This window comes from Pseudorasbora parva, chromosome 2 (genome assembly GCF_024679245.1).
Source record: "Pseudorasbora parva isolate DD20220531a chromosome 2, ASM2467924v1, whole genome shotgun sequence".
In the NCBI taxonomy this organism is placed as follows: domain Eukaryota; kingdom Metazoa; phylum Chordata; class Actinopteri; order Cypriniformes; family Gobionidae; genus Pseudorasbora; species Pseudorasbora parva.
Genome location: NC_090173.1, coordinates 3,607,877 through 3,752,055, shown reverse-complemented (window position 1 = coordinate 3,752,055; position 144,179 = coordinate 3,607,877). Strand labels below are relative to the sequence as shown.

General features: G+C 40.1%; 6 protein-coding genes across 6 annotated transcripts; 5 read left to right on the top strand and 1 right to left on the bottom strand.

The window, feature by feature from the left end:
* Positions 1–34,291: 34,291 nt before the first annotated feature.
* LOC137090265 (uncharacterized) lies at positions 34,292–45,069 on the top strand. The gene is made up of 3 exons (XM_067454160.1): positions 34,292–34,460; positions 39,471–40,124; positions 42,977–45,069. The coding sequence occupies exons 2-3, from the start codon at positions 39,473–39,475 to the stop codon at positions 43,930–43,932; spliced, it is 1,608 nt and encodes a 535-aa protein (XP_067310261.1). The 5' UTR covers positions 34,292–34,460; positions 39,471–39,472; the 3' UTR covers positions 43,933–45,069.
* Positions 45,070–58,740: 13,671 nt separating this feature from the next.
* LOC137089957 (uncharacterized) lies at positions 58,741–75,584 on the top strand. Its single transcript, XM_067453567.1, has 6 exons — positions 58,741–58,933; positions 65,399–65,545; positions 69,038–71,706; positions 71,816–71,843; positions 72,531–74,102; positions 75,550–75,584. The coding sequence occupies exons 2-6, from the start codon at positions 65,446–65,448 to the stop codon at positions 75,582–75,584; spliced, it is 4,404 nt and encodes a 1,467-aa protein (XP_067309668.1). The 5' UTR covers positions 58,741–58,933; positions 65,399–65,445.
* An 11,572-nt stretch (positions 75,585–87,156) lies between these two features.
* Positions 87,157–99,617, bottom strand: LOC137089951 (uncharacterized). The gene is made up of 9 exons (XM_067453554.1): positions 99,376–99,617; positions 96,213–96,545; positions 95,824–96,129; positions 93,093–93,221; positions 92,525–92,836; positions 91,634–91,945; positions 91,209–91,523; positions 88,977–89,288; positions 87,157–87,248 (listed from the first exon to the last, which is right to left on the bottom strand). The coding sequence occupies exons 1-9, from the start codon at positions 99,569–99,571 to the stop codon at positions 87,157–87,159; spliced, it is 2,307 nt and encodes a 768-aa protein (XP_067309655.1). The 5' UTR covers positions 99,572–99,617.
* Positions 99,618–103,692: 4,075 nt separating this feature from the next.
* Positions 103,693–110,247, top strand: LOC137090432 (SLAM family member 5-like). The gene is made up of 4 exons (XM_067454410.1): positions 103,693–104,601; positions 104,709–105,035; positions 105,357–105,665; positions 109,665–110,247. Exons 1-4 carry the CDS (start codon positions 104,553–104,555, stop codon positions 109,772–109,774), a joined length of 795 nt encoding a protein of 264 aa, XP_067310511.1. The 5' UTR covers positions 103,693–104,552; the 3' UTR covers positions 109,775–110,247.
* A 9,393-nt stretch (positions 110,248–119,640) lies between these two features.
* On the top strand, positions 119,641–123,129 carry LOC137090448 (erythroblast NAD(P)(+)--arginine ADP-ribosyltransferase-like). Its single transcript, XM_067454414.1, has 3 exons — positions 119,641–119,765; positions 122,116–122,214; positions 122,290–123,129. The coding sequence occupies exons 2-3, from the start codon at positions 122,158–122,160 to the stop codon at positions 123,004–123,006; spliced, it is 774 nt and encodes a 257-aa protein (XP_067310515.1). The 5' UTR covers positions 119,641–119,765; positions 122,116–122,157; the 3' UTR covers positions 123,007–123,129.
* A 12,200-nt stretch (positions 123,130–135,329) lies between these two features.
* Positions 135,330–142,111, top strand: LOC137089943 (zinc finger protein 271-like). Its single transcript, XM_067453543.1, has 3 exons — positions 135,330–135,619; positions 137,415–138,155; positions 140,771–142,111. The coding sequence occupies exons 1-3, from the start codon at positions 135,586–135,588 to the stop codon at positions 141,907–141,909; spliced, it is 1,914 nt and encodes a 637-aa protein (XP_067309644.1). The 5' UTR covers positions 135,330–135,585; the 3' UTR covers positions 141,910–142,111.
* Positions 142,112–144,179: the final 2,068 nt, after the last annotated feature.

The window sequence follows — 144,179 nt, the reverse complement described above, 5'->3', positions numbered from 1 at the left end:
TGAGACATTTAGAGAACATATTGATGTTGTTCCCTTCAATTTATTCTTTAATTGCTCTTAAAAATGTTTAACTTAAAATCAACAGAACCCTGGATTTAATAACTGTATTGCAATTAATGTAGTTATTAGAAAGTCAAACTATAATTAGACTCATATGGACATATTATAGTGTTGTATTATTGATGTTTAATCCATGTCATAATGTGAGATATTACAGTATTGTCTTTCAGTAGAGCAGTTGAATAGTCTTTTGTCATATATCCTGAGTGTAATAATGTGTTTGTAAGAGCAAACAGTCAGAATAAAGTGAGATGATCTGCTGATGATCCTGAATGTCTTGTTGAATGAGTGTCGATAGTCTGAGGCTCATCAATATTAACAGAGCTGCTGAAAAGACTCTTTATTTCATCTCAATAGTTCCTGTTTTCACCTCATTTATTATGATGATGTCCTCACATCTCCTGTAAATTCACACTTAAAGCTCATTTCATTGGGGTCAACTAGGGTTGCAAAGAGGCGGAGAATGTTCAGGGGAAATTTGGAGGCTTAAGGGGAATTTGGAAATGTTAGGAATTTTGAGTATTTTTTTGCATATTGATATTTTCCTAGTAAATACGTAAAACAATTTTGTTTTGCAACAATTCTGCACGTTATTTATTTCATTGTCTCATGATCCTTCAGAAATCATTCTAATACGCTGATTTATGATCAATATGGGAAAGAGCTGTGCTGCTTTATATCTGTTTGGGACCTGTGATACTTTAAGCGTTCCTTGATGAATAAAAAAGCATTTATTCACATCACTTTTTTTTAAATCATTTTAACCCATCCTTGCTGAATAAAAGTATTCATTTCTTCCTCATATTACTGAACTCTCAACTCAGCTTTCTTTATATAGCACCATATAAAACATAAATTAGGACAAAAAACAGACCAGACACAAATCAACTACAATTAAAACTTGTGCAATGTAGAGGCAGTTCTAATAGAGACAGGCAAGCTGTTCCAAAGTCTAGATCGGGGAACATTTAAAAGTTTCTGGTTAGTTGACCTAAGAGACTTTCCAGAATTTTGAATGGATAGTAAATCTGACATATATACCAGAGCTGATCCATTCAATGATTTAAAAACCAGCATTAAAACTTTAAAATCAATTCTATAACGAATGGGGAGCCAATGCAGGGATTTCAGAAATGATTTTACTTTAGAAAGTGTCCGGAGATGAAAAGCTGGTTTTGACATCTTGGGGTTCCAAGATGGCGCTGGCGTGAGTGTTTGGTGCTGACTGGTCTGCTAATTATGGAATGATTTGCCTTCAGCTAACTTTGTGATAAGTACTATTATATCAAATCTAAAGCCTACAATAATAGTTTCTGCTGATTACTGATTTGAGAAATTTATTTCCGCGCAATCAGCTTTGATCTGTAAGTGCGCCTATAATGGAGCCGACCGCGTCAAACAAATTCCTTTTGGACGCACTACAACAATTAAAATCCGAAATGGTCTCCCATTTTGATGTAAAGATGGATCATTTACAGATGAACTTAGAGACAATAAAGCTTTCATTATCAAACCTTGGAGAACACATATCAGAGCTGGAGCAAAGAGTTAGTGGCAATGAGGATAATATATCTGATTTTGGAAAGCGTATCAAAACACTTGAGAGTGAAAACGCTCACTTGCGGGATAAAGTGGATGATGCCGAGAACCGCAATAGGATTTATAATCTGCGCTTTGTTCATGTTCCCGAATCGTCGGAGGGCAAGGACATGTGTGGTTTTATTTCCAGTTTGATTCAGCAGCTTTTCGGGAAAGAAAGCTTTACTACTCCCCCAGTCATTGAGAGGGCTCACCGTTCTCCAATGCACCGGACCAAGGACAGTGGCAAGCCGAGGGTGATTATGGTGAAGTGTCTTAGTCTCCTTGATAGGCACAAAATCCTCCGACTTGCCCGGGAGAAAAAACATCTAGAGTTCAACGGGGATCATATTCATATATTTCCTGACTTTAGCGCTGCTTTACTTAGTAAGCGACGTCAATTCGATGACATAAAGAAACAACTCCAACAACGCAAACTGGAATACACACTGATTTACCCGGCTACTCTCAGGATTGTCTTTAATGGGAAACCTCAATTGTTCAAAACTCCAGCAGAAGCGAACTGTTTTTTACAGAGCGCTGTAAATCATTAACTGTCTTACCAACTGATTTACCATCTTTACTTGATTTGATGGAACTGCAAAATTTGCTGGAAAATGGTGTAGACTTTTTCTGAAGGCTTTGATTTTGTAATTGTTTGAACTGAACTTGTGAAACAATATCACTATTTCTCCTTTTGTTTTAAGCAATTTGTGTTCTTATTTGTGTACTAAGCCCTGGTTGATAAATAGTTGAAGCATATGCTCCTTATTTGTATGGTGTGATTTACTTAATTTTTTTATTTAATATTATAAGAAGGGGCTTTCCTTTGTTTTGTTTATATTGGGAGCTGAAGATGTAAATCATGTCACTACAATATTTAGTATACATTAGCAGATAGTCTGCTTCTCTTTACGTTTATTTATTTTTTTAATTTCAAATGTTCTGGACTTGGCAGTTTGTGTGTGTGTGTATGTGTGTGTGTGTGTGTGTGTGTGTGTTGCTCTTCCATCCAATCTTATGTCCCTCTCTCTTATTTTTTTTTCTGAATGACTATGGTTAAAGGTTTATTAGTTATTCACTTAAATATTAGGAGTCTACCTCATAAAATTGATCTTCTTAGAGCATGGCTCTCATATAATAAGCCTGCTGTCATTACTCTATCTGAAACTTGGTTAAATAGTAATGTACATGATGATGAAATAGGTCTTGATGGCTATAATGTATATAGAGCAGATAGAGGTAGTCGTGGTGGAGGAGTTGCTACTTATGTTTCCGCAAACTTATCTTCTGAACTTATTATAGCAAATGAAAGCCCCATACATTTTGAATGTCTTTTTGTCAGAATATGCTTTCATCAAAGTAAACGTTTGATTATAGGAAACATATATAGACCCCCAAATTCTTTATCCGAATCAACTAATAATATCCTTAGTACCATCAATTCTTTAAATTGTTCTGATGAAATTATAGTACTGGGAGATTTTAATCGAAATTGGCTTGATAGATCCTCCTTGAAAGAGAGGAATCAGTTTGAGAGCTTAAATCTGACTCAATTAATACGTGAACCCACTAGAGTGGAAGGGAACTCCAGGTCTCTCTTAGACTGGATTTTGGTCACACATCCAGATAGAATTGTTAATTCAGGTGTTCTGTCTGATTGTTTTAGTGACCACTCAGTTATTTTTTGTACCTGGAAAATAAGGTTACCTCGTTTACCACCTAAAATAATCAAGGTAAGACAATTAAAAAATATGAATAATGATGCATTTATTCAAGATTTATTATGTATTAACTGGAACAGGATGGACTTAATTCCCTATGTTGATGATGCTTGGAATTTCTTTTATACGGAAGTTTTAAAAGTTATAGATAATCATGCTCCATGGGCTTCAGTTAAAGTAAAGGGCAGACATCTACCATGGATAACTGGTGACTTAATATTTCTTTTCAAGCAAAGGGACAAGGCTTGGGTGAGATATCATTTAACAAAAGATCTGGGGGATTGGACTGAGTACAAGCGATTAAGAAATGTCTGTACTGTTAAAACAAGAAATGCCAAATCTGATTACTATAAAAATTCATTATTAAATGACCTTACAAATCCGAAGCATTTTTGGAAAAAACTTAATTATCTATTGAATAAATCTAATATGAGCTCCCCTGCAAAATTAAGAATAAATAATAATATTATTAGTAATCCAACCTCTGTAGCGGATGCTTTTAATCAACATTTCTCTTCTGTTTGTAATCTACGTCCACCTTGTTACTCCAACTTTGTGAATAGTAATGTTGTAAATAGCTCTTTCTCATTTACTACAATTCTTCCTATTGAGGTGCAGCAGGCAATTTCTGAAATTAAATCTGGAAGTGCAGTTGGTATAGATGATCTCGAGATAAAGTTTATTAAGGTTGCCTCTCATGTTCTAGCATATCCTTTATGTGATTTATTTAATTTATCTATATCTACTTGTAAAGTCCCAGTCATGTGGAAGTGTGCAAGAGTAACACCTTTATATAAAAGTGGTGATCCTCTTGATCCTAATAATTACAGACCAATCTCAATTATTAGCAATGTAGTGAAAATATTGGAAAAAATTATATTCAAGAGATTGTTTAAATACATTAATGAGTTTTCTATTCTTTCTCCAAATCAATCAGGTTTTAGGCCCAATTTTTCAACCACTACTGCTCTTTCAAAATTTGTTAATGATGTTACGTCGTCTTTGGACAATAATTTGTCCACTGGAGCAATATTTATAGATCTTACCAAAGCGTTTGATCTGGTTGATCATTATATTCTCTTAGACAAATTATATAATATTGGTCTCTCCGAACAGTCCATTTTATGGTTTAGTTCATATCTTCATTACAGACGTCAGTGTGTAATTGTTAATGATTCTTTCTCTCAGTTCGTGATAATGGATAAGGGTGTTCCTCAAGGTTCTTGTTTAGGCCCTCTTTTATTTTCAATTTTTATCAATGACCTCCCTCAAATTTGTGTTGATAGTCAAATTCTCTTGTATGCTGATGACACAGTTATTTATTCTTCAAAACGTGATATTAATTTAATTCAATCCTCACTGCAATTTGATTTTAATATTATTCAAAGGTGGCTTTCGGATAACGGACTTATATTGAACAAAAGTAAATCATATAGTATGTTATTTTCCACTCGTTCTGTCCGGTATAACCAATGTAATAGTCTATCAATTAAATTCTCAGATAGGTCACTTATGGAGCATGTTGAGAAATTTAAATATTTGGGCCTCTGGCTTGATTCCAGTCTCTCCTTCAGGCCTCATATTGACTCTATTGTAAGAAAAGTAAACTATAATTTAAGATTATTATATCGTTCAATTAATTGTTTTCCACCACTAATTAGATTAAGACTGGTAACTCAGTTATTATTTCCTATTATTGATTATGCTGACTTTAGTTTATGAGTACAACAGAATCATGTTTGAAACCCTTAAATGTTGTCTATAACAGTCTCTGTCGATTTGTGTTGAGATGTCCGTTCCTAACCCATCATTGCTCTATGTATCAACAATTGAATTTTTTATCTCCTAAGGCCAGACGACAGCTACACTGGTTTCAGTTTATTTATAAATGTATCTTTTTTAATTATCCTCTTTACTTGAAGCAATATCTAATCCCATATAGGTCAACTTATGGCCTGAGACACCATGATCATCTTTTTTTTTCTGTCCCAAATATATCAAAAGAAATTGGAAGACGCGCTTTCAAATTCAAAGCTCCGTTTGATTGGAATAGCTTACCCTGTTCCTTAAGGTCCATCTCTTCCTTTCCACTCTTTAAGACAGCTCTGTTAGCTTATTTACAATCACGTGATCATTGTAAATGTTTCTGAGATGAATTATATATGGTCTATTTATTTATTTATTATTATTATTAATTTTACTAATTTAATTTATTACTTTTTTATTTTTTATTTTATTTTATTTTATTTATTTATTTTATTATTATTTTTTATGTATACTTGGGTTATATGTATCTTTCTGTTTGTTCTTGGTGACTTAATCAAATACGGTGCTCTGAAATATGGTTCTCTCCTGTAATATCTTGTTTTTGAAATTGTAATTACTTTATGCTGTTTATATGAATATTTTGTGGTCAGAGGGGGGACGGATTGGGGTGGTTGTTTGTGTGGAAGAGTTTTTGTATGTGTGAGAATGTAATTGTCTGATGTTATTTTGAGGTCCCCCTCGAAAACGAGATGTTTCATCTCAAGGGGTTATCCTCTAATAAACTGAAACTGAAACTGACAATGGTATTAACCTGTTTGTCAAATTTAAGAGCACTATCAAAAAACACGGCCACATTTTTAACTTGAGGATTCACACATGTAGACAAATAACCAACATTTGCACTAGGGGAGCTAGCAGCTTCTGGGGATTTAAAAATTATAATCTCGGTTTTTGCCTTCATTAAGGTGAAGAAAATTCTTTGACATCCAGGACTTTACATCCACTAGACAAACCAACAGGGTATTCACAACATCGTTAATCGTTCCCAGAGGTAGATAGATTTGGGTATCGTCTGCGTAGCAAAGAAAGGAGATGCCATGTTTCCTAAAAATCGCCCAAGGGGGAGCATATACAAGGAGAATAAAACCGGAGCCGCATTGGAAGTAGATTCACCAATCCTAACAGAGAATCCTCTACCAATCAAATAGGAAATCAATTAAATGAAACGCAGTGTGACCGGCCCATAGCATTGACAGTTTTAGTCAAATGAATTAAATATAAATCAAAAATTTGAATGAATGAATGAATGAATGAGGCATTTATATAGCGCTTTCAAATGTACTACTGTACAACCAAAGTGCTTCACACTCATGTCAGGGGCCTCTCCTCAACCACCACCAGTGTGCAGCATCCACTTGGATGATGCGACGGCAGCCACAGTACAACGGCGCCAGTGCGCTCTCCACACACCAGCCATAGGTGGAGAGGAGAGAGGGTGATAGAGCCAATTCAGTGGATGAGGATTATTAGGAGGCCATGATTGGTAAGGGCCAATCGAGGGAATTTGGCCAGGACACCGGGGTTACACCCCTTCTCTTTTACGAGAAGTGCCATGGGATTTTTAATGACCACAGAGAGTCAGGACCTCTGTTTAACGTCTCATCCGAAGGACGGTGCTCTTTGTCAGTATAGTGTCCCCATCACTACACTGGGGTGTTAGGACCCACACAGACCACAGGGTGAGCACCCCCTGCTGGCCTCACTAACACCTCTACCAGCAGCTACCTGGTTTTCTCAGTTGGTCTCCCATCCAGGTACTGACCAGGCTCAGCCCTGCTTAGCTTCAGTGGGAAACCAGTCTTGGGCTACAGGGTGATATGACTGCTGGCAATAAATACATTTTGGTGCCCAAATCATGGCAATGCTGCAAGCGGAAATGTTAAAGATTCCATTAGATTCCACATGAGAAGATCCACAGCAGAGAGAAGCCACACTTGTGATCAGTGCGGGAAGAGTTTCTCTTTTAAAAGTCATCTGAAGAAACACATGAAGATCCATGCAGTGTAGAAACCACATCACTACAGTCTCAAATAAGAATCTTCATGTGCTGAGCAACAAGTCAGTTTGTGACAAAACAATTTTTTGACTGCTTGGAAAGTTTCTCATCATAGCAATAAAGTGTCTCATTATTACGGGACATGGAGCCGTTATTACAAGAGTCTCATTATGAGATGTTAAGTCATCAGTTACTTTCACACCACAGACTGTACACAAATCTTCCTCACACGGAGGGATTGACTACTTTGACTACTGAACCCCTTAGGTATCGAAATTTGGTACCGTTTTGGTACAGTTTTTGATACTTGATGTTATCGAGGTAATTCGGTCATTGCCTAAAAAGTATTGTGCTCTATCCCCAGCCCTACACATCAGAAGGGTCACACTCTGGATTTAGTGTTTTCACTTGGTTGTGTGTTGTCACTCTGTGTTGTCATGTACTCGGACTAAATCCTATCATTCACAATGTTCAGGATGTGTTAATTCTTCTTCTGTCAGATCTCCTTGTGTGAATCCTGATGAATTGGTCAACCTTTTTAACAGTACCTGGACTTTTACCTTCCATCCAAGGTGATGAAGAAAAGTCATCCTTTTACAAAGTCTTGATTCCTTCCCTTACCTTAAGGATATGCCAACAGCAATAGGAGTATTTGTGAAAGGTTCTCAGACAGAAATCCAGTGGACAAACATGGCTCTAGCTGTGGAAGAGGTGTGTGAGACACTAGCTTGAGTCTGGCCTGTAGGAAAACACATCAGGGATATCCAACCTGATCTCACAGATTTCTGTGAAATGAACACGGACCCTTAACTCTAAATCTGTTGTACTTTCATGGAATCGCCGGAAATTCTGTGATGGGTCCATGGAAGTGATGCCTATGTAAGTCAATGACAGGCAGCATCAGTGGTCCACACACAGATTCCCTGTTCCAACCTCTTATATTCGTCAGTTTCATTCAGTCAGCATCATTTTATTTACATTTATTTTCTTTTTATTTAGACATGCTTTGAACACGTAACTCAATCTCTTCCCTAAACCTACCCATTTGTGTATTATAAAAAACAGAATATAACAGGCAGATATGACTGCAGGCACAATTTATTCAGAAAGTACAAATTCTCCAAGTGCTCCGAGGCCAAACGATTGATTTGTGTGAAGAAAATGAAGAGTCATGTCTATCATTTGAATGAGAAATATGAATGAGTGTGTGTGTGGAGCGCGATCATCATTTCAACGATTAAGACATTAAGATCAACTCTGTTCTTCACATGAAGATATCGTATGACTTCAGAAGACTTCTATACTGTTTCTGGTCCGTTTTTGCAATAAATACTCGTGACTGTACATTTATTTGCCTGTTATGTGTTTTATATTGTTGAGAGAGGGTAGGTTTAGGGTAAGAGTCGAGTTAGTTGCTCCGAAATATAAAAGTAGGCTATAAATATTCATAAAATCATGTCTACTTTTACAAATGTGTGTTGGGAATCCGTGTGTGGACCACGGATGCTGCCTGTCATTGACTTACATAGGCAACACTTTAGTGGACACATCACAGAATTTTCGGCGATTCTGTGAAACTACCACGGATTTGAGTTAAGGGTCCGTGTTCATTTCATGGAAATCTGTGAGATCAGGTTGGTGATATCTGCTGTTTCTTCTACAGAAAGACATCAGTCTGAGCATCACATCAGTGTTTGCTCAAATAATATTGTCATAAACTATAATTATACATCAGAAAATGTACTTTTTCACATGTGACAATAAAAGAACATGAACACAGACCTGAACTGGCTCTTGTCGACACTCACAACCTCTGAGATCTCACAGTACAATAATGATTATCTCATTACTCATTTGATCAACAGCTCATCTTTGTTGTCCATTTTTATTTTAATCTAATACAAGTTTATCAGGAATAATTTCATAATTTTTAACTTTTGAGCTTTCCATGTTTTTAAATGCCTAATAAATGATATTTCCCCGCACACATGACTGACATTGAATGAGATTGCTGTCTGTCTGCATTATTAACAGTTTCACTCTTGATATCCAGTATGACATTTACATTTCAAAGAGTTTGTTCTAGTCAGTTTGATGTTCATTCACACCATGAGGCTTCATGAAGTCAGAACAATTACTATCAACTCTAAACAACACGCGGTTTGTGCTCCATCTCACCACAGCTTTACACACCCGGGAGAAAGAGATCCGCTGGAGTAAAGAGAAGCCGCTTGTAATCTTGTGTGATTATGGTGATGTTTATGGATGTTTTGTGGTTGTGAACAGTATTTGGCGTGTCTACCGCTTCCCTCATTCAGTCAGCATCGAGTCTTCTGAGAAAAATTCACATTTTGTATCAGTTACACAAAATGTGTCAATAAAATCATGGGAAGTGATCCTATACATGAGAAGATTTGGATGAAGGGAAAGTTGCCAAAAACTGGAAAGCGGTGTATAATTCAAATAAGGAAACAGGGAAAGTATCCATGTTGCTGTTTGAATTATAGACCAATTGACAGCTCTGCATGAAAATTAATGGTAATTATGATAGTAAACCGATTTATATATTACTTGGCGAAACTAATTTTGGGTTGGGAAATAATGTACCCTATAATACTTTTGGAAACAGAAATATGTTTTCAGTCTCCTAAGAGCACTTTTATACTTATTTACATTTAAAATGTAGTAGTTTATTTTCCTCAAGCAATAGTAATTAAAAGTTTGTAAGAAAGTTATTGAACAATCACACAGCTTTAGGAGTTTAACTGAAAGACTTTTTTTTTTAAATCGGGTAAAAGTGGCTCACGATAAACTCACGATAGTCAAGGTGCGCTAAAGACAGACGCACGCAAGAAAACTCCTCCGGAGTTTTATATCATCAATCAATGACACGTTGAGCTGCATTACACGTTGGACTGAAATGCTGGCTACAAAGAAATCTCTAGCTCTTGTTCTGGTCATAGATTGTCTTGAAAAACTGAGATATTTGACGGTCGTCATCTTCTGACACTGCCAAAATTTTGTCTGAGGTAAAATTTGATCGCAGCGCTCATTAATCGGCTGCCGGTGAACATGTCAAATTAACGACCAAAGACGTCAGATTTGAGCCTAGGATCAGAGGAATCTTGTAGGATTTGCTAAATTTGTCTCAGCCGGCCAAATCGTTGGCAAAATCGCACAGTGTGCACCGGCTTAAAGGGGTACTTCAGCACTGGGAAGATGAATCTGTATTTAAACTGGGTTATCAATGATGTAGAAATGTGAAATTATTTTTGAATTTGGTCCCTTCTAGACTGAGAAAAGACAGAAAATGTATTTTTGTCTCATGGGGGATGAAAGACTACAATTCCCAGAATCCTTTGCTGCCCTGTGAGGCCATTCCCAAAGCCACCTACTGGATTACTGTGACTGAGTTGGAGAAGACACTACAATTAAAAACTGAACGTGTGTGTTCAATATAACGAGTGAGTCGCCGCAGCAGTGTCACAGCACTGAGCACTAACTGCAGGAGTGAGATAAATGAGCTGAATGAGCTCTCGTGATGAGAGCTGAGGTAATCGAGACTACACTCGCGGCATACATTCACAACGCGAGTTCAGTCTGGTGCGTTTCAGTTCATGCCTTTGCAAGCTTAACTTTCATAGAAATTAATTTGAGAAGTTAAAAGTCTTACATTGCTCACCATAGCTCCGTTTAAATGAGTGCCTGTAGCTGAGCTGAGCTCTGAGTGTAATCTCCATCCCCCATCCGCGGGTTCAAAACATGCGGTAATGGCTCACTCTGCTGGCTGTAGTCTTTAGCCTTTGGCCAAACATTCCTCCTATGATGCAAATATCATCAATTTGCATCATAGGAGGAATTTTTCCAAAGTAGTGAAGTAACCCCCCCCCCCCCAAAAAAAAAAAAATTACAATGTTCACAGGCAACAAACAGACAGGACGGTGAGCATTGAAGTGTGACTCTCTTTAATCGTTTTGAAGCGTTTTGAGCACTTTTTATGCGCAGTCAAAGTTTTTAAAAAAGTCTTGCAAAGTCAAATCTTATTTTAGATTTTATGTTTAATTATATTTCCTTTCCTTTACAGGACAACCACGGTTTAATCAAGTGTTCTGCAAGAGATCCAAGCAGTGGATCTTGACACCACACACCAACCGTTTTATTTACACTCATTAAGAGGGTCATGAACAAAAGATGCAACACCGATATTAAGTTTAACATGACAATCTCCACACATGCGCTGCCACAGCCTGCGCAGCCATCCAACATTGCACCTGTGCCCAAACCACCAAAGGAGGCTGCCACAACTGCATTCCAACGCCACTTCTGAGACCGACACCTTCCTATAGCACCGTCAAATTGACTTTGCTACTCTACGGATCTCTGTTCCTTTGTCCAATTAGATTCTGCCACAGCTGTTTATATTTCATTTCATTTTTTTAGTTGCTTTGTAAGTTGTATATTTGTATATTGTGAAGGACATTTGTAGATGCATGTCCTTTTTTATTTTAACATGTACCCTTGACTATGGTGGCACAATAATAAATAACTACAAATTCTTCACCTTGTACTCGTGTACACTAAAGTTCTACATTACAGACACACATGAAAAAAATACTATAGTAAAACGACTTTTGAGCCATACAATAAATATACTACAGTAAATTAGCAAAGTGTAGTAAATCTTTACTATACTATGGTTCAAAAACCCTACGGTATTTACTAGAGTCATTATCCTATAGTATGTTTTAATGTGGATTGTGGAAGGCGGCTGGTAACTGTGATTTTGCTACAATAAGGACTATAACACGAACCACAACCAATGTGAGTTTAAACTTTTATTTACAAAACATAATATTCATACCCTCATAGCTCGTCCAAAGCTTCAGCAGTTTCTTTATAGCCGCAGTATTGGCCGTCAGGAGCTGGATATCTCCGTCTGATGTCCTGAACAACATAGGCAGGCAAAACAAGACGATAGCCTTTGCCCAGTCTCTCGCCTTGCAGGGTCCATTCCACAAAGTGACAGTAGGCTGTCAGGCGATATTGTCTATAAAATAGTTTGCACAATGTTAGTGATGCTAGCTATCTGCACTTACAGTGGATTTCAGCTGACTAATGTTAACGTTACGTGGGAAGAATGTTGTGATAATGCCGGGTCTCCAAACTCTGTACATGACGTGTTAGTAAAACAAAAGAAAACCAAAATAAGTTACTCCCTTTACACTCAGACGTCCGTTTGTTCCTGCGGGCTTTGGCTGGCGTTTCCAATTCACCTTTGGGATTTTGAAATAAGTTTCCAGGACCCCCCTTGTCCGTGTGTGGATCAAAGCTAGGGTGCTCTGTTACACACGATGGCTGTGCCGTTTCCTCGGCAGATTCAGCGATTTCTCCCGAAAGAAAATGGCATCGCTGAAATTCACGACAGCATAAAGAGTCTCTATCTGAGTCCATAGGCGCACAACGAGAGCACTGACACCAACAGTTCGAGTTTGCCCGGGCTCTTCCTCCTCATCACCGAGCAGGCCTTGCTCATCTGCTGCAGAAGCTGCTCCGGCCGCCTCTTGTTCCTCCATCAGCCGCAACTGCTCTTCGCCGTATTGTGGCTAGAACTGGTAGCCACGAGCATCGTAATCTCGGACCAGATCTTCAAAATCTCCTTCTGCCATATCATTGTCAACAGTAACGTTACCTTCCATCTTGGTTAGCCTTAGCTTTCTCCACAGAGCAAAAAGAAGGCGGACACTAAATGCATAATTCTCTTATCTCAGGGAGATATGAGGGGGGAAAGTACCATAATTTGATTGTACTACTGGGTTTTTACTGATACAAAGCATAATGCTAATCGCGGAAGTAACCCTTTAAGAATACAAGCTGCCAATACAGAAGAAGAGCCGCTGAGTTGAGCAGTTTGCGGTATTTCTCCTCATATTTACACACCATCACACACACTCTATACAGTTTGATGAAGCGAAAGGCTCATTTATGTATTGTTCTCATCGGGCACAGCGTTACTTTTATTAGAGTAATTACTTATGAATCTGGTGATTGATGAAGATTAGTGTTTTTGTTTTATGTTTTGTGATATTATAAAAGTCTTTTGTCATATATCCTGAGTGTAATAATGTGTTTGTAAGAGCAAACAGTCAGAATAAAGTGAGATGATCTGCTGATGATCCTGAATGTCTTGTTGAATGAGTGTTGATAGTCTGAGGCTCATCAATATTAACAGAGCTTGCAATCAATATGCAACAATTCTGCACGTTATTTATTTCATTGTCTCATGATCCTTCAGAAATCATTCTAATATGCTGATTTATGATCAATATTGGAAAGAGCTGTGCTGCTTTATATCTGTTTGGGACCTGTGATACTTTATTAAGAGTTCATTGATGAATAAAAAAGCATTTATTCACATCACTTTTTTTAAATCAATTTAACCCATCCTTGCTGAATAAAAGTATTCATATCTTCCTCATATTAGAATGATTTCTGAAGAATCATGTGACACTGAAGATGAATACCATCACTGTGATGATGATAAATTCAGCTTTCCATTACAGAAATAAATTATACTTTAAAGTCTATTAAAATAAAAAAACAACTATTTTAAATTGTAATATTTCACAATATACATTTTTTTCTGTATTTTTTATCAAAAGTGAATGCAGGGGTGTGTGTGTGTAGGTGTGTGTGTGTGTGTGTGATAAAGGTAGATATTGAGATAGCTATAACTAAAAGTCCAGTAAATAATGTTTTAACCAAGATTATGCTGCAATTTTTTTTTATGTTTTTGCATGTAAGTTCCCTGTTATATCCCTTCACTCATATCAGACACACCACTCCAGCCCTGTAAAATCAGAAATATAACAAAAGTTCAGTTTATAACGTGATAAATGAAAACCATAGAAGACAGTTTCAACATGGTTTATTGGAACACTGGTTTGCAGAAAAGTTTTCCTTTGACATGCCAAGCTCAGTATAGCCTGGTCTTACCAGACTCTCGTACGTTTCATTTGTACAGAGAGTCTGGCAACTCTCCATTGACAAGCATTTACTTCCTTGAAGACGGGAAGTCCTTTCAAAGCAACTCTGGATCGCTAACGTAAATAAATTTGAACGGCATCTCGGTGTTAAAACCTTGTGCATAGAGTGCCGAAGTCATGACGTCACTTTGTAGGCCAACCCGGAAGTTAGCGGCGCATGGGTTCCCTCGATCAAAAGCCTATGCATTTTCCCCATAGACTTTTGGAAAATCGAAAAAAATAAGATCTGTGTTCAACAAACCCTTACATGTTTTGTCTATCAAGATAATCTTTACAAGTTAATCCAAAATGTATACATTTTGAAGCCTAAATAAAGCCGTCAGATATAAAATGCTAACGGACAATCGAATATAAACAGATCTACCCTATAGACAGATCTACGTCATCATCAAGCTTCCTCAAACTTTATTTAAAACACGTTCGCTCATTATGATCAGTGCCGTGTATGAGCACTTATCTACTTTTTCATGAGAAATATTGCCCATTCGTTTTTTTCAAAAATGTCAGAAACTAATTGTGTTTATGTGTGCCTCTCTGAATTTTTTTAATCTTTTGTTAATGTTATATTTATTTGTTTATTATTTTGTTAGTTTATATAAACCTTACTATTATTTTCTTTGTGATTAAGATTAGGCTATTATGCCAGATCATTGTCCCAAATAGACTTTAAAGATTATCTTTCACTGTATTAGGTTTGATTGTATGTTTGCATACCATTTGGTAATGGTTCCCACGGGACTTCAGCGCGAGACAGCTAGCCGGCTAAAACAGGTGAATTTAAACAATGGCTAAGTGGCTAAACGCATCTCGTTGTCGTGTGTGGGACCTGTTCATGTTGGACAGACATTTTAATTGCATTTTGTGTCTGTTAAGAGGCACAAAGACACCCGTTACGTTTATGTCCCCAAAGCTACCGTTTTAGCTGAGGGGGGGCTCTGGGCATTAACTGTAATAACTCGCTTGTTGAAAGCACCAATCTGGTTTGTTTTTTTCTATAGACTGTACTCACAAAGATACAACGATCAAGATAAACTTAAAAATTAACCGGAGTTGTCCTTTAAGCTTCAAACTTCACTGAACGAGCGGCCCTGGGAACATAAGTTGTTTGACACAGTCATCGTCTTGTCCGTGTCTGGTAGCATTAATCAACTGTTTGCAGTGTCATGTCTTCTCATTAACTATCAGAATGACCACTTGTCAAGGCATGGGCCCAGTGAGTCTACACACAGTCATTCTTGTCCTAAGTCTTTTGAAGTCTTAATTTTGAAAATGTTGTAAATATGGTCTGGAAATTTTCATTCTATGATCTTTCAAATTTTCTAACTATGATTGCCTTATAGATTTTTTTGCTCGTTGCTTTTGTCTCATCGGGGACAATGGAGGGACTTACTGCAAACCAGGGGCGATTCTATGATGTTCATTTTAAAAGGGCTCAGCCCCAGTGAGGGTATAAAACAAATGGTAACACTTTAGTTTACGGTCCAATTCTCACTATTCATTTGTAGTATTTTTTAAAGTTTTTTAGCATGCATATTATTAGGATATTGGCTGTTTATTATTAGGCTAATTATAAAGGAAAATATTAATGCCTTATTCTCCATGATCATATGATACATCCGTTAATCATACCTAGGAATTTAGGTATGGTTTTTATAATCACTGAGATCCCAAATGTGAGGTATTTAGAGTGGTTCGGGGGCATGCTCTCCCGAGAAAATGTTGATTTCTATGATCTTACATATGTGCATTTTAAGATGTTCTGAAGGTTAAAAAAAATTGTCTCTTCCCCTAAAGCTGAGCTTTTTATTTTTTTATCAGTGAAGAAAGTAAACATGATTTGAACTGATATTTATATGTTTTATGAATCATTTTGTAGATGCGTTAATTTATGGAAGGCTACCAGGAAAGCTAGTAAGTAGGGGTGTAACGATTCGTTTTAACAATGATTCGATTCGTATCACGATTTGCAGTTGTCGATACGATTTAAAGACAATATTGGTTCATTTAGAACGATATGATCCGAAAAGATTTAGTGACTTGAAATCGATTCAGTAACTTTTTAGCCAAAAATTTCAAGTTTTATTTCAATCGAATCATTGTTAAAATGAATCGTTACACCCCTACTAGTAAGGTAACTAAATTTATTTAATTAATTAACAATATGCACACATTCATTACTAATCTTCTGAAGGGCCTAGAACCGCCCCTGCTGCAAACACTTCCGTATGTACTGGTTAAAGAAAACAATTATCTCTGTCTCTAAAGGTGTGCATTACATCAAGATCTTTATAAATTTGCTCGATTAACATGTCTTCCTGAGCACAAACAACAATCACACCACTCTAGCCCTGTCAAGAGCATCTGACCTTGAACTTGCCAGTACTACTTGTACTCCATTCTGAGTTTCAAAGCACCACTGGACATTTTTAGATTGGGGCAGTCCACATAGCTCTGGATATTGGGGCATTGACCTCCAGGAGACCAAAGAGTGGGTTCCCAGAGGGATCAAAGGTGACTCCATCAGGAGAGCTACCTAGCCATGAAGCATCAGGATGTACCATGAACCTGCAGGTTGAGCGCTTCACGTTTTTAAGTGCAATACTCTTTAACCGAGAGTGGCTCTATATCAATACCCTTCTTCATGTTGTTAGTCTGACGAGTTCCCCTGAGAATTCTCTCAGCCAGATTCTCTGCAGATGTATGTCCACGAACATGGCATACTTCGTGGAAGTGAGTAGATGTCACTCATCTTTCTTAAACAAGAGCTCTGCCCTTGTGTTGCAGCTTCCATCCTGTGGGTGTGACGGAGTGAAAATGAACATGTGCATTTAAAAAATGCATAAGTCTGTTATACTGTACTATATATGCATATTTCTATATATAATTGCTATTTTGAATATGTGGGAAAGTTTATAAAATGTTAATATGTATTTGATGGTCATTCTTAGTTATCTGTTATCAGTTCGTTTGTTATGATAAGTTGGACGATCGATTGCTCTGGTCTGCGCGAACACTAGGGGGAGAACTCGCGGGATTTCTCCATTCGACATAAAGCTTGCAGTGGAGAAACAGCGAGTGCGAGTTTTCTGTTTAATCATCTTCTCCCCTTTTCAGGTATAAATAATAATAATTAGTCAAAATACCTTGAAGTGATGTTTATATTATGTTTAAGAGTATCCAGATGCGAGTATTATATTGATTGTGTGTTTGGAAATGTTAAAAAGGTTAATTTAGAGATGTACGAGCTCAGGGATCCATTTTGAGCGCGCTGATAATGGCGTTAGGCCTATGTAATGGCGCGAGTCTCGAATATGTTCAGTATTTGGGTTATATTTGTGAATTTAATGTGTAATTTGTTCATGTGCTGAACAAAGGTGAATATATTGAGTGTGAAAAACGAATTGAGAATTTCAGATGCATTTTCAGATAAAATAACTAATTGAAATGGTACATTTACATGCTTATGGCTGATTTTCCATATAGTTAATATGCATCTATGTCTAAAAAGTGAAAGATTTAAAATCTTAAGGTAATTGTAAAATGCCTTAAAAATGTTTTATTGTATTTTTGTATACATGATTAGTTTTATGGTATTCGAAAAGCCTATTTACAGACATGTATTCACTTAATTAAATGTGTATGGTACAAAGTGTTGAATGTATGTCAAGAAACATGACAATGAGGTTTGAAGAAAAAACTTTAATGTTAATTGATACTAAATTGATTCGACATAAAGCTTGCAGTGGAGAAACAGCGAGTGCGAGTTTTCTGTTTAATCATCTTCTCCCCTTTTCAGGGGTACAACATTTTGGAGGCACCGCTGGGATTTACTCTTCAGAGGGCAGTCGTCACTTACCTGGCAGACAACTCCTGATGCAGTATATCTCCTAAATCAACCCAGATCTACAGTAGAGGGGAAAGAGTTCCTGCAGTAACGGCAAGACAGAGACAAAGAACCATAAACCTGAGGCCACAGAGATCATCAGGTGAAACAGAAAAGTTCAGCTTGTCTCAAGTAAGCCACAGCTCAGTGAAAAGGCCCACTCTAGTGTCAAAATGGAGACAACAGTGCTAGAGGAAATGCAAGTAGAGGTTATCGCCATGCTAAATCCACTATCGAAAGAAAAGCTTTTAAGTGTTTGTGAGTTCCTGGAAATAGCAGGGCAAGAGAACGTTCCATCTAAATCTCGCATGTCTTTGATCTCCCATATCCTTAAACATCTCGAAGAAGGCATGACAGAGCTAGAAGATGGTGGCATGTCTGTATTATTAAGCCTGAGAGACAAAATAATAGAAGTAAATGCAGCCACTGAAAATGAGACAGTAGGACCAAGTGAAGTCACTGAGAAAGATAGACTGCAAAAAGAGCTAAATGAGCTAAAAAGCGCAATGAAACAAAAATTGAGTGAAATTCAACAGTTGGAAGAAGTGAACACAAAACCTAGCATTGCCCAGTCCCAGCTTCAAATTACTGCACACCCACAACAATTAGTGAATACCCAACACCCCAGCCCACCTTGGCGCAAAGATTTCAAAATTTCTGGACAAATTGGTGACCCAGGTCAAAAAGAGAAATTAACTTTCTCAAGCTTAGCACACCAAATTGAGAACGGTTTGAGCAGAGGCTACCCAGAATGTGAGATTGTTGATGCAGTCATTCGTGCCATCTCTCCTGGCTTACAGTTAAGAAGCTATTTAGAAGGAAAGCCAAATCTGACACTACCTACCCTCAGACGAATCTTGCGCTCTCACTTTCAAGAAAAAAGTGCCACTGAACTTTATAAGCAACTTACCTCTGAATGCCAAGGGAATAAAGAAACACCACAGAATTTCCTCATGCGCGTTCTTGACCTGCGTCAGAAAATCTTGTTTGCGTCCCAGGAAGCAGAGTCAGGCCTCAAATATGATCCAGCGTTAGTTCAAAGCATGTTCTTACATACTGTACTCACCGGTCTCCAAAGTGACAGCATTAAAGTAGACATGCAGCCCTTACTTCTAGACACCAAAACCACAGATGAGACACTGATGGAGAAGTTAAACAGTGCTTGTGCCAATGAGGCAGAAAGACAAAAGAAAAAGAGAATCAATGTGCAGCACACAACTACTGTGGTCCATGCAGTTAAGTCCAGTGGTGAAGTGACTGATAAGAAATCCAGTGTGACTCAAAGTGTGCCGAAATCATCCTCTGATGTGCTGACCGAACTTAAAGAACTCAGAACTGATGTCGCTTCACTAAAAGAACTAAATGCTGAAATAGCTCACATCAGGGAATCGTTGCAGCAACCAGCCTTTGCCTCACCACAATTTCCCATTCCTTCTGACAGAGAAAGTGTTCAGTGTCAAGTGCAGCCACATTGGGTGTCACCGGGTGCCAACCAAACAAGAGCGAACACTCAGTTTCAACCCCAGTATATGCCTCGACAACATTACTCACTGACTCCTCGTTTCCAAGCAAGAAAGTGCTTCAATTGTCAGCAGCAAAGAACAGAGGATCGTTGCATGCATTGTTTCCGATGTGGCAGTGGTGAGCACTTCCAAGCGGGATGCAGAATCCGTGGCATTAAGCCTTCAAGGGAGAATCCTTTAAATGGAGACAGGTTACTTCCGCGGGACAGGGAGTAACCAGAGCTACTGATCAGTCCCAGAGATGTGCAGCCTGTGGAAGGACAGATAGGCAGATGAAGCGGTGTTCACAATGTAAAAAGGAACTGTATTGTTCTGAGATCTGCCAAACTCACCATTGGGCTGAACACAAGCGAACTTGCATCAATTCAGTGAGATCAGACTCCTCTGCGACAATGAGTATTCACGCCCCTTGCAGAACCCAGGTTAACCAGCATTCCTCTGTGACATCTTTGGTTGGGAGACAATGTCTCGTTGAATGTTACCTGCACGGTCAATGAATTCAAGCACTGTGGGACACTGGCTCTCAGGTATGTGTCATTGATGAAGGATGGAAACAGGAATACTTACCGGAAGTGCCATTGAGGGATGTTTCTGACATTCTTGAGGCTCCAAATACCTTGAATCTGGTGGCTGCCAACGGTATTGATGTGCCCTATATCGGATATGTTGAATTGACGTTCAGATTATCATCACTGGCAGCTCACAAAACTGAACTTGTCATTCCTATGCTCGTAGCAAGGGGTAAAAATCTCTCTCACCCCATCATAGGTTTCAATGTGATAGAACAAACCGTGAACGCCATTGAACAAGCACAACCAAGTACTGTAAGCAACAACACCCTTGAGAGAACTGTGCTTTCTGCCTTTCCCAGCCTAAAAAGGAACAAAGTCCAGGCATTCATCCAACTTGTGAGTACAGAAAGCTCATGTGAATATACAGTAAAGACCACAAAAGTGCATGTTAGTGTCCCTAAACGTAGTACTGTAAAGATTTCATGCAGAGCGTATATGCAACCAGTTAAAGAGGACAGCACACTCATATTTGAACCTGATGTGAAGCGCCAGTGGCCGGATGGGCTTGAATTCACCGAAAGTCTAGTGAGGCTGACAAAAGGGGCTCCAACAAATATCAAAATCGAGGTGTACAATGACACTGATCATGATGTAACTCTTATGGGCCAAACTTCCATCGGTACTGTACAGTTTGTCAAGAATGTCTTACCTGCTAGTATGCTTGGAGTGCCAGCAAACCCTACCTCTGTTGAAGTGTGTCACATCCAGGTTGCGGATAACTGTCTTGACCACACCAGCACTGATGATTGGGACCCGCCCGTCGATGTCAGCCACCTGAGTAAACACCAGAGACAGGCAGTACAGCAAATGTTAAGAGAAGAGTGCCATTCATTCTCTAAGTCAGACAGTGACATTGGGTGTATCAGAGATTTGCAGTTGAGTATCTCCCTTAAAGATAAGGAGCCAGTCAGTCGCACTTATACGTCTGTGCCAAAACCCCTTTATCGTGAGATGAAAGAATATTTGCATGATCTCATAGCCCAAGGCTGGATTGAAAAATCCAAATCATCATACTCATCTCCAATTGTGTGTGTAAGGAAGAAAGATGGCAGCCTTCGTTTATGCATCGATTATAGAGACCTAAACAGAAAGACTCACCCTGATAGACAACCAATTCCGAGAGTACAGGACATCATGGACAGCCTTGGTGGCAATTCTTGGTTTTCATCATTAGATCAAGGGAAGGCCTACCACCAGGGGTTCATGTCAGGAGAAAGTAAGCACTTAACGGCCTTCGTGACACCTTGGGGTCTATATGAATGGGTGCGAATTCCTTTTGGCCTCATGAATGCTCCAGCAGCCTTCCAGCGGTGTATGGAGGAGTGTTTAGAAGGCCTGCGAGATGAGATATGCATTCCATACCTTGATGACACCTTGGTGTTTAGTAAGAACTTTGAGAACCACGTCCAGGATGTAAGGAAAGTACTGCAACGGCTTAAGGAACATGGCATCAAACTCAAGCCAAGTAAGTGTGAGCTTTTCAAACCTGAAGTCCGCTACCTGGGTAGAATAGTCTCTGCAGAGGGAAGTAAGGTTGATCCTGCAGACACAGAAGCTGTCAGATCTCTGAAAGACAAACAACCAAAAAATGTTGGTGAGCTGAGGAGAATTCTTGGTCTACTTAGCTACTACAGGCAGTACATTAAAGATTTCTCTCGCATCGCTAGCCCTTTGTACGACCTGTTAAAAAGCACTCCAGAAGGTAATACTTGCGTGAGAGACAATCAGAGAAAACCAAAGACAAAATGCATGAAAACCGGTGTCCCATCGAGTAGGCCTATTACCTGGACTGATCAGCATCAAAGCACTCTCGAACAGCTAATTGACTGTTTGCTTCAGCCCCCTGTATTAGCATTCCCTGACTTTTCACAGCCTTTTGTCCTGCATACGGATGCGTCAGCTCAAGGCTTGGGTGCCGTATTGTACCAGCATCAAAATGGAAAACTTCGTGTGATTGCCTACGGATCTCGTACTTTATCTGCTGCTGAGAAAAACTACCACCTACACTCAGGCAAGCTCGAATTTCTTGCTCTGAAGTGGTCAGTCACCGAAAAATTCCGGGATTACTTGTACTATGCTCCAACCTTTACCGTATATAGTGATAACAATCCCCTGACGTATGTTCTGTCAACTGCCAAACTGAATGCTACAGGTTGCAGGTGGGTGGCCGAATTGTCAGATTTCCACTTCACAATCCGATATCGCCCTGGCCGAGAAAACATCGACGCTGATACACTATCCAGATTGCCACTCGACATAGGAACAGTGATGAATGAGTGTTCTGAGGAGCTGTCTTCAGATGTAATATGCGCAACGATTCAGGCAGTAGAAGCTCAGGAAGGACCCAGCATCCCATGGTCAGTCTCGACAAACTGTTCATCTGTTGAAGCCGGTCCAGCAACTCCATCCATAACCCCACTGTCTGGAGACGAGATCAGAGAAGCTCAAATGAATGACCAGGAAATTAGTCCAGTATATCAATGGAAGCTGTCTGAAACAAAACCACCAGTGAAACAGCTCAAGACATGCAGCCTAAAAACAAAATGCCTGTTTCGAGAATGGGGAAAGCTTACCATTAATAAAGATGGTATCCTCTGCCGATCCACGTTCACCCGCACACAGTTGGTCCTGCCCGAGAAATATAAAGGAACAGTCTTGCAGGAGCTTCATGATAAAATGGGCCATCAAGGTACAGACCGCACTCTTGCACTCATCCGTGAGCGTTTCTTTTGGCCATATATGCAGGCAGACGTCGAACATTATGTCACAAAAACATGCAGATGCCTAAAACAGAAGAAGCCCTGTTATGAGACGAGAGCTCCGTTAACAAACATTGTCACAACCCAGCCTTTTGAATTGATCTCTATTGACTTTCTCCACTTAGACCGTTGTAAAGGAGGTTTTGAGTATATTCTTGTGGTAGTAGACCATTTCACCCGATTTGCCCAAGCATACGCTACTACTTCCAAATCAGGAAAGACAGCTGCAGATCGCATCTTTAATGACTTCGCTTTAAAATTTGGCTTCCCCTCTCGTATCCATCATGATCAAGGTGGAGAGTTTCAGAATCAATTGTTTGAACAGCTCCAAAAGTACTGTGGCATCACCGGTTCCAGGACAACCCCGTATCACCCTCAAGGCAATGGCCAAGCGGAGCGCTTTAACAGGACACTATTACAGATGCTCAGAACTCTCACAGAAAGCCAAAAGTCTAACTGGAAAGACTCCTTGAATAAGCTACTGTATGCTTACAATTGTACCCGCTCAGAAGTCACAGGGTTCTCTCCTTTTTACCTGTTATATGGGAGGTCTCCAAGACTGCCTATTGACATGCTGTTTGGGCTTAATTCAGAAATGCCATCCTGTAACCAGAAAGAGTACGTTGAAAAATGGAAACATGGAATGGAAGAGGCGTATAAAATTGCCAGAGAGTGTGCTCAAAAATCTGCAGACAGGAGCAAAAAGAACTTTGACAACAAGGTGAGGAGTACCACACTGCAGCCAGGTGATCGTGTCCTTGTAAAGAATTTAACACCACGAGGAGGCCCTGGAAAACTTCGCAATTTTTGGGAAGATAACATCCATACAGTTGTGCGACAGATAGGTAGTGAGCTTCCAATTTATGAAGTTAAGCCAGAAAGAGGAAAGGGACGATCCAGAGTCCTACATCGCAATTTGTTAATGCCTTGTGACCACCTACCTCTCGAAACTGCTCCACAACCAAAGCCAAGACAGAAACGAGAGTTGAAAAAGCCTCAAAGTAATGATGTAGAGTCTGATGAGGAGAGTGAAGATGAATTTCATTATGTGTCTCCACGAGTACTTCGATCAAACTTTGTTGAGCCTGAAAACCTTGAACCACTACTTGCCTCAGAGTCTGATGAGCATCCAGATGAGATCCTGGAACAAGTTTCTGAGTCCATTGCTTCTGTGGAAAGCGACCAAGAGGAACAAGAACCACCTGCGGAGATCGACAATGCAGAACAAGAGTTTGACTTACCTGCTGATGAACAAGTTCCTGCTCACATGTCGCCTTTTGAAAGTAACCAAGAGAGTCAAAGAGAACAAACTTACCTACTGCCTAAAAGGGAAAGATGCCCACCAAGAGTACTAACTTATGATGAACTTGGTACACCGTCTTATGATGTCAGGCAACTAAGTGGAATCTTGCAAACACCACAACACATCTTACCTTACGTGCCTACACAGTGTTCGTCGACATGGTTGCCACCTGTTCAGCAGTACTGTTACCAGTTGCCTTTTGTGTATGGAGTCCACTAAATAGGGACCATGAACTGTTAAAGTTGAAAGGAGACTGTGAACTCGTAACCAGAGGACTTCTTGCATTATGGACTGTTACAGTCTGGCACTTTGAGAAAACTATGGACTGTTTTGCTTAAGGAATTTTACCTTTTAACAGTTTTGAACTTTGACATTTTGCGAAAACTATGGACTGTTTGCCTTATGGACTGTAGTCTTGAGAGGCTGTTGAACTCTTGAAAACCAAAAGGAATATGGACTGTTGTTTCATGCCTCTTTAAACATTTTTTGCACTTTGATACTTATGGACTGTTCTTTCTGATAAATTCTTGAGATGCTCCAGAAAGTGAACTATTAAGTTCGGGACAAGCTATGGACTGTGAAAAGATTGAATAGAAAATTCTTGCACTACAAAAATACTTTTGTGTGAATTACAAAATACTGAGAGACTCTTGAAAGAGAATGTCGAGACGACATTTATTTTTGTAGGGGAGTGTGTGACGGAGTGAAAATGAACATGTGCATTTAAAAAATGCATAAGTCTGTTATACTGTACTATATATGCATATTTCTATATATAATTGCTATTTTGAATATGTGGGAAAGTTTATAAAATGTTAATATGTATTTGATGGTCATTCTTAGTTATCTGTTATCAGTTCGTTTGTTATGATAAGTTGGACGATCGATTGCTCTGGTCTGCGCGAACACTAGGGGGAGAACTCGCGGGATTTCTCCATTCGACATAAAGCTTGCAGTGGAGAAACAGCGAGTGCGAGTTTTCTGTTTAATCATCTTCTCCCCTTTTCAGGTATAAATAATAATAATTAGTCAAAATACCTTGAAGTGATGTTTATATTATGTTTAAGAGTATCCAGATGCGAGTATTATATTGATTGTGTGTTTGGAAATGTTAAAAAGGTTAATTTAGAGATGTACGAGCTCAGGGATCCATTTTGAGCGCGCTGATAATGGCGTTAGGCCTATGTAATGGCGCGAGTCTCGAATATGTTCAGTATTTGGGTTATATTTGTGAATTTAATGTGTAATTTGTTCATGTGCTGAACAAAGGTGAATATATTGAGTGTGAAAAACGAATTGAGAATTTCAGATGCATTTTCAGATAAAATAACTAATTGAAATGGTACATTTACATGCTTATGGCTGATTTTCCATATAGTTAATATGCATCTATGTCTAAAAAGTGAAAGATTTAAAATCTTAAGGTAATTGTAAAATGCCTTAAAAATGTTTTATTGTATTTTTGTATACATGATTAGTTTTATGGTATTCGAAAAGCCTATTTACAGACATGTATTCACTTAATTAAATGTGTATGGTACAAAGTGTTGAATGTATGTCAAGAAACATGACAATGAGGTTTGAAGAAAAAACTTTAATGTTAATTGATACTAAATTGATTCGACATAAAGCTTGCAGTGGAGAAACAGCGAGTGCGAGTTTTCTGTTTAATCATCTTCTCCCCTTTTCAGGGGTACAACATGGGCCATGTTAAATCAGAGACTTCAGGTGCAGATGTTCCTGCTCTGATAGAACATAGGCATAGGATGGTGGTTCGAGCCTGTAGCTGTGGAGCTCATTGCTGGTGGCTTATGCTGAAATGACAGCACGCTCCCTGCCTGGACAGCTCCAAAAGCAGACTGGACTAACGGGACATCAGCTGAAATGCCCATTTTTGTTACTTAAGGGGGTCGCACACCGGACGCGGAGCTCGGGGGCGTGCCACGTCTTTAAAATTCAAACACATTGTTTTCAATGAGTGTACGCACACCGGTGGCGGCATTCGGCGCCTGTCCGCGGCGACTCAGGAAGTTGTTCTAAATCCTGCCGCGCCATTTCAAGGGTTTATATTAAAAGTTTATTATCGTTAAGGTATACTGATTTCAACCTTTGCTACAAGACAAATTTGTTTTACATTCTGAGTTCAACAGCTTGAATAAAGTCTAAACATATTTTGGGGAAATGTATAATAAACGTAGCCTTTTAAAATGTGCGCGTCTGGTGTGCGATACCTGAGACGCTGCGCGGCGCGCCGCCGAGCTAGAGCCCTGCAAGGGCCTCAAATCTAGGCCCTAGCCCGGCCCTGGCCCGAGACGCTGAGGCCCTAGCCCAGCCCGTGTCCGACAGCTTATCAAAATTCTCGGCCCGAGTCCGACTGGAGCCCATTTTTTTTTTTTTTTTTTTTTCAGCCATTAAAATAGTTCTGTTTTGTTTTTAATGTCAAAGTAGTTATATTTCGTTTCTTTATTGAGTTAATTTAGAAAAACGTTTAGAGCATTTTTTTGTTTGTTAAATTATAGTTTTAATTTTTTTTAAGTGACGACCAAGCGACCAGCGGCCGACAGTGAGTTAACCGCATATTAAATCTATTTAGTCTCTCAAATCAACTCTTGACTTGTCTTGCCTATAATAAAATCCATAAATATAAAACAAATCAAGCATCACAATGTTAGTTAATTTCGCCTACTATTACCACCACAGTAGCCTAAAAGGCATTTTTGACGAGCTGAGGCAGGCTGATTCTGCTCGCGGCTCTCGCAAACGGAGCTAAACAATTGTGACGGTTCCGTCAGTTTGTTTAATCCTGAGTTACAGGTGATTGCCTGAGGGAAGGCGTGGTTTCGCACCTGAACCTAATTATGTCCCTTTAAGAGGGACTGGATCAAACCGAGCAGGAGAGAAGAGCACGTTTGGGCCTGGCATTGAATGCAGGAGTGGTTTGTCTGTCGTTTGTTCATCATGAGAGTGCCTGAGATCTGACGTTATGTTGGAGTTTGGAGGGAGACCACAGCCGTAGTGATGGCCAAATGAGGCTTCCTGAACCACTGAGGCTTTCCAGCCCATTGGTTCACCAAAAGGTTAATTTACCTGAAGCCTCATGAAACAGTGTGCTCCCTAGTGACACCTGCTGTCCAAAGCAATGCATCGCACACAAATCTATTCATCCTGAACAACCAAACTGTCATAGTGTGGGCACACCCTTTTTCTATTGCCTGTGTATTAATAAAGTATTTTACTCTGCTTGTATTAACCTATGTACACACAACTCACACAAACACACAACTTTGTGTTCAACTATTCAGTAGATCTTTAGGCTAGTGATGAGAGTGAATGCCCAGAATGATTGTAAATAAATTATTGTGAGTGTTGCGCTGATTGGGAGTGCAATAGTGCAAAGCTTATGGGACTGGAATTCTGGAACAGCAAATGGGAAAAGCTTTCCCTAATACAGTTCCCTAATACAGTCTAGTCTTATATTAATATTATTATTAATAATAATAGCAATAATATATATATAATAATAACATATAATTACGTAGTATAGGTATTACACCTAGATATAGGCTAATTTACTCTATTAATCTACTGAACTATTTATAATTTACTCTAATAATCTACTAAACTAAGTTGTAATATAATATATAATACAAGCTATGATATATAATGATATCGCTACTACATACAACCAACACCTCAACACCAATGCAAATGCCTACTGCAAACCCCACAAGAGGCGCGAGGTTTCGAACCACTTTTATCCGAAAGCGATACTCCGAATGAAGCAATGACGTATTCAAAAGAAAACGAGGCCTCGTTTGTCATCGTCACGTGATTTTCACGGAAACGATACAAGCCTCGAATCGGGGCTTCATCTGGAACGCCCCTTTTTGCTCGACACAAGCTCCGGAGCCTCGCTTCAGATGTCCCATCACTACACAGCCGCATCGGAGTTCACGTTGATTCATCTTCCCCGTGTTGATCCGCATCACCTGTTCGTTATCTGGTTGGATTGATTACATGCATTTCATACTTGCACTTGCACGCTTACATACTGACTAACATGTACACTGAATATTCAACATTTTATGTTAATATTACTTTAGTGTATTAAACATTATTCTTTATACAGCGGTTGTGTGGCGTCTCCCTTTGTTTGTTGCGGTTTACGATTGGAAATCGTAACAAATGGGGGCTCGTCCTAAAGAAAGGGTAGTTTGAATGTGGAAGCTCATTTTTTTTGGTTATTAGTGCTGCTTTGTTGGATGCAAGTGTGACTAATAATTGAATCCTTGTTTTTTCACATATTTTGGAGCTATATATGTGAACTAATGTGTGAACGTACGTTGTGAATGTCCCGCAAGATTGAAGGTAGTCGTCAGTTTGCGGTAAGTGCATTTTCTTTTTATTAAGTTGCAGATAGAGCTTATTCCTCTTTTCCCATTAGGGTTGAGCAACGGTTTGCGTTGATTTGTTATTTTGCCTTTCTTATTTTTGTGCAGGCTTTTGGGTGAAGCACACCGCCGTGGTTGCGAGTTGGGCTGCTTTGCTCAATTTCAAAACTATCGGTATTTTGGTGTTTAATGACGCTTTACTCTTGAAAGCTGCATGAAGACTAGGTAAAGGATAGTTTAGTGAATTGATAGGAAGTGTAGATGGGGAAAGAGTGAATGGGTTTTTGTCTGTAGCTTCGATTATAAATGCACTTTTCCTTAAAATTAGAGTAACTAATACATTTAATATGGCATCCGTTGAGGAGTTTGTTAAAGTGCCGTCAGAAGATGGGTTAAATTTGTTGATGAAACAACAGTTGTGGGAACTGGTTGAGCACTTTAAGATTGGTGATGTGGATAAACGAATAAAGAAAAACGAACTTCGTTCTATTGTGAGAAACTGGCTAAGTGAAAACAATTTGTTGACCATTTCCGCACCGAGCAAGCATGAGGGTGTAAAAAGTTCGCTTGATATTTTTTCCGGATTGTCGTTTGAGCAAAGAAAAGAGATTTTGCAAATGCAACAAATTCACGATAAAGAGTTGGTAAAGGAAACCAAACAGTATGAGTTTGAGATTGAAAAATTAAAAGTTGATAATTCGCTCAAGCTACGTGAGATTGACTTTGCATGTGAGAAACTAGAGGCTGAGAAATCCGAACGAGAGTTTGAGTTGCAGACGGAGCGTCTGAAATTGGCAAAGGAGGGTAGATTATCCCATGAGAGTGGTGATAAATTACATAGTGGTTTTGATTTAGCTGGTAATTTGAGATTGCTCCCTAAATTCAACGAACATGACCCTGATGTTTTTTTTTCTTTATTCGAGACTATAGCTGAGGAAGGTAAATGGCCAAATGCTGTTAGAGTTGTAATGCTTCAAACTGTAATTACAGGCAAAGCACAGGAGGCCTATGCAGCGCTTACCATGGAGGATAGGAGAGATTATAACAAGGTAAAATTGTCTATCCTAAAAGCTTATGAGCTGGTTCCTGAAGCATACCGCCAGCGTTTCAGGAACTGGAGGAGAAGTGATCGCCAAACACACTCTGAGGTGGTAAGAGAACTTGTTTCACACTTTGACCGTTGGTGTAATTCTTCTGGTGTTGAGGATTTTGAGAGCTTACGTGACCTTATTATTCTGGAACAGTTTAAGAACATTGTTCCTGAGTATATTGCTACATACATAAATGAAAAGAGACCAGATGATGCTTTTCAAGCTGCAGTTTTAGCAGATGATTACATATTGACGCATAAAACTTCGTACAGAGAGGAGCGATCAGGGCGTCACCACGGTAATTTCAGTGAAAATAGAGTTGTGTCAAAGAGATTCGAACCAATGCATATGTCAAAAGTTGATAGAACTCGTCATGAGAGAGCTGACCGAGATTTAGTGTGCAATTACTGCTTTAATATTGGGCATTGGAAAAATAAGTGTCCGGTTTTGGCCGCAAAGCTGAAGTCCAGCCAAAAGAACAAGTTGCATGTTAATGTTAATCCTGTGTTAATGACTGAGACTACTCCAATTTCAAATGAGGTTGAGAGGGGCAGATCTTTGGAAGAAGGAAAATCAGTGTCTGATTCAAAAACCGAAAACACAAAATTTGCTCCGTTTATTTCACAAGGTTTTGTTTCTCTGACTAATTCTGAGGTTAAAGTTCCAGTTTCAATTTTGCGAGATACAGGTTCCTCTGAATCCTTTATTCTTGAATCTGCCTTACGTTTTTCAGAGACATCCAGTGAAGGGAGGAATGTTCTGATCAGGGGGATTGGGTTGCAGACTCTTTCTGTTCCTTTGCACAGGGTAAATCTGACGTCGGAGTTGGTTTGTGGAGAAGTGACCCTGGGAGTGCGTCCATCATTACCAGTGGAGGGTGTCATGGTAATTCTTGGAAATAATTTAGCTGGAGGTAGGGTATGGCATGATGTAATACCACCACCTCTTGTAGTGCCTACTCCACTGGTTAAAAAGTCTGATGCGCTTAAACAAAAATTCCCTGAGGTGTTTACAGCGTCTGTAGTAACTCGTTCAAAAAGTCGTGAGATGTCTTGGGAGGAAAGGGAAGTGAAAAAATGTGTTGTGCCTGGTTTATCAGCTCTTTCTCCAATTTCTCATAGGGAGTTGGTGATAGCACAACAGAATGATCCTGGGTTACAGCAGTTATTTGATGTTGTGATCTCATCCCAGGAGGTAGGAGATGCTGTCGGTGGGTATTTCATTCAAGATGAGGTTCTCTTGAGGAAATATGTGCCTTATAAGAGAAGTTTGATGGAGGAAGCTGTGATTCAAGTTGTGGTGCCAAAACCATTTCGAGAGGTTGTAATGCGAAGTGCACATGGTGAGGTTGTAGGTCATTTAGGAGTGAATAAAACTTATGACCGAGTTTTGCGACAGTTTTATTGGCCTTGCTTAAAGAAAGATATTTCAGCTTTCATTAAAACGTGCCATACATGTCAGCTAACCGGCAAGCCAAACCAATCTTTGAAACCAGTGCCTTTGTGTCCTATAACTGTTACAAACAAACCTTTTGAACATCTGATAATTGACTGTGTTGGACCGTTACCGACGTCTAAATCAGGTAACACGTATCTACTTACGGTGATGTGTCAGGCAACTCGGTACCCAGCAGCCTATCCAATTCGAAAGATTACCACTAAAGTAGTTGTAAAAGCGTTAACCCAATTTATTTCTATTTTTGGGATACCTAAAACCATTCAGAGTGATAAAGGTACCAACTTCACATCACGTATGTTTGCTGAGATTTTGAGAGTGCTTAAGGTAAAACACAATCAATCAAGTGCTTATCATGCGCAAAGTCAGGGGGCACTCGAACGGTTTCACCAAACATTAAAGGCGCTGTTACGTGCTTACTGTGTGGAGTTGAATCGCGACTTGGAGGAAGGGTTACCGTGGTTGTTGCTTGCAGCTAGAGAAGTACAGCAGGAGAGTTTGGGTTTTAGCCCAAACGATCTGGTTTTCGGTCATAGTGTACGTGGTCCTCTTTCTGTTTTGCGGGAGGAATTAGGGGAAAAGGATCCTCCGGAAAAACTGTCAGAATATGTGAACGGTTTCCGTAGGCGCTTGTTTTTGGCGGGAATAGGTGCTCAGAGAAATCTTATTGGTGCTCAGAGTAAAATGAAGAAGCACTTTGATAAACATGCAGAATGTCGAGAGTTTACACCAGGTGATCAGGTGTTGGTTATGTTTCCTTCGCCTGGATCTCCTTTTTGTGCACGATTTACTGGTCCATACACTGTTCTTCGTAAGATGACTGATCAAAACTATCAAATTGAGACTCCAGATCGCTGATGAGATTGAATAGTATGTTGTAGTGTTTGAGTTGTTCGTTTTTTTTTTCTTTTGCTGTGCTGTCTTTGCTGCCTTAAATTTGCTTCCAGGATCCGGATTGCTGGGGGTAACGAGAGCAGAGTGGAAGAATGGAAGTGACTGAGGAAAACACTATCATACTGGAAGTATTTGTTGTTTTGTTTATACTTATTGTTTAAAGTTATGATCCTTATCTGGTGATGGCGGATTTTTTTAAACGGGGGTGTGTGACGGTTCCGTCAGTTTGTTTAATCCTGAGTTACAGGTGATTGCCTGAGGGAAGGCGTGGTTTCGCACCTGAACCTAATTATGTCCCTTTAAGAGGGACTGGATCAAACCGAGCAGGAGAGAAGAGCACGTTTGGGCCTGGCATTGAATGCAGGAGTGGTTTGTCTGTCGTTTGTTCATCATGAGAGTGCCTGAGATCTGACGTTATGTTGGAGTTTGGAGGGAGACCACAGCCGCATCGGAGTTCACGTTGATTCATCTTCCCCGTGTTGATCCGCATCACCTGTTCGTTATCTGGTTGGATTGATTACATGCATTTCATACTTGCACTTGCACGCTTACATACTGACTAACATGTACACTGAATATTCAACATTTTATGTTAATATTACTTTAGTATATTAAACATTATTCTTTATACAGCGGTTGTGTGGCGTCTCCCTTTGTTTGTTGCGGTTTACGATTGGAAATCGTAACACAATCTAAAAACAAATAATAATAAAAAGAACATGCAGGTTGTCTTATAGCCTACCTTACACCTACGCAAAATGAATATAAATCCGATCTTCAATTCCCGTGGTATATGCTCATTTAACAGAGTTTACAGCAACGGAAGCAAAAGGTTCAAGATGCATTTTATTCAGCAGCTTATTTCAAATTCAAAGACCACATAAGAAAGCGCGACGCACTGGTAAGATCATAAGTCTCATTCATTTTTATTGAAGATGATGGTGTTTTTGAGCATCTAAGACTTATTTTAAGTTTCATTTACGGCCGCCATTTGCGTTGGCTTGCATTAGTCATTTGCGGCGATGCGTGCAGCGCCATCATATCTATCTGACTACAACATATAGCCCACAACACGCTCTCACACGTTTATTTTTTAACCGTTTGCCAGGAGTAAAATGTATACATGTGGTTTAAACGACCAGATAGGCTACATTTACATTTGTCCAGTTTCTTCTGAAATGCTTTCATCCTTCTGAATCGGTTTGTTTAGTGATCAGACTACATTGATAGCCCTGTTCATTAATAGCAGCAGACGCCCCGCGGATGACACGCAACAGAAACGCCACGCTCACACCACGCTTGCAGTGTGTCTCCGGCCTTAACTCTAGCAGCTGCGCTGAAGAAACGCGCGCTGCTGCTGCTGGCACGGACTCTGAACCTATGCTCTGAACACTGTGCGAGCCATCTTGACAGTCGCGTTAGCTATTATGGTCTCGTGTTCACCAGCGCAGAACATCTCATTGTTCCTTTTAATTAATAAAATAAATATAAAAAGAAGGAGAAGCCTAAAAAAGGCCCGAAGCCCGGGCCGCGTTTTAGGTATGACGTGAAAATTGGCCCGAAGCCCGGCCCTAGGGGCGTAAAAAAGTCGGGGCCCGTCGGGCTCGGGCATAAATGCAGGGCTCTACGCCGAGCTCCGCGTCCGGTGTGCGACCCCCTTAAGGGTGCAAGTGAAGGAGGAAAAGTGAGCTGAAACTCATTAAATATGCAAATCTTCTCTAATCCTAGCCATGGGCGTTTACTTCCAGATCTCCAGTGACGCCCATCAAAACCCAGGGTTTTTGGAGAGAGCCTCAAAACTGTTTTTGAATGTAAAAAAAACACAAACATCATTAGTTGACCTCAGACAACAGTATAAAAAAAAGCCAGTTCATGACACCTTTAAATTCATATTTTGTTATATTAACAATCTGATGGTGTATGACAAGTTTTATTTCTGCTTGATTTTCTCCATGTGAGGATTAAAAAGCTGCTGAAGTGACTTTCTTAAACACCTTCAAGGCTTTCATAGAGTGTATGTGACTGAATACATCTGTAATCCAGCATCAGGTAATCATTAGCTCATGCGGGTCATTGGTCAGTGTCTGATCATGTTTATTGAGTGTTGTGCACCAATCAGCCGCCTCCTCTCACAGGTAACAGAAACAGCAGGTACGCTAACTGCAGGAGGAGCATTTTAAGTGACAGTAAATCTAAACGCTACGGCTGCTGTTCTCTCTTTTTCAGTTAAAGAGTGTGCTTTGTTAACGTTTTCTGCTGTTCTTGTTTTCTAAGAAAGCTTTATTCTTGTGTCTGTCTGGAGTCACAATCACTAAAGATTGATCTTTGGCCTTCGACTGAAGTTTGACCTTCTGCATACAGGTAAGAAATCTCTCCACACGGACTCATGTACTGTATTTATTGTTGCCAAACTAAAAAAAAAAAAACTAAAAAAAAAAACTTAGCTAAAGTATAGTTTAATTAATTATTTCTCCCTGTTAAGGCTTATAATTTAATCATTGTACTCTGAAAAACAGTGAAAAGACTGATATTAATTGTTATAATGGTTTAATTGAAAGCCATGCTTTACTGTAGGTCAATGTGAATTTTTATTTTTAAGATAGACAAAACTAAATTAGCCAGAAATGTCACTTTCAAAGGATTTTGTCAGACAGTGTTCAATTTAGTTTATATACCAAAAATAAAGAAAACCTTTTGGAAAAGGCCTTTTGTAAATTGAATAAATCATATTTTAAGTTATGTATAATAATAAATTAAACACTGTAAAAGTAAATAAAGCCAGTAAGGTTTTAACAAATTTAAGAAAAAAAATACATTTGGCTGTAACAAATCAGAGTATTTTTTAAGTTGTTTCAAAGTTTTACTTTTATCTCAGAGTGGGTCAGCTAAAAAAACAGTTAGTTAATATTTAGCTCAATTATTTTATTGCAAGACTGCACAAAGTTCAGTGTTTGTTTTTCACTGGCCGTACAGATTAATTCTGACGAACATGAAATATTTTATTATTATTATTATTTTGTACAAGTGAGACAGAGCTACTGAAGGAATTTGTGTAATTTCACAGTTCTTGTTTTTGTTTAATAAAACTGTACAAGATGTGATACGCAATGAGTAACATGTAGATGTCTCACTAACCAATTATTATTAGGCAGCGGCTATTTGCACTTAATGAAAATACTTTTCTTAGCGATAAATTATATTTACACTAAGTGCAAAAAGCTGTAGATGCTATTTACTAAGTGAAAAAGTGATAAAATCTATTTACCCCATATACAAGTAGCAGTTCTTTGCAGTGTGTAAATAGTAATTACATGTAAATTATACTTTATTTTGACTGATACATACTATTTGCATCTCAGTATTGTTGTACATTAACAGGATGCAATAATAAAGTTTAAATTATTATTTTTATTTAAATTATTAAATGGATGCTGCTGTAAAGGGACACTAAATACCCCTCTTTCACCAACCCCGACCCCTAACCTACCCAAGAAATGCTTTCATTATTATTATTCCACATTTGGAACATTTTCTTAATTTTTATTGAAAGTAAAGGCCTTTCCAATGTGATTTGTGATAAGAAAAGAGAGAAGAGCAAGCTCTGCAAAAGGCGGATTTGAACCTGTGTTGATCGCGATAAAACGATCAATTCACCATAGGGTTTACTGCTTGCACCACTGAAGATGTTAAATCACAAGTGGTTTTTATTAATGTTGTTTGGTCCAACCAGGCATTGTTAGGCGAAGCTAGTGAGGATAGCACGTGCCAACAAGGCACGCTATTTGCACTTGGTGTGAATAGACACTCTGTTGTGGTTATTTTCTTTTTTTACTTTTTTTTGCACCATGAAGACTGTATCTAGGATGATGTTTTTTTCTCCATATTTTAGAGCTACATAATTATTAGGCCGGGCTCATTATAAAAACGTACCTGTGGCAAATATTTTCCAAAATACATTGCGTTGTGCACATTTAGCGACAGTTTCAAAGTGATATGACCAGTGTGTACAACTAAAAGTTTTTCGACTTTTTCCGCAGCCAGCCACATAATATTATTGCGACAAGGAAGTATATAAGGGGCATCTAGAGACCATGTCATCCACTTATCGTTTGAAGGGACTCTGCAGGCCGCCCGGAAGCATGTCAATGAGACGCAGTGTCTCGTTCCCTGTTCTCAGGGAATCAGGGTTACAGTCGTAACCTGAGATTTTCCCTTTTTGAAAGGGAACTCACACTGCGTCCTGAGACGCTATTGGGGAATGAAATAGCCAAGAAATGGCTGTGACTAAGCACAAAAAAATGTCAGTTTCAACCAAAATGCCCCAAAAAAAACCCTCACCACACCACACTAGGCCGTCAGTGACGGTACTCCCTACGGCCACTGCCCATGCTACACGCCTCAAAGAAGGAAGTGTCATTGTATAGTAACAGAAGACCTGTCAAAGGTTGCTCAAAGGCTTAGAACCAGCATCTTCACTAGGAAGGGGTTCCATTAAACGGGGGGTGAAACACTCAGTTTCAGTCAATCTCATGTCAACCTTGAGTACCTATAGAGTAGTATTGCATCCTTCATATCTCCAAAAAGTCTTTAGTTTTATTATATTTATGAATGAAATATGGGCTGTACCGAGTCTTTCCGGAAAAAACAGAGCGACCTGGAGGCGTATCGTGTGGGCGGAGCTAAAGAATGACGAGCACGCACAAAGCGGTGACGTCCTCAAGCGTGGAGATGAAAACGCTACCCTTAATAAACCATGGCTATTAATCAGATCTAACTAATACAGATATGATCCAGAATCAGATTCGGAGGCTGAAATAAATTGAACAGGAGAAACAGCAGCATCAGGACGTCCGTCTCTGTGGTATGGACTGTATTTAGTGGCCTCTCCACATTTCTGTGTGTTTACTCGCAGTTTATGAGGACATGATTCGGTTTATGGACTATTGTATGCGACTAAACCTTAGCAGTAGCAAGCAAAACGGTTTTGCACGTCAGAATACTGTAACGTTATACAGAACAACATTTGAATGACGAAGCAAGCTTTGTGAGAACGCTAGGTTTATGTTTGGGTGGTTTTACAATAATCAAACTGACACCTATAGTGGTCAGCTAAACAAATGTATTTAAACACACACCATAGATCGCATGCTCCATTGATAAATTAACTAACGTTATACATGATCTTGTCGTTTATTGATGTTTACTTATGTGACGATAGCCAACAGCACAGACATTTGAAGCAGTTTTACTCACCGGCTGCTTCCAAAGCAGGACCGAACCTTTATCGCTGGGACCGCTCCGTCAAAAACACACTTCTTTGGTATGATTTGGTGAAGTCCTGTGACAGCAGTGACCGTGGAGATCCACTTTTGTGACGTTACTGAAGCGTCATGTGACGCTTCCCGTCATTTCTGCGTTCAAATCGGTTCAAATGCAGCACTGCCTTCCCGGGATGCTGTGCTGAAGCGTTGAAGTCGCTCGTCGTCACCCATAGGAATAAAGTGGAGCGCGGCGCGACCATAGGGCGCATCAGAAGTGTTCACAGACGACTGGATCTGCACCTAAGAGTGTTTATGGGCATGCATTTCCTCTCTCACTCTGGTTGCTTGCGCACGCACCCTACCGGGAGAAGAGCCCGTACAGCCCATACAAGGACCTTCCGCTCTATTAACGTCAAGCCGACCCATACTCGAGAAAAACTCTCCGAAACTTGTGAGAAACCGGAAGGAGTATTTTTGTCAGTGGTCAGTGGTGGAGGAAGTACTGAATCTCAGTACTTAAGTAAAAGTACAAGTAACCAGAAATATATTTACTTTGGTAAAAGTAGAAGTACTACAACGACAACCCTACTTAAGTAAAAAGTAAAAAGTACCTGATTTTAAATGTACTTTAAGTATTAAAAGTAAAAGTACTTGCATAAAAATGTATTCTCTTAATGTCTAATTCTAATAATTAAAAAGAAGAAAACAGTATGAGCGGTGGCATTTTAATTGAGTTAGTTTTGGGTTAATGTAATTGTTCTTACCATCTGTTGCCCAGTTTACATTCGGACTTACAATTCTGGTTATCTGCAAAGTTAAATGTCATTTTTCTGAAGCAACATTCTCATCAGCTTTGATGTATTTAAATCTTTGTATTTATGATATTTTTACCTTTTATAAAGGACATTTCCCCCTAACCTTACTAAATATAGGCTTTGCTTCAGCTTTCCCTTTATATTCTTTAATTTGATTAATAAATTAAATGAGAATAAGATACAATAGGGTTGTTACCAATCAAATTAAATAATTAACACTGAAAAATTACAACTGCATGAGATTGTTTTAACTAAAAAAAGTGAACTAAACCACCAGTAGATGGCGGCAGGTGAATCCTTATGAGCGAGTCATTGAGTCGATTTGTTCAAACGGCTGATTCGTTCATAAATGAGGCAGTCGTTTATGAATAGGGCATTGAATCTTTGATTCAGTAACGCACTGTTGCTGTGCTATACGTTACGGTTTGGATGTGGAAATCTGATCTTGGAAATATTTTCGATGCTGAAATAGAACAAAAGCAATAAAGCAATCAATAAAATGTAAGTGACTTGATGTTAATTGTTTATGGAACAGTCAAATGAAATCAGTGTCACATTTTCTGTCGTGATGGTATTCAGGAAAACTACACTCGTTGGTCGTGTCATGTGATGTTTTTTTAACTGTTATAAAATATAAAAACTAAACATTTTGAATTTTTAATGCAGTATGTTACTGAGTTTCTTTGTGTGAGCGGGGCTGATTTTTGTTTCCATTTCTCCTCGAGAGGCGGCGCGAGCCTCAACAGCGTAACCGTCAGTTCATTAGCCTATAACGTACATTATATATTATTATCCGGGCAAGCCTTAATCTCGAGCCCTGAAACTGATCAGAAAATGTAACGAAACGTTGTAAAAATGTAGTGGAGTAGAAAGTATAATATTTGCTGCAAAATGTAACGAAGTAAAAGTAAAAAAGTATGCACTATTGATTCTACTTAAGTAAAGTACAGATATGTGTAAAATGTACTTAAGTAAAGTAACGAAGGATTTGTACTTCATTACATTCCATCCCTGGTGGTGGTGCAGCAAGGAAGAGAAGATCCGGGACTTCCACAAAGACAGGTTTTAATATATAAACAGAGTAGGAATATTACACACACATTTAATTTTTTTTAATCAACGGACAAGGGAGTGAGATCAGTTTAAGGGAGTGCTAATGACAAAGACCAGGTGCAGAGAATCAAGGGAGAGTGGGACAGATGATGAGGAAGTGAGTTCTTGCTTTTGGCCTGCAGTGAGAAAAATGATAGCTTGCCCTGACCTGATTCTGATCTTATTCCATACTTTTATTTCAGAGATGTCAGCGATCTGCTCTAGTCCAGATGATCCCGTGATCCGGATTCTTCTGATGGGCAGATTTGGTTCTGGGTCAAGCTCTTCTGGAAACACAATACTTGGAGAAAAACAGTTTAAAGTTAAGAAGCATGAGTCTGACATTTGTGAGGGTAAAACACAGATAGGAGAGAAGCAGGTGTGTGTGATTAACTCTCCAGATCCACTGGATCCAGATCTGAATAAAGAGCAGCTAGAGGAACTGAAAGAAGAGCTGATCAAACAATGTTCAGCAGGTCTCAGTGCAGTTCTGCTTACTGTTCCTCTAGAGCAACCTGTGAAAAATGAGGAAGAGATCCTGGAGTTTATTAAAGGTTTATTTGGTCCTGAAGTTCAGAAGTACATAATGGTCCTTTTTACACGTGGAGATGAACTGGAGGATCTGGATGAACCGCAGACCATTGAGGAATATCTAAAAAGTAAAGATCATGCTGATCTCCAGAGGCTGGTGACTGAATGTGAAGGACGGTTTCACTGTTTCAATAACAAGAGTAAATCAGAGAGTCAGATACAAGAACTCCTGAAGAAGATTGAAAAAATGATGATGAAGAACAGAGGGAAATTTACACTGAAACAAATGAAGAGGCGCAGCAGCAAAAGAGGTTCTCCTGTCAATTGTAAGTTGTGTATATAGTTAAGCCCACAATTATTCATACCCTTGGTGAATTGGAGGAATGATCTCTGATCTCCAAACTCATCAGGCAGAAGACTCTTGGGAAAGGGAAGTTGAAATAAGTATTGAATGAAAGAGTATTATTAATTGTGAGCAATGTGTGTAGAGAAGAACTTTTATTTCAGGATGAGGTTTCCCTCATTTAACAAGTATTATCATCCAATGAAAGATTCGATGTTTATCATTTACAAAAAATAAAAGATCAGGATGCAGATTTATTTCCTCAGCCTTATTTGATCATATTTACCAAGGATATGAATAGTTTTGGGCTTAAATGTATGTAAAGAAACCCCTGGGAACTGGTTTTCTGCAGTAATTTGCCGTAAATGTGATCTGGGGCCGTTCAACAAAATATTTAGATAAATTAATCACTGACAGATACACCTTCTCTATCAGCCAATCACTGACAGAGATCTCTTTCCTATCTGCCAATTGCTGTGGTCATAGTTAGCAAGCGTGATGACATCATCCATAGCAACGAGGTCAACCCCGCCCTTACTCTTAGCTTAAGACTTTTATCTCTCTATTCCTTAGTAAAAGTTGCTCTAAATAGCTTTGTGAATATGTTTTAAGAGAGAACTCGTAACTAAGACCTCTTAGTGATAAGATAAAATGTTTTGTGAATACATCCCCTGATCCTCATCTAAGTCACAACAATAGACAAACACAATGTGCTTAAGCTGATGACACACAAACATTTCTAATTTCTCATATCTTTATTTGAACACATCAGTTAAACATTCATAGTGCTAGAGGAAAAAGTAAGTGAATCCATAAAATTATTCCAATGAAAGCATCCCAACGATGAAGTAAGGTGGAGGGAACATGAGCTTTGCTGCTCAGGGCCTGGACCACATGCCATCACAGAGGGGAAAATGAATTCCCAAGTTTATCAAATATCCAACAGGATAATATCAGGGTGGATGCCTGGGTGATGCACCAGGGGCCGTATTCACAAAACATATTAAGGCTAAAAGTAGAAAACTGAACAGAAAACTGTTGCGGTAACTCAATGGGGCGGCAGTGGCTCTGTGGGGCGGGAGTGGCTCAGTGGTTCATGTAGGCTGTCTACAAACCGGAAGGTTGGTGGTTCAATCCCCGGTTCCACCTGACCAAGTGTCGAGGTGTCCATGAGCAAGACACCCAACCCCAGCAGCTCCCGACGAGCTGGATGAGCCTTACATGCCTGACATCGCCGTCGGTGTGTGAATGGGTGAATGTGAGGCAAGATGTAAAGCGCTTTGGATGACCATAGGGTCTGTTAAAAGCGCTATATAAATGCAGTCCATTTACCATAACTATAGGTGAGTCGACTCTCGGCTGTGTATATAGCTCATCTCACGCTGATTAGATAGACCATTTGAACGTACTAACGTGCAAACTAATGAACTTTGTTTATAAAACATCATTTTCACTTAAATTCTCCAATCTCTCGAGATACAGACATGTAAGAGCCTGACAATTATCTTAACATATACTAGTTTAATTAGTGACACTTGGCCTACTTTTTAAAATCTTTATTTGAATATAGCAACATGAAACAGTGATTCTATTGGAGTTGCCAAGTCTGAGCCCAGGCCTCAACCCCGAAAAACTTTTGAGATATTTTCTAAATGCCGATAAAACCTATTGCGAAATGACAGCGGTTCCCTTAACCAATGTTATGCTACTAAAACTTGTTTTTTCCCTCTCATGATAAGTCATTCCAAAAAGTATGCCACGTATGTTGGTTTATGTATATCCCAGTCACCGCACTCGCCATTATTTTGAATGGAAGGAGACAGGCATGTTGTTCAAGCATTGATTCAAAATTTAAATTTGTCACAGTTAGGCTATGTTTAATTATTAGCCTATGATATTATAATTTAAATTTCATATGTTGATTATGAAAAGTAAGCAGCATGAGTAAGATAACATAATGTGCATATGTCTGGAGACATGGAGTGAGGTCAGACATGATTTTGTGTTTTGTAGAAAGTCTTTCTTTAAAGTGAATTTCGTTTTGTATAAATTGTATTTTGATTTTGATTTTGATTTTTTTCTTTTTTTTTACAAGTAATTGCCAGTATATTTAATAAATAAAAAGCAAACCAAGAATGTGGGGAATGGATTGACATGCGTAATGAGCTGTTTCTATGGCCTTTGAGTAAGGCTGAAACTATAGTGTCTTTCTGTTTTTAATAGATGTCTTGAATATATGTCTTAATTACAGTAGGGTAATTATATGTGGGAGGTTTGATACGTGGTGCAAAAAAATAATAAACGCGAACACAAATGACGGAGAAATTCATTTAGGAGAAACAAGAAATTACTACACATGACATGCATATAAATATTCATTGTGGCCACAAATTAAAAATAAATTATCTCGTTCTAATTAAAAGTTCCCTGTTGGCCCGGGCCCATTTGCACGTGCATGCCCAGACCCTACACCACTGCTACAAATATGTCTGAAATGAAGCAGTTTGGTCAAAAAATCATCCTGAACATTGTGCAGATCTAATCAAGAGCTACCTATAGTCAATAGAGACACAAGAAATTAGAAATGTTTGTGTGTCATCAGCTTAAGCACATTGTGTTTGTCTATTGTTGTGACTTAGATGAGGATCAGATCACATTTTAACACCAGTTCATTCCCAGTGGTTTGCATATTTTTTTACTACTATATATTTGCTATTGCTAACTTTAGTAATAAAGATACACTGTATAGTGATTTTTGTTTTTCATTAAGTGTACTTCACTAGTTTGCTGCACTGGTCATATGGGAAGAATAAGTGTTACTGATTTGATCTATAGTTTCAGGAAAGTCTCCAGCTAAAGATCCAGATGAGACAGATGTGATTCCTGAAAGGAAAGACCAGATTAGACTGGTTCTGCTGGGAAAAACTGGATGTGGGAAAAGTGCCACTGGAAACGCCATCATCGGTAGAAAAGTGTTCAAATCTTCAGCCAGTTCCATCTCTCAGACGAAACAGTGTCAGTCAGAAACTACAGTGAGGATGGGTAAAGTGATCTCAGTGATTGACACGCCTGGACTTTATGATACTGAACTCGGTGAATACGGGATTAAAACTGAAATAGTTAAAAGTGTAACCTTTGCTTCTCCTGGACCGCACGCTTTCATTATCATCATTAGAGTAGGTCGATTCACTGAGGAGGAGAAAAATACAGTGCAACATCTCAAAAAAGCATTTGGAGAACAGATAATAAAATACACCATGATCCTTTTCACAAACAAAGATCAATTAGATAAACAAAATAAAACCATTGAGCAGTATCTAGAGGAAGGTGATTCAGATCTCAAAAAACTTGTAGAGAGTTGTGGAAACCGATTCTTCTGTCTGGACAACGAGTCTGCCAGTTTCCCTCAGTTCAAAGATCTGCTCGGTAAAATAGAGACGATGATAGAAGAGAATGGAGGGACACACTTTACAAGTCACATGTTTGATGAAACAGAGAAATGCATTCAGGAGATTCAGAAGCAGAAACTCGATGAGAAAATTAAGCAGCACAAACAGGAGAAAAAACAGCTCCCTAACGCAGAGTGGAAGAAAATATACTGGCAGTTAGTTGACCAGTCGCGACGAGAAGCGGAGCTAACTTTCTCGGATAGAAGTGTGCATCTCCTGGGGAAGACCCTGACAATGACCAGCGAGGAGGGAGCGAGTGAGACAAGGGACGATGAGCACAAAACAACCAGTCATTTTATGTCAGTTATACTTGCATTCAAAGAGATGTGTGTGATTCAGTGAAAAACCACAATGATCAGACACTAGGGCATCAATACATCTCAAGGGGTCCGGGTTCAGTTCAATAACTAAAGTTCATCAATTATGAAACTAATTTGATTCAACTATAAAGCAGAAGACAATAGAGTCATCATTCAGCTCGAATCAGTTTAAGTTTTGTTCTCATCTGACAGTATCAGTGCCCTCAAATTGATGATTTACTGAATATTAAACCCAACTAATCAACTCTATCAGGTGGCAGAAATGGAGAAACCAGTTTGATACCCAGTTTGCGTTGGACTAATCATGGTGAACTACACACTTTGTTTATTCTTTATTTACTCAAACCACAATGATCTTTCACGCAATAAACTTTTCAAAATGTGGACTGCATGTGATGGACTGACCCTTGAGAGAAACTCTTTGATCGTGGATCTTAATACTGATTCGCTTTAGTGTGAAATGCGTTGAACATGCTTCAATCTGAGCTGAACTGGAAGTGAGACTGGACCGCAGGCTTTTCTGATGTTATTAAAGTGGTTGATTCACTGAGGAGGAGAAAAAGGCAGCTTAAAGAAGTGTTTAGAGAACATTATCCTCTTGACTTTAAAAGATCAGTTAAAGGAGCAATATAAAACTGAAGAGCAGTTTCTGCAGAATGATCGAGATATTCAATCCCTCATCCAAATTCAATTATTATAATTGTATTGAAAATAATCAAAGATATTTGATATTTGAAATTGAACAAAGACATTTGTTTTACTGTTTTCCACCCCCCTGTCTCTTAGACAAAGAGATGTTGAGGGCCTGTAGGCCAAATGTGTGCCACACCTGTAGTACAGTGGGGGAAGTTTGGTCTGATTGGTCAGTTTGAATGTCTCAGGGTTTCAGTCACATGGTCAATAAAAGAGGATTGTAACTGTTTCGCTGTCTCTTTTTTTGATTGCATCTCTCTCTCTCTCTCTCTCTCTCTCTCTCTCTCTCTCTCTCTCTCTCTCTCTCTCTCTCTCTCTCTCTCTCAGGTAACATTCTATACATGCTGGGTACGATTAATGGTATAAGTTTTTATCATCTCATATATCTATTTTGTAACTATTTTAAGTTTAACCATAACTGGATTTTGTCATTAAATTCTTTCAATAATAAAAGATTTGCTAACTAGTTTTGGTTTGGTATTGACTTTGAAGTGCTCCCTATTGCAATACAATAAAGTCACATTAAAGCAACGCTCTCCCACATATTTTGCTATTGTAACTGCGCTTATTTCCATCGTTGGTATAAGTTGCAGTGGGTGGTTATAGACGAGAAGTGTACAGTTTTCTACCATCACGCTGATAACGTTTCTTTAGTCATTTGGCAACCTTGCAGTCTGAACCACTGTAGGCGATCCACCCTTACATAATCGACAAAGATCTGCTTAGCAGAGCCGGACAGTAACTGAGTACATTTACTTGAGTACAGTACTTGAGTACAATTTTGAGGGATCTGTACTTTATTTGAGTATCATTTTTGGGGAGTACTCATGACTTTACTCAAGTATAAAATGCTTAGGTTGGTGGAGCGTGTCAAAGTAACATCCACATGGATGGAGGACCCAAGGTTTCCCAGCAGAACATTGCCCAAAGCATCACACTGCCTCCACCGCCTCGCCTTCTTCCCATAGTGCATCCTGGGGCCATGTGTTCCCCAGGTAAGCCCCGCACACACACCCGGCCATCCACGGGATGTAAAAGAACACGTGATTCCTCAGACCAGGCCACCATCTTCCATTGCTCCGTGGTCCAGTTCTGATGCTCACGTGCCACTGTTGGTGCTTTCGGCGGGGTCAGGGGTAAGAGGTCACCCTGACTGGTCAGCGGCTATGCCGCCCCATAAGCAACAAACTGAGATGCTCTGTGTATTCTGGCACCTTTCTATCAGAACCAGCATTAACTTCTGGAGCAATAAAGTGACCTGTATGATAAATAATTCAGCACTATTTCATTAGAAAGAAATAAGAAAATGTGAATTTCAGTAATCAAATCCAACTGTACTGTTTGTTAGTGTATTTTTTATTAGCAATATCCAAGTTTTCCAGCATTATTCTTGATAGTGTCCTTGCTATTTCATGTTGAATTCCTCAAGTTAAACTTTAACCAAAGGTGCAGCCTGACCTGATTCACAACATAACCAAAGGTGATCACAAAGTCTAGTGTCATACAACACTAATCAGGAAGTCAAACCCAATCTTGTGTCTTGATAAATCAAAACCATGTCATTGAGTGTGTCCCAGCACTTCCGTCTAGTCTGGGTTTGGGTATTGTGTTGGATAAATTCAGCAGGTGCAGACCAGGTCAGAACTGCAGTCAGTCAACAGGGCATTCTTCTGGGTCAGCATTCCAGCCAGTTAACAGCCACTTCACGGGATGTTGAGTGCCTGTCAGCCCAGGTAGCAGATCTAAGCCTCCAGGTACAGGAGCTTCAGCGGGAGGCCATGACCAGCAGGTCAGTTGCTGCATACGGCCATTCTCCATCTCATGCAGAGCCAGAACCCCATGCTAATAGTCCGCCGCCCTATGATGGTGATCCCAGTTTGTGTCGGGCCTTCCTGTCACAGTGTGCTCTCGTTTTTGCTCTCCAGCCCTGCCGCTATGCGACAGAGGAGTCTCAGGTAGGGTTTGTTATCACCCTCCTGAAAGGACGAGCCCGTGACTGGGCTACCGCTGTATGGGATGCTCGGGCCCCATTTTGTTCCACGTTTGAGGAGTTCAGAGCAGAGATGTTAAAGCTGTTTGACCGCTCTGCTCAGGGTGATGAGGCAGCTTCCCAGTTGCTGCGGTTGAGTCAGGGCAGGCGTTCTGTTACAGAGTACTCAATCCATTTCAGAACTCTGGCAGCAGCTTGTGATTGGAATGAGGCGGCATTACGTGCCAGGTTTTGAGAGGGGCTGGACAGTGACATTCTGGATGAGATCGTTACACAAGAGCTGCCTCCAGATTTTGACGCCCTTGTGGAGCTGGCACTTTGTGTGGAGGGACGTCTGCAACGTCGATGCCAGCGGTGGACAGCTCGATCCTTCCAGACCCTGGATGAGTATGGGTCCAGTGCTGCTCCTTCATCTTCCCCTCCTTCAACAGACCTGGAGCCCATGCAAGTGGGTCGACTTCGTCTCACCCCGAAGGAAAAACAGGATCTGTTGGCTCGGGGCCTTTGCTTGTACTGCGGGAAGCCAGGACATCGGGCTATTCTCTGTCCTTTAAAAGCCGGAGCCCACCAGTAGTCCGGGGAATCCTGGTGGGCGCTTCTCCTTGTTTCAACTCCCCCATCTCACTTACGCTGCTGAATGTCTCTGTGCAATATAAGGCAAGGCAAGGCAAGTTTATTTGTATAGCACATTTCATACCCAATGGCAATTCAAAGTGCTTTACATAGAAATTAAACAGTGGTAACAAATGCATGAGAAAAAAGAATACCATATGGACGAATAAAAAATTAAAAACAAGCATAGTTAAAACAGTTGTAAAGATAATAATAATTTAAAAAAATAATAATAATAATAAAAAATAAGATAAAATAAAATGGTCAGATCCACAATAATGGTCTGATATAAAAATAAAACATTCTTCAGTTTACAGCCTACATACATGTACCATCTTTATTAGAACACCTCTCCTTCATTTCTTTCTCAAACACGTTCATAACATCCATTTCAATCACTATTTCACGATTTTTACTCAGGAACCTTCTTGTTAAACCCATTCTCACTCATCATACCCTCCACAGATTTACACATACTCAAACCTTATTGTCAAACTTACTATTTCCATCAAACCCAGTTTTCACTCATCATATTTAACTCAAATGAACATATAAAATAACAATAACCAAAGATAAGAACAAAGGTAAACTAAAACAATTATTAAAAGAATAAAGAGATAAGATAGGGTGCAATCAGTCTGACATACAGTGCTCAGTGGTCATTCAGTAAATGAGCAGCTAAACAGATGTGTTTTGAGTCTGGATTTGAATGTGGCTACTGTTGGAGCACATCTGATCTGTTCAGGAAGCTGGTTCCAACAATGGCTGGCATAATAGCTATGCCAGCTTATCCATTTAATCCTTAAATATAAGGACGCTGTTCACTTCTGTTTGGCATTGATCGACTCAGGTGCCGAAGGCAACTTCCTGGATGTCTCCATTGCTGCTTTGTGGGCTATTCCTGCCATTCCTCTTCCTTCTCCTATCTCTGTCCATTCCCTTAATGGCCTCCTTATCTCTTCCATTACCCATTCTACAACTTTCGTAAGTGTTATAGTCTCGGGCAATCACCGTGAGGTAATTGAGCTGTATCTTTTAGATTCCCCGAGTGCCCCTATTGTCTTAGGGCACCCTCATGTGGATTGGTCAGGGAATTCTATTTTATCTTGGAGTCAGTCTTGTCTTGCGTCATGTTTGGGTGCTGCCTTGTCTCCTGGCTATGTGCTTTCTGTTTTTCAGGTTGAGGAGGCGGATCTCACTGGGGTATCTTTGTCGGGTCTTCAGTAAGTCCCCGGCCACATCCTTACCTCCTGAGTATGACTGTGCAATCGATCTCCTCCCAGGAACTTCTGCGCCCAAGGGTCGCCTGTAATCACTGTCTGGTCCGGAGATAGAGGCCATGGACAAGTATATTCAGGAGTCTTTAAATGCCGGTCTCATCCGTCCCTCTTCCTCTCCGGCTGGGGCTGGGTTCTTCTTCGTTAAGAAGAAGGATGGCTCTCTGCGACCCTGTATTGACTAAAGGGGTCTTAATGACATCACTATAAGAAATAGGTATCCTCTGCCTTTGATGTCATCAGCTTTTAAGTTGTTACAGGGAGCTAAGGTCTTTACTAAGCTAGACCTCCGAAATGCCTACCATTTGATCCGTATCCGCAAGGGGGATGAGTGGAAGACAGCCTTTAACACCCCTACGGGACATTTTGAATACCGGGTCTTACCCTTCGGGCTCACCAATGCCCCAGTTGTCTTCCAGGACCTGGTGAACGACGTGTTGAGGGACATGGTAAACAGATTTGTCTTTGTGTACCTTGATAATATTCATGATTTTAACTGATATTTATATGTTTTATGAATCATTTTGTAGATGCGTTAATTTATGGAAGGCTAATGTAGAAGATTTTTATTATTGAATTTAATGTAAAATAAGCTGTATATAAGACACTATTAGATATTGGCTGTTTGCTGAGGTTGTGTTTGCCCTGTTTTAAGTTCTTGGGGACCTTGACAACGTGCTTGAAAATGACATGTAGAAGATGCATGATGGACAGAAAAAGATCTGGGAATGTTGTGACGTATGAGCCAAGAAACCAACTGGAAAACTAGCTGAAGGTTGTTACCATTTTGGGAAAGCAGCTGGGTATATATGCTAGGTAAACCAAAGAACTGGAGTTGTCTCCTGCAGGGGAAACTAGGCTTTGTTAATTTGAATAAAGTCTTTCTGAAATCAAATGATCTTTGGGAAATGGTTTTTGCAAGAAGAAAATTTCCAACACTACCAGGAAAGCTAGTAAGTAGGGGTGTAACGATTCGTTTAAACAATGATTCGATTCGTATCACGATTTGCAGTTGTCGATACGATTTAAAGACAATATGTCACGGTTCATGGATTCCCTGTCTCACTCTTGGGTGCGTGTTGAATGTAGGTGAGGGCGGAGCCTGGGATTGGCTCATCACGCACCTGTGGCTGATCACCTGCACCAGCTGCAACTCATCACCTTCACCCTATTTAGTCTCTCTGTTTCTCTCTTGTCTTTGTCAGAGCGTTGTTGGATGTTCCCCTTGTGTCTCCGTGTTGGTTGTTGTTTCCCCCTTCCGTGAAACGCTGGATCCCTTCCCGGATTACCTCAGCCGCGCTCCCGAGTCACTGCTGCTCACAGCCTGCCCGTGTCGCCAACAGAGTCTCTCTCACTGCTCCGTCTTATCCGGACTTCTTCTGTGTTCTGAGTTTTGGCTTCTGTGACACTTCTGTCAATAAACTGAGTTACTTGCAATTGAATCCTGCCTCTGTGAATCCGTTACAGAACGCTCTGACCAACCATGGATTCAGCGAGTATCAACGCCCTACTGACCAGCAGCAACGAGAGACTGGACCAGCAGGAGGCGAACTTAACTGCCACAGGACAGGCAGTACACACCTTGGTGGCACGGGTGGCCGAGCTGACCCAACAGATGCAACAACTCGTCGGTCCCACTGTGCCCGACCCACCGCCGATTCCCCACACACCATCTGCATCACGGCAACCGGAACCACGTCTGCCTACCCCCGAGAGTTATGCCGGTGAGAGCAATTATTGCAGAGCCTTCCTTACCAAGTGTTCCTTGTTTTTCGCTCTTCAACCGCAGACTTTCAACACGGAAAGATCCAAGGTGGCATTCGTCCTCACCCTGCTCTCCGGACGAGCCGCACTTTGGGGAACGGCGGTGTGGGAGAACCAACATCCTTGCTGCTCCTCGTTCCAGACGCTGGCGGCAGAGATGAGAAGGGTGTTTGACCGAGCGGTGACCGGAAGAGAAGCGGCACGTCAACTCGCAGAGCTCCGCCAAGGTAACCGCTCGGTCTCGGATTATTCCATCGAGTTCCGCACCCTGGCCGCCGAGTGCAAGTGGAACGAGGAGGCACAGTGGGACATGTTCCTGCATGGGCTGGCTGACCGCATCCAGAAGGAGATATTCGCCATCGACCTTCCGGAGAAGATTGAGGGTCTCATTGACCTTGCTTTGAGGGTGGACGCTCGTCTGAGTCGGCTGAGGTCCAGGATGGAGCCTCAGCATGGGAGTGTCGAATGCCCTCAGGCCAGTGCTACGGATGCGGTCAGCTACACCTTCGACCCGGAGCCCATGCAGGTGGGTCGAGCTCGGCTCTCCCGGGAGGAGAAGGCAAGACGGAGATCCCGTGGTCTTTGCCTGTACTGCGGCGGGAACGGACACCTGCTAGACTCCTGCCCGGTAAAAGACCACGCCCGGCGGTAAAAGGAAGGCTACTGTCGGGCGGGATCTCCGTGGAAAAGACCTCATCCTCCACTCTCCTCCCGGTGAGATTGCTGTGGGCAGCTCAGGATTATTCCAGCCTCGCCCTCCTCGACTCGGGAGCGGAAGGTAACTTCATTGACTCTGCCCTTGCTCACAAACTTAACATACCCACCATTGCACTCAAGAACACCATTTCTGTCAACGCACTCAACGGACAAGTTCTCCCTGACATTTCATTCACCACTGAACCACTTACACTGATCACTTCCGGCAACCACACAGAACGCATTTCATTTTTCATCCTGGACTCCCCTTTGGCTCCCGTTGTCCTCGGTCACCCTTGGCTGGAGTTACACAATCCAAGGGTTGACTGGGGACAAAACTCTGTGTCTGCGTGGAGTGATAAATGTTATGAGTCTTGTTTGGTGTCTGCTTGTTCGTCTGTTTCTCGTTCTGTTTTTCAGAGTGAGATGGTGAATCTGTCTAACGTGCCTCCGGAGTACCTCGACCTGAAGGAAGTGTTCAGTAAGTCCCGAGCTGCTTCTCTCCCTCCGCATCGTCCCTATGACTGTGCTATAGATTTACTCCCAGGTAAGTCTCCGCCTAAGGGCAAACTATACTCTCTTTCTATTCCAGAGAGGGAGGCCATGGAGAAATATATTTCTGATTCTCTAGCCTCCAAATTCATCCGCCCTTCCTCTTCTCCAGCGGGGGCGGGGTTCTTCTTCGTGGGGAAGAAGGATGGTTCTCTGCGACCTTGCATTGATTACCGAGGGCTGAATAACATCACGGTAAAGAATACCTATCCTTTGCCGTTGATGTCTTCAGCTTTCGAGAGGTTACAGGGAGCATCCGTCTTCACGAAGTTGGACTTACGTAACGCTTATCATTTGGTTCGCATCAGGGAGGGGGATGAATGGAAAACCGCATTTAACACCCCCAGGGGGCATTTTGAATACTTGGTCATGCCTTTCGGCCTTTCCAACTCCCCAGCGGTTTTCCAGGCACTCGTCAATGATGTGTTGAGAGACATGGTCGACCAATTCATATATGTCTACCTGGATGACATTTTGATTTTTTCTTCATCTCTCCAGGAACATGTTCGACACGTCAGACGAGTGCTTCAGAGGTTGCTAGAGAATGGGCTTTTTGTCAAGGCGGAGAAATGCGCTTTTCATGCACAGTCTGTTCCTTTTTTAGGGTACATCGTGTCATCGGAGGGAATGCGCAAGGTTAAGGCTGTGATGGATTGGCCAAGTCCAGATTCCCGTAAGGCCCTACAGAGGTTTCTGGGGTTCGCCAATTTCTATCGGCGTTTTATTCGCAATTTCAGCCAACTAGCCGCACCTCTGACTGCCTTGACCTCTCCCCGAATGACGTTCAGGTGGTCCGATACAGCCGAGGCTGTATTCGCCAAACTGAAAAGCCGCTTTGTTTCGGCTCCCATCTTAGTCGCCCCTGATCCCACACGTCAGTTCGTGGTAGAGGTCGACGCGTCAGAGGTGGGGGTAGGAGCGGTTCTTTCACAGCGCTCTCCCTCAGATGACAAGATGCACCCGTGCGCGTTTTTCTCCCATCGTCTTTCTCCTGCCGAACGCAATTATGACATTGGTAACAGAGAGTTGTTGGCCGTCAAGTTAGCGTTGGAGGAGTGGCGTCATTGGCTTGAAGGGTCGGGGGTACCTTTTATTGTATGGACGGATCATAAGAACCTTGAATATATTAGATCTGCTAAAAGACTCAACTCCAGGCAGGCTCGGTGGGCACTTTTTTTCGGACGTTTTGACTTTGTTCTCTCGTACCGCCCCGGGTCTAAAAACATCAAACCCGACTCTTTATCTCGTATTTTTGATGCTTCCGAACGCCCAGTTACTCCCGAGTGTATTTTGCCAGAGAAGATAGTTATCTCTACACTCACATGGGAGATCGAATCGAAGGTCAAAGTGGCCTTAGAAGGGGTAACGCCCCCGCCCGGCGGCCCACCGAGTTGTTTGTTCGTTCCGGAGGGGTTAAGATCCGAGGTCCTCAAATGGGGTCACTGCTCCAACATTGCCTGTCATCCAGGGGTAAACCGCACTTGCAGTTTAATAAAGCAACGATTTTGGTGGCCACTTATGGCTCGCGACATTCGCAGTTTCGTTTTGGCTTGCTCGGTCTGTGCGGTTGGTAAGACATCTAACCAACCTCCCCAGGGGTTACTTCAGCCGCTGTCTGTTCCTTCGAGACCCTGGTCCCACATCGCTCTAGATTTTGTTACCGCCCTCCCGCCCTCCCAGGGCAAGACGGTCGTTTTGACCGTCGTGGACCGATTCTCGAAGGCAGCACATTTCATTCCCTTGCCCAAATTACCCTCAGCCAAGGAGACAGCGGTATCAGTAGTAGATCACGTCTTTCGGTTACATGGCCTCCCGATGGACGTGGTCTCTGACAGAGGTTCCCAATTTGTGTCCAAATTTTGGCAGGAGTTTTGTAAATTACTAGGAGCCACGGTTAGTCTGTCTTCGGGTTATCACCCCCAAAGCAACGGTCAGACCGAGAGAGCCAATCAGGATCTGGAGAGAGTGTTGCGATGTTTGGTATCCAAGAATCCTTCATCCTGGAGCCAGCAACTCTCTATGGTTGAGTACGCTCATAACTCGTTACCAGTGTCATCTACGGGACTTTCGCCATTTGAGTGTAGTGTAGGTTACCAGCCACCTATTTTTCCTAGTCTGGATTCCGAGGTCGCGGTCCCCTCTGTTCACGCCTTTATCCAGAGGTGTCATCGCACATGGACCAGAGCCCGTGAGACTCTGCTCCAGGTGGGAGCGCGCACCAAGGCTAAAGCCGATCGCCACCGGTCTAAGCCTCCCGTTTACGTCGTCGGTCAAAAAGTGTGGCTTTCTACCAAGAACATTCCTCTCCGCTCCGTATCTAATAAACTTGCTCCCAAATTTATCGGCCCGTTCACTGTCACCAAGATCATTAGTCCGGTGACAGTCCGCCTCAAACTCCCTCCGGCGTACAGGAGGATTCATCCCGCCTTCCATGTATCCAAAATCAAACCTGTTTTTCACTCCCACCTTAATCCGCCAGTCCCGGTTCCCCCACCGCCGCGACTCGTAGATGGGGAACCAACTTATTCGGTTAATCGCATTCTGGATTCTAGACGGAGGGGACGCGGTTTCCAGTACTTGGTGGACTGGGAAGGTTACGGTCCGGAGGAGAGAAGTTGGGTTCCTGCTAGGGACATTCTGGATCACTCCCTTATTGATGATTACAATCAACAGGTAAGGTCGGCTGGGAGCGTCAGGGGACGCTCCTAGGGGGAGGGGTACTGTCACGGTTCATGGATTCCCTGTCTCACTCTTGGGTGCGTGTTGAATGTAGGTGAGGGCGGAGCCTGGGATTGGCTCATCACGCACCTGTGGCTGATCACCTGCACCAGCTGCAACTCATCACCTTCACCCTATTTAGTCTCTCTGTTTCTCTCTTGTCTTTGTCAGAGCGTTGTTGGATGTTCCCCTTGTGTCTCCGTGTTGGTTGTCGTTTCCCCCTTCCGTGAAACGCTGGATCCCTTCCCGGATTACCTCAACCGCGCTCCCGAGTCACTGCTGCTCACAGCCTGCCCGTGTCGCCAACAGAGTCTCTCTCACTGCTCCGTCTTATCCGGACTTCTTCTGTGTTCTGAGTTTTGGCTTCTGTGACACTTCTGTCAATAAACTGAGTTACTTGCAATTGAATCCTGCCTCTGTGAATCCGTTACACAATATTGGTTCATTTAGAACGATATGATCCGAAAAGATTTAGTGACTTGAAATCGATTCAGTAACTTTTTAGCCAAAAATTTAAATCAGTGTGACTGTTTTATTTCAATCGAATCATTGTTAAAATGAATCGTTACACCCCTACTAGTAAGGTAACTAAATTTATTTAATTAATTAACAATATGCACACATTCATTACTAATCTTCTGAAGGGCCTAGAACCGCCCCTGCTGCAAACACTTCCGTATGTACTGGTTAAAGAAAACAATTATCTCTGTCTCTAAAGGTGTGCATTACATCAAGATCTTTATAAATTTGCTCGATTAACATGTCTTCCTGAGCACAAACAACAATCACACCACTCTAGCCCTGTCAAGAGCATCTGACCTTGAACTTGCCAGTACTACTTGTACTCCATTCTGAGTTTCAAAGCACCACTGGACATTTTTAGATTGGGGCAGTCCACATAGCTCTGGATATTGGGGCATTGACCTCCAGGAGACCAAATAGTGGGTTCCCAGAGGGATCAAAGGTGACTCCCTGCTGGTTCATGGTACATCCTGATGCTCCATGGCTAGGTAGCTCTCCTGATGGTGAGCGGTTCACATATTTAAGAGTGCAATACTCTTTAACCGAGAGTGGCTCTATATCAATACCCTTCTTCATGTTGTTAGTCTGACGAGTTCCCCTGAGAATTCTCTCAGCCAGATTCTCTGCAGATGTATGTCCACGAACATGGCATACTTCATGGAAGTGAGTAGATGTCACTCATCTTTCTTAAACAAGAGCTCTGCCCTTGTGTTGCAGCTTCCATCCTGTGGGCCATGTTAAATCAGAGACTTCAGGTGCAGATGTTCCTGCTCTGATAGAACATAGGCATAGGATGGTGGTTCGAGCCTGTAGCTGTGGAGCTCATTGCTGGTGGCTTATGCTGAAATGACAGCACGCTCCCTGCCTGGACAGCTCCAAAAGCAGACTGGACTAACGGGACATCTGCTGAAATGCCCTTTGTTGTTACTAAGGGTGCAAGTGAAAGAGGACAGTCTTTGTCCACCTCTGATACTCTCAAAATGGCAAAATCTGGCAACAGGTATTTTTTTTTAATATAATCTTTTGTAAAATTATAAAATGTCTTCAATCAAATCAATTTAATGCATCCTTGCTGGAAAAACAAAAACAAAAAAACTAATTATTATTAAAACATTTTACTGACCCCAAACTTTTGAACGGTAGTGTATGTTACAAAAGCTTTGTATTTCAGACAAATGCTGTTCTTTTGAACTTTCTATTCATCAAAGAATCCTGAAAAAGAAATAGTGTACACAAATATTTTGTACAATTGCACAAATGTTTCTTGAGCATCAAATCATCATTATTAGAATGATGTGATGCTGAAAATTCAGCTTTGCCAACACAAGAATAAATTACATTTTCAAATAGAACAGAATATTACTGTTTTTACTGCATTTTAATTAAATAAATTCAGCCTTGGTGAGCTGTATTTTTATATATAAAATAAAAACCTAATTAAGACCATAATTAACATTGCTTTATAATCTGAAAAGTAAAATATCTTTAGCAAAAGGAACAGCAATGTTTGAACAAAACAAATATAAAACAAATTTGTATAAATGCACCCCATTTCATATGCATAAGATACAATATGAGAACAAAGAAGCAAAGTGTTTAACCCTGCTTCAGAGTTACTTTTAACACTCTTGAGTGCGGAGACGAACAAATTCTGAGGAGAGTTAAAGGTGGAGTAAGTGTTATTTCAAATCCGTTTTAGAAAAAAGACACGGGCCGACCAAGTGGAATAACAAACTTGTAGCCAATCAGCAGGTAAGGGGCGTGTCTACTATTGATGGTGAGAAGAGCTCTCGCTCTGTGCATGTCATTATTTAAAACACACGAGTCACACATGACGGACATTAGCCGAGAACTAGCCTAATATATGCTGCTTGACTATGCTCGTGTGTCATGTTCGCTTGTTTGTCCATTTGCGATCGTATTGTGTCTCACTTCAGCGATGATAAAGACCTGTTCATTTCCACACCGTATGGAGCATCTAAATCTCATCACTGTGTGCTTCAGGATCAGCTCACACAATGTCTCCGACAAGTAAGATACTATACTCCTAATTAGGGCTGGGCGATATGACGAAATATATCGTCTGGACGATAGAAAATGTCTATCGTTTTATATAAGGCTCTATCGCTTACGCCACGATAAGGCCTTTACGGCAGAATTTTATGTCAAGATGCACCTCACGCCATGGCATGCCCATGCACGCTGCAATACATAATCAACAAACATGGAGTTGTAGACGCGGTTCAGACCAGGATAATTCTCCGAGTAATTAGCCTATGCCAGAGTGGTGGCATAAGCGCTCAAAACAAACTTCAGACACAGACGCTGCAACGGGCTTGTACGCGTGGCACACCATATAGCCATATATTGAAATATTTTAATGGCAGGTGTAGGGATGGCGAAAACTAAACATTTTCTTGACCGACCACCGAGCCTCATTAGCCTGTTGAAACCGGTTAACCGATTAGTTTAAAATATGCTGCGCTATTTGAAATAACAGCCATGAGCCGCTCTCTCTCTCTCTCTCTCTCTCTCTCTCTCTCTCACTCTCTCTCTCACACACACATACACACACGCACTGTCCTAGCATTGCCGCCTCCCTTCTACTCACGTCAGTTTTTAAAAATCCCCCAGAGCGCGAAACATGAGTCCCGCAAATGCGCCGCCGAGGAGCTTGTTTGAAATCTGAGGACAAAGGGATCCTTAGTTTCGAAATGGTTTGGGTACAAGGTGATCGCGTTGAAAATAAAGGCATTTGTCTAGCGTTAGAAGCTCATTTGTAACATTGCCGCGGCTAATTTAAGAAAATGACAGCTCTGAAGAGACGCCGCTTTAGTTCAAGTTAGAGCTAACAATAATAAAGAAAGACTATCAACATCTTATGTGTTACCACTGAAATGCAGATGTAATATACATTTCCAAATGTAAGCCCATCTTAAGTGAAATGATGCTTCATCCTGTCGTCTGCCCTGGCTCTAACCTCGAGTGTTTAGCCTGTTTACTTTTTGCAAACCTTGTGAGCGCGCAAACCCAAACGCTGTGACCTCGCGCCAAATGTTTTTATTGGTTTATTAAGTACAAACAGGCCAGTTATGAAAAATTGAGTGCGAGGGATATGTTCACGTCACACAAAAAGATTTTGGAACGAGATGGCTAACTGTAGTAGCGTTTAGTCCACTGTATAATAGCCTAATTTAGAGATCACTTTTTTTTCAACCGACAACTTTGATCGGTTAGCGTTGATACGGTCAACCATCGGTCAAAGGTCATCGGTTAACATCTCTAGGCAGGTGTTAACTTTACCAACAGTCTTGCTTGAAAAAAGGTTCTAAATAAAATAAAAATGTGGTCCATACTACCTTTATTTGTTTTGTATATCCTTTCAAACTGCATTTCCACATTGCAATTTTGTATAGACTATTCATAAACTGAATTAACAGAAAAATTGCTATATCGTCATGCATATCGTTATCGGGATATCAAATTAGCTATATCGGGCTATTAATTTTTGGCCATATCGCCCAGCCTTACTCCTAATATATGTTTGTTTCCTCTTTTCATGATCTATATAACCCTTATCCAGTCATAATTGTAATATGTCATTAGCTGGAATGTCGGCTCGTGTTCTATAGAGTAATACAAAAATAATAGTTCAAATTAATCGCGGATGGATGAGTAATTAAATCGTGTTTGTTTGATAAAGACGTTTATACCGGTTGCTGCTTTCAAAACAACCCCCCCAACAATCTGATGGTGTATGACAAGTTTTATTTCTGCTTGATTTTCTCCATGTGAGGATTAAAAAGCTGCTGAAGTGACTTTCTTAAACACCTTCAAGACGCTTTCATAGAGTGTATGTGACTGAATACATCTGTAATCCAGCATCAGGTAATCATTAGCTCATGCGGGTCATTGGTCAGTGTCTGATCATGTTTATTGAGTGTTGTGCACCAATCAGCCGCCTCCTCTCACAGGTAACAGAAACAGCTGTACGCTAACTGCAGGAGGAGCATTTTAAGTGACAGTAAATCTAAACGCTACGGCTGCTGTTCTCTCTTTTTCAGTTAAAGAGTGTGCTTTGTTAACGTTTTCTGCTGTTCTTGTTTTCTAAGAAAGCTTTATTCTTGTGTCTGTCTGGAGTCACAATCACTAAAGATTGATCTTTGGCCTTCGACTGAAGTTTGACCTTCTGCATACAGGTAAGAAATCTCTCCACACGGACTCATGTACTGTATTTATTGTTGCCAAACAAGAAAAAAAAAAAAAAACTAAAAAAAAAAACTTAGCTAAAGTAGTTTCATTAATTACTTATTCCCTGTTAGGGCCTTTAATTTAATCATTGTACTCTGATGTAACAACGACGACTGTGAGTTGAATGTCTCGGGGAATAATTAACTCAAAAGGGATTTAATATTCAATATTCATGAATTTATGAATATAATTTGCTAGTCGTTCATTACATATTAAAATTTTCCGATAGGGAAAAATGTTTAATTAAATACAAGTAACCCTTTACGGAATTGCTTGAAATTATCCTACTAAGTTTGTCCTGCAAATTAGTTATAGACCTTTCAAATCAATTCTCAATAAGGGATTACTGCTTTACGAGCGCATAAGAAACATTAACTTTACTGATCAGGACAAGTTCAATATTTCAAATGGTCATACAGTTTACTTTACTAACATAGTAGCATAAGCAGTTAGGTAACGTTAGATCGTAAGTTTCATTGACTTCGTGTATGTGGCAGAATAACAGATTCAACTCATTAAATGTCCTTTGAAGGTTTAATAAACACAGACTAAAAATAACACTACAATTCACACAGAAAGTACACACTAAATATGCATCAAGAGAGTAGAAATATAGATAGTAAACGAAAGAATATGGTACATAACGAAGATAATGAATAGACTGAAATTAGAGAGATAAAAAGAGAGAGAGAGATAGAGAGAGAGAAAAAGAGAGTGGGGGGGGGGACAGCTTCCTTCAGTTCATCAAATACAACCTTCACGGAGTTAACTTGTCCCAACGGGAAAATAACACACCCTCTTAACAGCAGTTTGAATTTGGAAATAAGAATACTTGCTTTAGTTTTGGCTTCTCGCGTGTGTGCGTGTGTTCCGAGTTCAAATGTCCTGCGTGTCCGGCGGTTCTTTCCGAGGTCGGGGTGGAGCGGCTGGTTGCTCTAGAGATGCTCTGTGTTCTCCCTGAAGAAATGCCCTCGGGCCTAGGAATTTGATGAATCAGTAGAACCAGGAGAACGAGGGAAGAGGGGAAGAGGGGAAGAGGATTGTGGAAGAGAAGAGTTGGGGCCTGCTTGGAGGGCCTGCATTGGTGGCCTGGCTTAAGGGCCAGCCACGATGGCGTGTTGGTTCAGCCAGTGAGAGAAGAGAGAGAGGGAGGGCATCCGAGCACCTCTTTTTAAGGTCTGGGAGTAGTCACGCCCTCCCGGGTTAGACTCAACCAATGAGATTGTTGGGATTTCCCAGCGGGAAATTCCTCTGGAGATTTTATGGCTCTTTGTTTCAAAGCTCGACTCAGTGGGTCTCTGACCATTCATACTCTAATTAATGCAACAAACACACACTGCATTTTCTGAATAAGTGATATACATGGAAGTGTAAGTCGTGAAGTGAGCATTAATTTGATAGGAGACATGACATATATGAGGTTATCTGAACTAGTAAGTTGTTAAGACACAGACAAAAAGATGCAAAATACCATACAGAAGAAACATTTTACAAGACAGTTATGTGTTTACATACAATGTCCTGGGGTGCATGTTCATTTATAGATGGTTTGTCTATAATTTGAGGCAAAAGCGTGTGTTTTACAAGCTTTAACTCTGGACTTTTCATATGGCCAAATTCTTTTGGGCCGTAAAACGTCTTATCAGATGGTTTCCAGGGTAACGGAGAATCTTTCTCTGTTGTGTTGGGGGAAGGTCTGTTACTAAGCACAAAGCATTCGAAACATATTTGTTAAATGTAACTGGCGATTGTGTGTTTGATTCGCCTGAGTCGCTACACTGAAAAACAGTGAAAAGACTGATATTAATTGTTATAATGGTTTAATTGAAAGCCATGCTTTACTTTATGTCAATATGATTTTTTATTTTTAAGATAAACAACTAAATTAGCCAGAAATGTCACTTTCAAAGGATTTTGTCAGACAGTGTTCAATTTGGTTTATATACCAAAAATAAAAAAAACCTTTTAGAAAAGGCCTTTTGTAAATTGAATAAATCATATTTTAAGTTATGTATAATAATAACTTAAACACTGTAAAAGTAAATAAAGCCATGCTGTAAGTTTTTAACTAATTTAAGAAAAATATATACAGTACATTTGGCTGTAACAAATCAGAGTATTTTTTTAAGTTGTTTCAAAGTTTTACTTTTATCTCAGCATACTACTTGTGTTTTTGCCACAGAAAACCGAAATCCTCAACTGTTCGCCCATTTTTCAACCTCCTTCGCTGCGTTTTGCATTTTATTTTCTAAAAATATCAAGTTACGCCCCCTTTTCCACAATGCTCCGTCATCTGCGTATAATGATCTTCCTATTCCAGTCTCAATGTTATTAAAAATGTCATTAATCATTATATTAAAAAGAATTGGGCTGCTCACATTTCCTTGGGGAGTTCCGTTCTCAACTGGGAGAATCCGAGAGTATGTGGACCCTACTCTTACTTCAATTGTTTTTCCAAATAAGAAGCTTGAAACCCAGTTATAAAGTTTTTCCTCAATTCCCAGACTTTCCAATTTTATTAATAGCCCTTCTTTCCACAACATATCGTAAGCTTTTTCAACATCGAAAAAGACTCCCACTAACATTTCTTTGTTAATTTGAGCTTTTCAAATTTCAGCCTCCAAACTCAGAATTGAGTCCATCTTATTTTGCCCTTTTCTAAATCCACTTTGACATGCTGACATAATATTTTTACTCTCTATTTCATAATTCAACCTATTCATTACCATCCGTTCCATAAGTTTGCATAGATTTGATGTCAAAGCAATAGGTCTATAATTAATTGGCTGGGAATTATCTTTTCCAGGTTAAGCAATCGGAACTATTACTCCATGTTTCCATTCCACAGGTATATTCCCTGACTTCCACATTTTGTTATACAGTTTTAAAATCATATGCAATTATACATCTGACAATTCCTTAATCATCTCATAACAAATTTCATCTTTTCCTGGGGAAGTATGTTTGACCCCTACTAGTGCTCTTTTAAACTCATACAAAGTAAACTTTGAGTCTAGCTTTCTTCCTGATGAATTCTTCTTTTCAAATATATGCACACTCTCGCACTTTCTGTTCCCTATATTGCCTCATACTATCCGTAATATTATCATTTCTATGCACCTTTACAAATGCTTCCACTAACATTTCTGCTTTATCACTATCTTTAATCGCTATTTCTTTTTCCATTTCCAACTAAAACTGGAATATTGTTATTCCTCTGGATCCCTCCCATCTTCCTAATCATATTCCAAATCTCATTATTTCAATGTTTTCCCCAATTCTATTACAGTATTCTCTCCAGAACATTTTTTTCTCTATTCTTACTTCTCTCCTTACTATGGCCTGAGCTCTTTTATAAATAACATAATCACTAAACAATACAGCTTTACTTGCTTTTTTGATTGCTTTATTTCTTTCCCTCACTGCTTTACTACATTTTTCATTCCACCATGGGACTGCTTTTCTACTTCTTGTAGTTTTCTTTTTTCCTATTACTTCCTCTGCAGTATTCCTTAACACTTCACTTATTTTCATACTCAATTCTTCTATTTCTCCCATATCAATCATATTATTAGTACACAGTTTTTTTTTTTTTTTTTAATCTCTCAGTTAGCTGCCTTAAATTTCCATCTTGGCCTTCTCTCCACCAAGGTTTGTACAATATCCACACCATACGGGATAATGAACACTTCCCAGTGTACTTTGCCTACTTACATTCCATTCACATTTCCTAGCTAAATTTTCAGATACTAGAGTGATATCTAAAGCTGAATTTCACCCATTGTTCACATCTATTCTTGTTACACATCCATTATTAATACATACTAACTGACCCCAATCTAACAATTCTTCTACTATCAATCCATTATAATTCGTTTTAACACTATCCCACCCCTTGTTTTATAAAAGTTGCTACCCCACCTCCATTACCTTTTTTCATATCTTTCCTTATTACTTGATATCCTTGTAAAACAAAATTTAACTGCGGTTTGAGCCATGTTTCTTGTAAACATATTATATCAGGTCTTTTATCCAAATCAGAGAGATATTTCTTAAACTCTTGTCCATTAGCTATTAAGCCTCTTGCATTCCACTGGAATATTAAAAACACCATTATGACCCACCACATCCTGCTTGCGTATTTGATAACTGCATCTTCAACTTCTTGTTAATCATTTCTACAGAAATATTCTCAATCTCTATATATTTTTAGAGACTTTAGAGGAGGTGGTACATAAAGCCTAACCGAGAAGCTCAGAAATCCTAGGAAGACTTTACTTGGCAGCTTATCCTCATCAAAATGAATCATCACTGAAAGGCTATCTCCCCTTTCATTGTTTCGATTGCATTTTAGTCTTTTCACGTCAATTACTGCGCCTTCCGTTAGACCTTTCTTAATCTTTTCCACTGCTGTGGGGGATCCCTGTAATTACTCCTTTAACCCATTTCTCTTCTTCATGTATTGCACACGTCACACCTTGTCCCATGAACGATTTCATTTCTATCGCCCTTTTCTGTTGCCTACTGTCCTTACAGTGTATAATCAGTCTACCATTCCTTTAACTTCTTCACACTTTCAGCCAGCCCTATATTTTCCTTAATTGCTTTAGACAGTTTCAGTGGATTAATTACACTGAAAGACCCAGCAGCAAACTTCAACATTACCTTAAACTCTTCTTTCCTTCTCCTTATCATGTGTAATCCATTTTCACTTTCAGTTTCAGAATCACTACTCCTATTTTTCTTCCTTTTCTGATTTTCTACTATACTCCATTCATTATTTCCATTCCCTCCACTGTCCGCGCCAATATTTTCATCCTCCATTTCCGGATCGCTTCCGGAATCAACGCCACTTGTGGCGTTATCACCAATATATACAAACATGTGCTCGGTATTGTCAAAATAAAAGTCCCCAAAAATGGCTCAAAATGATGAAAATAATAAGATTAACGTTCGGTATCTAGATCAATAAAATAATCATGCAAATTAGTTAAAGTAAAACAAAATAAAGTAATTTAATTATTAACTTAATTACAAAACAAGAAAATAGCTCCAACAGCTGTTTTATGCTACTTCACTGTAAATACACACCACCATTGCACCATAGTGCATCTGCGAGTTTGGCAGTTTAAAGGTGCACTATGCAACTTTTCGTCCACTGGAGGCTATTCAAAACGGCTCGCGAGTACCGGGATTTTTATTATGACGGGACGGGACACAGTCGCCGGGCGCCCGCACTTCCGCTTTTTCCGGTTAGGTAAAGCAGCTATTTTTATCATATCAGATACATTTATGGGGCCAAGGGCTTCGGCCATCCGTCCACTCTCTTCCCTGAACTGAAACAATCGTGTGGACTTTACTTTCTACACGATTGACATCAGGTTCAAGTACGCCAGGTTGGCTGGTGGTTATGTTGCCCGCATACCGCCTCCCATGGCCGAGACTGGTATTACGACACCTGTCGGGCCAGGGCTAGTAATGCTACTGCTAATTAACTCTCTCCCCGTCAGCGTTTAAAAAAAAAGTTGCCAGCCACCGCCAGGGTTTTTGACAATTTTCACCACAATTTAATAGCCCATAGAATATTTTGTTTAATGAATATCTGAGCATGCACTATATCAAAATAAAGATCTGACCCTCTTCTTTTAAACAAAAAAAATAGTTTTATTCTAGCTTCATGCATTCCTTTTTTATCAACACTTGAATATGGGTAGGTTTCATAAAAAAAGCAAGATGTTGAACAAAAAGCTGAGAAAATCAAATTTTTGTGAAAGACTGTTTCCAGATCAGATTCAGAGCGATGATCAAACACAGATAGAGTAGATCAAGTCCATGAACACTCCTAATGGTTACACAGTCCTGTAGCTCATCCTGGGTCCACATCTCATTCAGGAACATTAGATAGTTTTGATTCATATGCTGTTTAATGAGGATGATCACGTTATTTTTAATATGCATATGATTACATGCGATCGCTTGTTTCACTGCGTCTTCCTCACGTGTGTTTTGATCAGGAGATTCAGTACTCTCATTCAGAAGATGCGCAACAGCGCCCCCTATTACCCGACAGTGAAAACACGGAAACACAGAAAATTCCGTTATTGGCCTGGAAGCGTTTTCTCACAAATAATGGAAATTTCCGTGTTTGGCGGGGAAAGAGTTAAGGTTGATATCTCTGCAGCACTATAACTTGACATTTTTTTAATGACATCATCGCCCTTATTTCTTCTCATTCTTTTGATGCGTGTAGGTCATTTTTTGGATAATTTTACCTCAATTTTTACACATGGCACCTTTAATACAACCAGAAAGTGGGAAGTCAAAGCACACTTTGCTACACTGATAGACATACATTTTCTCTCTTTCGTAAGACAAAAAATATGTTATTTAAGGTTTTTTCTTTTCCTTTCAAGAACCCCGTTCAGTCCAACATCCAACGAAAGGCGTGTTTGTCTTCAGTATGGATTCAGTGGGAGTGAATGTGATTGAAACCGCAGCTCTTGGGAGACCCTTCCAGCTCGGCATGCTGTACGACTGCAGAAAGGATTCATTAATACCAGGTACCAACATAAAACCTCATCACAGATTCAAATATTAATATGATCTACTGAACACAAGTGCAGAGTGCAATAAAACTGAGAAATGATAACATCATACCCTCACAGAAAGAAAGCATATTTCCCTATATGGGTGATTCTTAGACTATGGGCACGTGTATGTTCTTTGGTCATATTTTCAAAAAATACATATTTTGGACAATTTCCTCTTTCTTTGTCAAACTAGCAATAAAATCACCTTAAATTTGTTTTAATACCTTTCTATTATGATTTTTTTCATACTTTTCAACCTCCGTATAGGTGTCAAAACCACTGTTTTCAATTCAGGTATCACTTCGTACTATATAATATCCTCCACTGAGGGTTTGGATACTTATACAAAAAACTCATGGAAACATACAATGTAAGGAAGGAAGTTTTTTTTCAGATACCTTCAACTGAGACACCACTTTGATAAACATATTAAAACTACTGGAGAGAAGGGAAAGGACCTGATTAGAGTATTGATTGACGCATATAAGGGTTATATTAACAGAAAACTGGTTTACAGGTTATATTCATGTCTACAGCTAGACAGGGGACCTTCAACAATGTAAGTATAAAGATAAGCGAGGATGGCTGGTCGAATATATGCAGGACACAATCTACCACTTGTAGCTCAGGTTTGTCGAGGGAATTCACCTGGAAAAACACTTTGAGATTCTTTATAACCCCTAATATAAAAAAGACACAGAGTAACAATCCTGAACATGTGTGAGTTTTGGAGAATGTGTGGTAATATGTCTGCTGGTCACTTCCATATCTTTTGGGAATGCCCTATTATTTATTTGTATTGGATAGAGGTGAAGGTAATTAGGACAATATTCGGATCAGAGCTCGAGTTTAATTTCAGTTATATATTTAGAAAATTGACTATATTTAGAATTTACTTTTAGCAGGTAGCAAGAAAGCAATAACTAGGAAATGGCTCAGTAAAGATTCCCCGACAAATGATGAATGAATAGAAATAGTTAAGGAAATGTATGTTATGGAATATTTTGACTTACTCACTTAGACATGCCCGAAAGAAATATGAAGCATACTGCCAAAATATGACTTGTCTGGTAACTATTAATGCACCTGAATTAAGCACTAGTAAAATCATTAAAATACATTAAAGTATTAAATGTGAGACCACTATATGTTACTTTTTATACAGAATATAGCTGTGGCACAGCATTAGTGTAATTTCCACCACAACATTGTAATGTCCATTTATATAGTTTGTGTAAAAGATTTTTTAGTTGGTTTCTATGAAAATATTAAGGGACATCAGAGCACATGTTGGACATGGAGGGAATTTCAATTTTCATATATTGCTTGAACAGTTAATACATTTATTCTATGTCATTTCCAAACATGCTGTACCTTCAAGGGTGCTAAACATTTTAAGTTAAATAAGAGTATTTTGCATACATGAAATGCTAAGTATTAATTCAACGCTAATCAGTGAAGCTATCTTCCATTTTTTCACAAAAAAACTACAGAAATGTCATTTCCACCACAGAGGGCAGGGTATGATTACGAAATACAATTGATATGGATTGTGAGAGTATATTTGTCTAATTTTTATTATTATAATATATTACAATACATAATATATTACAAAAATATATTACAATTAATTCATTGTCATTTCCACAACACCCTGTCATTTCCATCACAACACATATAAAAAAACATACATTAAAAGTTCTCATCACACTTTAAAAATGTATCCACAATTTATGATATCATGCTCTACTTAATATAAAAAATTTAAGTTATTTATTTTCTAATAAGCTCTTACACGCACCAATATAAACTTTCAGAGTGTGTGAGCTGTACAGTTCAGCATTTGGTCCTAAGGGCAGTTAATTTATCTCATTGACAAATGTATAATTATTGTAAATTGTGGACAAACTAGTAAAACTAGTTACAAAAATGATCTTAGACAATCAATTCTTGAGTGGCATAAGCTATACTGTTTTTAAATAATAGCTGTATATTGAGATGTGGTGGAAATGAGGAAAATTTGTTCATTGCAGATAGATTGCAAGAGAAATTGTTATTTTTTAAAACAAATTCTAAGTTTGTCCTCTTACAGACCTATAAACTAGACAAATTATTTAAACTTATGAGACTGTGTTACGTGACTTTAGAACACTTTTTTTTTTTTTAAATTCAACTTCACATGGCTAAAAGTGCTCCTAGTTGAAGAAACGGCCATATATGAATGATATAACAGTATATTTGAAAACTATATATTGTGTTAATATATTAATATACTGTATATTGTTAGATATATTTACTCATGCAATATTAACACACATATTTAGAGAAATATATTATGTAAAATATTTCTTATTTTTTACTTGCATGTACTAAAGTATTTAGCAAAGAGACTATCACTGTGCGGAAGTGAGCATGGTTATTACTTTTCTAAAAGTAATTACAGTTTTAATAGTGTCCCGCCAATCTACAGCCTCAACACAGACTCTCCTCTTCAGATCAATGGAAACCCCACAAACTCACACATGCCAGAAAACCTTTAAAATTACAAAATTATTTAACTTTAAACACCATCAGATCTCCTCCTACATTAATGTTAAGCAAAACACATGAAATAACACTTAATTTTAACATTTACCCAGGTCCGCCGGCATGAGAGTCGGATGCTCTTACAAGGAGGCTCAAGGCTGCCACCTCTGGCGTCAGTCGCTAGAGCAGGGGTGTCCAATCCTGCTTCTGGAGGGCCACTGTTCTGCAGAGTTTAGCTCCAACCCCAATTATACACACCTGAACCAGTTAATCCAGGTCTTATTAGGGATACTGGAAGCTTCCAGGCAGGTGTGTTGAGGCAAGTTGGAGCTAAACTCTGCTGGACACGGGCCCTCCAGGATTAGATTTGGACACCCCTGGTCTAGAGCATCTTTTGAGATCAGAATGAGGTTTACTCGCACAGCAACTACTAGCTGGCCTCCGTTACACACACCTCCCTAAACCTCACTCCCATCTGAGTCACGGCACCAATGTAACTCCTCCTGCTCGACCTGCTCTCTTCAAGCAGGACTCAAACCAGGGTCCGCCAGCATGAGAGTCAGACGCTCTAACAAGATGGCTAAAGGCTACAACTAGCTGGCCTCCATTACTCATACATAAAATATAAGCATTCGTCTCCCATATATGGAAATATGTAATATATTGCATTTACAGTTTGCAGTATATATCCATATGTTTTTGTGCTGTAAGGGTAGAGTAGACTTTGTGCTAGAAAAAAGGGAAGATATTAGACTTAGCACACAGGCATGTGAAGACAAGGGTGTAAAAGCAATTAACATGGGGTTTTTAACAGAGATTTTTACAATCATTGTCATGCACTTACAACACCATCAGAATTTGTTGCTCTATAATGTAGGAAGCATTTATAAATAAAATGATTCTATTTTTTATTTTATTTTATTTATTATTTTACAGGAATCAGACCTTGGACTAAAGAGCAGCTGCAGCAGAATATTTCCTCTTGTGCCCAAATCAATACAGATTTCCATGTCACAGCTTCAGACTCCATTCAGGACAAATCTAAATTACTGAATATCAACAGTGGACTGAAACTGAGTCTTTTAGGTGATCTCATCCATGTTAGTGGAGCAGCAAAATATCTCAAAGACACAAAGACGTCTTTCATTCAGCAGAGATTGACACTGCATTATCATTCAACCAGCAGGGTTGAAGAACTGATCGTGAATCAGCTGCCTTCTGAAAAGCTTCCTGGTGATGATAATGATATAGCCACACACGTTGTGACGGCAGTGCTGTACGGAGCAGATGCCTGCTTTGTGTTTGACAGAGAAGTTTCATCTGATGAGGACAAAAAAACTGTAAAAGGAGAAGTAAAACTGGCCCTTGAGAAACTGCAAGGCATTGTTTCAGTAGATGCAAATGTTGATCTAAGCATGAATGACAATCAGAAAACTGCAGTCAAAAAATTTACGTGCATATTTTATGGTGACTTCCAGCTACCATCTAACCCGACCTCTTTTGAAGATGCACTGACGGTTTTTGCTGATCTTCCAAAACTGCTGAAAGAAAATCAAAAGCTGGCGGTTCCTCTGAGAGTTTGGCTTTATCCTCTGGACAAACTTCATTCAAGACCTTCAAAACTTCAGAAAGACATCAGCATGGATCTAATCACAAAGGTAGAATCAGTGATTGAGAGTTTAAATACAGCTGAGATGAAATGCAGTGATCTTCTGAAAGACTCTCCTGCTCTTATGTTTGCTGTATTTCACGATAAAATATTGGAAATGAAGAAAAACTGCTACACATACAAGTTGAGACTCATGAAGAATCTCGGCTCTTTGCTGCCAAACATCCGTGGAGATGTGATGGAGGAAACCGCACTGAATGATCTTCTACAGGAACATGATGCATCTCCATTCAGAGGAAGTGACCTCACAGATTGGCTGAAAGAGAGAGAAAGAGAGTCTGAGATCATTAAATCAGTCCTCAAACAGCTGAAGGCTTATGGTGCACGGGTGGAAGTCAACATCGATGCCATCATGATGGATCTGGAGGTTGGGAATCTGGTCAGCTACACTTTCACTTCATTGAACTGCTCAGATGTGCTGCTGCTTCATCAATCTTCCAATCTGAGTCTTTCAACAAAAGGAGAAACTGATCAAAAACATCCTGGTTTCAAGCAGAAGCCTTGGCTCAGTACTAAGATTAAAAAGACAATGAGGGGAAACTTGGAGATATTTAAGAACTTGATTGATTCAAAAGATCGTAAGCCAGCCAAGTTTATTGTGTCCACAAAGGAAATGGAGAATCATCCTGGTTCCTGCATTCTCCTGTATGAACATGGATGTGATGAAGCGGTTTGCTTCACTCCTCCATCACAGCCAACCTGTCCAATCATTGAAGAGTTCAAAGGTCAGACCGTGGTTCTGAAGGTTCCTCCATCATGTCCTGCTACAGTGGAGCTCAGATTACTGTATAAACCAAAGCAGGACACAGTCTGGACATCTGAACCTGTGCTGAAGGATCAACACACAGTTACTCTGACTGATCTGAGAGCAGAGACGGAGTATGAGATCAAATGTGTGGCGATGGGGAAACTCGACTACACCAGAGACAGTGATGTGATCCATCTGAGGGTCATTGAGAAGAAGCTCACCATGGCAACAAACTCAGTCATTGAAAATCTGAGCTTTACTGAAAACAAGTGCAGTGAACTTCTGAAAGACACAAGGACAAACGCATTTACAGCATTTCGCAAGAAGATTGAAGATATGAAGAGATTCTGCCAAATCTACAGGCAAGATTTCAACAAGAGAAGCCAATCACTCATTCGGTCAGTTCAAGCTTGTGAAGAAGAGACTTGTGCTTTGACCAATCTTCTACAAGCTCACGACGAGTCTCCATTTAACACACAGGATCTTAAGGAGTGGATCACAGGGAAAGAAAAAGAAAGGAACACAGTTGGGGAGTTTCTTCAACAATTACTGGGCTTTGGAGCTGAAGTGAACATGAGTTTAGACACAGTGCTTTTGGATATTAAGGTGGAGAATGTGGTTTGCTACATGTTTAGTTCCCTTGAACAGCCAGACGAGCTGCTTTCTGAACAAGAGAAGTACATGAAAGCTCAAACAACATGGAAGAATCCAGGAACGACTCCACGAACATTCACATGGCTCTCTGGATACATCAGGGAGAAAATGAGAGAGAATTTAATCATATTTAAGGAACTTATGAAGTCACACGACAATCAGTCCACTAAATGTATTGTTTCTTCACAAGACCACCAAAAACATCCTGGTTCCTGCATTCTCCTGTATGAACATGGATGTGATGAAGCGGTTTGCTTTACTCCCCCATCCAAACCAGCCTGTCCATTCACTGAAGAGGTCAAAGGTCAGACCGTGGTTCTGAAGGTTCCTCCATCATATTCTGCTACAGTGGAGCTCAGATTACTGTATAAACCGAAGCAGGACACAGTCTGGACATCTGAACCTGTGCTGAAGGATCAACACACGGTTACTCTGACTGATCTGAGAGCAGAGACGGAGTATGAGATCAAATGTGAAGCGCTGGGAAAATTCGACTACACCAGAGACAGTGATGTGATCAGAGTCACCACAGAGGTATGAAGAAATACATTTACCAAGAGACGTAAGTGTATGTAGCTATAAGAGTGAGTTAGTAGAACTTTATATTAATCAGTTGTTAATTTGAATCAAATGTGTCTTTCAGCAAAGTACAAGGAATCAAGCAGTTATGGGTGAGTCTAGCAACTTTTGATATATTTTTAATAATGGAGTCATTTTGACACCAAATTGCTGTGAAAATAAATATAGTATTGTAAAAGTATTCTGACCCTTTGCAATGACACTTGAAATTTAGCTCCGGTGCATCCCATTCTGTTACAGTTGATGAAAAGAGACAGATGAGACATGGATCTAGTTACAAGCCGTTGTAATCAAAATAAACAAGAAGATATTCCAGAACGTCAGAGCAAATCAATACAATATTTAACAACTTAACAAGCAAAGAGTTGTCTAGCTATCACCAAGCTCAATTTAAGATTATCCATTGGTCTGGGGAGTCTGCTAGGTATTTCTGCTAGAGGCGTGATAAACACGCATAATTCAAATGACTCTGTATGCAGTTGGATAGTCCTTAAATCATTTAGACCACAAGAGGCATGATAAACGAGCATCGATCCATTGCTACTCTATCTGTCATCATGTTAAACCGCCTTTCTAAACAAAAAAAGCTTCTAGTTTTCACAAAAAAAAAAAAATCCTTGCATAGAAACCTGGCTAGTGACTGAGAATACAGTTTCTCTCTCAAGCATTATAGACATACCATTATGAAGTTTGCTTAGAGTATTGTGAAAAATTATATATAAATCAAATTTAACTTTTTTTTTTTTTGGGTGCGACTGACCTTCACTTGTTATTAGCAGGTGTAACACATGAGGTTGAGAATGTGAGGATTCTGCTGCTGGGAAAGATGGGTGCTGGGAAAAGTGCATCAGGAAACACCATATTGAGAAGAGAAGCATTTAAATCCACAATTAAATCAATTTCAGTAACCAGAGAGTGTCAGAAAGAAACGACTGAGTTCAACAGAAGACAGATCACTGTGATTGACACTCCAGGCCTGTTTGATGCTGGGGTTGATAATGTTAAGATCAAGAAGGAGTTTGTGAAGTGCGTCTCAATGACGGCACCTGGACCACATGTGTTTCTTCTGGTGATTCCACTGGGACGATTCACTCAAGAGGAGAACGATGCAGTGAAGATCATCCACGAGACTTTTGGAGACAAATCCAGAATGTACACCATAGTGCTGTTCACCAGAGGAGATGAACTTAAGGGAAGAAGAATTGAAGATTTCATTGAAGATAATGACAGCTTACAGTACCTCGTTCATGAGTGTGGATCGAGATACCATGTGTTCAGTAATAATGAGACTAGAGATCAGACGCAGGTTTCTGAGCTGCTGGAAAAGATTGACTGTATGTTAAAAGAAAACGAAGGGAGTTTCTACACCAATGAGATGTTCCAGCAGGTGGAGAAGAACATCCAAGACAAACAGGAGATAATCATGAAAGAGAAAGAAAAAGAGATCAAGAGAAAAGAAGAAGAGCTGAAAGCCAAATATGAAGCAGAAATAGAACAAATGAAGAAAGAAAAAGAGCGAGAATTACAGGAGATGGAACGGAAAAAAAGCAAAGAGAAGTTCAAAAACACAGAAGAGGAGATCAAGAAAGAAACAGATGAGAATCTAAGAGAAGAACTGCAGAGAACACTAGAGGATGAGCTAAAACTATCTGAGGAGGAAAATAAAAGACAAGAAAAGGCTTTAGAAAATCATCAACAGAACTTCATAAAATACCTGGAAGAAAAGCTTGAGAAAGACAAACACAATCTCCAGAAGAGAATTCAACATGAATCAAGAGAACGAGCGGAGCGTGAATATCTTAAACACCTTGTGAGAGAAGTGGATAAAGATTTAGAAGAAGCTGGAAAAACATACGAGGAAGAAAACGCTGCAGCTTTACAAGTTTATGAAGCAAAACGTATAGCATATAGATCAAATCCAGCTTGTGACTTGAAATCCTACACCAACGAGATTCTCCAGCGGGTGGAGAAGAACATCAGCAGCATTCAAAGATTCGAAGAGCAGCGTAAAGCCATATATGAAGCAAAAATTGAAAAATGTAAGAAAGAATACGAGAGACAAAGACAAAAGATGCAGAATGAACTGAGAAAAAGAGAAGATAAGCTTAGAAAGGAAGAGGAGGAGATCAAGAAAGAAACAGATGAAAATCTACGAAAAGAGCTGCAGAGAGAACTGGAGGAGAAGCAAAAAGAATTTGAAGATGAGAAGAGAAGCAGAACGACAATCATTGAAGAAAATTATCTTTTGAATCATTTGGCTATACATATTCACGACATTGGAGACTGTCTCGACAGGGATGACCAATTACAGGCTCTGCTCTCACAGACAGAATATAGTTCTATTCGGTCGAGTATAGCAAAAAAAATGATTAGTCAGATCAACTTGAAAAATGTATTTCATGCAGTAACATCAACAGTAGCTGGTTTTGTTCAATTGAACTAATAATTTAAGATTACTGATTATAACCAAATTCAACCAACCTGAAAAAAGTTTTTCTGAAACCTGACTGTCAGTAGATATCACCTGATTTCTCCAGTAAAATTACTTAAGTTTGATAAATCTTTTTGTGGTCCCACTTTATATAAGGTGGTCTTAACTACTGTGTACTTGCATAAACTAATAAGAACAATGAGTATTGTGTTCATATTGTATTACAAAACACTTTGTTTGTTCTGCTGGTATTGAGGTGGGATACAGGAAAGTTAAAGGGAAGTGTCAACAGTGTAATTATAAGTGTGTGTGTGTGTGTATGTGTGTGTGTGTGTGTGTGTGTGTGTGTGTGTGTGTGTGTGTGTGTGTGTGTGTGTGTGTGTGTGTGTGTCTGAGAGAGAGAGTGAGAGTGAGTGGATCGTTTATTAAGCATTATGGGGGACCAGGATGGTTTGGTACAATTTTTACATCAAATATTTTTCAAGCGAGATATATTTAGAAAGTTTGATTGTTTATATCACTGTTAAAAAATATTAAATTTTTCAATTTATACAATGAAATACCTGTTGTTTTACAGATAAACAGATATGCAATAGAAAACAATAGTAATTTTATTAAGAAAGATGTTGTTACACAACTATACTTACATGTTTACCACTTTTAACTGTGTTTTATGTAACTTTAAAGATTTCCTGTAAAATGAAACCAACATTTTGAACTTAGACCACTGTATGTGTGTATGGGAAGCTTTTCAATTTGGGTCGGCCAAATCCAGGCGGAAATCCCAAAAAATGGTCCTGGGGTTTAAGAGGTTATAACCAATGACGGAAATAAGCGCAGTTACAATAGCAGAATATGTGGGAGAGCGTTGCTTTAATGTGACTATATTGTATTGCAATAGGGAACACTTCAAAGTCAATACCAAACCAAAACTAGTTAGCAAATCATTTATAATTGAAAGAATTTAATGACAAAATCTGGTTATGGTTACACTTAAAATAGTTACAAAATAGATGAATGAGATGATAAAACTTATACCATTAATCGTACCCAGCATGTATAGAATGTTACCTGAGAGACAGAAAGAGAAAGAGATGCAAAAAGACAAAGAGAAGAGCCAAATTGATGGCCCCTAGAAGAGAGAGCCAGAGAATAAACAAACAATCCAGAAGATAATTTCTCTTTATAGGTTAGAATCCCAACACACACTTTTAAAGGATTCCTGGCTTCATCTTAGGGTATGTTGCAATAACTTTGTTCTTGTAGCATTCAAGCATTTCTTTATCAGTTTATTCAGTATATCCAATGATGACACTGGCGTGAATCAGAATAATTTTGTTAATGAGTGTGTTATTCGTGTCTTAAAGATGAGACTTTAAAGATTGAGGTTAATCCACACTGAGCTTGTGCTCAAACTTTAATGAACAAACCAACATCATCACCAAAAAACATCCTACCTCTGCTCTTCCTCATGTCCCCCATCCCACGTCCTAAAAGATAGTTCCCTCTGCTGGTCACATTCGGTATTACAGTTAATCCACTGCATATCAACACAATGAGCAGTGGAAGATGTTTCGAAACAGAACATATGAGAAAGATCAAACTTGTGGAGGGGGAGGGAATAAAAGAGCAATCCTTCTGAATGGAAACATACAGGCTAACATTAGCACCAAACATAATCACATAGAAATGTGACACATCAGCTGCGGTACCGGCAGATGGAAGCCTTGTCCCTCACTGTTTCCATAGACTCTGGCTGCGTCCGAAAACCTAGGCAGCTGACTCGTTGCCTCGCTGCCTTATCAGGCAATGGCTTGTAAAGCAACGTTTTGTGCACAAAGGCACCTCACAAAACTGATTTCGGACAGACTTCTAAGACAGTGTAACAGTTTAATGATCTACAGCAAAATAGAGTGAGCTTTGGTGAGAACTTTGGTGAGAATGACACCAGAAGTGGAAAATATTGGTTAAAAACACACATTTACACAAACTGACCAGCAAACACAACTTTCGGACGCCATCTTATTTTCCAAACTCAACTGTCACTGAATGGAAAGCAGAGGATTGTGGGATATCAGAGGCAGCGAAGGATACATTTATGCTGCCTTCAAAAATCGATCAGATGAAGGTCTCTCAGCTGACAGGATGTGAAGCTAACATTAGATTCGGACGTTGCTTGATGCCGTCTGCCTTTAAATGTGTCCTCCGAAAGCAGCATTTTCCAGGTTTCGGACACAGCCTCTGTTATTCCCAGACTTCATTTCCCAGTATCCTCTGCTCATTATTAGTTAAAGTCCCTTTAAAGATACAGAGCGTGCTTCTCAATATCCCTCCTCGTTTCCACGGTCCTCCGTCCTCCACCCCATGACCCAGAAACCAGAAGCTCAGCCATCTTTTTTAGGACATCTCAATTCTTGAGGAGGAACCGCAAGGAGGCGAGAAGTGACGAGGCTTCCTGAGGAGTCATGAGCGAGGATACACTGGAGTATCCCTTGCGGAAGTGTTTTATCGACTAAACGTTACGCAAGCATTCATACCTCCCCCTTCTCACCGTGCCACAGTTTATTCATTATTATTATATAAATAGTTATCTCTAATGTTCAAGAATCCCGACGGGGTAGAGGCATCATTTACTGACAACGCTTTGAAGTGACGCTAAAGGGAGCGAGTATATATCATTTCACTAGATTCAATTACTCCGTCCTCGCGTCTTTTCCTTGTGTCCTTCCCTTGCATCCTGAAGGGGCGGAGCTAAGGAGCGAGGAAAGGAAGCTAGGAAAGGAAACGAGGATGCACAAATAAGAATTGAGAAGCACCCAGAGAAGCATGTGCTGAGCTTAAGGTTAAACACAGTGATGGCTGCCAATAGAGGGTGCTGTCCTGTGCCACACACACAAAACAATAATACATGATACAAACTGATTTTTATATGATATGATATATAATAGAAAATCATCAGTGCACAATATATGCTTATCCTCCTCAAGTTGAGCTCTGTGGCAACAAAGATGTAGAGCACATTTTCAGTATTCAATATTACCCTTTATTAGTATTCATAATCAGTTAATATTATTTATCTGTATTATTACTTTTTATTAGTATTCATAATCATTTGTAATCTATGAGTGTAGTCTAAGTTTTAATGCATACGTGTACTTAATGTTTTTTTTTAATTCATTCCATGCTCATGTACTTATACATGTATGCATTCCATTTTATTGGACATCACATGATCGTCTGGTAATGTAGTTCCCTTTCGTTCAGTCACTCCGACGTAACGTCAGTGACTGACGAATGGGGGTTTCGCTTAGAAGCCTGTCATCTCCGAGACTAGAAAGCGCCCAATGGCAGTGCCAATGCCATGGGCATGCGAGATTTGCATGCGTAACTCCGCCTACCCACATGGGTATATAAGGAAGTAGCTGGCATCATCGCATTATGTTTTAATGCTTCGGAGCCAAGGGTTACATACCTTTCACTCCTACAAGCCTTCTGAGTTAAGTCAGTTCTTCGAGACGATCAGGATCTTCCAGTCGGTGTTGGTGTTCGGCGCGTTCCAGCGGTCACATACTTCCTGCCTGCTGGTCAGACGATTGGTTTCCAGTTGGTGTGTGGTCCCCTGGGCGCTTCGGCATCGACTGCGAGGTTAATCCTCTCACAAAAGAGCTCACACGTGGCACGTCCTTTTCAGGATGTCTCGCCCGTGTGCTTCTGGGTGTGGCCGGTCTCTACACTCTTCTGATGGGCACTCGCACTGTCTGGCATGCTTGGGCTTCCAGCATGCTCAGGCGGCGCTTGTGGATGAGTCATGTTCTCACTGCGGGAACATGGCCATCTCCGTGTTGCGGTCGAGACTCAATGATCTCCGTGCGGCCGCCGGAGTGAGAGTCCCCTCCGTCACCCCCCGATCTGACGTGTCCGCGGCCTCGGTCTCATCCGGTCCGCGGGGCGTCTCTTCGGCTGGTGGCCAGGGTGACCTGAGGGTGATGGTGTGGAATACAGCTCCGACGCTCACGCCTCGGCCCACACCCCCCTCTGTTGCACCGGTACCCGCGAGCGTTGTGATGGAGCCCGCGGCCTCGGTCTCGGCCGGTCCGCGGGTTTCGTTCGGCGCTCCAGAGGAGGATGAGATGTCGGTGACCGCATCGCAAGGTGGGCTAGAGTCCTCCGAGGATGAGGATTCGGCTGTGCTGCCGCCTCCGGGCGCGCCAGCATTGTCCGAGTCGGACCCGGAGTTGACAGCCATGCTTGCCCGGGCTGCCGCAGCGCTCGGTCTGGAGTGGAACCCTCCGCCCCGGCCGGAGCGTTCGCGGTTAGATGATTGGTTTTTGGGTGCGCCACGACAGGACAGCCGTCCTGCCGTGCCCCCAATACCTTTCTTCCCGGAAGTGCATGAGGAGGTTGCGCACTCGTGGAGGGCCCCCGTGTCTTCTCGCGAGCGTTTGGCAACCTCTTCCGCCTTCTCCGCCCTCGATGGGGCGGCGGCTAGAGGGTACACTGGGGTCCCCCCGGTGGAGCGTTCTGTGGCGATGCAACTGTGTCCCCAGAGCGCCTCCTCCTGGCGTGGCGACCCTAAGCACCCCTCCAAGGCCTGTAGATTCACATCTTCAATGGTGTCGAAGACCTACAGAGCTGCGGGGCAGGCTGCCGCTTCGCTGCATGCCATGGCAACCCTCCAGGCCTACCAGGCCAAGTTGCTGTGCGACATGCACGAGGGTGGAGCCGACCCAGGGCTCAGAGATGAGCTGCGTGCCGCGACCGACCTCGCTCTCCGGGCGACGAAGGTTACCGCACGCTCCCTGGGCCGGGTGATGTCCACTTGCGTGGTCCAGGAGAGACATCTATGGCTCAACCTGGCCGATATGCGGGACGCCGAGCGGACTCGTTTCCTCGACGCCCCCATATCCCAGGCTGGGCTATTCGGCGGTGCGGTCGAGAGCTTCGCCCAACAGTTCTCGGCCGCCCAGAAGCAGACTGAGGCTATTAAGCATATACTGCCCCGGCGGCCCGCTGCTGCACCCCAAGCGCCGCCGGCACAGTCGCCTCAGCTGCCTCGCCGCCGAGGGCGGCCTCCTGCGGTCCCCCCCGCTCCCGCGCGGCCACAGCAGCAGCCTTCACCCGGGCCGCGCCGCGGAGCGCGCCGCAAGAAGCCGCCCCAGTCCGCGCCAGCCCCGCGGCCCGCTAAACGCCAGGCCAAGCGGCGCTCCTGACGCGGACAGCTCAGAGATGGGCAGTTCTTTCCAGGAGACGGCAGCAGGGCCGCTCCTTCCCCCGGTGGAGGGCCGGGGGAGAATCTTTCGTTCCGCTGCCGCCCCCCGGGGTGGCAGCACCCTAATGTGGTTAAAGAAAGAACTGACATACCCATCTCTGAGCACACAGAGACCGGTGACGGCAGTGTGCGCCGCCCCCGGGCCACGCCGCTCTCGTCCCTCTCTGTCGCCAGCCCCCTCTCAGAGCAGACCCCAGTGGAACGCGAGTCCTTCCCTGGTCTCCTCTGTCAGGGCGCAGCTGTTACCGCCGCCCCGACACCGGGCCGCTACGCCACCCGAGTCCGGGCCGGTAACGCTGCCTCGCTGCCCCACCGAGGGTACGCCGGTGCTCCGCATGACCCCGTTGGTACACTCCCTGGGAGCGTGGCTACAGCTGCCGGGACTGTCCCGCTGGGTCGCACGGACCATCCGGCTCGGCTACGCGATTCAGTTCGCGCGAGCTCCTCCCCGCTTCCGGGGTGTCCGGTACACCGTGGTGGGGTCCAATGCCCCAGTCATGCGTGCGGAGATCGCAACCCTACTGGCGAAGGGTGCGGTCGAGCTCGTCCCTCCAGCCGAGATGAAGTCCGGCTTCTACAGCCCTTACTTCATTGTACCGAAGAAATCCGGTGGGTTACGACCGATCCTGGACCTTCGCGTCCTGAACCGATCCCTTTACAGGCTTCCGTTCAGGATGTTGACTGCGAAACGCCTTTTCGAATGCGTTCGTCCATGCGATTGGTTTGCAGCGATCGACCTGAAGGACGCGTACTTCCATGTGTCCATCCTTCCGCGACACAGACCGTTCCTACGGTTTGCGTTCGAAGGGCGGGCATATCAGTATGCTGTACTACCATTCGGGCTAGCTCTGTCCCCTCGCGTCTTCACGAAGATTGTCGAGGCAGCCCTTGCGCCTCTCCGGCAGCAAGGGGTTCGCATCCTGAACTATCTCGACGACTGGCTCATACTGGGCCACTCTCGGGACCGGGTGTGCGAACACAGAGACCTGGTTCTCCACCACTTAGCTCGTTTGGGCCTTCGGGTCAACTGGGAGAAGAGCAAACTCTGCCCCGTGCAGAGGATCTCTTTTCTCGGTATGGAGATCGACTCGGTCGCCATGTGCGCGCAGCTTACCGGCTTGCGCGCGCAGTCGCTGCTGACTTGCCTCAGGCAGATAGAGAGCAAGCGTGCGGTTCCACTGAAACTATTTCAGAGGCTCCTGGGGCATATGGCATCTGCAGCCGCGGTAACGCCGCTCGGATTGCTTCATATGAGACCGCTTCAGCACTGGCTTCGCGATCGAGTCCCGAGATGGGCATGGCGGTCTGGCACGCTCCGGGTCCCAGTGACTCAGGCCTGCAGACAGACACTCACCCAGTGGTCGAACCTCAGTTTTCTACGGGCAGGAGTGCCCTTAGAACGAGTTTCCCGGCATGTTGTTGTGTCAACAGATGCGTCCACCACGGGTTGGGGTGCCATGTGCAATGGACATGCAGCCGCCGGCTCTTGGTCAGAGAGCCAGAGCCGCCTGCATATCAATTGCCTCGAGTTGCTGGCAGTACGGTTCGCCCTGCACCGCTTCCGAGCGTTGCTGAAGGGTCAACACGTACTAGTCAGATCGGACAACACGGCCGTAGTAGCGTACATCAACCACCAGGGCGGTCTACGCTCCCGCCGCATGTCTCAACTCGCCCGCCATCTCGTTTTATGGAGTCAGAAGCGCCTGAGGTCCCTTCGTGCTGTCCATATCCCGGGGATCCTGAACCGTGCAGCCGACGAGCTCTCACGGGTTCAGCCAATCCCTGGGGAGTGGAGACTCCATCCCCAGTCGGTCCAGCTGATTTGGGATCAGTTCGGGGACGCACAGGTAGATCTGTTTGCCTCCCACGACTCGTCCCACTGCAGCCTGTACTATTCCCTGACCGAGGGCACGCTCGGCACGGATGCACTGGCGCACAGCTGGCCGCAGGGCCTACGCAAGTATGCGTTTCCCCCAGTGAGCCTTCTTGCACGTGTTCTGTGCAAGGTCAGGGAGGACAAGGAGCAGGTCATTTTGGTCGCCCCGTACTGGCACGGCCGGACCTGGTTCCCAGAACTAGTGCTCCTTGCGACAGCCCCTCCCTGGCCAATTCCTCTGAGACAAGACCTACTCTCTCAGAGACGGGGCACCCTGTGGCACCCGCGTCCCGATCTTTGGAACCTCCACGTGTGGCTCCTGGACGGGACGCGGCAGGTTTGAGTACCCTACCACCTCCGGTGGTGGCTACCATCACTTCCGCTCGGGCCGAGTCCACGAGGCAGGCCTATGCGTTGAAGTGGAACCTCTTCGTCAATTGGTGCTCTTCTCGCCAAGAAGACCCCTGGAAATGCCCGATCGGGTCTGTGCTCTCTTTCCTCCAGGAAGGGTTGGATCGAAGGCTGTCTCCATCCACCCTGAAGGTTTATGTGGCCGCTATCGCCGCCTACCATGACCTCCTGGACGGGAAAACGGTAAGTAAGCACGACCTGGTCATCAGGTTCCTGAGGGGTGCGAGGAGACTACATCCTCCTCGCGCTCCTCTCGTACCCTCTTGGGACCTCTCAGTAGTTCTAAGTGCTCTGCAGAGGGCCCCATTTGAGCCTTTGCGGTCAGTAGATGTTAAGTTCTTGTCTATGAAGACAGCGCTCCTGACCGCACTGGCCTCCATCAAGAGGGTAGGGGACCTGCAGGCATTTTCGGTTGACGAAGCGTGCCTGGAATTCGGGCCGGCCGACTCTCACGTGATCCTGAGACCCCGGCCTGGATATGTGCCCAAGGTTCCCACCACTCCGTTCAGAGACCAGGTGGTGAACCTGCAAGCGCTGCCTTTGGAGGAGGCAGACCCAGCCTTGGCACTGCTCTGTCCAGTACGCGCCCTTCGCGCTTACGTAGACAGGACGCAGTGTTTCAGGACCTCAGACCAGCTCTTTGTCTGTTATGGTGGGAAGCTGAAAGGGAAGGCTCTCTCAAAGCAAAGGCTGTCTCACTGGATAGTGGACACCATTGTTTTGGCTTACCAGCAGCAGGGACGCCCATGTCCCCTTGGGGTCAGGGCCCATTCCACCCGGAGTGTGGCCTCCTCTTGGGCTTTAGCACATGGCGCTCCGCTGACAGACATCTGCAGAGCTGCAGGCTGGGCGACACCAAACACATTCGCCAGGTTTTATAACCTCCGAGTGGAGCCTGTATCCGACTATGTACTCGCCTCTACAAGTGGCCGGTAATGGATTGGCTCAGGTGTCTTCGCTTGCTCGCCATTCCACTCCACGGACTGGATACGTGCGATATTCTTCTCAGGTGAGTTCCCCGAGAGCCCTGAGCTCCTCCAGCACTGATGACGCCGACGCCAGTAAGTCTGCCCTTAGCCCAGACACTCGTGTCCGGCCAGGTGCCCCATGTGCATGGTTCCCCTCCGGCGACCCCCACATGTGTATTTCCACCGTAAGCCTCCCTGAGCGGGTGTATTCCCTTGGCAACCTTGCCACCTCCTGGGGTTAAAAATCCACCTTCGGCTGGTACCCCAGTGATCTTCCGTATGCAGCCCCCCGGGGTCATACGTGTATCCCTAAGTCCTCCCTACGGGTAGGCATCTTGGCGCATATCTCCTCCCGGAATATGCCTCCCAGTGTACCTTGGTATTCCTGCGTTAAGTAGAGGCCTTTGACCGTCCTAACTTGCATCAGGGTTCTCACGCTTGCGCAGGGCACTGGAAGACAGCCGAGTGGCGTTATTGCATTGGGACCCCCATTCGTCAGTCACTGACGTTACGTCGGAGTGACTGAACGAAAGGGAACGTCTCGGTTACGTATGTAACCCTCGTTCCCTGAGGAGGGAACGGAGACGTAACGTCCCGTTGCCACATCCGCTGTACCGCTGGAACGGAGTTCAACTTGGCTCCTCAGCAGGTAAAACATAATGCGATGATGCCAGCTACTTCCTTATATACCCATGTGGGTAGGCGGAGTTACGCATGCAAATCTCGCATGCCCATGGCATTGGCACTGCCATTGGGCGCTTTCTAGTCTCGGAGATGACAGGCTTCTAAGCGAAACCCCCATTCGTCAGTCACTGACGTTACGTCTCCGTTCCCTCCTCAGGGAACGAGGGTTACATACGTAACCGAGACGTTTTCCAGCATATAAAACCCAACACTTTAGACCAGAGAACGCTGGAAAGAAGACCCTCTCCCAGAAAACTGACATATAACATAATTAAAAGAAAATATCTTGACAAAATAACTGGTGTCCGGTTCTGTGAATTAAACTATGAAGGAGACAAAGCCTCATTTGGTTAAGTCTACAGAGAGAATGGTCTACAGGAGATGGGTCTATCTAGCAGGTCAGTCAATTGCTGATGGAAATGTTCAAGATATGACATCAGTTTTAGCCAATCATCATCCTCAGATCAAATTTGATTATTTTACCGCCTCCAACGAGCCACTGCTAAGCCTAAATCTGTATAGGAGCGCCATCCAAACGGGCAAGCACAATCTTTCGTACATTCTTAACCGTTCTCAGTAAATCTATTTCTTGCTCAGAAGCTCAGGACTGCAAGAGATCATCCCCACTAAAGTACAACACGTTTCAGGTTGGCGTAGCACTAGATGCCACGTGTTCATGTAATGCCTTTTTTTGTTTTCCATGTTTCTGACCATGCTTTAACAGTGGAATTGTCCATTTTTGTGAGTGTGGTTATATCACCTGTCAAATGGCTATTTAACAATTACATTCATAAGAATGTAGTACTGAAAGAAAGAGTACTGAAAAAACATACTCAAGTAGAAGTACTGTTACTACAAGAAATGTAGTTCTAGTAGAGTAAAAGTAGCTCTCCTAAATACTGCTCAAAGTAGGAGTAAAAGGTAGGCCTTTTAAAAGTACTCAAGAGTAGTGAGTATTATGCTATGAATGTTAGTCCACCTTTTACCCTGCTAATTAAAAATGTAGCTTAGTCTCTAAAACATTCTGAGTAAAAACACTTTTAGCACTAAAAATACAGCCATGTAATATTTGAGAAATCAACCAATAATCTGGTAATATTTATGACATCCATTCTGTAGAGGTTTTCTTGCGGTTAATTAAAAAAGGTTGCAAAGCATTGTACATTAACACTTTTACGTAAAAAAAATGATAAAAATATCTTTCTTTTCAAAGAAAAGTTTTCTTTTCAAGACGCATTCGTTGTACTGCTTTAATTTCAAGAGAAGTTTTCTCTGTAAAAAAAAAAAATAGAACTCAGTTTTCACTGCTGATTATTTTTGCTTGCAATGAAAAAATAAACATGATTTAGATTGAAATCTGATGTTTTATAAAAGTTATTTGCTATATATATGTACGGTCTACAATTTTAAATCACCATGTGAGAACACATTACATTAAAAGATGCACTTTAAAACACAGAAAGCAGGTTAATGTGTTTACATGTAAAACGAAATCGATGTAAGGGACAAAAATCTAGCGGGGCCGACCGGTTAATGCCTAATGCACTTTGAAGCCTGGCAAAAATCAAGCTAAATGAAGAGTTTCCAGCAGATGGCACCGCAAGCTTGTGCAGCGCTAACAGAATACAGACCATTTGTATGTATTAGGAAATGTAATATTCTTCGGTCAATGTTTAGTCATTTATTAAGGTAATTCAGTCATCATACAGTAACCAGCACTAACTCCCTTTCATAAAGCGTGTGCCTCACTATAGGCTGGTCGCTGTGGTTGATTTGACGAGAGTCACACGCGTGACGCATGGACACACAGGACGGATTATTCGTCTTATCCAGTCATGTTGACAGGAAAAAATAAACATAATGTAGCGACAGCAGGTTTAGGGAAAATAGCGCAGTAAAAGTACCGATACAGCACTTAAAATGTACTCAAGCAAAAGTACTCTGTTTTTAACCTACTTGAAAAAGTACAATTCCTGAGAAAAACAACTTAATTACAGTAACGAGAGTATTTGTATTTTATTACTTTACACCACTGTTTTTAGCCAATCATCATCCTCAGATAAAATCAGATTATTGTATTGCCTCCAACGATCCACTGCTAAGCCCAGGGATGCAAACATGTATGGTCAAAAAAACTCTTACATAGTCTTACATTCTTAAAGGGGGGGTGAAATGCTGTTTCATGCATACTGAGCTTTTTACACTGTTAAAGACTTGGATTCCCATCCTAAACATAGACAAAGTTTCAAAAACTAATGTTGGACGTTTGATGGAGTATTTCTGTGTCAAAAATACTCCTTCCTGTTTCTCACAAGTTTCGGAGAGTTTTTTTCGAGTATGGGTCGGCTTGACATTAATAGAGCGGAAGGTCCTTGTATGGGCCGTACGGGCTCTTCTCCCGGTAGGGTGCGCGCGCGTGACTAGAGTGAGAGAGGAAATGCACGCCCATAAACACTCGCAGTTGCAGATTGCTGATCCAGGTGCCGCGCTCCGCTTTATTCCTATGGGTGACTTCAGCACTTCAGCACAGCATTCCGGGAAGGCAGCGCTGCATTTGACCCGATGTCAACGCAGAAATGACGGGAAGCTTCCCAACATCGCTTCAGCCGCGACGCAAAAGTGGATCTCCACCGTTTACTGCTGTCACAGGACTTCACCAAATCATACCAAAGAAGTGTGTTTTTGACGGAGCGGTCCCAGCGATAAAGGTTGGGTCCAGCTTTGGAAGCAGCCGGTGAGTAAAACTGCTTCAAATGTCTCTGCTGTTGGCTATCGTCGCGTGAGTAAACATCAGTAAACGACACGATCGCGTGCTTCGTCATTCAAATGCGCTAATGGACTCTATTGTTGTTCTCTGTATAACGTTACACTAGTCTGACGTGCAAAACCGTTTCGCTTGCTACTGCTAAGGTTTAGTCACATACAATAGTCCATAAACCGAATCATGTCCTCATAAACTGCGAGTAAACACACACCAAGGCCACTAAATACAGTACATACCACAGAGACGGATGTCCTGCTGTTGCTGTTCAATTTATTTCATCCTCCGAATGATTCTGGATCATTATCTGTGATAGCCATGAGTTTCTCCACGCTTGAGGACGTCACGGCTTTGTTCGCGCTCGTCATTCTTTAGCTCCGCCCACACAATACGCCTCCAGCCGCTCGTTGTTTTCCGGAAAGACTCGGTACAGCCCATATTTCTTTTATAAATATAATAAAACTAAAGACTTTTCGGAGATATGAAGGATGCGATACTACTCTATAGGTACTCAAGATTGACATGAGATTGAACTGAGTGTTTCACCGCCCCTTTAACCGTTCTCAGTAAATCCCTTTCTCGCTCAGGACTGCAAGAGATCATCTCCACTTAAGGAACAAGTGTCCAAGTTTCAGGTTGGCGTAGCATTCCCTCTAGTTGAAAGAAGACCCATTACAATCAGTGATGCTGTCTACACTAGATACGGCGTGTTCATGTAATTCCTTTTTTTGTTTTCCATGTTTCCGTGCATGCATTAACAGTCGAATTGTCAATTTTTTTAAGCTTGGTTAAATCGCCTGTCAAATGGCTATTTAACAATTACATTACGCATTACTGACAGTGTGATTTTCAGTTTGTTACGCCACCCCAAAAATGTTTTAGCACCAGTCATCACTAGTTAAATGTGCAAATAAAGTTGCTTTTCAAACAGTTTGCGGGGTAGATGTAAATGGTTCATAAAAAGAAAAAATAGTGTTTGTTTTAAGTGGGAATGAGATTAATGTGTCAAGCACTACTGCTGCTGCCCATTGGAAGCAATGGTATCTCCTCTGAGCTTTCTCTCTGATGGGATCCCACAGCATCTCTTCCTCTGTTCCCTGTAAGAAACAGAAAGAATCACAGATGATGAGGAGAAAAATGTATGTCATAACTACATGGAGTGGGTTAGTGTTTCTATAAATCTGCAATACACTGATTCAGAAATTCAATCTATTTTAATAATAATTGAAAGCTGCCCTAGAATGATTTGAAACAATATGTTAAATTGTTCTCTGATCTCTACATAGACGGTATGTGGCTTATTTAAGGGCAAAAATTGTTCAGATACAGTTTTACAGGTCCATTTACAACCCTATAAACTGTTCCTAGGATGTAATGCTCTGTTTCTGCCTTATTTGGAAGAGTCATGAATATTAATGCAGAGTTCTGCTCTGATTGGCTGTTTCACTGCACAGCTAACATATCTATACCATCCGTCATGGCAATGATTTTACAATGATAGCTTCTTAACTTTAGCTTCTTAGCTTCTACAGTTTGACAGTAGAGTACTGATTTAAAAGTCGATTTATTTAGCCAAACAAAGTAATGTAGAAGCCACTCAAAATAGTCAGTGTCATGTTTACTACTCACCTGCTGCAAAATAATCATACTTCAGTTCTCAAAAATGTATATTTATTTAACAAATAGACTAAGCCTTTTCAAATGACTATCGTTTCAACTTGGATGGTGGAGAAGGTGACGTTAGCTACAAGAATCGAGTGAGAGATCTGTAAGCAACTAAACAGTAGTAGTAGTAAACATAACGTTAGTTAGCTTCTGAGTTGTGTTAATGATGAAATATAGGCTAATTTAGATTTCACTCCATCAAAAGGCATCGACATACGTATGTTCTGTTGTATTTTATGACACTGGCAAGAAATAATATTAACCTTTGTCATTTGACAAACTGTTTTGTGAGCTACTTGGAGTTTCCAATACTGGCATCTTGCGTTAAATCTAGACAACACAGGGGTTATTATCGTAATATCTTACTAAGAAACTTTCAATTTAATCCAAAATGGGTTCGACAGTCAATAAGTGGATAAAATCACTACTCACTGCTTGCAGGAATACGGTTGGAATTGGCCCTTTCTTCAGTTTTAGACGCTGAGCGAATCCTGCTTTTTTACCCCATTAGAAACACTCTCCATGGTGAAATGGGCCGAGCAAACAACCAACTTTGAATAAAATCTTTGCAGTATCCGATTGTAAATAAACCATGACTGTTGACACTGCTTATCAGTGGGAAGGGTATTAAAAGTCCTCACGTCCCCTGCACAGCCTGGACATGACATTTATCTCCATGATCTGCCGTTTTCGCTATCCTCGAGTGTCGCTTGTTTATCTGCTGAACTCCCGACTGACAATGAACATGGGCTGACATGCAAATGTTGGGGGCGTACATATTAAGGATCTCAGCGATTGCGTCACATGTGGCGTTATGTTGAATATAGCCCGTTTTTGTTTTGTTTTTTTGTGGTGTTTTTCACAAACAAGATTTACATATGAAGGAGGAGGCAATGATGTTTAAGACTCACTGTCTGTGAAGTCTATGTACTCAACTCTTGTTATTTAACTATGCTGGGTTAATTAAATGTTTCATTCTAGGGCACCATTAAGTCTTTTTTATATGGGCTGTTTATATATGTTTGTTTTCTTTTTAATACTGGGGCATGGATGTAGGACTTCTAACAATCATTTTTTATCATTTTTATTACTTGCATATTGTTTTAAACTATTGAAGTTGACAGAGATCTGATCAATAATCACTAGCTTGAGCTACTCACCATGAAGAGTAACTCTGAACCGCTTATACTTGGTCTCTCTGCTGTTGATGATCTTGAGTTTATAAAGTCCACAGTCATTGATCGTGATGTTTGTGATGGTCAGAGATCCAGTCTGATGGTCCAGCTCCAGTCTGTCCCTGAATCTCCCGCTGACACCATCATATGTAGATATCTTATTGTTCTCCATATCAGCTTTCGCTATAAGATTGTCTTCGGGGCCGAACATCCACAGTATCAGAGCATCTCTCTGTAGTTCATGGACATCAGTGTTTAGTTTGGCACAATCTCCCTCCATCACTGACACTTTGTTTTCTTCATTTGTCACAGCACAGAAGGGAAGGAGAGAAAACGTGTGCAAATGAACATCTCAGGTGCACTGAAAGCTCAACATGCTAAGTCATATAACATGAAACACATTTTGATGAAATGAGTGTTCATTCCTGTCTCCTTATTTAAGCCTTGCTTTTAAGAGTTTAGTGGAATTTACATGTTTTACTTTCCCTTTACTTTCAAGAATCTCCATTCTGAAAAATGCATTGAATGTAGTGGGAAAAAGTCAGCATTCCCCATGTTTCTAACACACTACGGGAATATGCTGTATTATACTATAGCAGATTAGTTGCAGTTTGTCTTGGAGGGTGAGTTCATTTCAGAGCTAAATTGTAGTTCTGTTGCTCTAAACAAAACATTAATTTCACTGAAAGACATGACACGTGTGTGTGTGTGTGTGTGTGTGTGTGTGTGTGTGTGTGTGTGTGTGTGTGTGTGTGTGTGTGTGTGTGTGTGTGTGTCTATCTCCCACACACATGAAACAAGTTTCATTCATTCATTCATGTAAAGAGGTGGCCAGGCTGGACCCCGATACTTTTAAGAGATTTTTATTCAAGAGACACAATAGATTTTAAAACTTTGCCGTTTCTCTTTTGTCACCGCGCGGATGATGCGCGTGCAACAGCGAATTGAGCGCTAGGAAAAAAAACGTCAACTAGATAGTGCGAATGTGCACACGCCTATCCGGTCTTTACGCGCTCACTGCCAAAGGAGTACTTTGAAAGGCTCGCGCGCGCATCTGTGGGCGTCTGCGCGAGGCAGAAAGGAACGTAGAAATCCGCGTTCTTCTCAGTTGTTTTCCAATTTGAGCTTGATCCTCAGAAATGCTTGGGAAAATGTAACGTTAGCTTGTGTGGACGCTACCGCACTACTTGATACTACTACACTACTCCGTCTTTCGGATGACAGAGACGTTAAACCGAGGTCCTGACTCTCTGTGGTCATTAAAAATCCCAGGATGTTCTTCGATAAAGAGTAGGGGTGTAACCTCGGCATCCTGGTCAAATTTGCCCATTGGCCTCTGTCCATCATGGCCTCCTAATAATCCCCATATCCTGATTGGCTTCATCACTCTGTCTCCTCTCCACCAATCAGCTGGTGTGTGGTGGGCGTTCTGGCGCAATATGGCTGCCGTCGCATCATCCAGATGGATGCTGCACATTGGTGGTGGTTGAGGAGATTCCCCCCTTCAATGTAAAGCACTTTGAGTGCCTTGAAAAGCGCTATATAAATTGAACGCATTATTATTATTATTATTATTATATTGATCAACAGAAGAGCTTCGCTACTGAAAAGCTATTTGATTGAGAAAACAGCGACGCTACCACCACGCTACTGAAAAATGTAGTTAAGCTAGTAGCGTCACTACTTGTAGCGACGCTACTGCCCAACACTGAATAACTCTGATTGTATTTGTCTGACAGAAGAATGTCATAAACACCTATAATGACCTGAGGGTGAGTAAATCATAGGTTTGGTTTCATTTTTGGCTGAACTAACCCTTTCAGCATTCATTCTCAACATTTAGCAGCAATAGATAAAGGCTTAAAGCAGTTTGGAACTGTTTTTCTTCGCGGAAGCTTGAGCTAATAAAATATTAAATCTCAAGACAATATTTTGTGTCTAATAATTATTTATTTGAGACTAGTAGCCGTGTAATAAGCGGGATAATGTCCACCCAGCCGGTTGTTATCACAGAATAAACCCCTTCAGAGTGACGCTCCGCTTCGCCTCGGGGTCCTGATCACTCTGAAGGGGTTTATTCTGCGATAACAACCGGCTGGGTGGACATTATCCCTTACATAGCAGTTTAGTTGCAGTTTGTTCATTTCAGAGCTATTCATTTTAGTTCTGTAGATCTAAACAAATCATTAATTTCACTGAAAGACATGAGACGCTCACCATCGGCAATAAGCGCAAATCTCTTGCATCTGGACCCTGTGCTGCTGCCACTGATCTGCAGCTTATAAACATCCGAGTGTGTGACGCTGATGTTCCAGATGGTCAGAGATCCGGTCTGATGATCCAGCTGCAGTCGGTCTCTGAATCTCATATCATTACCACGGTACAGAGAGATCTTACTACTGGCTCTGTTGATTTCAGCAATGCACGTGTCATTATCTCCATGTGTCCACAGTATCTTACTGTCCTCCTCTAGCTCGGTAATATCAGTGTTAAGAGTGACGGAGTCTCCCGCTGTCACTTTAAGTGTGTCCACTTCATACAACAGAAAGAGAAATATGATCATAAGAGCGTGCTCAGTTCACTGACTGCTGAATATAAGGGTATTAACATCATCATTTCGTTTAAAGACTTGAGCTACTCACACCACACTGTAACTTTGAACTTCTTATATGAGACTTTATTTCTGCTCCTGATTTGTAGGTGATAATCTTCAGAGTCTGTGCTTTTGGAGTTCAAGATGCTGAGAGATCCAGTCTGACGGTCCATCTGCAGTCTGTCGTTGAATTTCCCATCAGCAACATCATTTAATGAGACCTGATTGGGGTATCCATCACTTTTATCCATGATGGTGTGTTCAGATCCGAACCTCCAGAGCACCCGATCATCCCTCTGTAGTTCACTAACACCAGTGTCTAGAGTGATGTTTTCTCCCTCTGAGAATCTCAGCGAGTCCACTGCAGGATCACCACAAAACATGAAGAAAAGTGAACATGAGAACAAACAAGTGTGAGGTGGTGAAAATCAGACGACCTCTACAAACCACTGCAAACTCTGTTGTGACCACCCTACATTTTTTCACATGAACTCTTTCCCTAACATTGAATCCGTGTTTTCACCGTTATACAGTAGGGGCGCTAGTACACATCTCTTGAACGAGTACAGAATATCCTGATCAAAACAGAAACAAGTGATAGAAGCATTGCTGACGCCCATGTAAAATAACTGCTTAACGTTACTGAATGAAATGTCAAACCCACAAAGAGGAAATGACTGTGAATACAACAAAATATTCTAGGTGCCATGAAAGTTTTAGAAAAATCATTAAAAAGGCTGGAGCTGACTAGCAACTTTTTTTTAAAAACGGCTGATTGGAAAGAGTTAAACTTCCTGTTTCACTCAGAAATGCGTCATCCATGAAATAAGTTGCAAAAGCTATTTCATGACTTTGGAAGAAAGATAACACACCTTCAGTGATTGGCCCCTAATAACATGCATGACAAACATCACTAATTATAAAAGATTGAGCCACTCACCAAAGAGAATAACCTTGAATCTTTTGGATTTGGTCTCTGTGGTGCCGATGAGCTTCAGCTGATAGTCTCCTGAGTGTGTGATTTTGACGTCTCTGATGGTGAGATCTCCAGTCTCACCGTTCATCTGCAGTCGGTCTCTGAATCTCTCGTCATCTCCAAGTGAGATCTCGCTGGTCCTTACAGAAATCTGAGCGATGACAGAGCCTCGAGGTCCAAACCTCCAGAGTATTTTATCATATCTCTGTATTTCGGTTACTCCAGTGTGTAGTGTGACAGAATCTCCCTCTTTCACTTCTCTTGTATTTAGTTCATCTGTTTATTGCACCCAGAGAATGAACAGAATGTTTCTCAGAAATAACAGTTATACAACTGCCAGTACTATCAGTAAAAACACACAACTTTAAGTTTACTTGACTAATAAACCTCAAATGGATTGCTGCTCTAAATTTCAACGTTTCATATTTGTATCGGCCCAAAGCCACATCAACTAAAATTAGAACAGAAATGTGGAAATTGACTTGTAATCTTTTAGTAGATCAAGCAGGAAACCTGACTCTGTGATACTTACCCTTTAGTTGTGAGTACTTGCGGCGATAGTAACACACACCAGCGGTTACAGCTGCGGACACAACTAACAGCACAGAGAAACAAATGAGTGTGGCTAAAGCTCCTGAAGACAGACCTGGTTCTGGAACAGCTAGAGAGAGACAGAAATACTTTAGAGCTGTGCATTCATTTCTTTTAATGTAGGACGTGAAGGCAAAGTTTCGCCTAACCCGAAGCCGAGTGGATTATCCCGCTTTTATTGCACGGCTCTGTGAAATACTTGATTCTGATTGGTCAATCGCGCATTCCAGCGGTATGTTATTTCCAGATAACACCCGCTCATCCGGGTACTGCGAGTTATCTTGACCGGTTCTACTTCTGTGCTTAACGCTGGCGCCATCTTGTGGTTTAAACAGCCGTGGGTTACAATGGAAGACTTCAAGGCAGGTCTCCTTTATAACGTTTTTAATATGGATATTTTTCTTACACAAACGCATCGATTGGAATCAGAAGGCTCTATTAACCCATCGGAGTCGTGTGGAGCACGTTATTTGACGGACAGCTGCATTTTTTATGGACTTCAAAAACAGCTCCAACTACTGCTGGGATTAACGTTAGCCTGGACTTTTTAAATATAACTCTGATTGTATTTGTCTGACAGAAGAATGTCATAAACACCTATAATGACTTGAGGGTGAGTAAATCATAGGCTTGGTTTCATTTTTGGCTGAACTAACCCTTTCAGCATTCATTCTCAACATTTAGCAGCAATAGATAAAGGCTTAAAGCAGGTTGGAACTGTTTTTCTTTGCGGAAGCTTTGCGTAAGAGCTAATAAAATATTTAATCTCAAGACAATATTTTGTGTCTAATTTATTTGAGACTAGTAGCCGTGTAATAAGCGGGATAATGTCCACCCAGCCGGTTGTTATCACAGAATAAACCCCTTCAGAGTGACGCTCCGCTTCGCGTTGGGGTCCTGATCACTCTGAAGGGGTTTATTCTGCGATAACAACCGGCTGGGTGGACATTATTCCTTACATAAACTTAAAGCTGCAGTATTTGACCAGAAGGGTAAAAATGACGATGATTTCTGCTCTCTGTGTTTAATATAGAACGGTGATTCAACTGACTTGTGCATTAAACGGTTTTATTGCACATCTTCCAGCCAATCAGAATCGAGGATTCAGACAGACCAGACCATGGTATAAATCAAATGAAAGTGACTTAATTTGTGAAGCAGTGAAGCTCTAAACTAAGCCTTTTTCTGAGAGAAGGCTACAAGAATTGGAGAAAGGTGGACTCTGGCCTTGCTCAGGAAAGCAGTTTGCGTCTGTATCAAGCCTGGGGGACTTTTCCATCCTTTCAATGGCCCAACAGTTTGCTGTGAAATAACCAAACACTGATTACTGACACTAGCTCACAGTGTTTGAGTGCACACTCTTAATTTATTTTCCCATCTGCAAGTCCTTCAAATGGTGAAGTTTAAACGCCTAAAGTTTAACATTGCTATGCAAATCCTGACAAGCTTTTTCTTTTCACTCATGTTCCAAGGCTGTAACCATCTCTTGAATATACAGTAATATTGTAAAAAATTACAATTTAAAATAATGTTTCTTTTTTACATTTACATTTATGCATTCGGCAGACGCTTTTATCCAAAGCGACTTACATTGCATTCAAGGTACACATTTTTAAAAAAAATTGTAAATTCTTGCTTTCCCTGGGAATTGAACCCATGACCTTGACGTTGCTAGCGCCATATAATATGTAATATAAATGTCTTCTATGATGGTAAAGCATCATTACAGTGTCACATGATCCTTCAGAAATCCTTCTAATATGCTGATTTGACGCTCAAGAAACATTGATTATTATTATCAGTGTTGAGAACAGTTGTGCTGTTTTTTGTGGAAATCATGATACACTACCATTCAATGGTTTGAGGTAGATAATAATAATAATACTTTTAGTCTCCAAGGAAACTTAAATTGATCAAAGGAATTATTACAAAAGATTCAACTTGAAATCTTGGTTTACACAAAAATATTAAGCATGCAAAAATTGTTTTCCACATTGATCAAAATAAGATTTTTAATAATTGAGCACCAATAATAATAATTGTTCATAATAGATGGAATGAGTTCTGAAAGATCATGTGACACTGAAGACTGGAGTAATGATGCTGAAAATACAGCTTTTTAAAAATTAATAAATTACATTTCAAATAGACAATCATTTAAAACAGAAAACAGCTCATTTAAAGAATAATACTATTTTGCAATCAAATATTGTATCAAATAAATACAGCCTTTGTGAGTTAAAGAGACTTGCCTTTGTCAGAAATGAAAGACTTTCTTGTCTCTTCACTCTGGTAGGAGTTTCATTAATCCCACAATTGCAAATGTTCAATTCAAAACGGCCATATTTGAGAAAAGAGTCTAGTAGTTTGGATCACTGGATGTTCCTGTCGATCGTATGACATTTGAATGTTTAAAATGCTTTGCTTCTTACCTCTCTCTTTTTTAGCGTTCAACTGACGCTTCACGCTTGAATGCACACTCTAATTCTGTGACCTTTAAACCCTGCCTACTTTGATTTGATTGGCCATCTCCATCATTTTGACATCCAGTGCGTTTACATGCCTAGACATGCTTATGTTAGATGTTAGACATCTTCATGTTGCATTGTTAGAATTACAAATCATAAAGAAAGGGCTCTGTAAAAAGGATCATTAAAATGTGATCTACTCACTGACAAAAACATTGAATCTCTTGTAGAAGGTCTCTTTAGTGTTGGTGATCTGTAGTTGATAAACTCCTGTGTCTGTGCTTCTGCAGTTTGTGATGGTCAGAGATCCAGTCTGATCATCCAGCCGTAGTCTGTCGTCACTGAATGAGATCTTATGGACTGCAATGTTGATTTCAGCTATGAATGTGTCTGGACTCAGCGCTCCAAACATCCACAGGATCACATCATACTTCTGGATTTCATGAACACCAGTATGGAGAGTGACGGATTCTCCCTCTTCCTTGTTTGTTATCCCGGCAAAAAACACATCTGGAGTGCAAACAGGAGCGGTTTTCAGATTTCACTGCTTGATCACTGAAAGTGCTGCGTGTGTCTCTGGATTTGGTACTCACCGTGGACGGTCACACTGAATGTCTTGAACGAGGTCTCAGTGCTGATGATCTTCAGCTGATAATCTCCAGAGTGTTTGGTCCTTATGTCACTGATGCTGAGGGATCCAGTCTGGTTGTCCAGCTGCAGTCGCTCCCCGAATCTCCCATCTTCAACATCATAAAGTGAAATCGCCAGACTCTTTCCATTGAGTTTAGCGATCATAGAGTTATGAGCTCCATACATCCACATAATCAGATCAACCTTTTGTATATCAGTAAGGTTAGTGTATAAAGTAATGGAATCTCCCTCCAAGACGGACACTTTCTTTGCTTCTGCCGTCACACCAGACACACCTGCGAACAACTCAGAGTTTCATCCTCTATAAGGCTGATGCAACCATGCAGATTATAACAGGTAAAGAATAAAGAACAGACAGATGTCAGGAAAGAGAAATTAAATATCTGTGAATATACATGTATAGGAGCTTGCAGAGAAGACAAACATAAGTCAAAGTAGAGATACATATACAGTGGGTACAGAAAGTATTCAGACCCCCTTACATTTTTTACTCTTTGTTATACTGCAGCCATTTGCTAAAATCATTTAAGTTAATTTTTTGTCTTTCATCAATGTACACTGTTATGAGCAGAGTCATTTATTTATTCATCCCATCCTGTTGTCCTGTGTTTGTCTTGTGATTTTTTTCTCTCTGTGTATGTGCACATGCATGTTTGTATTACAGGTGGGCGTTGGCTTGTGTTAACCTGTTGGAGTCTGCAATTGGTTCTCCCTCTCACCTGATCCAGATATAAGGACCGCCCCTAACACACTGAAGAGGCCATCTTTGTACCATTGTGTCTTGGATCGTTTCGCATCTCTACGTATCGTTTGCTAGAGTGTCGTGCCAGAGAGATTGATTGTGAGTGATTATTAGTTTGTATTTGTGAGTGTGACTATAGTATTTAGATCGTTGTTATTTCCTGTTTACTTGACCTACGTCTGTTTGTCTATCGATTTTGATTTTACTTTGTTTGCTACAACCTCTGTATTTATTATCTGCAAACACTTTTCTATATATCTTTGCCAAATCAAGGGACGTAGGGGGTTTGACGCCATTTTATTTTGTACACATTTTCATATTGTTTTTGGTTAGGGAGGTAGGTAATTTTAAACTGTATTTGGTTTTCTTTATTTTCAAAATTAGGAATTGTAGAGGTAAAACAAAAGGTTTCTTCTGTTTGTTATTTTTGGCCTTGTCTACCCCTGACGCTAAACCCTGTGTAAGAAATAAATATCTGTGCTGTGTTCCAGTTCGTTTTTATCATGCCCTTCATTCGCGAACTTCCCCCCCGTCTCGTTCACTCAGATGTGCGTCATTGCATGAGTGCCCACTACTGGCAGAAACTTTGCAATGGACTGAACTGGAACGCCCTAAGCCCTTGATCACTTGGAATACACTTTGGAGTTGATTTATTTTTTTCCTTTACGAAATTGTTTAATGCAGCATTCTATATGTATATGGATGTGTTTGGGTTGTTTTAAATGTTTTTAAAAATATCATAGAGTTGTTTGTGGTGGGGTAAATTAAACGCGATATGTGGTGACGTCACAATCGCGTTGCATTGTGGTATATGAAGCTGCCTGAAGTGTACATATGAAGTAGACTCGCTCACTCGGCCAAAATCAAGGGAGCAAGGGTCTGTCCATATAAACTTCCCTTGTCCACTTCACGAAGTGGAACGAACTTCAAAATGGCGGCAGGGATTCCCCCAAGGGGAAGTGCTTAGGGAAGTTTGCAAGTGCGTGTCTGAAAGTGGAGTGGAACGCAGCATTGTTTGATTTTATCTCTCTGGTAGTGAGACTCTTTACTTCCTCTTCCTGTTGCTACAGACCCCTAGACGGTCGTAACATACACACAGCACCTCAAAAAAAAAACACTGGATGGATTTTTATCATTATAGGATGGTTGTGTACAGGCACTGCCAACACACATTTCCATTCAATCAGCTTGTAAAAATGCATGTACCCCTTTAAATATGACCCCTTTAAGTTTTTCAATACTCAAAAATCACCTTTTTGTCTTCACTAGTGCCACAACGTAACAAAAGCAAAATGTCGAACTGCAAAACTGTAAGAATGGATTTCTCCTAAGAGTGAAAAAATCTAACCTGCAATTAAACAACAAACCGTACTCATCTGAAGAGGGCATCTACACGGAAAACACAGGACCCACCTGGCCTAATCTTATCTCCCTCAAAACTCATGACTATCACTTCCTTAGGAAGATGTGCTTTTGGGACTATAAAACACAACACTTTTTGTTACGAGTAGGCAGAACAGGACCTGAGCTAAAGGGAAATAGTTCACCCTGCATCCTCTGTTTAGGATTAAAACTGACAAGCCTGTGTCTGTGAACGTGCCATACTGGTCCCTATAAACAGATCATTATCTGAAAGTATGACACACCCAGAATAATCACATATCTAAATTACACCACAACTCAACGTATGATCAGCCGTTAAAACAGAAAAGAGTCTGATTCAATCATTTTTTTTAAATATTTTTTTAAAGGTCAGAATTAAGATTGAAATCTAAAGTGTACATCTAAAGTAAATTAAAGTATTTTTTACAGAAGCGCCAGAGAAGAAATACATGCAGAAATCATACATGCCTTTATATTTCAATAGGGGGAAAAAAATAAATCATTTGCATTTCTTAGGTCTACCAGTGCAGATACAGATACAAAAAGATACAGTCTCTGAAGTCTTATACCTTATGAGCATTTCAAATATTTTAGATATGTATGCAGAAAAACAAGGCAAAATCAGTCAATAAAAATATATAAATAAAGTCAATAAAACGAATTTGTTATATTTAATTTTGCCTTTTAACCAGACTGTGAAACCACTAGCACACAAACTTTCAGTCTTTGAATATATTTTCTAGAATTATTTTATAGACTTATAGCTTTTGAGTGACAGAAATGGTATGTACTCGTGATTTTGCTGTCTCATGCTCACTCGCGGTGTTTAAATGAGCGTGGGATTCGCATGACTGTGTTCATTCATAGTCTACATGTCACTAAAACGAACAGGTTTACAGCTTTAACGTGGAGAGCGCATGCGCAACGCTAGAAATGAAACCAAAAGTGTTCAAGATAAATGTACTTGTAAACTCACTCACCATTTAAAAGTGCCATGAACACCGAGGCTAAAACAATGTTCCTCGTCTCGCGATAGATGTGCGTGAAATCTGCTTTATTAAACATAATCTTGCAGTGGAGGAATCCGATTCGCCCCTCTCGTACCTGAGCCGCACTAATCATAAAAAAATGAAACGTCGTGTGTTTGGATGACGGTATTCTTTTGTTCACACCCATCCAGTGTTACCAGATTTCAGCACAATGGCTCTCCTAAACCCGCCCACTCCAAGAAAAACCGCTCCACTACACCAACCGCAAAAATAATGTGATTGAACATTCCATAAAGATAAAACCAAAATAATATTAATAAAATTATTTAAAAATGAATTTCCCAGACAGGACAAGAGAAATGACATAACGCCAAAAAAAAAAAAAAATACAATGAGAAACATTAAATAAAAATAAAAAATTACTTGAGCAATTACACAAAACATTACAGTAAAGCTTGAAATCATTTTAAAGCAAGAAAAGTTAGGTTTGGAGTCGGACCATTTCATTTTATGAATCTGAAACTATTTTTTATTATTGCCACTCAGATGCATATCTGTTCAGTTTGTTCTTAATTAAACTCTTCACATCAACCCAAAATATGTTTGAATATATGCAATGAAAAAGAAACCTTACAAGAGTAATCACTATCTAAGTTAATGTTGCAGCACATGTTTTACTGGTTATTTTCTATGCATTATTTAAAGATATTCTTCTTTTACTTTTGTATTAATATAGAGTTCATCCACCAGACGACCAGAAAAAGTGAGCTGGAGGATACACAATATTATTATTTATAATGCATTCTGCAATAAACTATGCAATGCAATTTTTTTAATTGAATGAATTATTGTATTACCAATTAATAGTAGTAAAAATGTAGATCTTCCTCCTGTAATGTATTCTGAGAATGATTAATACTTTTCAGGGGATTACATCCATTACAACTGCAAATTCCTTAGGTCTATCTGGTATTTATAATTTATTCAATTCTAATACATTTGAAATTGTTTAAAAGCTGACTAATATAATATTGTTTTCAAATCAGTAGTCAAAAAAGAGAGATTTATTTTTGAACAAGATGTCTTTGTAGTTCCAAGCCAGTCAAGTTCCTCCACACCAAACTCGCTCTAAAATGTCTTGGTATGCTGAAGCATTAAGAGTTCCTTTCACTTAAACTAAGGGCCAAGCCCAACCCCTAAAAAATAACCCCACACCATAATCCCCCCTCCACTAAACGTAACACTTGGCACAATCCAGGCAGGCAAGTTTGGTTCTCCTGGCAAAGACCAATCCCAGACTCGTCCATGTGATTGTCAGACTGAAGCGTGATTGGTCACTCAGAGAACACGTCTCACTGCTCTAGAGTCCAGTGGCGGCTGCTTTACTCCACTGCATCCCACGCTTTGCATTGCTCTTGGTGATGTAAGGCTCGGATGTGCTGCTCGGCCATGGAAACCCATTCCATGAAGCTCTCTACGCTGTTCTTGAGCTCATCTGAAGGCCACAGAAGTTTGGGATCATTGCTCCTGCTCCATAAAGAGCAGAAACAATGCTGGAAGTCCATTATTAATCCTATCTGGGTTCAGTATTTTGTATTGTGTAGCTGTAATGTTCTAAATTCCCTATATGAGGACACGGGAATTACTTTTATTATGAAACCTCTTATTGCGTATGCCACCAGGTAGCGTTAGTTTCCGCTATCGTGTTTAGTTTCACTTTCACCAGCCGTTTGCTCCGCCATTTCTACAGGTGTTAATGTGCGTGATTGAATGTAAGTTGATTTAATAATACACAGTTATAAGTGATGCATGTTTATTACATTGGTAAATTAGTTATTCAGCTTGTGCTATCTTATAATATGAGAGCTATATACGGTAATTTGCGCGCATATGTTTGCCGCTGTTAATCCCTCTCTGTGACGTATAACACGTCAGTAGTAAGTTAGTGTTTGTGTTTGTGTAAAGCAACATTATTAGACATACACTGATGTATATTCTTATTCTGTTTATTTCAGAAAGCCCATATTTTATACATTTTGTATATCATGAGACTGAGTACAACTGGATGATGACAATGCATGTGGCCAAACATTATATGAAGATTTGAACAGTTTCCTGTCTCCTGTCACGCTTCTTACCGGAGCCCCGTAGTGGATGAGCATTCGACTAACTATACACAAATACAGTCCCCAACATGTAGTAAATCGAACAATGATAAGGAATATAAACAAAACAGTCTTTACTGAAATACATCCAGCAGGGCTCAAGAGATGACCGGGAAACAGCAAAACAACCATGCCAACCAGCAATGAGACTGAACAATGAACAGAGGGATCTAAGGGCTTATAAACACATGAAGTAATCAAGGGGAAACAGAACGGGTGTGATTACAAACCATGACGAAATATGAACAAACTGGAACTAAGGGAGGAAAATAGAGACAATGATAACCAAACTAAACAAGACATACACTTGACATCAGTAATGTTTTACACTGTAAAAAAGTTTGATAAATTGATAAATAAATGATTCCCACTCACATGAAATGAGTGACTCTGGTCACGTCAGTAGCTTATAAAACATTGTTGTATTTAACACTGGGCCGGTCACCCCTCATTTAGCCATCAAGGCTTTCAATAATGTAAACAGCAATCGTGCATCATCTGGAAGAAAACAAAGAAAATACAAATCATAATGCCCTATAAAAATATTTACAAGAATTAAACGTAAAACACAAATTACAATATAAAAACCAAATCTCCCTGTTTTGTAAATTCAATTGATAAAAGTGCCTGTGCTCTTAAATATATCTGCTTAATTCTCTGTGGCACACCCTTAAGGACACTAAAACAAAGAAAATAGAAATGTTAAAACTAGAACAACTCACTATATTCATCATAAAGTCACCTTCAATATTACACCTTACATTCACAGTTCAGTTCTATACTGCTCATTAATCACGGGTCTTTTCATCTGCCATTACACAAGCATGAGAAGTTGTGTGTTTTTTCAACATGTTTTTGACACATTTCCCCCAGAAATGAACCTGTGCTAGTGTCAGTTCTAAGTTAGTTCGACTGACAAACCTTTAAGGACTGGTTTGGCTTTCCACAGGTTAGAGAGCCAGCACAGAGCCTGGTCTTACGTCACTGTATACGTCTCATCTTTCTCAGCAATGCTAGCGCAGTAGCGGGAAATACAAACACACCAGGCTTGTTCAAGATGCATCAGCGCTGCACGGACCGATCCGCGCATTAATATCAAAATACCGCATGAGCGATTCAAAATCATAAGGACTCGTTTGCGCTCGCTGTAATGTTCATTTTATGTCATACGGCGATCGGGCTGCACAGCGCGCGCCGATGCATCTCGAACGAGCCTCAATGGCTCATGGCTTTATGATCCTACATCGGCATCAAAACGCAGCGAATCCAACGCATTCGTGCAGCTCCCCATGATCTGTATAGACGGAGATTACAATCGAGCAGCTGTTAACTTGATTAGCTGCTATTTAAACAATGGCGGTCACAAGTTTTGTGTTGGTCTTGTTGGTCACGGTAACGCCGCCCCCAGCTGCTGACGCCAGCGGTTCTTACTTCTAGCCCAGCAATGTTTTGGTGCAACTTAAAGGAACACTCCACTTTTTTTGAAAATAGGCTCATTTTCCAAGACCCTTAGAGTTAAAGAGTTTAGTTTTACCGTTTTTGAATCCATTCAGCCGATCTCTGTATCTGGAGTTAGCACTTTTAGCATAGCTTAGCATACATCATTGAATCGGATTAGACCATTAGCATCGTTTTTAAAACATGACTTTAACTATTTTCCTATTTAAAACGTGACTTCTGTAGTTGCATCATGTACTAAGACCAACGGAAAATGAAAAGTTGGGATTTTTTTTAGACCGACATCACTAGGAACTATTTTCTGTGTAATATCACTGCGCCGCTTCACCCGTGGTACGGCAACAAAGTTCCCAGATTATTACGCAGGAATGAGAGAATATATAATCGGTCTAAAAATCAAAACTTTTATTTTTCCGTGGATCTTGGTATGCAATGTAACTACAGAATAGTAAACTTTTAAATTGGAAAAATATTATCTTTTATATATATAATATATAGTCTTTTGTCATTTTTGAGAGCGATGCTAACGGTCTAATCCGATTCAATGATGTATGCTAAGCTATGCTAAAAGTGCTACCGCCAGATACAGAGATCGGCTGAATGGATTCAAAAAACGGTAAAACTAAATTCTTTAACTCTATGGGACTTGGAAAATGAGCCTATTTTTTTTTTTTTAAAAGTGGAGTGTTCCTTTAATAAACACTTTTTCTGGCTCAGAGCTGGTGCTTCGGGTGTGGAAAGACAAAGAACCGATTTGAAACTAGGCTCTGGCTCCGAACTAGCGCCAGCACTGCCTTGGTGGAAAAGGAGTAATAGAGAAAGCACCAACAGGTTTGATTTCCTTTTATAGTGTATTGACTCATGGGGTTTGTAGTCCATCTAATTTGTAGTCCTACACCTACCCCATTACACATGCATACAACTCAATACACTACAGTTCGCTTTACTTGCCTTTGAACACAAAACTCTGCATGCTCACTTTATTTCAATACTGTCTAATAATCCAGGTGTAGTTGTATATGTAATTATTATACAAAGCAATGATTATGGGCAACAGAAATAATTCTTGTCTTTTCTGTGTTTGTTGCAGATATATATCTAATTATGATAATAAGCACTTAAATTCAACAACTATCTAATTATAAACACGATGTTGAATTGTTATATAGGCTATGATCTGAAGTAACTAGCTACTTGAGTAGTTTTTTCATTGGATATTTTTACTCTTACTCAAGTAACTATTGAGATCAGTACTTTTACTTTTACTTTGAGTAAATATTTGTATAAGTTCTTGTATTTTTACTTGAGTACATCTTTTGGATCCTCTGACAGTATGTGCACAGCAGAATTTAGTAACACACACTGACTAACACACCCACGCTGATGAGGTGCTCAGACTCACCGTTACTCTACACAGCTTTACTATGAAACGAGGAACTGCAACAGCGGTTGTGTAGACACTGGGTTTCGCCGAGAGCTGTGTAACTGGATTAAGGGACAGAGTTGCGTTTTTATTATCTTGGTAATAGCGAACTGTTGAAGAAAATGTCTCTCACGTTCGTTTTTTTCTTTCTGTGTGTGTGGCATCTGTTTGGTGAGTTAAATTTTTAATAATTAACAAAAAAATTAATTAAATATATAGTGATAACATTACAGTAACTAAATGACTAAGCAAACTCTCTGTTCCTGTATGTGCTCAAGGTGTTGAGACCGATGAAATGAAGTCAGCAGAAGTTATGGAGGGAGATTCTGTCACTCTACGACCTAATGTTACCGAAATAAAGAGAGATGATCTGATTCTGTGGACTTTTGGACCCAAAAACACACATATAGCTAAAATCAATAGAGCACATCATGAGATCTTTGATGATAGTGTTGATGGGCGATTCAGAGCCAGACTGCATCTGGACAATCAGACCGGATCGCTCACCATCACAAACGCCAGCACACAACACTCTGGAACTTATCGAATAGAAATCATCACTGGGAATCAGATCATACTCGAGACTTTCAGTCTTATTGTCTATGGTAAGCAACTGTAATTTGTCCTGTTATTTTCATATTCTCTAGTTCAAATGTCACCTTTTTAAAATGTAAACGCTTTGGCTTAGAAACAGTATTGATCTTAACATTATTACTTTTCCCTCTAAGAGAAAAGTGCATATATATGGTTTTCCACATCAAAAAACATTTGAATAAATATGAATGTTGGCTTGGGTTTTAGTGCGCTTTTATAAATGCGGCCCCAGGACTGTCAGTATCAGCACTGATCTCTGTGTGTGACTAAATGACATCACAAACTCTCACCCAACACGTCCAATCTCACACAGTTTCTCTCACATTTTCCAGCTTCTCTTTCCATTCCTGTCATCACCAGTTACTCTCAATCAAATCCTTCATCATCTGAAAGACCAGCAAGCTCCAAATGTGTGTTGCTGTGTTCAGTGGTTAATGTCACACAGGTGACTCTCTCCTGGTATAAAGGAAACGATTTACTCTCCTCCATCAATATCCCTGAGCTCAACACCACCATCTCTTTACATCTGGAGGTGGAATATCAGGATAACAACACCTACAGCTGTGTGGTGAACAATCCCATCAGTGACCAGTCTCAACACCTCAACATCTCTGATTTCTGTCACACAAGTTCTTGTGTTAGTAAGTATATAAGATTGTGTTTCCTTCTCATTGGTCTAAAGAGACAATTGAAGTCAGATCCAATAAAAATCAGCTTATTAGATAAATGAATCGAAAGTATTTTAATGACGCAGAGACAGTGCAGTACCATAACATTCTCAAGTTTATTAAGAAAGAAGCCACATATTTATACACAAGGTCAAGCAGAATCATCCATTATGTCCATTCCATCCAATCACAGTACTCAACGATCAGCCCCTACCATATATGCCATGTTAAGAAAAATCATAATTAGAGGGGTCCGATGTTCAAATGTATGTGTGTGTCTTGAGTTCCTATTTGTGTTTGTGTATAAGTGTGTTTAGGGCCTAGTGCTTGTTTTGTCCAGGTTGTGAACATAACCTAATGAAAAGTGGAGAAATGAGAAAATATAAACAATTCCATTAAACGTTTTCTTTTGAGAAACAAAATATCGGTAAAGCATTATTGCTACTTTTTTGCTCAAATGACATATTTGTCAGATATACCTATTGTATGACTTTCTTCTTACCATCAGTGACTCTTGGTGTAGCTATGTAAGGGATAATGTCCACCCAGCCGGTTGTTATCTCAGAATAAACCCCGCCAGAGTGATCAGGACCCCGAGGCGAAGCGGAGCGTCACTCTGAAGGGGTTTATTCTGCGATAACAACCGGCTGGGTGGACATTATCCCGCTTATTACACGGCTACTAGTCTCAGAAAAAAAAAAGTCATACAAAATGCAGCTGTCCGTCAAATAACGTGCTCCACACGGCTCTGATGGGTTAATAGAGCCTTCTGATTCCAATCGATGCGTTTGTGTAAGAAAAATATCCATATTTAAAACTTCATAAAGGAAACCCGCCTTGAAGTCTTCCATTGTAACCCACGGCTGTTTAAGACACAAGATGGCGCCAGCGTTAAGCACAGAAGTAGAACCGGTCAAGATAACTCGCAGTACCCGGATGAGCGGGTGTTATCTGGAAATAACATACCGCTGGAATGCGCGATTGACCAATCAGAATCAAGTATTTCACAGAGCTGTGTAATAAAGTTAGATTATAAACATTGGTATACCAAAAAACATCATGTTAATCTGCACAGAATAGCAGAGTCAAAGTACCAATGTAAAAAACAACCAGAAAAACAAACTTTCCTTTGCAGGTAACCTGTCGTTTTATGCTTCAACCACAGATGTCGATTGAGTCCAGAATATTGCAGTGTATCTTTACGTGCACATAACTCAGTAAGGCCAGTAACATTTTATCTATCTATCCATTAACATTTTACACAAAAGCAGAGGATTGCAATGCATTGAAAACATGTGGATAATTTACGTATTTAACATGTTGTATTAATGTGGCAGAAACAAACTTTCCCTAAATTACAGTTTAAAACTGCAAATACACACAACTTCTGTAGACTTGCATTAGTAAAGTGTCGCATGTCTGTCTGGTCTGGTCTAGCACATGTGGTGTTCTGGTTTAATTCTGTGTGTGGTCCTGTCCTCAGTCTTTGACCCCTGCCCCTCTTGTTATCTGATTATTGATTCATTTGTCTCACCTGTTGTTCCCCATTACCCGCCTTGTTTCTCCCCTATTTAATCTCCTTAGGCCTCTCCTTCTCCTCCTTTAATCTCCTTAGGCCTGCTGAACAAACTCTGAGTTTCAGAGTAGGATTTATCTGGATTTGTCAACTCTAATCCAACCTGATTTAGATCAAGTTCAACCGTTTCTCAAAGCTCAGTATAAACTTTGTCAACTCCAACTCTCGAGTTCAACAACAACTCTCGCAATCAACTCTGAAGCGCGTGCACCTGAAAGTGTGACACGTCGGGCAAACAGACAATCACAGTGTCCGTTTGATTCACTTCTTTTCTGAAGATTGAGATCGTTTTGAAAATTATTATGAAATTAAATGTGTTCATAAGCCAGGAATAAACACAACATTGCTTGACTCTTCATTTCTCCACTTACGAAATATTCTACGTATCCACCGCTCCCTCAACCTTAATGATGCTGAAACCGTTATTCACACTTTCATACCCTCGCAACTTGACTACTGCAATGCTCTATTCACCGGCTTACCATCAAAGGCTATACATCACCTCCAAATGGTACAAAACTCTGCTGCCCGAGCACTAACATTTAATAAAAAATCTGTCCACATCACACCCATCCTCACCAAACTTCACTGGCTTCCTTTGGCCAGCCGCATCCAGTTTAAACTGTTAGTTTTAGTCTAAAAAGCCATTCATGGCCCTGCACTACTATACCTTGCCGAGTTAGTTCACTGATATGTCCCTGCCCGGACCCTCAGATCCAGCAATGATAATCTGCTTGTTGTACCAAAGTTTAAACGCACTACTATGGGAGGTAGGGCTTTTAGTGTTACTGACCCTACATTATGGAACAAACTGCCCTTGACTATCCGTAACGCACCGACTCTAAAGTTGTTTAAATCCCAACTTAAAACTCACCTTTTTTCTCTGGGCAGTAAATAATTATTTCTCGCACTGCCTCTGCCTTTATAGTGATCTCACACCTGTTCATGTCATGTTACATGACTAGTTGCTGTTAATTGTTCACTTTGATTATGTAACTTCTTTGTTGTTTTTGTCTATCTGGAGTTGATTGTTGTACACCTGCTTGTTTATGTGTTATCATGAACAGGCCGATTGTTTTTGTACTACATTGTAAATCGACCATGGGTTCCTGAAAGGCGCTAAAATTTTTTTTATTATTATTATTATTATTATTATTATTATTATTATTATTGCTGCTGCTGTGGCGAGAGTTTGAGAAGCAGCTGAAAGAATATCTGACTATATCAATGCATGATGTGAATCAAAGCAATATGCCTAATAATTATAGGTTCACAAAGAGCTCAAATGAATGCACGTTGTTTAAAATAATTATAAATGCATGTATTATATTAAAATAACTATTTTTCTACTTGTCAATTAATATAATATTTATATTAACATATTATTTGAATTCAAAGTGATTATAATTCATATAATATAAATATAATAAATAATTAGCACCAAAAGATGCACAATTTTATTTCAAAAGTTTTTTTTAAATTATAAACTGCTTTAATTTGGAACGAGACATACAGGGGGTTTGGCTTTATTAAATCTTTACTTGCAGCTGATTGGTCCAGTTTGGGTTTGCGATCTCTAACCCAGAATAAAACCGGCTCCAGAGCAGGTTAGCTGTGCAGTGTAAGTTACCATGGTGATGAACACTGATGATAACCAATCCTGCTTCTTGAGTTTGCTCAAACTAATCTCGAACTTACCTGGGTAACTGAACCCAGCTTTGAGCAACAGGCCACTGGTGTCTTCTGACATGTGCTGGTTTGTTATCATGGTACGTCTCCTGTTTTTATGCTCCTTGTTCCAGACCCTGGTGGTTTGTCTTTATGTTCATTTCTTCTGTTCAGGCCGTTGAACTGAAACTGAAAATCATAAGTCACTGACAGAAAATCAAACAATTAAGGTCAGTTTTTTTTCTATAGTTTTTGCAATGGCTGGTACTGAATAAGAACTGATTCTCAGTTCCCAACACTGACACACTTTTGTCCATTTTTTGTGAACTTGTTGTTAGGGGTTAACAGCTTATGACCCAGACCAGTAGTGAAAAATGAAGACCAAGAGTCAAGAGTATAATTAATTAAAAGAAAAATTTACTGAAGTAAAGTTTGCGGTTTCAACAGCAGAAGCCAGCTTCAAGTCTCATAAGGAGTTCGTAGGCCACGCTCCCTCTCTCACCGCCTCGTTGCCTCGCCCTATTTTACATAGTTGTCCCAACAGTTATACCGTTTTCAAGGTCTTATCCACGTCATTACTGCAATGTGGATGCTTCTGATTGGCTCAGAGATAATGCACAGTCCACACATGTCAGATAGGAGCACATATCGCTAAACTAGGTCAACAAGTTGTCCCATAACTAGAATTACATTATTACAGAATAAAATTGTTTATTTTCTCTACTTAGACTATGCCCACAGTTTTACTGAAACTGTGATCCGATTGGTCGTCTCTGTCCTGGTGGGTGTGGCTACTGTTGCTGTACTGATTTATGACATCAAATCCAGATCAGTGTGACAGGACAGGAGAGCGATTACATCGTGCAGTTACATCATGATTATTTCTGTTACCCTTGTTAGAGTTTCTCTCTCCTGCTGTGTATCATGTTTTGTTTGTTCATCATCAGAGCAATTTTCTGACATTTATTATTACCCATGCCATCGCCATTGTGTCAACTCAACAAAACTGATGGCATGTCTAAGAACAGGAAAAGTATTTGTTTTCCCTTTATTTTAATATAGCTTTTATTGGTTCTGATGTTTTATTGAATTTGTACAGTATACTCTATACATAACATTGCTTTACTTTTAACATTTGGCGTTGCAGCAAAATAGCTTACTAAATATAGATTTATTACTGTATATTATTACATGCTTGTTTATGAAAATATAAACAGAATCAAAGCTATCACTGCTAAATTGTGCAGTTCAGTGGTTAGAAATTAATCTAATGATATCAATTCAATTGAATGCATTTCTAAATGTACAATGTCTAACAATAAATGTAATCATTTACAAAATATATTGTGTTGCGGTCATTATTGTGCATTAGTGATGAACACCTGCTGTTAACAAGCTAAATCACTGAAGGAAAAAGACCGACAATAACTAAAACTGACTTCAGCCACAGCTTTAGAGGAAATCAACTGAAGATAAAATACATTAAGGCCCAATCCCATTTCTACCCCTTAGCCCTTCCCTTTCCCCTCCCCCTTCGTTTGGCGCTCCGTGCTGCTAGAATGTGTGTAGTGAGTTTGCCATTCTGAATCAATAACTTGTGTCGCTTGCTAAACGTGCTATCTGAGTGTTGTGAAAACAAATTAATAATACAGTTATTAGAAATATCTGGTCATCCTTAATAACACCATCGATATTTACATCTTGTATCATATGTAAACGCTTGCATTACCAAGGCAACAACAGACTCTCATTTGTATTACACTGCAAAGAACTCCATTATCATTCACCAGTCTTGTATGTTATCCCTTCACCTATCCCTAAAAAAATGGGACACCACAACTACACCATTACACTTTTTACACATCTTTCTAACAGAAATCAGGCATGAGCACGTATAACAGATTACTCACTCCCAACGTTTTTTGCGCCGTGTTTGGATTTAAGTCCAGTTTGAAAACATAGTAGCCGATACAGAATGATAGCCTACAGAACTATATATATATGGGATTAGGCCTAAATCTCTTAAGATCTTATTAAACAAACTCCCAAAACAGCATTACCAGCTTCACTTATTACTGTGTTTTGCGAGAGTTGTTCTAATCCACATTCAGAGCTGTATACTAGAAACACTGGATCCCAGAGTATGCCTACCGCCCGAACAGATCTACCTCAGCAGCCCTTCATATAGCCCTCTCACACCTCGAAAACAAAGATGCTTACACTGGGATGAATTTCATCGACTACAGTTCTTTTAACACGGCTATTCCCCACAAATTCACTCATAAACTGTCACAACTTGAACTGAACTCTACACTTTGCAACTGGCTGTTAGGTTTCCTCACTGGTAGGCCGTAGTCTGTCACAATTGGAAATATCACATCAAACAGAATGTGTTCTTAGCCACATGATTTACACACTGTTCACATATGACATCATACTAAATCAATTGCAAATTGTGACTTATTTTGCCAGCACAGGTCACAATTTCTGATTCAAACTCCTAGAGCTTTAACTCTACATCCATACTCGGCTCAGACCTTCAGACTGTTCTGACTTTGTGTGCTATATATTTACTTACTGATCCCACTACTGTATTACAATGTCATAGAGACATGGGGGTGGGCTTATTTTACTCAGGCAACCAATCATTCTCTCAGAATTATAGTGAACCTGCTAAGCCACACCATAGCAACCATTAAGAGCACCATAGCAACTAATCCCAAAGACTGCCATTATAAAAGGCCCAGTAGGATATCTTTGCAGTACATTGTCATAGAGATATGGGGGTTGGCTTATTTTGCTCAGGCTAACAATCAGTCTCTCGGAATAGAGCAACCCAAACACAAACATAATGTCATAGAGGAATGGGGGCTGGTTTAAATCAGTCATACGGACAAGCAGCCATTGTAGTATCATCATTGAGCTGCCAAGCCACTCCCTAGCAACCAAACAGTGTACCTTAGAAACCGTTTAGCAAGATCTATCTATCTATCTATCTATCTATCTATCTATCTATCTATCTATCTATCTATCTATCTATCTATCTATCTATCTATCTATCTATCTATCTATCTATCTATCTATCTATCTATCAACCTTTCTCTGCAGTTGCTATAATGAGGTTGATTTGTTGCTGAAAGATAAATAATGTTGTGATGTCATAGTGTGATGGCATGATAACATTATGTAGAATATACAACGACATTGCTCAAGTTGACTGGCCATCTCAGTGAATGTGAAATTTGTTAGTTTACATTTGTTCATTTCCTGTAACGTTACTGAACACTGTTACTGAAAACTCCTGAATACAGAATGAGCTGTGATTGTGACAGAGAAAAACATTTGTGTCATTTAGAAGGAAATGTTTGCCTTTTAGTGCTGGAGTTAGTAACATTTCAAAAGTGTCTAAAGGATACATTTTAAAAGTCGCTAAATATTTTGCTATATGTGTTTTTTTTGCTATTTAAATCTATGGCTAAGTTGTCATCACAGAATGCTCTAAGTAAAATGAAATCTAAGTCCAAGTCAAACTCTCTTAGGTGTAAGATTTCACAAGGAAGTCATTAGAATATTTAAACAGACAGTATTGCTTTAAACACAGTTGTTTTATTTAATAAATAGTTAGGTTTAAATAGCATATATATATATATATATATATATATATATATATATATATATATATATATATATATATGCTATTTAAACCTATATATATATATATATATATATATATATATATATATATATATATATATATATATATATATATATATATATATATATAGTCATATATATAGTCATATATATTAGTCTATATGATACTTTTTTTTTTTTTTACACTTTTTTCAGTCCAAGGTCTGTGCACACAACACACATACATACGGCTGTTTTGAAAGAACCGTGTAGCTTTGACAAATGCTTCTCACAGGATGTGGTTTAACAAGGAAAGTAAGATGTAAGAAGTCTATTCAAAAGTTAAGGACTTGTTTTAGTAAAGATTGTGTGAGCCGGAAAGGTGAATGTATTGAAAGACAATGTATTGAGAAAGTGTAGCTCAGAGTATCTGAAATGTTTTTTGTTCTTTATTAATGTGACAGGGACAATCCTTTTGGGAACCGCGGCCCAGATTAGTTTTGATCTTATGGTGCTCAGCAGCTTTTCAGCAAACACTCCTCCTCTGTGAAAACCACACTGACATTCAAAAATCATGTTTCTGCTTTTATATTAGAGAAGTGGAAGCCTTGGAAAACACAAAAAAGCAAACTGAAATTGGGTTGGGCTGTTAATGTGAATGGTGAGAGACCAGAAACCATAAAACGATCCCCAAGAACCTTCCACCAAACCAATCTGGCTCTTTCTAAGAGAGATTATTGAACGACTGATGATTAATGAAAGTCAGCTCTTGATGGTCATGAACCAGCTGAGATTTCTGATGTGAATCCACAGATATGCTCATGTCATTAGACGCCCAACAATCAAATCTATTCACGTTCTTGTAAACTGCATTGGAGAAAATGTGTGTTCTGGGAATAATAAAAGTAAATATAATTCAATGTAATGTGTATATTACAAGTACTTATGAGAACTTCTTTAGAAGCAAACAGCCATCACTTTCATTATTATTACCAATAATAATAATAAGTTTAATTATATAGCGCCTTTCCCAAGCTCAAGGACGCTTCACAATAACAGCAAAAAATAATTAAAGTGACTGGTGAGGGTTACTTCCTGTATGTGGAAAGAAGCTCTTAGAAAGTCAGAATTGTATTAGTTTACACTCAGTCAACAGATCTGACAACACCAGCACACACACTTGAGCATAATTACAATAATAATATTCAACATTTTTGGACTTTCGTAGCATTATTTTAGCTCATCAGTTTTGTTTGGCATATTTTTTATAATATATTTTTTGTATTCAGTATTTAGATTGACTTTGTTACACGTGTTACATGTTACTATAGTAATAATTATAAATGATGTGATAATTGTATTATTGCACCACTGGTTTACACTTTATTTTAAGATATCTTTATTACACTATAAATATATTATTACTCAGTAATTAAATGTATAATTACAGTGTGACAAAGACACCTTAAAATAAAATGCAGTGTATTTTTAATATGTTTTTTTACAGTAGTTTTAAAGGAAGTGTGTGTAAGATTGTGGCCAAAACTGGTACTGCAATCACTTTCACATGACTGTAGAGCGGTGTCTCCCGCTCCCCCTGACTCGAGGTTGCCAGATTGGCTGCAGGATCAGCAGATCATTTGTAGATCTGCAGCTGAGGTAACTAGAGCAGATCTGGCAACCCGGATGCTGAGACACAACTGACTTTGTGACTGGTCGATAAGTGGAGGGCGGAGCTTCAGGCCAAAACACAACATGTCAACATTAACATCAGTTGAGGGCTGTAACAACAACTTTATAATGACAATATCCTGGCCGGACTACTGTTGGCAGTAATAGAAGTGTTTGAAATGAACATGATTTCTTAACATCTAGTGACATACCAGGGCCATTTTATGATTCATTGAAATACATTTCTTACATACAGTTCCTTTAGTATATTTTAGAAACGTGCGTTAATATTTGTTTTACAATATGGAAAATTGTCTGATTTCTGAGAGTCTGCCTTTTATTGCCTTCCACTAAACAGACACACAGAAGATCTGAGCGTGTTTAAAGAGTAAAACAAATGAGTTCCCAGTGACTCTTGCAACTCACCGTGTGAAAGCTGCTGTTGTGGTTTGAGTTACAAAGATCTAGCGAGAATGTGGTTTATTCTGATGGGCTTGTGCAGAAGACAGTGGATATTTTTACAAGTGTAATGCATGAAGACTTATTTTCCTCTCATTCTGAAACCAGCTTGACTATGAACCGATGAAGTGAATTGATCAACGCATCAACAAATACAGTTGAATCACAGGTCAGAGGTCAGTCAGCACACACACTGATCATCTCACTGCGCTTTATAGCACATCAGTAGATTCAACGGTAAAAAAGACACCAAATCAAGGGTCACACAACACCGCAAGTAGAGCAGAAGGGGAGTTTTTGGAGGGAACTGGTAGAATTTATAGCTTTAAGATTTAATTTTACACTAAAGGATAGTATTGTATATGTGGCGAGGTTGGCGAGCAAGAGACGTGGGAGGAGCAAGCGAGACCGGTGTGTGATTGAGAATGAGCCTCACCTGCGAGCCACACACACTCGAGTCCTCTCATGAGGGAGCTCGGAGCTCATATAAGAAGAGAAATTTAGAGCAATGGCAAATAAAGAAAGAATTCCCCTATCTGGGAATATATTTTAAGTTTATAGCTCCAATGTGTTTATGCTCTTAAAATAATAATGGGAAACTACTGTCTAAGAGGAGAAATAGCCCCAACACTGGGCTTATTCATTCATTGTTTGTGTGTGTGTGTGTGTGTGTGTGTGTGTGTGTGTGTGTGTGTGTGTGTGTGTGTGTGTGTGTAGAGAGAGAGAGAGAGAGAGATCTTTATCTTTTCTACATTAGATCTTCTTGAATCATATAAGCTCATATTATATTTTACTGGCACACTTTGTAAATATATTTTATTCCAAAGGCAAAAGCTGTTACTTGTACAGGAACTGTATTTTTACTTTTTTTTTTAATCCCTAAACAAACTGCCTTAGATAATGATTAAACAGTTAAAGTACAAATGATTAAATACAACAACAAAAAATAAATAAAAAATAAATAATAATAATAAATACAATACAACAAATAATAATAGTCATAAAAAGTAAATAAAATCAAAATAATAATAAATAGATAGTTGGATACCACAATCAAAAGGTGTAACAGTGGCTCATCTGTAAGCTACATACACCATGCACATTTACAAAGGTACCGAGCATCTAACACCACGAAACCACCACATAGAAAGGTGTATGAAAAAGAAAAGGTTACAGTTTACATTTAAATATCGTTATTCCTCAGGAAGTACATTTATGGATGAGAAATATGATAGTAATGGTTGCCAGACATGAGAGAATTTATGAGAACCTCTAATTGAATATTTAATCTTTTCCAAGTGTAGGTATAACATCAAATCCTGAAGCCACTGAGATGCTTTAGGTGGCTTTACAGATTTCCAATGCAATAGAATCCGTTTGCGAGCCAATAAGGATGGAAAGGCAAGAATGTTTAGTTGTCTTTAGTTGAGTCAGACTTGTTTCATCATCTTTCTGGAGCGCCAAAAATAGCAAATTCACCACATGGCTTCAGTTGAGTTTCACATACTTTGGAAAGTGTGTCGAAAATGGTTGACCAGTAGATAGTAAGTTTGGGGCATGTCCAGAACATATGAGTCAGATCTGCTTCTCCATTGTGACATCTTATACAGGTCTTGTCAAAAGAAGGATTGAAAGAAGCAATCCGTGTTCTGCTAAGGTGAATGCGGTGCAGAACCTTGAACTGTATTAAATTCAATCGGGCACAAGAGGTGCTACCGTTCACTCTACTTAGGGCACTTCTCCAAAATTCCTCAGAAAATACTGTCCCAAGCTCTTTCTCCCAGCCACTTTTAATGTCCGTTCCTACACTTTTCAAAGCCAAAAGAATTGTATATATTCTTGAGATAAAACCTTGTAGGTGGAAGGGAACTTCAAACAGAGAGGCTGTAGGAGATTTGGATGGCATGTATGGTAATGATGGGCTTTGGGCACTCACAAAATGATGTATTTGAAAGTAACAAAAAAGGTCAGCTTGATTAAGATTGAACTTGGAAAACAGGTCCTTAAAACTAGCAAAGACACCATCAATATAGAGATCACTAAACTGTAGGGCTGTAACGATATGCGATATGAAATCGAAATCGCAATACGCAGGTCCACAAACCTGTATCGCGATGTGAGGAGGCAGAATCGCGACACACCCCTTCCAACTCCCAGAATTATCCTTCCTGTCAGCAGTATGGCAACATTTCAGCAGCCCGGTGGAGAACAAGGATGGCAATCGTGTAGTTGACAAGACCCACACAATTTGCCGTAAGTGTTTCAAGAAGCTTCCCCAACCGGCTGGCAACGTCGTGGTGTGAGCGTGGCGTTTCTGTTGCATGTCATCCGCGGGGCGGCTGCGTGGCGTTTTCTCTTTCTTTGCACACCAGAAGCGTGTCTGACGCGGCGCTTCTGTTGGTATTGATGTACAGGAGGCCCTATACTTCATGGTAATATATATTGCCTATTGGTACCGCAAAGAAAATGTCGGCAGTAGCCTATTGATTATACAGATATATGGTATTGACGGCAAAATAGGCTACAGAATACTGTACAGAATAAAACTGTTTTGTCCCCCCCCATATCGAGGTTTGTATCGTTTCATGGGTCAAAAATCGTGATACGAACCGAATCATGGGTTTGGTGTATCGTTACAGCCCTACTAAACTGAGTAATACCCTTTTTTTGCCATTGCTTAAAGGCCGAGTCAAGCTTGGCAGGGACCAATTCATGGTTATTGCATACTGGGCTTTAAGACAGAAGTGCTTGTCTTAACTGCAAGTGTTGGCGTAACTGAGCCCATATTTTAATTCCAAACTTGGTGTGGTTAATGATTGGACTGTCCTCTATCTTTGTGCCAAAGCTCATAACTTTTTACTAAGCGGTTCTATGGGCTGCCATAGACTTTCCATTTCCATGAGTCATTTTGAGTAGAATGAACACTGAACAACATCGGGTTCAATGTATATTGTGCTATTTTAATAGGTAGGCTAGATGTTACTAGGGCTTGTAAAGAGGTTGTTGTGCGGGATTTAGATTCTGTTTCATACCAATCATTAGTTCCTGATCAGTGCATTTGAACTTGAGCCGCCTAATAATAATATAAAAAAATTAGGTAGAGCCAACCCACCATCGCTCCTATTTTCTTGTAGAAACTCTTTCCGAATCCTAGGAGTTTTCCCCTCCCATATAAAACTGGAAATAGATTTTGTCTAATCTATTGAAAAAGGCTTTGGATAAAAAGATGGGAAGGCACTGAAATAGATGTTAGAATCTCAGGAGAACTGTCATTTTAACACAGTTCACCCTGCCAGTTAGGGTTAGATGAAGGATCCTCCATTTTTTAAAATCAGATTTGAGTTTAATCAAAAGAGGAGTAAAATTATTTTCATATAGTCCTTTAAAGGTGTGTGCAATATTGATACCTAGATATTTAAACCCAGTTCTGCCAGAAAGACTCGGGAGAATAAATACTGTGACAATTATCCATTTATTAACAACCCAGCAGGCAATAAAGTACTTTGGCATAGGCCCCATCTGTAGCTCGCAATATGAGGGTCCGGACTCTGCATATCCTGCCTGAAGACGAAGGCAGAGGGGCAGCTGACCCCCCCATGAGGTATGGAAGAGACCATCCTGGTGGTGGTGGTGGGGTGGAGTAGGGAAGGATTTGACTTGGAGGTGGTGGGGAGGATGGCGGTGAATTGGGGCATCAGCATCTGCGAACTCCAACATGAGTAAGTACCGATCTTTTAAACCCAAGTATAAGAATGTAATTGGATAGATAGAAGCTGAAGTGACGTAACAATTAAGTCTTCCCGGCAGAACTTATGCTAAAGCTTTCATTTCTACCAGAAAGACTCGGGAGAATAAATACTGTGACAATTATCCATTTCTGAACAACCCAGCAAGCAATAAAGTACTTTGGCAGAGGCCCCGTCTGTAGCTCGCAATCAGAGGGTACGGACTCTGCATATCCTGCCTGAAGACGAAGGCAGAGGGGCAGCTGACCCCCCCGTGAGGTATGGAAGAGACCATCCTGGTGGTGGTGGTGGGGTGGAGTAGGGAAGCAGGGCCACGCGTAGACTAGGCCGCAGGGCAACGCGGAGACAAGGCCGCAGGGCAACGCGGAGACTAGGCCGCAGGGCCACGCGGAGACAAGGCCGCAGGGCCACGCGTAGACTAGGCCGCAGGGCCACGCGGAGACAAGGCCGCAGGGCCAGACGGAGACAAGGCCGCAGGGCCAGACGGAGACAAGGCCGCAGGTTCACACGGAGACAAGGCCGCAGGTTCACACGGAGACTCGGCCGCAGGGCCACACGGAGACTAGGCCGCAGGGCCAGACGGAGACAAGGCCGCAGGGCCAGACGGAGACAAGGCCGCAGGGCCGCGCGGAGACTAACATCACACGGAGACAAGGCCGCAGGGCCGCGCGGAGACTAACATCACACGGAGACAAGGCCGCAGGGCCGCGCGGAGACTAACATCACACGGAGACAAGGCCGCAGGGCCACACACAGGAAACCAGATTCACTCCAGGTATGTCAGAATTTACATTATTACATTTTGAGGAGGGTGGGGAGTGTTGTAATGGGGTGAATTATTACTGAGGTTATTATAGTTAATAAGATATTTTCAGCGCGGTCCCCAGGCAGAAATATTACAGTTCCTACAGCAAACCGAATACCATTATTATTTTGTACTTTGATTTTAATTGAAATGGTGGTGGAATAGATAAAGTAATAATGAGGGAATTTTAACTGTTTGTATTCCTCAACTCCAGGCATATTAAGATAAAATAAGCTCACGCTGCAGCTAAACTTTAACTCGCTCATTCAGCCTGGTTCTGGTTCCTAAAATCCCCCAAAACATGTTCTCCATCGTTGCATGCTCATGGATGACGCATGCAGATATCTATATGGTTCAAAGATTAGTCAAGATTAGTCATTAGTCACTGTAGACAGAGTTTGTCTAGACCAGTTCAATATTGTCAATGCATGGATTGCGATTGCTGCTGTTATCTTCTTGTGCTTGCTGATTTGGGATAAGTACGGATTTCTTGGAATCTCATTTTCCCTGGATCTGTGAGTACTCACTGTGGTTTAAAATTACTAAGAGCTTCAATGTAGTGCAGTTGATACACTAAAACTCCTTAGTTTGGGTTTATTGGGGTTTAATGTGATTGTCTGGTCTTGTGTAAATGTGAATTGTGATTTATTGGATTTAATTTGAAAAGAGAAAGAAACAAGGAATCACTTGAATTCCACCTTAATAAATTCAGGTTTATAGTTCAGTTCACATTCTTGAGGATTCCCGTGGAGGAAGTAAAATGTGTATGGTCACAGTTACAGAACATGTGTGTACATTGCATTGGAATTAATATTTACATATTGGAAAGTTGGAACACAGTATTTGGAACTTCAGTCTGCTGTGACTTCCCATTTCATGAACTGGAACTGCTGTACGTATTTCCAAGTGTAATGAACCGTCACTCGACATGGGATACATTTGCAAGCTTAATCAAAATTCTTAGTCGTAGAGGCAGGGGTCAGGAACAGCAAACACAGCACTGGAGACTAGGCAGAATCGTGGTCAGTAAACAAGCTGGCAGCTTAAATACACAAGTCCATATGAGCTGGAGCTGGAAGGTGATCAGAGTCCAAGGACGGGGCTTGTGGGAAATGTATTGCTAGTCCGTATAGGTGAATGAATGGAGGCATGTGAGTCAGTATTCTGGGGATGGAGCCCTCTACTGGCCAGATGAGGGAATCACAGGGTTTGTCTCCGTGACACCAAGTGAAACGGAATATTGAAGAGAGGGCAAGGTTTTACTTCAGCACTCCTCCTTTTTATCTCTCGCTCATAGCAGACGAATGGTTGGAGGAGAGTTGTTAAGGATATTCAAACCCAAGCTGTCAAACTGATGTTATCTGGAAGGAACGCCATTCAGACCGACTTCTCCTAAATCACTGACACACACACACACACACACACACACACACACACACACACACACTGCCCCTAAACCTACCTATCACAGGAAACATTCAGAGTCGCAATCCGCGAGCTCGAGGCGGCACAACCTTTTGTCTCCAAACGGTGGCCGCCAAAGCCGGATTTAGCGCGGCCTCTTTTTTTGACTTTTCGACTTTTCGGGAAGAGCCCGCGGGTCCATATCCGACTCAGGATCGTGCAGAGAAGGAAAATGGCACCCCCGGCTGATCGGCCCTTCCTAAGTTGTTTCATTTTCCTTTAAAAACAGGAAGAAAAACATTTCCTTTATTAAGCTGTACCTTTTTTTGACCTTTCGACCCCTGAAAAAGGCAGTGGATCTGTCTGACTTTTCCGTCCGACTTGAGATGCCACGCGCTTCCGTCCCCAAACGGGGGCCATCCGAAGCCGGATTTACGCCCATACCGGACCCGAGGGATCACAGCCTCTTTTTTGACCTTTCAACCCCCGAAAGAAGCCGGGGGTCCGCCGGACATTTCCGCCGACTCCGGGGCCACGGCGAGAAGGAAAACGCTGTCTCCCTCTCGAAGCGGCATCCACAAATCCGCTCTGGCAAGGCACTTGTGAAAATAGCAGAGAAGGATTTTGCCACGGAGGTCCCGCGGGCTCCAGGTTTGGCACCCTGGCTCAGAGGGGGCCCCCGAATGGCATACCTAAATATATTCAAGAACTCAAATCTCAAGGAGCCGCTAACCTTTCTTGTCCGAACGATGGCGAATCGAAATTTTAGCAGGTAATTGGACAAATAACTGGTCCGTGGGAAAGGGGCATGGCCGCACCTGCCCACATGAGGATTGGTCCAATGGAAAGGCACGAAAATTGAAGAATAGTAGGGTAATCGGACAAATAACGGGTTGGCGGGACCCTGACCGCTCCACCAAACCGATAGTCAAGCAGACGAATAACGGACCAGCGGAAGCGAGGTAATCATGAAAGGTCAGACGGCGATCTATATAACTGAGAAAAGTGATCCGTTTTTGTCCTATGGGTAATTATTCGCCCATTGGACAATTAAACACATGGGGTGTATACAGCAAACCCGCTATAAGTACTTCCTCAAAAAAACTCATCCTGTATGATTTAGAAGCGGTGATCTCAAGTTTAACTATCCTTATGGGGGCACTTAGTCCCCACAATGTAATATAAACAAGGACACACACTCACACACACTCTCTAACCCTACTTTAAACCTACCCATTACACACACACACACACACACACACACACATGCTAACCCTACCTTTAAACCTACCCATTATTTTTCGTATCTGACAGAAAATAGCAGTTTTTTTTTAAATTAAACTGTACTTTGTAAAAGTTCGAGAACACAGTTGTATTATGCTAATCTATGTATGAATACCTATTGGAGTCATTGATGTTGCATTCGTGAAACCCTGTTGTGTTTCTTGTCTTTCTTGTCAGTTCTTCACTAGATCTTCAGGATCATCTGAGGGATTCCACTGAATGAAGATGCTGCTGATCATTGAAGCTCTTCTTATCATTTCAGCTGCTCTGGGACAGGTGAGCTTGTGTTCTCGGATGAATATTACAGACATGAATACTGATGATTGATCATTATGATTCCTGTCACTGCAGGATCACAGAGTTGCTGCTGATAAAGAACCATATCCATTGGATATGGCAGTGAATTCTACTGATGATGAATATGACGGCTGTACAGAGAACATGACACGCCTGGTGGAGACAGAATACCTGAAGAGGGAGCTCGCTATGTCTAAATCTTCTTTTAAAGAAGCTTGGCAGGAAGCTGAAATAAAACATAGGAAGCCAGAAAATAACTTGACAAGGAATCATTCAATCGCTATGTATGTGTACACAGACAGAAAAGTCTATTTTGTTTTCAATAATGATACTCATCATGGGAAACACAGCTACACAAATAAGACATACGAATGGTACTCACTTTACTTTCTGTTAACAAAAGCAATACAGATTCTGAAGCAAACACAAGACAAATGTATTGTAAGTTATCGGAATACAAATGTTAAATTTAATAAGAATGTATTGAACACAATAGTTCGTTTTGGCTCATTTACATCTTCCTCCTATAATTTTAAGAATAAAACGATTTTTGGAAATGTATCTTGTTTCGAGATCAACACTTGTTATGGTGCAAATGTGTCAAAGTATTCTAAGCTTCCTCATGAGAAAGAGGTGCTGATTCCTCCATATGAGATGTTTAGGGTCACTAATATCAAGTCTAGAAGTGATTGTGAAACCGTCTACACTTTAAACAGCACTGGAAAACAAAGTGACCTGAACTGTGCTCTATTCACGAGACCGAGTCCATAAAGAAGTACTGTGTGTTGAACAAAGTGCTCTGAATGTACATCAGTTCTACACAAATGAAATGTATTTGTCAGAAAGCATACAGTACTTTCAACATAATGAAATAAAGTTATTTCAAGTGACCCATTCAGTGTCCTCGGAGTGATATATGTATATAATATTTGTAAAATGTGAAATATGATATTATTTGGTAATTTATATTTAATAGTTTATCACTGTTTAACCCTTTGTTGAAATTATACCCTGAATAATTCCAGAGCAAGTCAGCATCAATCAAAGTGTAACAATTTATTAACAGTCAGGTAAATGTATAATGCCAATCACATAATCAATTCAAATATCCATACGTAACACCAAATACTCTGAAGTAAAGAATGAAATATATACCTGACTTCTGAAAATTACATAACACTGGGTTATCTTAAGGCAAGGCAAGTTTATTTATATAGCACATTTCATACACAATGGCAATTCAAAGTGCTTTACATAAAAAATAAAAATACCATGTGTAAGAATTAAAAATAAAATCAATGATAATTCAGACAGTTGTAAAGAGAATTTAAAAAATAAAAATAAAATGGTGAGTTAGGGTTCCCTATCTGCCTGATTCTTTAATTTCGAGTACTCCTATATGAGGCAGGTTCAGAATGTCTCCTGGACCTTACAAGCTCCTGTAGGGGACGTGACCTTTGCCCCGCAGGGCCTCCCCTTTCTTGAGTCCGCTTCTTTACACCATTAACAAGCAGAATGAAGTGAAGCACACTGCTCTCCTTTTACAATCTCCTCCAAAAATAATAATCAACAGATGCTTAAGAGTTATAAGTATACAGTTGTAAAGAGGAGTAAAAAGAATAAAAAGATATTCTTCCATTCTGTGGGTCACATCTGTTCTGTGTCTAGCACTCTGTGGGACTTTTATGTTGAGGTTTATCTGTTCATTGCTTCTGTGTCCTGTTTCCTGTGGGGTTTTTGTAGTTCTTGTAGTTTTTCATGTTCGACGTCACCCAGAGGAATAAAGTGGAGCGCGGCGCGCGACATTAGTGTTCACGGACGACTGGATCTGCAGCTGAGAGTGTTTATGGGCGTGCATTTCCTCTCTCGCTCTAGTCACGCGCGCGCGCACCCTACCGGGAGAAGAGCCCGTACGGCCCATACAAGGACCTTCTGCTCTATTAACGTCAAGCCGACCCATACTCGAAAAAAACTCTCTGAAACTTGTGAGAAACCGGAAGGAATATTTTTGACACAGAAATACTCCATCAAACGTCCAACATTAGTTTTTGAAACTTTGTCTATGTTTAGGATGGGAATCCAAGTCTTTAACAGTGGAAAAAGCTCAGTATGCATGAAACAGAATGGCGTCTCAGCGATTGCGGTGTTCTGTTCTGGGGTGTAATAATGAACACAGCAGTCATTCTGATGTTCCTAAATCCGACCTGCTGAAGACAGTGGCTGAGTTTTGTTTTCGAAGGGAATATTCCCCCCGATCAACGTCAATGCTTTTATGTTTGCGCAAACCGTGAATCATTTCTCACCAGACTGCTTTATAAACAAGGGTCAGTATAAAGCAGGTTTTGCTAAGAAACTGCTTCTGATAAAATGATCGGTACCAACTATTCGTGTTCCTGCTACACCTCCAGAAAAAGTGAGTGTAACGTTTGAAAAGTGTAACGTTTGGGGTAACGTTTAAAATTCATAATACAAATTACATGTAATATCAATTTAATAATAAAAGTAGGCCTAGCCTAATAATAATAATCATTTTTATACATATATTATAAATGCTTTTCCTCTTGATGCCGATAGCTTATGCAATGATTTCCTAAAGGTTTTTTTGTTTTGTTGTCCTTTTCACAAAAGGATATTTTTCTATTAAGACCGGAGTTAATGTATAACACATTTGTGGCAGTACTCCACCACACCACTAGATGGCGCAATTTCCGCACATGAAAGACGCGAGAGAGTAACTTCCCCCAGTGCAGCGCTCACTGCTCAGTAATAAACTGGCAACTCATGCGGCGTTTTCTTCTTCTGTCTCTCGGGCCGGCTGACGAATGGCGACGGCCGCACGAGGTCGCGGTCGGGGCGCTGGCAACAGCTGGGTTGAGAGTGGAGTGCGCATGGTAGGAAACGCAGGAGATTCTGGAAGCGATCCAGAAATGGAGGAGGAAGTGTTAGGTGTGGGAAATGGAGGTAATGAATGGAAGGTAGTGGAAAATCGGAAAAGAAAATCAAACTGGGGGCAGTTTTCAGATTCTGATAGTGATAAGGGGAAACATCAGTTAAGGAGAAGAAAGGAGGAATATAAGGTAATGATACAATTCGTATCTGAATCAGATTCTGCAATAAATCCACTGAAATTAACTAAAGCAATTAATGACGAGATTGGGCCGATTGATAATGCAAAAATGGTGAGAGGGAGTAAATTGCTGTTATTTTGTAAAGACAACAAGCAACAGAAAAAGGCACTAGGAATGAGAACTTTACTGGGGAAAAAAGTAACAAATTCAATTCCAGAAGAGAAAAATTGGGTAAGAGGAGTAATAACAGGGATCCCGACTGACATGACAACAGAAAGAATCAAAAATAATATCTCTGGAGCAGAAGTGAAGGAAGTAAGAAGACTTCAGTATGTCAAAGACAAAGAAAAGAAGGATAGTTTATCTGTGATGATACATTTTGTTGAGGATAAATTACCTGAAAGGGTGTATTTAGGATACATGAGTTATGTGGTAAGACCATATGTACCTCCCCCATTAAGATGCTTTAAATGCCAAAGATTTGGCCATGTTGCGGCAGTATGTAGAGGGAAGCAAAGATGTGCAAGATGTGGAGGAGAGCACGATTACGGTAAATGCGAACAAGGAGTAAATCCCAAATGTTGTAACTGTGGGGGAGAGCACAGCGCAGGGTATGGAGGATGTGAAGCGAGGCAAAAAGTCCTGAAAGTACAAAATGTAAGAGTGGAAGATGGGTTAACATATGCTGAGGCCCTGAAGAAAGTGGAACAGGAAACAAAAACAAAAGAAATTAAGAAAGCTGCACCTCATATAATGAACAAAGGCAAAGAAGAGAGTGAGAAGGATCCAGTGGAGATTGATAAAGTGTCTTTTGTAGCATTTATAGTTGAAGTGGTAAATTGCTCAGGGCAAACGGAAAGTCGGACAGAGAGAATTAAAATTATAGTGAGAGCAGCAGAAAAGTATTTGGAAATTGAAGGAATTAATGTGGAGATGATCAATGAAAAACTAAAAGTACCGGTAGGGAACACCCAGACAGCATGTGGTGGAGGTTCGTAATGGTTTGCTAATATTACAATGGAACGCAAGAAGTTTGATAGCAAACGGACAGGAATTTAAGAACTTTATATTAAAACAAGAAAGACGCCCAGATATAATTTGTGTTCAGGAGTCTTGGTTGAAACCATGTCTTAATTTTATACTTTTAGGATATATCGCAATACGTAGAGATAGACCAGGCGGAAATGGAGGGGGTATAGTAACTTTCATAAAACAAGATATAGGATACAGGATTGTAGAAATTAATGAAGAACATGAGGTAATAGTAGTTGAAATATGGGAAGGATCCGAAAGTATAAAAATAGTGAATCTCTATAATCCATGTAAGAAACTAAATATAGGAGATTTGGATAAAATAGATGCTAATGGTAGACAAAAGATGGTATGGTGTGGAGATTTTAATTCTTATAATACTTTGTGGGGGAGCGAAATGGATTGGTAGTGGAAGAAATGTTAGATTTAAGAGGATTAGTGTGTATAAATGATGGGTCAGGCACTATAATTTATATTGGAAGTGGAAAGATGTCAGCTATAGATTTAACTTTGATTTCAGAAAATTTAGCAAGGAAAAGTACTTGGAAAGTAATAAGTTACAATAATATAGGAAGTGACCATTTTCCAATATTATGTCAAATAGGAATAGATATTCATTATTCATTAGATTAGTGAAGTGTATTTGGAGGGATTTTTTGGAGATACAGACGATGTAGATGAGTTGAATAATAGTATTTGTAAAGCAATACGGAAGGAAGCTGTAGAAGCAATAGGAAAAAAGAAATCAGGGAATAGAAAAAAGGTGGTTCCCTGGTGGAATGAGGAATGTAGCGAAGCAGTGTATATAAGAAATAAAGCTCTAAGAAAAGTAAGAAAAAGTATTAATTTTAATGATTTGATAAACTATAAAAAAGCACAAGCAAAAGTGAGACGTGTAATAAGAATAGCTAAGAGGAAATATTGGAGAGAATTCTGTGAAAGTATTGGTGAAGATATTGAAATTAATAAAATATGGGGGATGATTAGAAAGATGAGTGGAATTCAGAGTTATAGTAGTATTCCAGTTTTAATAGATAAAGAAAAATCAGCAGTTTCAGATACAGAAAAAGTAGAAGTATTAGCAGAAACATTTATGAAGGTGCACAGTAATGAGAATATTACAGAGGAAATGAGAAGACACAGGAGACAACGCATTAGAGAAAATCCAAACATTTTAGAAAAAAGAGGGCAGTCAGGTAGTGTAATAGAGGAACCATTTACAATGTATGAAATGAAGAGAGCACTCTCAGGGGTAAGGAAAACTTCTCCTGGACAGGACGACATTTGTGTAGAATTTATCAAAAATTTATCAGAAACATCATTAAATACAATATTAGGTTTGTATAATAGAGTATGGGAAATAGGGAAACTTCCTTCTGAATGGAAACATGGGGTCATAGTACCAATCGGCAAGCCAGGGAAAGACAAAGCTCAACCAAGCAGCTATAGGCCAATAGCTCTGACATCTAACCTATGTAAGCTAAGGGAGAGAATGGTAATGTCAAGCAGTGGCGATTTCTTTAAGACTGCAAGTGAAAGCTCGGCTTCCCTTATAATGTCACAAAATTAATGGTCAAATATGTACTATTATATTAACATTGTATTGACTAAAAATGCGTTAGAAAACGTTCATCTCAAAGACGAGTTCGTTCAGAATCAGTTACATATAGCAGGTCGGCTGACTCGATTTCCTTCTCATACATTCCCGCAGCGTCACAGTGCATTTCCCTATTGAAGCCCAGCGTCCATTGACTTCAATGGGGCTGCTTTGAACGGTTTTTTTCAGCGCTTCGAAACTAGACGGTCATTGGATAAACGCTGCGATTATGTCCTGCCCACGGACGCTCAGCGTCTCTGGGAGTGAATGGGGAGTGGGCTGGCCCGGACTCCGAGCCTCTGCGTGATGATTGGAGGGTCTGCATCTCCTTTTGACTGACAGCGATTCTGTACTATAAGGAATCACTGAAGCTATTCGCTCTCAGTCCCATCGCGGATTTCTCAAGTTCAGTCGAAATAAAAACTGCTGCAACCTATTTCTTTGATATTTGCTTGGCGAAATTGCTTGATTTTCATCATACATTTTACACAATTATACACCACATTCCTTGTTTCAGTTTTACAGAGTTTAATATTTTTTTAGATCGTTCATTCATTCACAGGGTAACAGACCATTTTCTTGAAAAGAAACGTAGGGCAGAATTTACTTTTAAATAAATAAGACAATTGGCCGAAAATGAGCTTCCCCTCTCTGACAGACCAGTAGCCGCCACTGATGTCAAGGTTAGTATATTTTATTGAGAAAAAGAGTTTATTTTCACAATACCAGAGTGGTTTTAGGAAGGGGCGTAGCACTATGGATTCTGTAATTAGTCTGGAGGCAGCAATAAGGAAGGCCCAAGTGAACAAAGAGGTAGTAGTTGGAGTGTTCTTTGATATTGAGAAGGCATACGATATGTTATGGAAAGAGGGTTTGTTAATGAAACTGGATAAAATGGGAATTACTGGACGGATGTATGATTGGATCATGGACTTTTTATTGAATAGGACAATACAAGTTAGAATAGGGACAACGTATTCACAAATATATACAATAGACAATGGAACTCCCCAAGGTAGCGTGTGTAGTCCAATACTTTTTAACATAATGATTAACGATATATATACTCAAATTGACATAGAAATAGGGAGGTCACTGTACGCAGATGATGGTGCACTATGGAAAAAGGGAAGAAATGAAATGTTTGTAGTAAAAAGTCTGCAGGGAGCAGTAAATAAGGTAGAAAAATGGGCAAATGAATGGGGTTTCCGGTTTTCAATTGCAAAAACTCAGGTAATTTGTTTTACAAAAAGGAGGATAAATAGTAGAGTAAGTATAAAAATGTATGGTCATGAATTGGAACAAGTTAAAATGTTAAGATTTTTAGGTATGTGGATGGACTCTAAATTAACATTTGGCATTCATATTCAAAAGCTAATAGATAAATGTAAAAAGGGAATAAATGTAATGAGGTGCTTGGCTGGGGTAGAGTGGGGTGCGAGTAGACAGTCTTTAAGAAGAATATATAGCTCATTAATAAGATCGGCAATAGATTATGGTAGTCTGATATACAGCTCTGCAGCAGAAACATAGCTCAAAAAGATTGAGGTAATTCAGACTCAAGCTCTAAGGATTTGTTCTGGTGCATTTAGAACATCTCCAGTACCATCTGTTCAAGTAGAGATGGGAGAAATGCCATTAGAAGTTCGTAGGAGAAAGTTAAGAATGAGATACTGGATCAATGTAAAAGGACATGATGAATGGCATCCAGTTAAAAAGGTACTTGAAAACTGTTGGGAATATGAGTACGGAAATATAAAGAGTTTTGGTTGGGTAGCAAATAAGGAGGCACTGGAAACGGGTATAACTGAGATAGAAGTAGCTCCTTCTGTTGCAATTTCATCTATACCCCCATGGTTATTCCCAATGCCAGAAATAGACCGATTCATACATAATGAGATGCATAAGAATGAATCAAATTTGCCATCAAAAGTAATCGTTCAACAATATATTATTCAAGCATATAACAACATGACTCAAATATTTACAGATGGATCAAAAGATCCGGAAACAGGTAGAGCATCTGCAGCAATATATATTCCTCAGTACAATATTAAAATATCAAAAAGAGCAACAGATCATATATTTGTTTTTACAACAGAACTGATAGCCATGTTATTGGCTTTACAATGGGTAGAAGAAAAGCAGCCTAACAGTAGTGTGATATGTACAGACTCACTATCAGCTCTGCAGAGTTTAGAAAGTGGAAAATCTTTTGCAAGACAAGATATTTTAAATCAAACATTACAGAAGCTATATAACATAAAGCATTTAGGTGTAAGGGTGAGTTTTTTGTGGGTTCCTGCCCATGTCGGAGTAAAGGGAAATGAGGAAGCTGATAAACTGGCAAAGGAGTCATTGAAAGATCATGAGATCAGAATCAGAGTTCAGATGAGTAAAGCGGAAATTAAGGGATTGATTGGGACTGAAGTGAAAAAGAGGTGGCAGAGGTTATGGGATAATGAAATAAGAGGAAGACACATGTATAGAATACAAAGAAATGTGGGGGTGGAAAGAGCAACTATAAATAACAGGAAAAAGGATGTGATAATTACAAGATTACCTATTGGGCATACTTCACTAAATCAAAGTCTATATAAAATAAGTAAACATGAAACTGGTAATTGCGACAAATGTGGATATCCTGAAACAGTAAAGCATATATTATTAGAATGTATAACATACAATAGAGAAAGACTTGAATTAATTCAGTCACTAAATGATAGGGGTGTAAGTAATTATTCACTAAAGGAAATATTAGGAGAAGGAACAAAGCATGACATATACGAGAAAGTATTAAAATTTATTAAGGATACAGAACTGGTAAAAAAGATATAAAGGGTTTCTATATAAGTTTTTTTTTTTTTCTCTCCAAAAGTGTATTCAACCAAGTAGTGCTCCATACTCCAACCCAGTAGGTGGCGGAAATGCACCTTTAGTTGGTTTGCCAACCGCCATATAAACAACAGAAGAAGAAGAAGAAGAAGTAATAAACTGGCTGCCGCTGTGGAAAGACAACTTCTGTCCTCTCGTGTTTCTCACAGGTATGAACATCATTCAGTAAAAGGTTCATTTCAGTGAACTTGTGTAAATCAACAAGTGTTGTGCATGAGTGAGTTAGAAAGTGTATTTAATCTAGAAAAAGAGTTTTAATTCACACAAAAAACAGCTAGAAGAGTGAAAAAAGAGTGAGTTTAATCGCATTTCATGCATGGTTTATGTTGATTGACATACCCTCTATGTAGATTTCAGAGAACTATTTAACATGGTTTCCAATCATTCTAGTGCACCTTTAAAAGTGTTTTAGAATTACGTTTCTGAGAGTGTTGTATTCTCGTTTCAGTCGCCATTTTGAGTGGTTAGCGCACATTTTCTCTGGGTGCATGAGTTAAATAAGAGATTAATTATATCAATTTAATACAGCAAGTGTAATGACATCTAATGTATTTTCTTCTGAAATATGGTCTTGAACACTTTCTGGTCTCTTGATAAATGTTTTTTTTTTTTGCATTTTTAACACTTTTTGTGTTATACAATATCTGATTATTATTGTAAATTTATGCAAGTTTCTAAATTGATATAATGCAGACCTGCATATAAACATACATACATACATAATATTTTGTACAAAGGTATGTTTTGCATACACATAATTTGTCTTCTACCAAATGCACTTTTGAGAGTGTTTAAGTTTTGAAATGTTGAATCGCTTTGAAGAGAAAAGAGATTTAAAGAGAAATTTTCTTAGTAATAAACTGACTGCCGCTGTGGAAAGACAACTGTTCTCTCAAGTTTTTCACAGTTTATTCACCGATCCACAGTGCACACTAAAAAAGTGTTTTAGAGACGTTTTAGAATTACGTTTCTGAGAGTGTTGTATTCTCGTTTCTGTTGCCATTTTGAGTGGTCAGCACATGTATTTTTTTCTGTGTGCATGAGTTAAATAAGAGTGCACACTGCCTGTGTATCATTTGCTGCCTGCCCAGATATCCCCTAGGTCTGAGGCCGGTAACAATAACAGTAGTTAATAGATTAAGACTCATAGATATAATACTGCTGTAGTTTAGTGTTGCACCATATACCGGTACTAGAAAAGTATTGCGATACCCTGCTATTACAAACGGTACAATATGGACTTTTATTAGTACTGGTACTTTAACGGAGGATAGGGCCTATATGAGCTGTATTTCTTAATTTGCGTGGATGTGTGACAGCAGGTGCCAGGACACGTGTGCGGACCTCTGCTTCCACCGGTCACTAAACATTGGAAGTATACGAGTTAAATATGTGCAACGCATTACAAAGAAAGCAACAGAAAAATGCGCGCAAGAGGAGAAAAATGCCGGACTCTGACCTGAAGCGCGTGCACACGCCAAACATGCGATCGCCATTCAGCTCGGATTATTGTTTGGGGTTTGAATGGTCAAACATATCTAAAAATGTATGGTCTGGCGAGTATTCAGGTAAACACAGTCGGATATGTATTAAGTGAACGTGTACAGTTAAGATAATTATATCCGTGCATGTATTAAGACAGACCTAATATTCTGTGTGATTAATGTTAAGCAAACCATCACACGCTTGGCTAAATAACTAAAATATATTTATTAAGAATCATTGTAGAGTTAAATTATAGAGTGACAACTAAGTAAGCAATTTTATATTTGATTATTTAATTTCTTTCTTGACTTGCTACTGTTAAATAGACCTAATGTAGCTGAAAAATAAAGCACTGTTTTTGTCATATTGTTTGTAATTTGCATTTTTTTGCCTTTTTTTTTTTTAAACAGATACAATTAAAAATCTTTATTATAATAATAAAATTACATTTAAATTACTCATATTTTGAAATAAGATTTTGGTCATCCCATCCGGAAGTGAAAGGTTAGTGAATGATGAGATGATTGATAATGTGATGGATGTTCACACTGGCATATTATAGTAACAAGAAGAGGGAACGGTCAAAAACCAGGACAGGAACATGCTGGCCAAGTTAATTTTTAGTTAAAAAATAAAACAATGAATAATAAGTTCTGTTGTCATAATATTCATTTTACCTGTTTTTGTTTGTTTTTTTACCGTGGTATCGATTTAGTATCGGTATCGAGGTATTTTAGTCTGGTATCGTATCGAAGTCATAATTTTGGTATCGTGACAACACTACTGTAGTTATTTACCTGTAGATGTTCATGAAGATGAAAGTCTCTATTTTGTTGTTGTATTATGTTTTACTCGTGTCATATTGTGAGATGTATTATCTTTCAGTTGAGCAGTTGAGTAGCCTTTTGTCATATATCCTGAGTGTAATAATGTGTTTGTAAGAGCAAACAGTCAGAATAAAGTGAGATGATCTGCTGATGATCCTGAATGTCTTGTTGAATGAGTGTTGATAGTCTGAGGCTCATCAATATTAACAGAGCTGCTGAAAAGACTCTTTATTTCATCTCAATAGTTCCTGTTTTCACCTCATTTATTATTATGATGTCTTCACATCTCCTGTAAATTCACACTTAAAGCTCATTTCATTGGTGTCAACAGACTGAGGGGATTTGATGGTCAATCATTTAGCAGCTGCTTTTATCCAAAGCGACTTACAAAAAGGGGAGAGCAATAGAATCAACGAAACAAACAAGGCCAACAAACTGAAAGAGCTGTAAGAAGTCTCAGTTAATTAACCACAGTACTAACTTTTTTTTCTTTTGTTTAAATGGATAGTCACGTTTTATTCTTTATTGGTCAGGTGCAATTGGAAAAGATGTGTCTTAAGATGTTTTTTAAAAATGGCTACAGACTCGGCTGAACGAATTGAGATCGGCAGGTCATTCCACCAGGTGGGAACGGTCCAGGAAAATGTTCGTGAGAGCGATTTCATGCCTCTTTGGGATGGAACCACGAGGCGCCGCTCGCTCGCAGAACGCAAGCTTCTGGAGGGTGTGTAAGTCTGAGCAAGTGAGTTTAGGTATATTGGTGCAGAGCCAGAGGTTGTTTTGTAGGCGATAACTAGTGCCTTGAATTTGATGCGAGCAGCCATTGGCAACCAGTGCAGTCTGATGAAGAGAGGCGTAACATGCGCTCTCTTCGGCTCATTAAAGACCACTCTCGCCGCTGCATTCTGGATCAGCTGCAAGGGTTTGATAGTGCATGCTGGAAGCCCAGCCAGAAGAGCATTACAATAGTCCAGTCTGGAGAGAACAAGAGCTTGAACCAGGAGTTGTGCAGCCTGTTCTGATAGGAAGGGTCTGATCTTTCTAATGTTGTATAAAGCAAATCTGCAGGACCTGGTTACTAAATGTATGTTTATTTGTCTTTATGCCTTCAAAAGTTTTTCTTACAGTTCTTTTCAAATTTTTATATCTGACCTTTTCATGAAGAAGCAAAATAACTTTAGTATTATATTTAAAAAAAAGGTGAATTAGCATCGGTTACTTTACAATAGACAGATTTAAATACTTCAATGTGTTGATTAGTACAGGTCAAAAAAGGGTTATGTAGCAAAAAATAAATACAAATCTGGGATATTTAGAGCCAGGATCATGTCATGCCCTATTTAAGGATCACAGTGCACCTCCAAAATACTGTTAAGTGTCGTTTTAAATCTTTTTAAACGTCATTTTAAAGTTAGAGAGGCCAGGTTGAAATGGTTTGGACATGTTCAGAGGAGGGAGAGTGAATACATCGGTAAAAGGATGCTGAGGTTAGAGCTCCCAGGCAGAGGTCAAGAGGAAGACCAAAGAGGAGGTTTATGGATGTAGTGAAGGAAGACAAGAAGGTAGTCGGTTTGAGAGAAGAGGATACAGTAATTTTGTAATTTATATTTTGGGTCATTTACAGGTAGGACCCAAGTACTAGATATGATGAAGATATAGTCAAGTGAAGACAAATGTACTGAAGAAAATAGTGTCCAGTTTGATCAGCAGAAGTCAGCTTCAATACTCATGGAGTGCGTAGGCCGCTCTGAGTAACTCAATACAGCAGTGATTCTGCTCTAACAGAGTCCACTAACTGTGTCATTACTTGGGCTAAGAAGGATCCTGATTGGTTAAAGCATAGAAAAACATGCTAAATCTTCACAGGTGTACGTAAAGTTTAAAGCATGCAACGTGTCCCTCCAAAGATGTGTATCTGCCACTGAAGTGCCAGTGTGTCTAGAGATGTTCATGTCCATGCAAAAAACAGATACTCACTCACACACACACACACACACACACACACACACACACACACACACACACAAAGATGATACACAACTTCCTCAAGGTTGGAGTATTTCAAACCCAAAATCTAATCAGGCACTTTCCCCAAATTAATATATATTTATTTTTTATTTTTATGGCAATTCTGCTCCTCTAACCAATCTGCAGTTCAGATAGTGAAGCTCTGCCCACTGCAATTCGTCATCCTTAAAGCCCTGCATATGGCAGTTCATTATTAATTAAGCTCCACCCACTACAGTTCACAACTAACGAAGCTCCTCCCACAGCAGTCACATCATCAGTGAAGCTCCTCCCACATCAGTTGATCAATAAATGCTGGAATATTCCCATCAGTCTACAAGTGAAGACGAGCATCAAAGCATCAGGAAGAGCTGAAATCTGCAAAGACTGAGTTTATTAAAGAGGACAGTGAGAACACGAGTGATCCAGAACCTGCAGAATGAAACACACTGAAGATCCTGAAGAACAAAGAGGTTGGTGTTTATTCTTCATTCATTCATGATGCTGGAGAACATTCATGATAGGAAGACTCAACACTTCAGCACATTTAGAGAAACAGTTACACAATCAAATAGAATATTTTCTTGCTTGTTTTCAACAAATGCTCAGTAAAGGGAGTTCATATTGATCGTCAACATCAGGTCAAACTAAATATTATTTTAGCTTATATTTTACAATTATTTTATATGATTCACTATTTTTTGCAACCATGTTACCATGTTGGACATTTCTCAATATAGTTTACAGCATTGTGATTTTGACATTGTTTTTTTTAATAAACAGTAAACAACGAAATTAAACAAAACTTATAAAGCAAATTATGTTTCCATAATGGCTGGCTTTGTTTAATTGTTTAATTGTTTAGTCAAAATCTGATTTATAGTTACTAATAAAGTTTTATATCTAAAAGATTAATCATAGTTATAGAGATTATTCTCTTTAACTCTATAACTCCCAGTAGCTTTGGTAAGAGTTATGAATGTGATGTTGATGAATGTGATCAACGCTGTACAGTTTGAGACGATGGATTGAGATTTTTTTTTTCTTGTCTTCTCCATCATGCTTCAGAAAGAGCCCTGATGATGTCACTTCTTTGTGTCACAATTTTAAGAAAGGCTCTTGTCAGGATCCTACCCTGTCTGTTTTGTCTCTGTTCAACGTTTCTTTGTTTGTCTTGTGTCTGACCACATGGCTCTGTCTTTGTTTGTGTTGGCCATGTGCTCCTCTAGTCCCACCTCATTGTTTGCGGTGACCATGTCCCCTTGTTTAGTCTGGTCTAGTCCTCTTTTCAGTAATTGTGCTCACCTGATCCTCATGTGCTTTGGTCCCTTTATATTGTGCTACCTTCTCTCATGTCGTTGCTGGTTCTTTGCATTTGTGTGTGTTCGTCGTATGCATGCAGTTATCTTGCTACCTGTCAGTTAGTACTAGATTTAGCTTTCCCTAGTCTGATTGTTTGATTGATTTTTAGTTTTAGTTTTGTCTTGCTTTTTTCTAGCTTCACTTTTTACTTAGATTCTCTCTAGTTTCCTGCAAGAGTGCAGTCTTGTTTTATTTCTTAGTTTCAGACATTTTTAGAACTTCATTTTATATTATTATTTTTTTGTATCTTTTGCTAGCTCCAGTTATTATTTAGGTTGTTTTGTTTTCTTTAGCCGTAGTTGTTAGTTTGACTGCATCTCTTGTCATCTTGTCTAGAGTCTTGTCTTGTGTGTGTCTTGTGTTGGTTCCTGCCCTGTGTCCTGAGTTTTCCTTGGTCATTGTCTCTACTGCCTGACGGTCAAGACTGGAGCTTATTCTGAGAGAACATCAAGCCTCAGGTTCCTGGTGTTCCTGTCTGGATTTTCCCACCATCGCCCTGCCTGGTGTTTCCTCCCAAGCCATCCTGAAGTTTGTTATCTCCTTGGACTGGTCTTAGTGGTCCTTTTCCCTGCCTGTCATCATGGCTTCTGTCCCCTGCCCTGCTGTTTGAACTCTCACACCTTTTCACTTCCTTGTCGTGCCATGTCTAGAGTCTGGTTAATAAATTGTGTTTTGTTCACTCTGCATCTGAGTCCTCCGTTTCAGAAGCCACTGACAGCTCTGTTGTTTCAAATTAGGAAAATCATCCCAGCAGTAACAGGGTTGAGCGAAACCTGTAGGATACTGATAATGCTAATAAAAAACACAATTATATAACAATAATCATTCAAAAATATACAATTTATTCCACTTTACTGTAACTGATATACTGAAAATGAAATTAATACATTTTATTTTTGATTTCAGACCTGATGGAAGAGAATGAGGAGAGTGAAGAACTGAGTGAAGTGGAGGAGGAACATCATGTCAAACCTGGAGAAAAACCTTTGAGTCGCTCAAAGACTAAAAAGACATTTATAAAGAAAACAAGAGCCAAGAAATCTACAACCTGCACTCAGTGTGGAAAAAGTTTCATAAGCAAAAAAGATCTTGAGCGCCACGTGAGGATCCACACCGGAGAGAAGCCGTTCGAATGTGATCAATGCGGGAAGAGCTTCGCACAATCCGCAAACCTTAATGCTCACATGATGATCCACACCGGAGAGAAGCCGTTCTCATGTGATCAGTGCGGGAAAACATTTATTTTGTCATCAACCCTGAAGAGACACATGACCGTTCATACGAAGGAGAAGCCACATTCATGTTCTGTGTGTGGAAAGAGTTTTTCACAGCTGCAAATTTTAAAAAAACATCAGAAAATACACACTGGTGTGAGAGAGTTCATGTGCTTTGAGTGTGAGAAGACTTTTACTACAGCAAACTATTTAAAACTCCACCAGAGGATTCACACTGGAGAAAAACCTTACATGTGTTCACACTGTGACAAGAGATTCAGTGTGTTAGGAAATCTGAAAAGACACGAGAGGTTCCACATCGGAGAGATGCCACACACGTGTGATCAGTGCGGGAAGAGTTTCACTATTAAAAGTAACCTGAGGAGACACATGAGGATCCATGAGGTGGAGAAACCACATCACTATAGAGCAATTTTTTGACTGCTTGGAACGGTTCTCATAACAAGAAAGTGTCTCATTATTACGGGACATGGAGAGTTTCATTATGAGATGTTAAGTCATCAGTGGCTGATACCTAAAATTGATACCTAAGGGGTTCAGTAGTCAAAGTAGTCAATCCCTCTCTGTGAGGAAGATCTGTGTACAGTCTGTGGTGTGAACACCGACTGTACACAAATCTTCCTCACACGGAGGGATTGACTACTTTGACTACTGATCCCCTTAGGTATCATTTTTTTTACCGGTTTGGTACATTTATTTGATACTCAATGTTATCGAGGTAATTCGGTCAGTGCCTATAAAGTATTTTGCTCTATCCCCAGCCCTACACATCAGAAGGGTCACACTCTGGATTTAGTGTTTTCACTTGGTTGTGTGTTGTCACTCTGTGTTGTCATGTACTCGGACTAAATCCTACCATTCACAATGTTCAGGATGTGTTAATTCCTTTTCTGCCAGATCTTATGTGAATCCAGATGAATTGGTCAATCTTTTTAAAAGTACTTTTACACTTGAAGTATTGTGGGAAGTATTGTAGTCTTTTGTCATATATCCTGAGTGTAAATAAAACAATAAAACAATGATTAATAAGTTCTGTTGTCATAATATTCATATTACCTGTTTTTTTTTTTTTTTTTTTACCGTGGTATCGATTTAGTATCGGTATCGAGGTATTTTAGTCTGGTATCGTATCGAAGTCATGATTTTGGTATCGTGACAACACTACTGTAGTTATTTACCTGTAGATGTTCATGAAGATGAAAGTCTCTATTTTGTTGTCATATTGTGGGATGTACTATCTTTCAGTGGAGCAGTTTAATAGTCTTTTGTCATATATCCTGAGTGTAATAATGTGTTTGTAAGAGCAAACAGTCAGAATAAAGTGAGATGATCTGCTGATGATCCTGAATGTCTTGTTGAATGAGTGTTGATAGTCTGAGGCTCATCAATATTAACAGAGCTGCTGAAAAGACTCTTTATTTCATCTCAATAGTTCCTGTTTTCACCTCATTTATTATGATGATGTCTTCACATCTCCTGTAAATTCACACTTAAAGCTCATTTCATTGGTGTCAACTAGGGTTGCAAACATTCCACAAATTTTCCACCGGAGCTTAATCAGGGGAATTTTGGAATTATTTCACTTTGGAGATTTAACAGACTTAACATAAATGCATATATATACAAACATATATATATACAAATCATATAGAAACATACATATAAACATTTGGTCATGAGCTGACATTATTTATTTAATTATTATATATTTTTTTGCAAATTGATTTATTTTCCAATGGATTACTTAATACAGCAAATATGTAAAATTAATTAATTTATTTATTTATTTCAGAAGTCATTCTAATATTCTGATTTATGATCAATGTTGGAAAAAGTTGCACTTCTAATTATTTGTTTGGAACCGGTGCTATTTTTTCAGTTGATTGATTAATAAAAAGTTATTAAAAAAAATTATATTATCTTCATCATATGAGAGTGATTTCTGAAGGATCATGTGACACTGAAGACTGGAGTAATGATACATTTAGCTTTGCATTACATAAATTATATTTTAAAGTCTATTAAAATAAATAAAAACACTTTTAAATTGTAATAATATTTTACAATAGTACAGTTTATTCTGTATTTTTTGATTAAAAGTGCATAGAGGAATGCTCAGTGCATGCAGGGGTGTGCATATACCTGTAGTGTGTGTGTGTGTGTGTGTGTTAGAGGTAGAAATTTATCTGAAAGTGCATTAAGTTTGAAGATAAAGCTGCAATTTTTTTCCAAATACATTTAAGTTCGCTGTTATAGTCTAACCTGCAATATTTGGAAGAATTTAATTGAATTATTTATAATCTGTTATCATTTAAAATAAAAACAAACTCAGTAACTGATATTTTTTTGATTTTGGCAAATCAGCTCCTCCCGCACTGGAATTGATCATCAGCGAAGCTCCGCCCACACCATCAGTGAAGCTCCTCCCACATCAGCTCATCAATAAATGCTGGAATATTCCCATCAGTCTACAAGTGAAGACGAGCATCAAAGCATCAGGAAGAGCTGAAATCTGCAAAGACTGAGTTTATTAAAGAGGACAGTGAGAACACAAGTGATCCAGAACCTGCAGAATGAAACACACTGAAGATCCTGAAGAACAAAGAGGTTGGTGTTTATTCTTCATTCATTCATGATGCTGGAGAACATTCATGATAGGAAGACTCAACACTTCAGCACATTTAGAGAAACAGTTACACTATCAAATAGGTACTGAATTTAACAAATGGTCAGTAGAGGGAGGTTTGATAAACGTTCATATTGATCGTCAACATCATGTCAACATCATGTCAAAATATTTGATAAAACCAATCAAATCAGAGTAGCGGGCTTTATGTTCACACACTGCTGAGCGCAAATTTTAGCAGTGCAACTCGACGTCAAGTAAGATAAATGTAGAAACTAAACATTCATGCTTTAAGTCAGAAATGTTAAACAAAAGTTAAACAATGCTGCATAATTGTTATGTTAAATATTACATTAGATAATTGTGTCATTGATCAAATATATATTTTTCTTGTAATTCAGACCTGATGGAAGAGAATGAGGAGAGTGAAGAACTGAGTGAAGTGGAGGAGGAACATCATGTCAAACCTGGAGAAAAACCTTTGAGTCGCTCAAAGACTAAAAAGACATTTATGAAGAAACCAAGAGCCAAGAAATCTACAACCTGCACTCAGTGTGGAAAGAGTTTCACAAGCAAAGATAATCTAGAGCTTCACACGAGGATCCACACCGAAGAGAAGCCGTTCGAATGTGATCAGTGCGGGAAAAGATTCACCCAATCATCACACCTTAATGTTCACATGAGAGTTCACACCGGAGAGAAGCCGTACTCATGTGATCAGTGCGGGAAGAGTTTCAAAAGGAAAGATATTCTAGATACTCACATGAGGATTCACTCTGGAGAGAAGCCGTTTACATGTGGTCAGTGCGGGAATAGTTTCAACCAAAAAGCGTATCTTGATGTTCACATGAGGATCCACACTGGAGAGAAGCCGTTCTCATGTGAACAATGTGGGAAAAGTTTCAATCAATTAGCACACCTTAAAAGTCACATGAAGATCCACACTGGAGAGAAACCGTACCCATGTGATCAGTGCAGCAAATGTTTTTTTGATGCATTTGTCCTGAAGAGACACCTGAGAGTTCATATGAAGGAGAAGCCACATTCATGTTCTGTGTGTGGAAAGAGATTTTCACTTCTGCAACATTTACACAGACACGAAAAAAAACACACTGGTGTGAGAGAGTACATGTGCTTTGAGTGTGAGAAGACTTTTATTTCAGGGAATGAGTTAAAACTGCACCAGAGGATTCACACTGGAGAAAAACCTTACAAGTGTTCACACTGTGACAAGAGATTCAGTCAGTCAGTAAACCAGAAAACACATGAGAGGATCCACACTGGAGAAAAACCTTACAAGTGTTCACACTGTGACAAGAGATTCAGTCAGTCATCATATCTGAAAATACATGAGAGGATCCACACTGGAGAAACACCTTACAAGTGTTCACACTGTGACAAGAGATTCAGTCGGTCAGGAGATCTGAAATCACATGAGAAGATTCACAGCAGAGAGAAGCCGCACACGTGTGATCAGTGTGGAAACAGTTTCTATTTTAAAAGTCACCTGAAGAAACACATGAAGATCCATGCAGTTTAGAAACCACCCCAGACAGCATGGTGACATTGATACAATGTTGAGTTTTTTCAGTCCATCATTTAGGTTGAGATTGACATTTCAATGTTTAAAGTGTGTTGGATCAGCATTGAAACTGTGATGAAAGTTGACAGCACACATGAATGGAGACAGTGACATTGAACTAACAGTAGACTTGTTCGACTTCAAGTCAGCCTCCGATTGGTCTGCGCATCACTGTATGAAGTATTGTGAGATATCTTTATATCTTTCAGTTGAGCAGTTGAATAGTCTTTTGTCATATATCCTGAGTGTAATAATGTGTTTGTAAGAGCAAACAGTCAGAATAAAGTGAGATGATCTGCTGATGATCCTGAATGTCTTGTTGAATGAGTGTTGATAGTCTGAGGCTCATCAATATTAACAGAGCTGCTGAAAAGACTCTTTATTTCATCTCAATAGTTCCTGTTTTCACCTCATTTATTATGATGATGTCTTCACATCTCCTGTAAATTTACACTTAAAGCTCATTTCATTGGTGTCAACAGACTGGGGGGATTTGATGGTCACTATATATATGTTTATTTGTCTTTATGCCTTAAAAAGTTTTTCTTATAGTTCTTTACTAATTTTCTAGATATCTGTCATTATTTTCATGAGGGAAAAGATTATTGTTAGTATTATGAAAAAAGTGAATTAGCATCCGTTGCTTTACAATAGACAAATGATTAAATGCCTAATTGTGTTTATTAGTGTGCAGATCAAAAAAGGCTTATATGCAAAAAAACTAAACAACAATAACAACGAAAAAAACTTTTCCGGCAATTTAGAACCAGAATCATGTCATGCCATATTCAAACACTGTATTCAAGGATCATAATGCACCTCCAAAATACTATTAATTGTCATTTTAAATCTTTATACCTTGGGTCATTTACAGTTAGAACCCAATGACCATATATGATGAAGATATAGTCAAGTGAAGACAAATGTACTGAAGGAAATAGTGTGCAGTTTGATCAGCAGAAGTCAGCTTCAATACTCATGGAGTTCGTAGGCCGCTCTGAGTAACTCAATACAGCAGTGATTCTACTCTAACAGAGTCCACTAACTGTGTCATTACTCAAGCTAAAAAGGATTATGATTGGTTAAAGCAGGGGTTTTCAAACGGAAGGTTCTAAGGGGTCCCCAGAAAATTTCAGAGAATACAAAGACAAAGCAAAAATGGATAAAGTCTACTCCAACCGTTTCATTTCTAAATGTTTATCTCATTTCTTGTCGTATACATACTTTCCAGAATTGTATAAGTTTGCTTTGCATCTTTCTAGTGAGTTTCTCACTGTAGTCCCCTTTATCTTGCTCACTGGGGTTGTAAGGCAAGAAAGTAAACTGCTTGCATACATTTATTGCGAAAGTTGCTTATACATATAATTTTTAATTGAAAATGTTCTTCAGGTTTATACATCCAACATTAAGTATAGCCAATTTAAGTTGGAAAACAATATGTTGTATTTATAAATGTCACACTTACTATTTATCTAACAGTTAAAATGTTTTTTCATAGACAAAAATAGATGGATTTTAGGAAGGGGGTCCCTCATAAAGGTCATATTTGGGAGTCCTTGGTATCATAAAGTTTGAAAACCCCTGGATTAAAGCATAGAAAAACATGCTAAGTATTCACACACACACACACACGCACACACACACACACACACACACACACACACACACACACAGAGAGAGAGATGATACGCAACTTCCTCAAGGTTGGAGTGTTTTAAACCCAAACTCCAATCAGGCACTTTCACCAAACTAATATACTTTTTTAACATTTTTTTTTTTTTGGCAATTCATATTCCCAGGTGGCATGAGGAAGGTGTGTATTGAATGAGTGACCGGTCTTTCATGAGTCATGTTAGACCGAGGCAGTCCATGCCATATTCCCAGGTGGCATGAGGAGTCTTTCTTCAAATGCTGCGGCGGTTAGGAGAACTGGTAGGAGTACTGCTGGGCAGCACTTTAATGCACATTACTTCCGATATTGGAGGAGAGGTACAGTTTTGTATAGTGTGTTTTGTTTTGTTTGTCTGTTGCTTGATCCTGGCCTTCGAAACTGAGGGTTTAGAGTGTAGGTTCTGTTTAGTTCATCATCGGGGCGCCGATCCATAAGCTTGGGGTGGATTGTAGCAGATTGAATTGGATGGGTTGTGGTGATTTACAGCTGTGAGCACCTATCAGTGAGGAGGGCCTCCTATTTAAGAGCTGGTTGGCTATAACCTGGTATGCGTCAT

Excerpts from the sequence above, each read along its gene's own strand:
- LOC137090265 (XM_067454160.1), top strand. The coding sequence starts at position 39,473 with ATGTCAGCGATCTGCTCTAGTCCAGATGATCCCGTGATCCGGATTCTT. Across the intron at positions 40,125-42,976 it reads AAGAGGTTCTCCTGTCAATT|TTTCAGGAAAGTCTCCAGCT; the intron begins GTAAGTTGTGTA and ends TTTGATCTATAG.
- LOC137089957 (XM_067453567.1), top strand. The coding sequence starts at position 65,446 with ATGGATTCAGTGGGAGTGAATGTGATTGAAACCGCAGCTCTTGGGAGA. Across the intron at positions 71,844-72,530 it reads AAGGAATCAAGCAGTTATGG|GTGTAACACATGAGGTTGAG; the intron begins GTGAGTCTAGCA and ends TGTTATTAGCAG. Across the intron at positions 74,103-75,549 it reads ATATAGTTCTATTCGGTCGA|ATGAGACTTTAAAGATTGAG; the intron begins GTATAGCAAAAA and ends CGTGTCTTAAAG.
- LOC137089951 (XM_067453554.1), bottom strand. The coding sequence starts at position 99,571 with ATGGGTGTGAACAAAAGAATACCGTCATCCAAACACACGACGTTTCAT. Across the intron at positions 96,130-96,212 it reads ATTCAGTGTGACCGTCCACG|ATGTGTTTTTTGCCGGGATA; the intron begins GTGAGTACCAAA and ends TTTGCACTCCAG. Across the intron at positions 87,249-88,976 it reads GTTCAGAGTTACTCTTCATG|GGAACAGAGGAAGAGATGCT; the intron begins GTGAGTAGCTCA and ends TGTTTCTTACAG.
- LOC137090432 (XM_067454410.1), top strand. The coding sequence starts at position 104,553 with ATGTCTCTCACGTTCGTTTTTTTCTTTCTGTGTGTGTGGCATCTGTTT. Across the intron at positions 104,602-104,708 it reads GTGTGTGTGGCATCTGTTTG|GTGTTGAGACCGATGAAATG; the intron begins GTGAGTTAAATT and ends TATGTGCTCAAG. Across the intron at positions 105,036-105,356 it reads TTTCAGTCTTATTGTCTATG|CTTCTCTTTCCATTCCTGTC; the intron begins GTAAGCAACTGT and ends CACATTTTCCAG.
- LOC137090448 (XM_067454414.1), top strand. The coding sequence starts at position 122,158 with ATGAAGATGCTGCTGATCATTGAAGCTCTTCTTATCATTTCAGCTGCT. Across the intron at positions 122,215-122,289 it reads TTTCAGCTGCTCTGGGACAG|GATCACAGAGTTGCTGCTGA; the intron begins GTGAGCTTGTGT and ends CTGTCACTGCAG.
- LOC137089943 (XM_067453543.1), top strand. The coding sequence starts at position 135,586 with ATGAAACACACTGAAGATCCTGAAGAACAAAGAG. Across the intron at positions 135,620-137,414 it reads AGATCCTGAAGAACAAAGAG|ACCTGATGGAAGAGAATGAG; the intron begins GTTGGTGTTTAT and ends TTTTGATTTCAG. Across the intron at positions 138,156-140,770 it reads ACCACATCACTATAGAGCAA|ACCTGATGGAAGAGAATGAG; the intron begins TTTTTTGACTGC and ends CTTGTAATTCAG.